The sequence below is a fragment of the Panicum hallii genome, chromosome 6 (assembly GCF_002211085.1).
Source record: "Panicum hallii strain FIL2 chromosome 6, PHallii_v3.1, whole genome shotgun sequence".
Classification (NCBI taxonomy): domain Eukaryota; kingdom Viridiplantae; phylum Streptophyta; class Magnoliopsida; order Poales; family Poaceae; genus Panicum; species Panicum hallii.
In genome coordinates this window covers 38179729-38302446 of record NC_038047.1, presented here as the reverse complement: position 1 = coordinate 38302446, position 122718 = coordinate 38179729, and the positions used below count along the sequence as shown (strand labels likewise).

The following is a 122718-nucleotide window of genomic DNA, read 5'->3' as shown; positions in this document are numbered from 1 at the left end:
TGTTCCCATTGCTGGAGACTGGAGGTCTGGAGTGGTGGGTCACTGACAGATACCTGGCTGCCCATGCTTGCTGTCTGCAGGTGAGGGAAGTACAGGGGACTGAATGCAAATGCACATGCAGGATAGGAAGAAGAGCTCCGGTATTCTCATGACCCAGCATTATCTTGCCTGCAGTAACATTCTGTTTAATTGTGACATAATCAGCTTCATCGTGTGCCTATTGACTCATTCAGGGATCTGACCAAGAACATGCCAGTCCTGACAGCGCCTTCTAACTATTTCCGTGTTCCGGTTTCAGGACACGATTGGAGTGTTCGAGCAGAGGTTCCAAGATGCCAAGTGGGTTAGGAGCGGTCGTTCTCGTGGTTTCACTCCACTCCCGGAGGCCCCCATGTCGCCGGGCTCGCGAGATGCTGCCTGTCAGCGCCTCGTCCCGGCTTCTAGACAGACAGGATCCGTCCACTGACGCTGCTCGCAACCGGGAAGCCCTCTTCAGGCATCTCATGATTGCGCATTTGCACAGGCAGTGACTTGCATGGGACGGCATGTTCATACCGTGCGTCGTCTCGGTATCTTTATCCCTCTGCTGCTCACCCCTTGTGCTTGTCTGAATTTCCAGCCGGATATTCATAAAGCTCGAACCGGAGGATCGAAGCCGATCCACGCCGAATTTTTCTCCACCGGCCTTTGTGCAGTGTTCGTCGCTGCCTGCCTCCAATTCAGCATGAAAGGAAGGGCCCTGCCTAAAGCTCGAGCAACATTCTGGGAAGGAATCAAGAAAGGTTAGCTCCGCTTTAATCAGCCTGATCCGATGGTGCGCTAGCGTAAAACCGGCCTCTTTTCCGCGCGTTTTCGTGCTCGCCTTTAACATATTCCTGGCCGGGGGAAAAGCAGATTCCTGAATGATGCCCGGCAGGCGAGGAGGGCAAGAACTGATGAGGGCACCAGCAGCACTCACCGGCCGGCTGCCACAGCAAGTCACAGGCCATTTGGCAAAGGTGAGCGCATCAATAATTCCTTTCTAAAGAGCTCATCAAAGTCCATCACCGGATTGTTTAAAGGCATCGGGGAGGGAAAGGGGGGATTGGGAGAGGGTGTGCCGTGGGCCCGAGGGAATCGGGGAAAGCGGCCCGGCAGGATGCCAAGGGTAACCCACATGAGGAAGAGGAGGAATTCCTGTGCGCCTGTCAGTGAAGCAGTGGCATGATTGCTCCCCACAGGGTAAGCAAGCGCATAATTGCCGCATAATTACCTGATTATATGGTATGGGGCTGGTTTACTGCCTTTTGTTCCTGCCAAATGATGTTGAGTTTCATGCACCTGTGATCTTAGGTTGAGAGATTGTACTGTCAGAGAAGAGTTATTTCTGACGGTGAAAAAAAAAGCTTGGACCAAATGATTGGGAAGGGAGCTCTGTGTCCCTGCACTGCACTGCACTGTTATTCCCTGATGGATGGCCTCTTTGAGCTCTGATGGTTTCACCATGAGCTGTCCTTGGCCAGGCTACCTATGGGAATCTTGCTTTGTGGACCTTTTGGGGGAAAGTTTTTGATAGCCTTCTCAGAATTTACTGGTGGGTGATCAATCTTCGCAGAATAAAATGGACAAATCTTCACTTTGAAGAAAAGGCTAGGAGATTGTAAAGGATTTCCTCGACGACTAAAATGACCGAATAATGGATTTTTCTTTTCTATCCTGAGAATAACTGAATCAGCATCGACCGGTTGCAACTGCAAGCATGTCTCACACAACTTGCAGATGAAGCTAAGTCATCGGGTAGGTTCTGAATATACTGAAAAACTTTGCTTTAGCACATTGCCACCTCTTGAGGGATAAGGTAGGCAGGATTCCAGTGATCCACTAAGGAAAGGCAGTAACCGAATATAATCAGAAAGAGATGAGAAACCACAGGATCAAAAGAGGATCAGCGAGAAAAGAAGGCGGTCGTGAGGATTTGGGCGCCGCGCATTAGCTATAGATAACTTATCTGCATCAAAGTCCACTGACATTTTTACCAGGTGTTGGGTAATCCCAGGTTCCCAGGATGAATTGCAGCAATGGTTCATTGATTAGCCAAGCCATTTTGTCGGTGCATCATCTATCTGCTTCTTTTCCTGCACAATGTCTGACACACAGCACCCAAAAGTTGCAATATGCAGAGAACAAGTGACCGGCATGTCAACATGCATTGTTGTGCATAATTCAGCTCATAGGATGCTTTTGCTCCCTATAATGGTTGTTTCACTCGTGCATCTGGGGCCAGGAGTCCTTATGTTCTTCGATCATTGGAGCAGGAACCAGCTACCTTTCAGACACAAATTCAAACCCAAGACAGTTTAGGCACTGTTTTCTGGCCAATGCTCAATTCCTGGTCCAGTATTCAGCCCTACCAACTCTGTCTTTCCAGTGCAGAATATGTGTTGCTGGTGGATCGATACGAATTTAGTTGTGAGAATCTAATCTTATTTGACTTGCTTACCCAGCAGAGGCAATTCATATGGGAACCCAGTAACAATTCCACTTTCAGAACGGGAAATATGTATGCTGTAGTTAAATAGGTAGCCATGTAAGGCTATCAAATATTGTGCGTTCTTCCGAGGACCTGAGGTTTTAGTCAGTTACACAGCCACTGGATCACTGTTTATCTCATTCAGCATTGGGTGCCACTCTGCTCAACCGAGTTGCCAATAATTTGGGAGGGCTTCAGCAGTGAATATGCATCACTGAGAATTTCCATTAAAAGAGGATCAGAGAGAATACTCAGCTCAAGACTGTTGATGCAGTGCCTGATATGTATCCCTTCATTGTTATCTGACATTGGGGAATGGATCATCAAAGTGAGTTGCTGTGAAACAAAGAAAGAGGAGCAGTGTCATCCACACAGCCTCCTTTCTTTCAGACATCCTAGACCGAGCAACAAGCACGCGCAAAGTCACCGAAAACCGATAAACCAAATCATTCAGGAGGACATGTAGGCTAGCACAATCTTGCCTCAATGCTTTTATCCACGAACTTTGCTTCAATATTAAGGCTAGGTGGAGGGCTTTAGCTCGGATCGAAATGAACCGCCTTTAGCTGCCGATGACATAGAGCTCTAGGCCATTGTGAAAGCAGCCTTTGCGCTCCCGATCCCAACTCCGTCGTGCCGGCTTGCGTATAGATAGATGGCCAAGCGATAACTCTGGAACAAAGCAAGGTCAAGAACAAAAGACCCAAAGCGACGTGCTTTGCAAAGATCGACCGATGCGCATGAAACTTCTTTTTTCTCTCTCAAATACGTAGAAGAGCTGTGTATCTTTGTACTATTAAAGCAGAAAGATGGGCGTGTCTGAGCGCATCACTTGGAGGAGGTGATCGATAAGCAGCCGCACGAGTGGTGCCGTCTGCATTTCGCTCGCTCAATATAAGAAACCGACCATGATCAAACTTTTTACGGATTAGTTTTTCCTGTGTTTGCCCTTCTCCGTTTTCCTGGAAATTACACGCGGGCAGAGCAGACCGTTTGAATTTCGGAGGACGGGAAAATTGTTGGTGCATCGTCGCCGTCGCATGTTTTTCTTCTTCTTTTTTTTACTTTTTTGGGTGTAGAAAGATGCCGGGTACGAGAAGAGCACACTGGTTTCCGGGAGCTCCTGGTTTGGGAAACTAGCGGCGTCAGTCGCGCGGTGGCGCCAGCAATACGGCGTGGTCGTCGCCGCCGCCGTCGAGATGAAAGGAAGACCAAACTTGGATCTCCGACAAGATATGGCCTTTTTTACGGGGAGATACGGCTCATCCACGGGATGGAGGGGATGCGTGAGCCAGGCAGCCCTAGTGGCTCGAGAAAGGAAGAAGATGAGTGCACGGGGGAAAGTGCGCGTAGTGCGTGTCTGGAATGCCGAAATCGACCGAAAAAAAAAGCTCTGTTGGGATTGGGGATTTTCAAAGGGAGAGGCGTTCGTATTCTGTATGGAGGAAGCTTCCGCGTTGCAGATGATGAGGGAGGGCGTCCATGGCCGGCACTGGCAGGCACGGCAGCACGGTGCTCGAGCCGCCGGCCGTCAGGCGGCCAGCCGCCGATGGAGCAATCCGCGCGGCCGCGGCCACGTGTTCCCGGTTCCGCGCCGCCGGGGGCGTGCGGCCGTGCGGGGCGCGTCGGTCGGTGGACGGGGACGTGCGCGTGCCCCGGACCCCGCCGGTGCCCGGCGCGCGGCGCGCGGTTCGGCCGACCGCGGCACGAAATCGGCCCATAGAACAGACCGGGTGGTAAAAAGGCTGGCCCGACAAGAAGCTGGTGTATAAACTTTTTGTTTTTCTTATGTTCACCGGAACAGTTACGCGAGCCTCGTCGAATTCTCCTCCTACCACACTTCAACAAGGCAGTTTTAGTGACATGTTTGATTGGCTAGACAAATTGCTCGGTAAGCTGGCTCGTGGCTCGTAATGAAAAATGCGCTGATTACACGCTTTTTTATTTTGAAATCAAAATTAGGTTATTTCGAATGAAAGTCAACTTTAACTCGGCTTGCTAGGCTCATTTGCCGTTGGGTCTCAAACGATGCATGAGTTTATAATAAATAAGAATAACACAATTTCAAGGAATGCTAATTTTGCTTCGCACGTTTGTATTATTTATTCTATTTGTATAAACTTTTTGTTTTTCTTGTACCATTTTTGTTCCACTTGTTTTTCTCGTACGAAACTTTTCCTGTACATACCTTTCAAATAAAATAAAATCTACAGAAGATCATAGACCTTGTATGTGATTTTAATTGCCCCTAGGAGAGTTTACTAGACCCAATCTCCAAAATCTTCACTTCTAAAGTGTGTGACTCCGTGTGAGGATCTTTTTTTTCTCCATTTGCTCTCTCCACTCACCATTCACATGGTTATCAAAGGGGAGATGATGAGTAGCAGGTACCACGAGCCCTTTTGCCCCCACGTACATTAAAAAAGGAGCGAATGTAGTTCACTGGTTTCATCGGATGCTTCTGTCTCTTGGAAAATAATCGTGTGACCATGTAGTTATGCTTAGGGTTCTTGGTTCATTTTCTTTCCCGGCTCACTCACCTTATATCTTCTAGACACCCAAGGACATGTTGGGAAGACAAGCGGCCCTAGCCTCGGCCGATTGACTAGCTTGGGATACAATTTACCCATAATCATCCCCGAGGGGATAGAGGTTCTATTTACCCATGATCCGTTAGAGGATGCGATGTCTAGTACATTCCTTGGCAAGAAATGCTAAAAACTTGAGCGGAGAAGGATGAGAAGGCACGGGCTGTGGATCTGGTTCCTCCTGTCGCTAGGTGGAGAAGAACATCATCATGGGAGTGCATATACAAAATGTCCCAAAGCTGTAGCCTAGGTTTGGAAAGCTCATGATCAGACAACACTACTACTCTTAACTGGAGACAGACTACATATAATCCTGTACAAGTTAAGATCATGTTCCACACTGATATACACTTTGAGTATTGCATTAAGTTTTACACCTTTTTTCTTCTTCTTCTTTCAAAACTCAGTTTTCTTTTAAAAAAAAAGAAGATTTAAAGCGATTTGAGATCCTGTTTGGATCCACGGGCTAAATTTTAGGCCTAAAATTTAGTTCATTAGGTGATCCAAACAATTGGACTAAAATGTAGACTAAAGTTTAGTTTCACCACAATTAAAGTTTAATCCATTAGACCTCAAAATCCACCTGATTTGAACTAAACCAACAAGCGAACTGCAAAAGGACCAAACTACCCTCACTATGCGTATGTAAGCGCAGCAACAGCAAAATACAAGGGTAAAAGGGATATTTTTATATCTATCCTATTTAAAGATTTATTTATGGATCCAAACGGACATAGATTAAAGTTTAGTTTCCTAAGTTTAATCCTAGTTGATCCAACCGGAGGCTCTGAATCACGGGGTCCCATCTCTGTCTTGAGCGCATTGATTCAATGCTTCCCGAGCTGATTTAATGCGTCACACCCTGCCCAAAAACCCTGATTCCTGAGATGCCAGGGAAAATCCACCTGAAATCACGCTAGCAAGATCCAAAAACGAGGCATGTCAGCATGCATAGCATGCATGCTTGCAGACCCGTCGGCCCGACCGGCCTATGTCGCTCGTCAGGGAATCCATGGCGGCCGCGTTAAACGCTCTCACCAAGCCTCTTGCTTCCCGGGCGGTCCGGCTCCGGCCGGGGTCGAGTCAATCGTCGCCGGCAGGCAGGACCCACGGTGACAGCATGCACGCGTGGCGCGTCTATCCGCGCGAGGGCGGCCGGCCGGCCGGGGCACCTGCTGATCTGCAAGCCTGCGCCTGCGGCCCTGGCGCTGTGTCGATCGATCTAGGCCGATCGTATCGGCTGCCGTGCTGTCCCTGGACCTGGCCCTCTCGCTGCCATCGATCGACGGCGAGTAAATCCGGCCCGACCCTCTCTGCGCGGCGTCAGGGATATTCCCCGACCGGCCGGACGGACGGCCCTTGAGCCCTCACAGCGCTGAATCCGAGGCGGCGGGCGGGCCAACTGTGGCCAGCGCCGCCGCCGACGACGCCCGCGGCTCGAGTCGTGGCGGGCGCCACCCTGCAAGTCTGCAACTGCAAGCGCAAGCTAGCTCCCATCATGGGATCGCACGGGACGGCACGGCAGCCGGGCGGCACCACGGCGGGGCCGCTGCGGTTGGTTGCGCGCTGCAGCTAGCCGCGCGGACGGCGACGCCATAACTCCGTTGCGCCGCGCGCGCTGCCACCGCCATGATGGCCGTCGCCCACCCCGGCCGCAGAAGCGAACAAAACTGTGATCTCACTTGCCGCCCAGATCCGCGTGCCTCTCCTCCTCGACCTCCCTCGCTTCTGGCCGTGGCTGTTGCTGATCATTGCGCCTGCGCCTGCGCCTGCGCCAGGCCTGGGAGAACGTCCCGCCGAGCCGCGCGAGCGACGCCAGCGCCGCGTGCATGCCTGCCGTGTGGTCGTCTCACGCGGGTCTCGCCGGTCGCAGGATACGGATACGGACCATGCATGAGGTACACGACGACGACGGACACCTCCCGATCCCGATCGACGACGCAGGGTATACTCACGTGACGCACGCGAACACGCGACGTGCGTATATACGGCGGCTGCCTCCACCGGCCGCCTCGGCGCGGCAGTTCCAACGCCGACGACGTACGTCCAACGGCTAGGGCACGCATCGACGGCCCGCAAGGTCTAGCGCGCCGCCGGTTTCTTCTCGTGTGGCATCATGACACGCTGAGGGATACTTCTGATGGATCGTCATCCTCGTCGGAGGCAGAGGGAGACCCCCAACCTAGGCCGGCCGTCACCACTGCCGATGCGCGATCACGGCGGCCTTCTACATACGTTCCCACTTGTCCCCAACCTAGGCGCTGAATTCTTGGAGTAGCCATGTGGGCGCTTCTACATACCACTACTCATCGTGTACCCCCTGTAGTAGTAGTAGCTAGCCAGGTGCTCCGGACCATTTCATTCAAGAGAGTACTCCTACTATTGGGCGACTACTATGTAGCAGGGACCAAGCGTCACAAGAGGATCTAGACGTCAGTAAGCTCGGCGATGGCATGATGAGACTTCGCCCAGCAGGACCATCCTACACGGCATGCCGAATTGCCGATCGATCAACCTATCGCCCTCTTCGATCCATCATGAACCCGTACGTGCCCTTGGCATACATATGTACACCAGTACACGTACGTGTAGCACGCATACAGATATGTATGTATGGTACAAGAAGAAGCCGAAAACACGAACGCTGGTTGCCGAAAGATCGTGACTTGCGAGAACGAGACGTCGTCGTCGTCCATGTCCTGCACCTATCAGCTCGTTGAGTTTGCCGAGCTACCGGCCGGCCGGCGGGGGCAGCTGCACCGGCAGGGATCACACTCGCACATGAAGCGTGCGTCAATCATGCTCTCCTCCGATCCCTGCCTGGAATGATTTGTGATTCAGAGGCTGGATCGATCTCGGTCGTCCCATCTGCGACACGAGCTTTAGCCGATGATTAGCTGCGTGCGCGCGAGGCCTAGCATTGAAGCCCCGCCTGTCCGTGCGCGCGCCGTTCCTGGATCGTCGCCAAATCCTGTCTCGCTCGCCGCCGGCCCCATCGACGGCGACGACGACGCGACCCGTGGCTCCGGTCTCCGTGGCGACGTGCGCCGACACGCGGTGGACGGTGCGGTTCAAGCAAGGTGCATGCACCCACCGGCCGCGGCGGACGTGCGGATTAATGAGCGGGAGTCTCGCCGAGCACACTGCGCGCGCGCAGCCAGCGCCGCCTGCTCTGCTCGCGCCTGACGCGCGCGGCGCGCGAGATCGATTCGCATGCCGCCCGGCTGGTGCCGCGGCGGCAGCAGAACGCGCGCTTGCTTGCTTGCCAGCGGAACACGGCGCCCGCGTCATGGCGGCAGGCACCTCGATCGCGCGCGCCCCGGTGCATATCTCGGCGTCAGTCTCAGAACACCTGACGGTTCATTGATGGGGTTTAACGGTTACCGCTTCAATTCGCGCTCTGATGGAGGAGGACAAAGGATCCGGTCTGGTCGAGGGAGCAGCAGGGGCATTTCAGAACGGATGTGCAGTGGCATTATTCAGGCGTGCGTGAGCGACACACATGGCTAATGTTACGATGCCGATCGATCAGATCAGTGGCCCAGTGCAGACTCTCGATGGCAGCCTGCCCATTCAAATTCAGATTTCAGAGCTCCAGCAGCGGAGCATGCATGTCCGCTGACGGAAAAGAGGGCCGCTCTGCCTCTGACCGTCTGACGGGCACAATTACCAGCGATCCATCTGGTCTGTCCCCAAATCGCATCGATGCATCCCAGTTAGGATGGGCACGATGGAGCTTTGTTCATTGCGATTCCTGTAGTTACTTTTGGTAGCTACTCGTTGCAGTCTGAAGTCTACACTTGCCAACTTGCAGTGTAGGGAGTTGAAATGATGGAACCGGTTCTCTTCTCCCTCACCAGGAATGTACTCAAGCTGAAGCATCAGGACCACCCAGCAGGAGCAGCTAGCTAGGGCTGCAAAACGCCTCCTCCCTCGCGGTGCACACAGGCCTCTCGGCCTCTGCGCTGCGTCGTCATCCCACTCACATGCGGCGGCTGGGGGCGTGGGGGGCGACCACCGGTGGTTTGGTTGGCGAATTTAGAGCTGCCGCGGTGGCACCCAGCGAGCGGCGGCCGGCCGGCATGGGAGCCATGCATGTATGCGTGCGTCTCGTGCCCAGGGTTGCCGGCCGGGCATCGCAGAGGCGAAGGGCAGGGACACGAAGGTCTCGATCACATGCTGTTACGCTTCGCTCCTTCTGCCAGTAGCTAGGAATTGGGACCCTTTTGCTATTCCCCTCATCGGTCACCTTGTTAGTTCTCTGTAACTATTTCTTTTACTGCCTCATTCCAGCATTCTTCCTGATTTTCAGTTTCAGGCCTCCAAGCATGGCATCCTTGCACACTTGCTCATGATGTGACTTGTGAGTGGTAACAAATTTTGCAACATTTTCACACATGAAGGTGACAGCAACAGACATGCATGCATCGATCAGGTGGCGGTGCAGATGACGAGCGCGCATGACATCTGATGGAGTTAGATGTCGCAAGGCTGCTCATACGAAGTGTGCATATCCCTGAACGGCCATTTGACGGTGCCTCTCAGTTACTGAACCGCCGCTATTCACTCGAGCTCGACCGGCCGCATTGATTCGAGGCCGTTAGAGGAGAGCTCGAACGCGCTGGCGGCTGTCGCATTAATGCGGAGGCTTTGCAGCAGGAGGCAGCCATGATTGTGGGGGCTCGCATCGGCTGCCTTCCTGAAGAATGTGCTGTTCTGCCGAGCAGGAGCAGCCGAGGCATGGCGCCTTGTCATATCTGCGGACGGATTGGAGACGGACTTTTGGGCATGATGGCCGATCGATTCATCGGCCGGTGTGGACCACGCGGCGACGCGTCCGTTCTGCCTGCTCGCGTCGCGCTGCCCACCCTCCCTCCGCCGGCCCGCCGTTCCTCGCAATTACTCATCAGCTCCTGCTCCGGCATGGATGGCCGGCTGCGTCTGCTTGCCCGAATGGATGGACCCCCCCGGGGCCTGGGAATTGTTCAGGTCTCCGTTCCAGCCCTGGCGTCCGGACAAGAGCGAGGTCGCCCACCCTGCAGGGCTGCTAATCCTGGCCACTAACCTGCAGCGCCTAGCTGCTGCTCCCACCCCAATCCCGTGCAATGCAAGTGGGGCGTCTCTCTCCTAACAATGGCCAAAGCCTGAAAGCTTTGTTCAGGGCAGGGCATCGGTTTCACCCGCACGATTCGGTGAAACGCCGAAAAGCGAAAGCGCAAGGGTTCTCTGGTTTCTGGATGATGGCTCGGCAAGGCCTCGCTCTCTTTCACGGTGTCACCGGGGAACCCAAAGCCAGGGATCAGGGTTCAGAGAGGGCGGTCCACGTGTACGTGACAGGCAAATGCGTTGTCTCCTCGATCATCATCAAGATTGTACTGGCAAAAGAAAGAAGCGTTCTGGGTTCTGACTAATGAGGTTGCTTTCCTGCATTGTGGCTGAGCATCAGATTGTAGAATGGCTGTCGACTGGGCGGAGCTCTTGCAGAGGGTTTCAGAAGAGCTGCTCTGCTCCTCTGGTTTCTTCTCTGCTCGCGCTGATTATTGTTAACGAGAGAAGAAGCATGCATGCATCTCTTTGTAACTCCAGGTTCATCAGCGGATTATTTCCTTTTTTTTGTCAGACTGGATTTGATCCGGCGGCCGCTTGCCTGAAAGGCTGCAATGCCGTTTGTGCACTGATCCGCTGGCCTTGTTGAAGGCTCTTTCTGCTCCGTGGGTTTGGGTTCTACTTCGTGTAAGGTGTCCACGCATTCTAGGATAAGTTTTGTAGATATCTGAACAATATATACTCACAAAGCGATAATGAAGTGTTTCATCTCTGAACTATTCGGGTAATTTTCATACTGCACTGCAACTGCACATCATCATCATGTATGGGGCACAAACACGGTATTTGTAGAACGTCCTTCAGTCCTACAGAATCTCTCCCGTTAGCTAGCACAGAATGCAGGGCAACAAGCACATGAACTGCCAGGACTGAATATCATGCAGGTAATTGATGATACTGTTTTTCAAACTATTCCCTACGTTCTAAATTATAGTGTCACTAATTAAACTCCTCTAATTCTGACTAAATTTGATAGCATCTACGGTACCAAATAAATTAACTACCAAGGCATATTTATAGTGGATTCAATGAAATTAAATTCATGTTTAGATGTTGAGACCTTTTTTTTCTATAAACTTGGTAAAAGTCGAAGAAATTCGACTTAGAACAAAGTTAAGTGATGGAGCATATACTATCACAACCGCAATACATGCAACTTTTCTGAATAATGGCGTGCAGGGCACAACACAGGGAAGTGAAAATAAACTTAGCAGGATGCTTGCAACACGTCCATGTGTTACCATGTAGCCTAATAAAATCGGTGTAACTCTGGAATAGTACGGACATGCAGTAGCGCAGGCGGAGTAATGCCGGACGGGGAACAAGTGTACCTCCAAACATTCTGCAAAAATACCTACCATATACTTCTTCTGTACATGAATGTGTATAGTACAATGTCCAGTATTAAGGGCGAAATAAAAGCGGATCTCTCGCAGAGAGTAATAACACTGACACAGTTGCATGCAAGCAGTGAATGTATATGCTAGTGAGGAGGAGGTAATTGTATTAAGGACGGAAAAAACTGGAAAAAGATGTGGACTATTGAAAATATGGCGTGTTCAGTTCACTGAAAAAAATCTAGAAAAAAAATTATCTTCTTCAACACCCAGTCAGCCAATCATTCACAGCGGGATAGAAAGCCGAGGGCGACGAATGTGCGAGTGAGGATACAGACAAAGCAATTTACAATGTTGATGATCTTCTTTAGGGCAATGTTTAAGGGGGTGTTTGGATCCAGATGCTAATGCCCAAAGTGCTAAAGTTTAGCACTGGGCCATCCAAACAGAGGTGCTAATGGATTGAGCAAAATTTTAGCCAAGACTTAAATTTTTTAGCAAAGGTTAAAATGCTAATATGTGCTAAAATTTAGCAACCCAACGTTAGCCCACCCAAACAGGCTCTAAGTGTAAGTGGCATATGGGATCCGTGTGTCATTAACCCGTGGCAAACAAGGGAATCAAAAAATAAAATGCAATATCAACAAAAATATTTACCCTTTCCAATAATCCTAGCATCATAGGAAGAGGACTGCTCCCATCGATCATATTGTATCTCAGAAAAAAATAGCATGAGAGATAAAGTTCCATTTAAACAAATATAATCACAACTGTTGTACTATGTCGATACCATTTTAACTATTTTATTCAAAAAAAAGCACATACCACTGGCTATATATTTCTGTTTATTAGTGGAGCATAATTTTAAATTTTTTTTGGATTGTTTTCCTAGGCTATCCCCACATTTCATCATCGAAATACTGACTTTGGCTCGACGACCCTGCCTTCTCATCAAACATTCAAACCTGTCCATCAAAGAAATAGAAGTACTGCGTGCTGGCTCCACCACTCGCTTCAGTCGAAGGCTAAAACCCATCCATAGTGCACAGCTGGTATGCCCGCATGCTTTCATCGTCGTCACTGAAATTTATATAGACAGCGGCTTTGTTTGACAAACAGCTCGCAGGGCACATGCATGCACGAAGGAGAGGAAGTGACAAATGATGAACATGAGCAGGATGCATGCAACACGTTCATGTGTTCTCATCTACCCCAATAAACTCGATCCTCCTAGCTAGCTCAGCGGTGGAGTACTAGCAGATGCTGTCATATGCTGTCCGGGAAACAAGTGTACCTCAAACATCCTGCAAAGATACCTACTTTATACTCTTCTAGTACATAAATGTGTATACAGTACAACTGTCCGATATTAAGTACAGAAAGAACAAAGATCTAGGCTTTACAGAAAGTTCTCAGCTCACAAAGAAAAAAAAATTCTTTTATCAGCACAGAGCCTCAGGCCTCAGCCAATCAAACATTGGCAGCTGCATCATATATAGGAGCATGCTATGATGCTCATGTGCTAGTGATGAGGAGAAGGCAATCTGCTGAGCATAAAAGAACATAAAAATCACTAGACTGTGCTTAAGTTCTAGTAGTGAAATAAAAGAGATATCTAGCTTCTCCATAAATACACCAACTCAACCAAAAATTGACAGTCAACATCAATTATCACGGAGTGAATTTTCTAGGGAGGAGGAGATAGAAAGAAGGCAGTTTACAATGCTGATACATACTCTCCAACGCCATCCCAGCTTGATAGCCTTCTAGCTAGAGGACTACTCTCATCATATTGCATATTTATACTCCCTCCGTTCTAGAACATAAAAGATCCTGGCATTTAAGGTATATCCATAAATATAAGGAATCGTGGGGTGCGTTGGAAAATCACATCTGAACTAATCACTGTCAAAAACACCTCATTCCTTCCCCGACACAGTACACCTTTTAAGTTTTAATGGCTTGGTGTCTAATGATCTCTTATATTCCAAATATTTGTACCTCCTAAAAAGAAAATAAAAAGAATAAGGAATGCCTACATGTAAAACAAGAGAGTACTACTCAGCACGCACAGCATAGTGCATCGGCAGTTCCGGGGCGACGCGACTTGCTTTCCAGCCCTCCTTTTTTCAGGTCGCATCGCATGGCCGCCTGCCTCGATCAGCTGCATGCCTGCGTCGGCGTCGACCGGTTCGATCGTCGATCGGTGACAGCTCCTCCCCTCTCCTGCAGGCTGCAGGGCAGGGGGCCTGTATTTATTCACCGTTCGGCGTTAGGTCCTTGACAATGCCCTCTCGTGGACCAGACGGGCGCGTCTCGACGCGGCAGCAGCGAAGCGGAGGCCTCGCCGTACCCGGCCTACCACCACCAAGCTACTCCCCAGTCACATTGCACAGCAGCACCACAGAGTAGAAGTAGAATATTGCTAGCCAGCAACCCCTGCCAATCTCGCCCTAGGGCAGGACCTTGAGCTAGATAGATACTATATGAAAATATATATTATATTTATACTGTAAGTAGGACAGGTGTGTATCGTACGTGCAGTGTGCAAAGGGCAGGGCCCGGGCAGGGGCAGCTGAGAGGCGTCGGCTCGCCCCGCTGCCCTGCCCGCACGCACGCACGCAGACGACGCGACGGGCGCTGGTGGCGCGTCGGAACAATCCCGCGTGTGATTGCGTGTCGCTTTTCCTCATTCAGGGCCGGGCCGGGGCGCTACCTCCGCCGCCGGCCGGCTTTCCTGTACTTTCAGCTCAGAGGAGGCGCACGCCGAGTGTCCGCCGTGCAAGCCGGCGCGCCCCGGGCAATGGAGTGGATCGATAACGTTGTCAAGGGCATATAAATGGATGGATGGATGGACGGGCGTCGGGCTACCGGCCGGCTACTAGTAGCTTGCAATGGTGGATAACTAGGCCTGAAGGGGGGCACAGGAGCTGCTCCCTGTACATCTGGCAGCAAAGCGCAAGCCCTAGGGGGGTAGACTGGTGGCTAGAACCAGCGAGGCAGCGAGCTTTTGCTTGCTGGGCCGTCCAATCCGAGGGACACTGTGCGTGAAGGGATAGGCAGTTTTGGATTCGTTCCGATAATAAAGCCATCCGATCCAAGGGACACCGTACTTCAAAGAAAACTTTTTCCCTGTTTTTTCAATCTTAAAAACACAAATCAGTGTAGTTTAAGGGTAGGCAATCTTTGGCTAAACACAAAAGCAAGGGTGGCCACAGGTTTCTGATAGGCCAGAGCAAATTAAACCAACACTTATCGGCTAGGCTCAACCATGCAGGAAGAAAAATGCGCTGTGCTCCTCATATGGAAACATGGAAACCATGTAGCGGGCTCTCTTTTGGCACAGTACAGGCCGGCCACCGCTGGCGCTACGGCCGCCTAGACGAGCCTGTTGGCCGCCGGCCGCCGGCGCACGCGCGTGCCCGCCGGTCCGATCCGTTGGGTACTTGTGTGCGCGCGCGTACGCGCTCTGCTGGCTGCTGCTGCGTGCCGACGACGACCCCGCGCGTACGTGACGTGCGGTGCGAGCTTCTTCAATGCTTGCGTCGTGCCGTGCCAGGTGCTATAGTACACGCGCGCGGGGTGAGAAGGAAAAGAAAAGAAGAGGTACAGTTACGTGCTGGTGGACATGCACGCACGCAGACGCAGCGCAGGCTACTATACTACTACGTACTCGTCCCAGCTACTAGTGTACTTGCTCTTGTTTTCACTTGCATTACCGCAACAGCTTATAGCTACCTAGCTAGCACAAGATTCACATGCCTGAGGCACAGGCATGGATTTCCGGTTTTTTTTAAAAAAACATAGTACACGCTTGGATCGAGAGAAGCGTACAATGTCAGTACTCAGGGTGTGTTCGTTTCACCCCTCTAAAATCCGAAACATCTAAACTTTAGAGGTCCGACACCGAACAGCCCTCTAATTCAGCCTCTAATAAGACTGCGATTCCTCTAAAGATTTTAGAGGGGGGAAGCACTCTAAAGATTTTAGAGGGGTCTAATGCCAAACGAACACACCCTCAGTTAAAGTAGTGGAGATCCATGCTAACGATCGATTGGAGAAACAACTTTGATTTTTTTTCTGCACGTGCACGTACTCATTCTTACGAGCACTTACTTGGATCTTGTTCAGAGGTGCTAATGCCAATCGCTGAAGTTTAGTGCTCATTAACTTCTTTTTCACATATAATATTTTGCTCTTATTATTAAATTTGGCTAAACTTTAGCATCCTAATTAGCACTTCTGTTTGAACATATTTATCTGTGCATACAGACAGGGGTACCTTCTACTTGTGTATCCAATCCAAGATGCGCGAGGTTATGCGTAACCTCGCACTAAGCCTTTATGTCTTTGGGTGACGGGGCATCCGGCCCGGAGCTAACAGCTGGGGTCGTGATCTCTGGACCTCCCCTATGCTCTGACTGGTCCGGCGCTACCACGTGCCCACGAGAACAAGACGCACAGGAACGGCTACCGCCGAGCCGGTCCACCGTGGGGTGGTCCGGGCCCCTATGAGTGGAAGCCGGAACCCCGGGGGGGCCTGTGCGCCTGGGCCGGCCTGGGGGCCCGAGCCTCCATTCCCACCAGGGAGGAGGTCCGGTGCCGCCACGTGTCTCTGAGGAAGCGGCTACTAGGCCATCCTTACCACCGACACGTGGCAGCCAACTTTCTGCGGGAAGCCAGCCCAACTACCGCATTAAATGCTGGGTAGGTGGGATGTGCGTTCCCGAGACAGGGCATGGGCCGCCCACAGTCACGTTGGGCAGATATGCTGACACGACGGAGCCCGCCAGTTACCGAGGCAGCGCGTCGCATCACCACACTGCGTACGCAGGCGGGAGGCGTGTGGTCACATCACAGCGCCGCACACATGAGCAAAGGATAATTATGATCTGCTGCAGGAGGCCGCGGCGTGCGCTGCTACAGGACGCGCGAGGGCTACAGCACGGCAAGTCGGCATAGCCCATTCGCCTGTCAGCGATAACTGTGACCCAACAGTATCAGCACGCCTCCCACTGCGCATATCATTGGCAGCAGACCCTGTGCAGGCGAGATGGCACAAGACCAAATCCAGATGGAGGATACACACGGAAGCTGAGGAGAAAAATCTTAGGATCTGAGGTATTTAAGCCTCCGATGTGTACGTTATTTATTATATCAACGGGTCCACCTGTCGAGATCCCGCTCAGTGTACGTGCTCCCTTTGAGCCTATAAAAGGGTGAGCGCACACGTTAGAACACAAGGTTCTCTCAAGCTCGCTCAAGTCCCTCAGAACTCACAAGCAATACAACACACAGTGGACGTAGGGTTTTACGCTCCGGTGGCCTGAACCCCTCAAAATCCCTTGTGTGCTTTCTGTGTTCATACGCCTCTTGATCTAGTAATTCTTCGCTTCCCCCAAACTCATCCTAAATTAGGATTAGGCGGGTACATTCCGCCACTCGGCTGGAAAATTCCTCCGACAATACTAATGCTAAATTTTAGCACATTAGCACCAGGATCCAAATATAACCTTATAATAGTATAACTCTACCCTACAGACATCCTCCGAAGAGATTTTATTAATCTTTTATTATAATATATTAGAGTAGATGTCTTTTATTATCAGATGCATCCACTGAAAAGAATCGTTAGTCTTTAAACTAGATCCATAAAATTACGGAACTGGAGAGTGGAGAGGTTTCACCGCAGCACAATCCGGGATTAGCAACGGTGTCCCGGCCTGGATTTACTCATAATGCTGATGGGATTTGGGGTCCGGACGAGGAGACGAATCCGAGCGTGCGTGCGCGCGCGCTGGCCCGGGGTCACAGGCCGGGGCAGGGGCACAGTGCGCGCGGCCTGGCCCCCTGGCCCTGCCCTGCCCTGCGCTGCGCTGCGCTGCCCCCCGTGTGCAGTTGACAAGAAAGGTGCCTGTAGTGGCCGTAGCGCTCATTCAGACACCGCCGGAGGGCATGCATGTTCTGTCACGGCATCAGGGGGCGGCTCAGCAGCGCAGCGCCCGGCAGGGAGGTCGATCGATCGTCGATCGCCAAGCCACACGGCCAAGCAAAGTCAAGCCGGCCGGCCTGTTCATTGTTGGTAGTGTAGTACTCGTACGAGTACCCAGCTGCAGCTAGCTCCATCTATCAACAATGCATGCGACCGGCCGGACATGGTATTTTTGTCACCAAAAAATCCTTTCTTTCCCAGGGTGATCCTGAAACCGGCGTCAGGGTTCTGGCCTCTCCCTTTACTTTGCACTTGCCGATCGAACTTGCGCGAGATTCCTGCGAGAAGATCGCGATCTCCAGCTCCTTTAAAAAAGGACATCGTCGCTTGACGAGCGCGTACTTTGCTGGCCTGGTACAGTACAGAAATATCTGTTCAGTCAGTGGGAAAAGGCGGCAGAAGTGTTGAAGGATGCCGTGTAGCTACTAGGGTCTTCCAGTGCAACACGGTGATTAGCGACACTTAACAACCAGCACAACATCATACTATCCTCCATTGCATTTTTCTTTTGAGGCAATGTCAGGGGCTCTATTAATTAAAAATATAGCTACAATCATATTGGCAAGTGCCTCCAAAAGAAAGTTTAGGGTACTGCACCGAGACCCTTATTATCTTCCATTGCATTGACGCGGTCTAGAGAGTTGGTAACAGTGCGCGCATGGCGTTTTCTGTTCTCCCGTTGCGGATTAGCCGCGCACGCGCACTTTTTTCTTTTTACCGGGGTAGTACAGTGCAAGATCGAAGCCTGGGACGTACTGTTGGGCGCATGTACGCCTACATTCGGACGTACCTATCCACTGTGGAGAGTGAAAAATCCGAGGGAGATGAGAGAGAAGCAGGCAGGCCTCTCTCTCTCTCTCTCTGGTGTCCGGCTGGCTGTGTTTGTGTCCTCGCAAAGCCACACATGTGGTGAGATGACACCTACACGTGCGGTGGGGACGCCCGGTAGTGTGTGCTTTGTTAAACTCAGTGAAAGAAAGAAAGGAAGAAAAGCCACGGGAGGTGGCAGCAGCAGCAGCGGCCGTGCCGCGGTGGCCGGTCGACAGGCTGGGACAGTGACAAGCCTTGCGTGCAGTAAGATCTTCTGCACCGCATCGCACCTCCCTCCCACTCCCCCCGCCAGTTTCACCGCGCCCGCCCCGGTAACTCCGTTTGCATGCCCCTGGTAATAAGCAAGCGCCATTTTGCGAACTGATCCTCCAAGTTTTCCGCGAAGAGATGAGAGGCGGGTACGGCGGCGTCCCCACCGCACGCCGGCACGCCCCCACCGCGGAGCCGTCGCCCTCCGCAGCTCCGTGCCCTGGTGATCCCCGACCCGGAGCAGCCACCACCGGCGCGCATAAATGGGTGTCGGCGACCCGCGAGCCAGCCCACAGCGCAGCGCAGACGATCCCCCTTCCCCCCTCTCGGCCTCTCCCAGTCCCAGCGGCGGCTAGCCTATCCAACAGTGAAAAGCACACGCGCTCCGGCCGGCCGGCCTCCTGCGCTGCGGTCTTTAGCGGCAGGAGAGTTCGTGCGGGTGCGGCCGATCTGAGGAAGTGAGGAGTGATCTGTCTGACGAGAGACTAGAGTGAGTGAGTGAGAAGCCTAGCTGAGGCTGAGCTGCCTCCTCTCTAGCTCTGGGCTCTCCTCACTTCTAGCTCCGGGCGTGCGGGTCTCTGCCGCGGAAGGAAAAGGCGACCAGTGTGTGTGTCTCCCCGCCACCAGCGTCCTCATCTCCTGCTCGACCGACCGACCGTCTTCGGCGGCGGCCGGTGCGTACGACGACGATGCCGTGCTCGTCGCCGGCCCCGACGTGGCTGCTGCGCGTGGGGTACGCGGCCGCGGCCGACCAGGCCTCGTCCTCCTCCTCGTCCAAGGGCGGCGGCCGGGTGCTCACGGCCGGAACCACCACCATGGACACGGACGCCACCGCGGGGGCGGGCGGCGGCGGCGGCAACGCGCATGCGTCCGACCACCAGGAGAGCAGCAGCAGCGGGCAGTCCCGCCTCGCGGCGCGCGGCCACTGGCGCCCCGCCGAGGACGCCAAGCTCCGGGAGCTCGTCGCGCTCTACGGGCCCCAGAACTGGAACCTCATCGCCGAGAAGCTCGACGGCAGATCCGGTACGCGCGAACACACGTGTCCACTCCGTGCATCCTGACAGTCGCCGTCGGCGATCGGTGTGCAAGCAAGCAGGTTACCCGACTGACATGTGTGCGGTTCGATGCGTGCGACGCAGGGAAGAGCTGCCGCCTCCGGTGGTTCAACCAGCTGGACCCGCGGATCAGCAAGCGCCCCTTCAGCGACGAGGAGGAGGAGCGCCTGATGGCGGCGCACCGCTTCTACGGCAACAAGTGGGCCATGATCGCGCGCCTCTTCCCGGGCCGCACCGACAACGCCGTCAAGAACCACTGGCACGTCATCATGGCGCGCAAGTACCGCGAGCAGTCCACCGCCTACCGCCGCCGCAAGCTCAACCAGGCCGTCCAGCGCAAGCTCGAGGCCGCCTCCGCCGCCGTCGCAATGCCGCCGGCCGCCGGCCCCGGGGACGCCGTCCCCGCCACCGGCCACCACCACCACCACCTCCTGGCCGCTGCCGCCGCAGCCGCCGCGGCGCACGACGCCGCCTACGGCTTCGCCGACCCCTACGGCTTCAGCTTCCGCCACTACTGCAGCTTCCCGTTCCCGCCGGGCGCCGCGTCGGCCGAGGACCCGCCGCCGCCGCCTCCCTTCTGCTTCTTCCCCGGTGAGCGCCCCTTAACTAGGCCGCCGCGCGCCATTACGTTACCATTTCCGAGCACGGCATCCCGTTCTTCGCAAACTGCAGACCCTGGCACGCGGGCTAGCTAGCTAGCGCGCGACACACACTCACACTCCGGCTGATTGCTCCTGTTCCCCCACCGCGCGCGCCCGGAAGCGCCGGCTGACAGACTCGCCCCAGCAGCGAGCTCGCTCGCCGGAGCCCTCCTGTCAGCGAGTGTCACGGAACTGTTCTCCTAGCCGGGCACAGGCCGTGAAACCTGAGGCGTGGATTTTACTGTGCCCTAGCCAGGTCTCGTTACAGTGCCCGTGTGACGAGACGAGACCTCCCATCTCTCTCTATCCACCTGAGGGAGCGGTACGGTTGGGGCAGCAGTATCTCCACTGTGGAGGACGGAGGAGGCGGACACGGCTCGGCACACAGTACATTCAGGCAGGCAGGCAGGCGCACAGCATCGATGCGCCATGATCCCATGATAGGCACACTGCACACGCACACGCACGAGAGGGGGAAATCAATGGGGTCCGGCCGGCCGGCGGTGCGTGCATGCACGGCCTCCGATCCGGCGCGCCGTGGCGCAGCTGGCGGCCGTGCGCCGGGGCACCGGCGGCGTAAATGCCATGGCTTGGCTTTGCTCGACATAGGAAGCGCTGCGGCCTGCGGCCGGGAGGGATCCCGTCGGCATCGGAGACCAGGCAGGCACTGGTCGGCCGCTGGGCCGGGAAGACTTGGACTTTGAAGCGCGGCGCAACAGTGGCGCGCACTGCATGTCGCACAGTGGCGCGCACACGGAAACAGGGAGGGAGCCAGAGAGGGACAGGGAGTCGCACAGCGGCAGCGAGCGGGGAGGCTTTGGAGGTGACGTGCCAAGGCGATGCCGCCATCAATGCTCGCTGCCCCCCTCCTCCCTCTTCCTGCTTCTCCTGTTCGCCACACACATCTCTCTCTTTCTCATGGCCCTTTCTTTGTTTCTTTGTGTTCCTTCTCTCCTGATGGAGCTGTATCTCTACTGCTTCCTTGATTGCGCCATGGTGGCGACGTCGCTTTCCGGTCCAAGTCCTAGCTTCCGTGATGCGCAGCGCAACCACTTCGCTTAAATCAGTCGATCGATCACTGTCCTCTCGCACGCGAGCTGCGAATAATCTGTGTCTTCTGATCCATGAGCAGGGCCCGGCGGCGCGGCGGCGCACGCCGACAGGCGCCTCCCCTGGCCGTCGTCGCCGGACGACGCCAGCGGCGGCGGCCACCGGTACGGGGAGTCGCCGGCGCTCCTGCTGCCCGTTCCAGGCGGCGGGTGGATCGAGGGCGTCGGCGTCGGCGGCCACCACGAGCCGCCGCACCAATTCGTCCTGGATCGCGACGGTGGCGCCGCGGCCGCGTTCGAAGGGACGGCGACAAGACCGGGCGCCGGCGCTCACTTCGACGGCGCCGCGGCGTCGGCGTCGTCACCGGCGTTCATAGACTTCCTCGGGGTCGGAGCCACATGAATGCATGCATGCACGGTCGGTCCGTTGGTCGGTTGGGCATGCAGCTTGCTCGGGAGTTGCAGCTGCAGCTGCAGGTGGATCAAGGACGAGTAGCTCGAGCTGTCTAGCCTCTAGCTGCAGTTCCATGGCTTAGCTTATGTAGTAGCACCATGTAATCTACTCCTAGCTAGGAGCTGGTGAGGGGGGGTTCTCTTGAGCTCATTTCCATGGGGGGCTTTGTAGAGAAGGATGATGCTTGGACTTTGATCAATTGGGGATTTAGGTTACTTGATTAGCCCCCGGCCAAATAAATGTATGTAGCGCAGGCAAGGAGAGAGATCGATGATGGTGAAGTGGAGAGCTTAATAATCTGCAGTGATTCTTTGATTAGCCAAGTGTAGATGAGGGAGGGACTACTGAAAGCCTAGCTAGCTAGATGGAGTAGCCAAGTATGGTATAGTTTTGTTTTTGTTCCTTTGTCCTTGTACTGCAACACTCTAGTTCTTATATGTTTAGTCCAAGTTGACATTGTTTCGTCTCATGTTGTACCGAGGCATACATATCTTTTATATCGATCTAGATAAAGCCTCTTCCTAGGTGGACAAAAATGGAAGACATGAAAGTTAGGCTCTCCATTTGCCTTTTTTTTAAAAAAAATTAGAGAATATGCCATTTGGTCGTTACTGAACTTTTTAATACTGCGAAACCAAGAACACATAGGGATCCAACCCGGGGGATTTGTATAGGTATTTTTTTAGGGAAAGAGAGAATTTTATTAGCTAGGATGCAAATGGTTACACTCGTTTTTGACCAGGTCCGTGACACACGCAGAAGCACGTCCTAGCCAGACTGCAGAATGTGTAGTGCGCCTAGCTAGATGAGCGAGTTCATGAGCAACTGAGTTACATTCTCTCTTAACCTGACATATACTCCAACTAGCAAGTAGCTGAGTATACTCTCTAGCTTCCGCAAGGATGAAGCTGAGTTCCGACCTATCCTCCTCAGCCAACAAGCCCTTCATGGTTCGGGCGTAGTCCGTCTCGAGAACCACAAGCTTCCGCAAGGATGAAGCTGAGTTCCGACCTATCCTCCTCAGCCAACGAGCCCTTCATGGTTCTGGCGTAGTCCGTCTCGAGAACCACAGGCCCTGTAGCCCATTGTGATGCAAGGCGAACACCTTGCACCTGCGCATCGAACAAAGTATTATTTTAACATTTAAATTTTATTCCACAAAGAGTGCTATTTTAGTTTGTAATAAGATCATCTAATTTAAGCAATACCAAGTATCAACAAAACATCGTATAGAAAAATGCATAGAGCCAATTAAATATTTAGTAGATGTTACTTTCTAGTACCAATGCATATGCATTAATTGAAGATCCAGAAAATAAAATAAATAACACGGTTTTCAATCACAATTGCAAGAAATAATTAGGGGTGACAAGATCATTTCTTAGGATAAGCAATATGTTTGAAATTTTTTAAAACAATATTTATTTTGGGACGGAGGAAGTATGTTCCTTTCCCAAACATGTCTTTAGCATTTTTTTCCAATTAATAAGCATTTGATATTTAAAGTAGTTTTGAATGTAATTGTTTGCAATATTTTTCATAACAGAAGGTGAAACATATCAAGTTGCCAAAGTACGTCGTAGAAATAAATTTTTAATTAAAAATTATTTAATTTGTTTCTTTTCTTCAATAAAAATAGTGATTATACTCCCACCAGTAGAGAATAGCACATATTTTCACCCCTTTAGTCCCGAATACAACGGCTAGTGGGCGGGGGACGTTTAGTTCCAGTTGAAGCAGTCTCACTTTAGTCCCGAATGGTGACACCAACCGGAACTAAAAAGTACCTTTTAGTCCTGATTGGAGGTTCCAACCGGGACTATTAGCCCAGTCTTGGTTGAGGTTACGAACCGGACTAAAGGGGTCTTCACGGGTTAGTTTAAAAAAAATATCCCATGTAGAGTCACATATGTTATGTAGGTGGGGTGGTAAAAAAACTGTACGAGAGGCACGAGGTCTTGAGTTTGATTCTACGGACTGCAGGGGTTGGTTGTACTTACCAATTATTTTTTTGACATTGCAGATTATTCCGGTTGGAAAACCGGATCTACAAGAGGTTTCCCAACCGGAACTAATGTTGTGTTCCCTCCCTCTATTTACAAAGCGTATCAGGTTTAGACGAGAATTACTCTTTTTTATATAAGAAATACTCTGAATATTTTATTTACGTGATACTCACACAATTTTTTGGGTATAAATCCATGGCATCAACTTTGTGTCACAAGGTTACATATTAATGGAGAAACTGTTGATCATAGGCTTGTTCTAACGAAAGTAATTCGAGTCACTATCCTAGGTGAGTAGGGCATTGAACTTTCATGGAGCTACGCAGATGTAGATCAATGGCAAAAGCAGAAGTCATTAAGGAGCAGTACCAGCTGCATTAGCTAGCCGGAGGACCGGTTCAATACGCCCCTTGTTCACCTCACTGTCTCATGATGAGTGGCACAATTAATCTCCTAATAAGCTAGGGCTGGCCACGTACTGCCACAACTACAACTACGCCGCGTTGTGATCATGAGCACGGCCGGGTTTGTCCGTATGCGAATCAGCGAGGGCGAAGGTGCCCGGGGCCAGCACGCAGGCACATACTAACTGGGAGGAAAGGGACTGGTCGGCGGGTCAGTTGAGACGTCCTACGTCTCAGATGACACTTCGTCCTCCACGGCGTAAATGCCCTTGTCTCTCCGGCGATGAGCACAGAGAGAGGAGTAGCACGGCGTGCTCGGCCTTCAATTTGCTCCGGCGCTGACTGTGTGGGCGCGCGCTGTTCCAACTGATTCCCTGTTAATTCCAACTGAAACACGTGCCTCTGGGTCTGTGATAACAGTCGCACTATGTAAACTTGATCAAATTGAAGATAGTTTGGCATAGAATAAAGTTATAATATTTTTTTGGTGGACGGATAATTAAAGGTAAGCATAAAGAAACATTCTTAAAAAACTAATGGGCACTTAACCATTAAAGATAAATCGTTTCCAATACAGAGCTGCAATGTACAACTTTGACTGACAAGTATTGTAAAAATACGATATTGTTAAACAGAAAAGCTAAAGTTTGCCCACGAATTTTTTTGCCCTCCCACACCTGAATTTATAGTTACAGTCAGTTTATAGAGATGCAGACAACTTGCACTAGAGTTGTGTAAAATCTAAGCAGAATTGGTGTAACTAAAGATTTGGGTGTCGAGCTCATATAAAATACCTGAATTTTACACCTTGGATCTGGGCGTGGAACTCTTCTAATAACAAAAACAAAATCATAAGGAAGTTTCATGCATGCCCACAAACTTCGAGTGTGGCTAGTACAGCCCAGTCTCGGGTGTGGGGTTATAAATGTAACCAGCTTTCATGATAAATCTATGAAAATATATCTTATATGTGCTGTCAATATGTAATTCTTGTCTATTAATGGTAGTTAAAGGTAAGAAAAGTTTGGCCACACTCAGTAGTTAAATCTTGTGTTTTCAATACCGATCTGTAGTTTATGAACGATTTGAACGTTGTATAAAACTAAATTACTCCCTCAATTTTCATGCCTACTTTGATTTCTTCTGAAGGTTGAGCTTATTCGACCAATGCAAGACCAACTTGAAAATCATGCATCTACTCTACTCACAGCACAGATAAATGATGTCTTAGGCAATTACTTTAAACTTAGATTACAAATTACCGTGTGTTCTGAGTCTTGTTATTTATTATTTTTCTATAACATGTAGGCGTCCAAAACACTGCTACTTGTAACTGGAGAAAGACAGAAAGTAGAAAAAACCCATGTTGTTGGACCTTAAGAAAAACAAATTGCCTATGTTGTAGAAAAAAACCCAGAAATTCGCAACCCATGGAAATACACGTTACGCCGATCCCCTTCCAGTTCGTTCGATATACCATCAACATGTTTTGTCGGGGCATGTAGCGTCCACTTCCCGGCTGCTAGCTCTCCGCCGGACACACGCCGACTTCGCCACCGGCATGATGAGCAGCTATCACCGTCGATTGGACCTGTCGGCCACATGCACGCGCGCACACCGTACACGTACATGGCCGGCCGACCGGCCGGCGACCGAGAACCGCGCGAGCCCGGGCCGGCCGAGCACACGAGTATACGACGTCGGAGCAAAGGCGACGACGTTGATCTCCAGCTATGTACACCGCCGTTAGTTAGGACGTAGTCGTACGTAGCACTCAGCCACTCATTCATTTACAACTGCCGCATGCATGGAGATAAATACGTCGCTGGTGCACCGGCGAGGGTGCTCGTCCGATCGCCTCGTCGGCAACCGGTGGTGGGGCGCCGACGGCGACGGCGACGGGCCACGCGCCGGCCGGCTGGCGAATGAGAATCCTCGCGAACGCCGCTGCGCCGCCGTGGCCGTAGCACATGGAGTTCTTTTTTTTTTGGCTTCGATACGGCACACCTGGCACGACGACGCACAACTAGTAGAATCATTGCTGGAACATCGATCTCAGCGTTGGGTTCCCGCAATGTTTGTGGAAGAGGTTTTGGTTGGACATGCACGGCACGGGATTTGACTGTTATAGATAAAAAAAACCTAACTGTTCGAGTATTCATGTGCTTGACCGTTTTGAGAGGGGCACGAATCTCAAAGACCGACATGGGATGGGCCGTCAAGATCTTGGGCTGGAAAGCCTGGAAGCACTTCAAGCCCGAGCATAGGCTAACGTATGTTGGATGAAGAGACAATTAGTATTCTTTGATAATGTAAGCTAGAACAGCTGTAATTCCTCAGGAGATAGAAAAATTACCTGTTGCGATTTACGGGCGGTCACTGGTTTTCTATTAATTAGTTAGTATTTTTCTCAGCTGGGCAAATATTTTCTCGAGTACAATTCTGTCGGAGGAAATCTCCAGCCGGGTGGCGGAATGCACCCGCCTAATCCTAATTTAGAAAGGGTTTGGGGGAGACCTAGGAGCGCTTGATCGATGAGCGGATGAACACGGGAAGGACACGAGGATTTAGAGTGGTTCGGGCCGCCGGAGCGTAATACCCTACGTCCACTTTTGAGTTGTATTGCTTGAGTGTGCTTGCGGACAGCTCGTGAGTCTAGATCTTGTGTAAGCATGAGGAGTAACATCTCCATTCTAACGAGTGCACTCTCCCTTTTATAGTCCAAGGGGAGTGCTTACACTGTGCGGGGCCCCAACAGGTGGGACCGGCCAACAGGAGCCTGTTATATGAGAGATATGAAGATCTTCCTCTTCAGCTCCTCTCTGTAGTCCTCTCGATCTGGAAGTTGATGTACGTATCTATGCCAGGATATGGCCGTGTGCCGCCTTGCCGGTACAGTGACTGTTGTTAGTGTTACCAACAGTAGAAGCCGTGCTGCCACTGTTGGGTCAGGTCCCTCTGACAAATGAAGAAGCAGCGCTGACCCTGCCACGCTGTCGCCTCCGTGCGCACTGTTGCAGCGCACGCCTCAGCACACCTGCAGCAGGCCATCATTACTCACGCGCGCGGCGTCGTGATGTGACTACACGCCGTCTGCCTGCGCACAGAGCACAGTGACGCGCCGTCTTGAAAATAGGCGGGCTTACCGCGGTGTCAGTTGGGCAGACCATGCTTTGACTTGGGCACGGACAGCCCACCCACCCGCATTTAATGCGGTTGTTGGGCTGGCGTCTCATGGAAGGCCTTCTACCACGGGCACGTGGCAGGGCCGGCCCTGCAATTGCTCCCGTGGCGGCACGTGGCGGCGCCGGACCCCTTCCCGGAGGAAATAGGGGATCCGGGCCCCCGAGGCCAGTTGGAGAGACAGGCCCATAGGGGTCTGGCTCCCACACGTGGCGGCGCCGGACCCCCTGAGGGGTTCGGGCCCGTGGAGGCCATCCCCGAGCACCTTGTCCTGATGGGCACGTGGGTGTGCCGGAACTATATGAGCCCGGGGGGAGGTCCGGAGACCACGATCCCAGCTGTCGGGTCCGGGCCATACGTCCCGTCTCCCAGAGGACAAGGGCGAGGTCATGGATAACCTTGCGCCCATCGGACTGGACACCGTAGTAGGAGGTACCCCTGTCTGTATGTACCGACAAATTCATATATTTTTGTAAAAAATAACAACAAAATTCCAACAAGATTACCAACAAATTATTTTGCCACAAAATTTAATAAATACTTTAGCCTATCTGGCCCACACTTTTGCGAAGGTAAAGTAATCCGATGCAAGTTCAAATCCAACAAGAACATCTAATGAAATGACAGCCATATATATAGCTGGGGCTAAGAACCATGGGCCACCCGATCAAATTCCATTCTTTGATCGATCCTCCATCCGGTGCTTGATCATCCTTCCTATATCCGGCGCCGGGTCCGGTCCATGCACGCCGGCGTACGCGGCCGTGGCCAAGCGAGATCGTCTGGCCGTCCCCATCGCGCGCGCCCTCGCGCCCTCATGCGCGCCGGGCGACCCAACTCGATCGCCTGCCCACACCTAGCCAGCTACTAGCTGCCGCATGGGACGGGGAGCCGCGCGCGGATCCAGACATTGCTGGGAAGGCACGAAGGACGCGGGATGGGCATGCAGGGATGGAACTTCACTAGTAGAAGAGAGCAGAGATCGCTGGCCATGAAGGCAAACGAAGCAGACGAACGAGGAGAAAAGCATCATCTCGTCAGGATCCGGAAGGAGGTGGAGCAGGTGGGCAATGGAGGCGGCGGCACTAGAAAATCCTGGCTGTATGTCTCCCATGGCGTCTGATGAGGGGGAGGTGAGGGGCTGAGGGCAGCGTGAGACGAGGACTCGAGGAAGCGCTCGGGGGCGGGGCCGGGTCGGGAGGAAGACAATGGAATCGATTTCTTTTTTTAGCCCACGAATTTGACCCAGGCCAATATTTCAGCCTTGGAAAGTCGCGGAATGTAGCTTCTAAGTGCAGCCAAACAGATCGGTTGAGAAAGTGATTCCAATTCAGACTGTTTCCATAGATCCAAACGAAAATAGTACAGAAATTGTTTAAAACAAGGTTTTACTATTAGCTCCGGTCGGAAATAGTACAGAAACCTTAATAACTGACATGCATTCAGATACTATTGTTTGGTTGTGTGAACGTCGAAGAAATATTTCGGAAGCAACTTTAGAAACAGGGTAACACTCGACAATACGCTAGGTTTTTTTGGTCATTTAGTCCCGTAACTGAAAGTAAGGCAGACCAAGTGCTCAACTAGGGTTGCCATTTTAGCTAAGAAAAAAGTGATGACGAGGTCCGATTTTCTTTGAGATCCGCACAGGGGCGCAGGACGAAGAAGCGATGCAGAATTCTCTATAATTGTATCGATCGGCAGTTGTAGTCAGGTACACATCAGCGACGTATATTCCTCGGCATAGACCGAGACCCTACAGCGCGGGTCTTGTCGCGACCCGTGACCAAGCTAGCTAGCTAGGCCATTGATTTCCGGCTGGCCGGCGTGGTGGGCGCGCGTCCGGCTGCGGGTGCCCATCGAGACACGGTCCACGGAACGGACGGACGGCATGCAGTTGGCACGCGTGCCTGCGCGCACGGCGTCCGCGGCGGCGGCGGCGGCGGCGGCCATGAGACGTGCTCCTCCAGCTCCCGGCCTCGCGCCACGCCCTGCACGAGGATTCGACCGTGTGCACTGTGCAGCTCGCGGCACATCACCTGCCGCGTGGAGCCATGCGGGTCGCCGTCGCGGCCGCGTGCCACGCACGGCGCTCCTGCGCGTCGCCTGCCGGCCGGGGTCCTGGTACAGTGGTTTCGTGTATCCCGTGGTCGCCCCGCCGACGCCGGCGCCGGCGCCGGCAAGGTAGCTACCCGGGCGAGCGGCCCTGCAGCTCCCGCGTGCTGGTCCGAGACCGCGACGGCTCATGATCTCCCGTTGGATCGCTCGGACCACTCGTACGCAGCCCGTTCGGAGCGCGCACTTCTGGTACCGCGACCTCCAGAGGCGGGGGACCGTCCCGAACCAGCAGGCTGCTGTTCGCGCGGTACGACTGCGGATCTGTAGTCCGGCCGTGTGCGCACGGTGCAACGGCCTCCGGCGCGGAGCTGCATGCTGCATGGCGGCGGCGGGTGACACGTCCGAGCCTTTTCTTTCCTGTGTTGGCGTCGCGCCGCCGCACGTGGCGGCGAGTTGAAGCGAACGGCGGGGGCGCGGGGCACGAGCAGTGTCGACGTATCGCCGCGGTGTCAGCGGCAGCCGGCAGGCAGGCGAGATCTGGCAGAGGATTCTCCCCTCTCATCCCTCCCTCGTGCAGCCCACCCGCACGCACGCAGGCCACAGTGCCGCCGCTGGCTGACAGGCGCCCGCCAGGCCTTGTGTCCGGCGAGGCGGACGTGACGGGCGCCGCGGGGCCCGCGCGGCCGGCCGCAGCGCCGGTCGGGCTCCCAGGATCCTCTACGGCGGCCGCCATGCCGGGCCGCCTAGGGGCATCCATCCATCCATGCAACCAAGCCATCAACCGCTTTGCTCCCCGGCTCGCCCTTCGAGACGGCCCGTGCGTCCCCGCCGGGGCCCCAGCCCGGTGAGCGCGCAGGCGGCAGGCGTGATGCCATTGCCATCGCCACCCTTCCGCGCACGGCGGTGCCTGCGTCGCCTGGCTGTACCCGTGTCGCCCACCACCGGGTGGGGCGGTGGTGGGTGCCGTCCTGGGCTGAGCTGATCTGATCCGCACGGTCGCCGACGCCGTACGCGCCCCCGCAACCGCTGTAGCCGCGTTCGTGCATGACGCGGCACCTGGCCCTGGCCGGTGCGGCGGTGCCCGTCACCCGCGGACCACGCGACGCGCCACTGTGCCGGCGTCATGGTAGTACGGGAGGACGGAGACGGTGGTGCCGTGCCGCCTCGTGGGGGAACGGGGGTCGGCCGGGCGTTTCGCGATGACGACGCGCGGTCGCCGTCTCGGCTCACAGGCCGCGCTCCAGGCCGGTTCTGCGTGGGGATCGAAATGCAGTCTTTTTTTTTTAAAGGAGAAATGCAGAGACTTTGCAAGACTGAATGCTACACTTTATTTCCAGCCGGTAGCCACCAGTTCAGTTTTCAGAATGGATTGGTCGGGCACTCCGTTATCAGTGAATACAACAATGCTTTCGAGAGTGTGTTCTCGGAGGTAGTAGCACGTATAAGAAACAGATCAGGCTACAATCGGTGGATAACAACTGGTCTACGGTTCCAATCTTGCGTCCAATCGCAGTAAATAAATGCGCGGAATTTGCTCGGACTAAGTTGTAACAGCGTCAGTGGTTCGGCGCGGAGCTTGCCGATGATTGCTTTCATATTTCACAGGAGGAAGAGTTCTCTGTAACAGTGATCATGGTCATCCTTCGACTTTCTGTACTCTAAGCGAGGATTCTTTGGAGGAAACAATTTCCTCTAGGTCTTGTTCAGACAACGGCTGTGTTGAAGTCACGAATTCTTCGTCGGTACAAAGCACTGTTTCCAAGTCTGTGGGTTGGACTGAGAAGTGTTCTCCCAGGGCCGTGAATCGTGATGACCCCATCAGTGAAGACTGACCGCGAAGGCATGTACTCCTTCATGCGGCACAAGAAATCTGTGTGGTTTCTTGCCTGAAAAGAGAAATGAGAGGTGTGCATTAATGGTGAAGATTTGAGGTTAAGACTTGCCAGTTGTAAACCTAACCTGAAAAAAAAAGGTGATATACTATATCTGAAATAGGCTCATTCAAGGGTGATATACTATACACGACCAGGAACATGAGTAATACTGTTTCTGAAATGGGTACAGTTCATCTACAAAGATTCTTAAAATCCAAATAGGGGTTGTTGGACAGCTTGGGACCAAACCTACACAGGCAGAGTTCAACATTTTTAAAAACCAAAATCAGCTCATTCCCAGCCAAAATCCACGGTCATCGCACCATTTCCATGTAAATGCTGGAGCAAGAATCAAGACAGTCAACAAATAGTGGTGAAACCAATATCAGTTTGCAGTATATTACCATCTGATTCTCAGCAGCTTGACTATTGTTCACATGTGCCCAGAAAATTCTTATAGCGAATGAGCTCTATTTCTTCAGGTAAGTTATTGGAAGTTATATGATAACAACAGTACTGCTCAACTCTGGTATAGACCCAAGTGCAATAGTTTCGTCCTTTTAAATTTCTCACTCCACCTTGATATGGAGTCATCACAAAATGGAAATAATTATTAAGAAAAGCCCGTTCTTATGTAAAGTGGGTCTGCACCAAGATTTGGCAATTCATACCATTACTAGGCAATACTTCCACCAGAAAAACTCATCAACTAGTTAAGCAAAGTCAGTATTTGGAACAGCTCGACTTTATTGGACCATTTTGGGCAATGCTAGATCCTCACACCCAGTAATTGATAAAAAGGCCAGTCTGATTTATTTCTACCCAGTGCTTCGCTTGACATCTAGATCATCGTTCAAGTACAACAATAGAGCACTTCCAGTAAAACTCATCAAATTTTCCATGTTTTGGTAATAGTACTGCTAGACCCTTGTCTAGCAGTCACTCTTGAAACTTTTGCTTACACAATACAAATGGATGATTCTTTTTAGTTGAGTAATCACTAATGTTGGTAAAATAAGCCATGATTAATCAACTACCACCAGTTCTTGGACCTTATGGATTGCAACAACTACAGGCGGTTCACACCAATTAGGGCCAAAAGGTCACTTCAGGTGATTATGGAAACATTATAACACTACCAGGCAAAAATTAACATAGACTTGTACAAGCTATTTAGTGTTTTACAGCTCAATTGCTTAGGAACCAGTGAACATGATAGCACCTGCACTACTCATTGTACGAGTTTCCTACCCGGTTACATCTGCGCAAACATAAATGAAACTAAAGATGCTCAAATTTGATAATCTGATTGGAGATGTGAATAGCTAAAAATCATTCTCAATTGCTATCTGCAAGGATGCTGCAAATCAGATCAAGACATAAGCAGTTAGAGTCGTACCAGTCGATATTCAGGTGCATGCTTCGGGATTTTGAGATAATCCATATTTTTCACATCATAATCTCACAAGAATGATGTGTGATCAACCCAATGATTTTTTTGTTATTGACTGAGCATTTCCGCCAAACTTGCGATGACTAAATGCATAGTCTGAAAAAACAAACCATAACAAGTTAATCTCTTCGACGGTATTGCAGATCTTGAACATAGCAAATCAGTTATTTGGGATACATACTAGTGCCAAGGTAATTTTGTAACAAAGTGAATTCGAATTTAGAAGCATATTATGTTAATTGAAGGATAATAAACCCTGTCACTTAATATAATGAAAAATGGCTACAATTCTGATCCATAAAAGATATACCGGAATACACTGCATTAAAACATGGCATTTTTGCTTGCTACAAGCAATTCATTGTTAAGCTCGGAAACGATGAAACTTTGTGCTGATCTTCCATACCATTCTCACGCAGATGAAATTCACCATATCTGTCAAACACTTTGCCATATAACTGTCCACTCCATGACATGATGTCCCTCGGGAAGGGCTGCAACCCTTCGACGGCGCTCCTGTTGCATATGAAGGTCACAAACACCGTCCCCTGATCAACAATGACGGTGCCACCTCCACTGAACCTCCTCACGACAGGCATCCGGTCCCGGAGGACCGGTTCTATCTCGACAAGCTCCAAGACTCTCCTGCCATCACGACAACCGAATTAGCAACTCGGCGGAGGCCAAAGGGGGGAGAATGCAAGACAGGATCCATCCTTCCTAGCAAAATCCATGAGCAAGTTAAGATTTTACCTGGAAATGCCCATGACGATGGTGGGAGGCGCCGTGCCGTCGTGTCGTTGACGACGCACCAATTGTCCTCCGTGCGGTGCAGGAGCCACTCCTTCAGGTCCAGCTGCTGCAGGATCGGCGCGCCGCTCATGGTGACCAGCCGCATGAGCGGACGAGCCGCGCCGCGCCCTGCGGCCGACCCGGTAACGGACATTGTTGGCTGACCGACAGGCTACCCGGTCTCAGTGACGCATTCCGTCGTCGAACAGGCGGCGCGCGGCTCCTCCCGACCGAGCTTTCAGGCACCCACGGTAGGGAAGGCGGAGGCGGCGCTATTTGGGTGCCACCCGGCGTCCGGAGGCGCGATCGAAACGGCCGCGCGGGGCGGGCGCTGGGCGGTGGCGGAACGATTCTGCGGCGTCAAGGGAGGGAGGACGATGACGAGAGCGTTGACTTTCCGTAGACTTCCTTCTATTCTATCACACGGAGAGTGTGAGCGAGTCCAGGGCCGCATTCCTTTAGGCCTATTAGGGAAGTGTCCGCTGGCCCACACTGTTGAAGGCGGCAAGCCGAATCACCATCTAACATGTGCGAGAAAACGCTAGGCCAGATGGTATTCTCTATGGGCTTAATGGTTATATAGGCTGGCATGCCGAGCCCAATTAGGCTGTAAAAGAGAGAGCAGAGCAGAGACCTTTCCTCTCAACACGATGAACATAAACAGAGAAGACAACACTTGGAGAATGTCTATGCCCTAAAGTACTGTTGGGTATGCAGCTAGCATAGTCACGGCTCGAACGTTTTAAGCCGTCTCAAGACTCGGTTTTTTTAACAGCTCGCTGACTGTTGCCTGGCTTCTTCCTCCCGGGAGCCCCTCCTCCCCATCGATCGCCGATCGCCGCCTAATTGCTACATTGCCGAACAATCCAATAAAATTTTACGAGAATCCAAGTTTCCGATGTACTCATCCGATTTGAGGTACAAGTCAATTAAGACATCGACATGATTTCCTTCCAATACGGCATCGCTCACGATTTCATGAATATATTATCTTTACAAGGTTCTTGTAACTATAATTGTATTTCATCAGACATCACGAATGCTGAACATTGCCTATTTCATTGTGATTGCTGGCACAGCTGCGATGTTAATGTGCTATGCTAGGCAGGTCTCCCCTGGCCAGCTATCATGTCTCGGTTTCACTTTCACCTTGCAGTACTTCTTATTTTGTTTGAACCAAGATTACTAGCTTCCAGTAAATCTGTGGCTATTGAACATTCCACACAGAATTTCGCACTTCGGACAAGCAAGTAAAAGGCACAGAACGGATAGACACTGATCAAACAATCTCTACCCTTAACCTCCCCTGTCATTAATAATGTACATACCAATCACTCCTCACACTCCCCTCATCACCATGCACACCAGCATTACAATTACAACACGCCCTGAATTCTTCTCTCCAGACTGAACACACATCAACACACTGATGATCCATCCACAGGAAGGAACTCACATCGACCGACCGCGTCTCAATGTTTGTCCTCATTCCGATCCCCATCAGCACCACCGCCAAATCGACGTACTCAACCGGAGAGGGTCTGGATGATGGTGTTGTGCCATGGGTCGGACAGGTGCTGCAGCAGGTTGTCGAAGGGCCCCTTGCCGGTGACGTTGTGCTGGATCAGGAACCCCAGGAACGCCAGCATCGCCAGCCTCCCTGCAACACGCGCACAGGCACGGCAAAGCCGGGAAGATACGGTTAGTAGCATTTCGTCAGTGCGAGAAGGTACCGGAAGTTCGCCGGCCGGCGGGTGGCGGCGGCGCTACGGTGCTCACCGTTGGCGAGTTCCTTCTCCTTGGCCTCGAGCGTGGGGGCGAAGTTGAGCGGGTTGAAGACGCTGCCGGGGTACCCGCACTCGTGGGGCGGCAGGCTGTAGCTCTTGAAGATGGGGTCCTGGTTGACACTGCCGGGGTTCTTGATGTCCTGCCACCGCCGGATCTCGACGTAGTGGAAGAGGATGAACTCGATGACGAACAGCGTGGACGACGACGCGAAGTACTCCGACTTGCCGGCGTCGTACCACTGCGGCGCGTTGATGAGCCCGGCCTTGGTCAGCACCTCCGGGATCAGCATCCCGGCCACGCCCAGCATCGCCCACCGCCCGTTCACCAGCTCCGCCTGCACGAACCACCGCAGGTTCTCGGGGTCCTCCGCCAGGCCCAGCGGGTCGAAGCCATTGTCGCCCGGCAGGCTGCGCGCCGCATCAGCACACATGTCAGTCAGCTCAGCTGCCGTCGATGGCCGGAGTTACTAGGAAGGTTTTAATTTGCCTCACGTCGTCGGAAGAACACTGACCTGCCGTCGAGGTAGGCGGGTGAGGCAAGGCCGGGGAGCCACTCGCCCTTGGCCTCCGCCTTGAGGCTGCGCCTCGTCGGCGCCGCGGCGGCGCGGCCGAGGCGGCTAGAGTGGCCGAGGAAGGCCGACGACGGGCGCAGGGCCGCGACCGGGGCGCGGGCGGTGACGGACGCCATGCTTCGCAGCTTTCCCGGGATGGAGTGGCAGAGAGGGGAGCGAGCACGTTCGTTTTAGCCGGCAGGAGCAGCCTGGTTTGTATTAAACTGCCGGGACGCGCCGGGTGTGGCCAGGAGGCTCCGGCGGGGATGGACGGCGGGGATCGGCCGCACGACTGGGACGGACGGCGGCGATGCGGTCCGGGGCAGGTGCGGCCAATGGGAGCGGGGGGCTCTTATCCAGCGTTATCCGGATGCTGGGATACGGGGGGAATCAAACGGGGTGTTGCCATTGGATGGCGCGGCTGGTGCTGGCTGCCACGTCGGACAGGAGGCGCGGGCCAAATGGCTGGTTCACATCGCCCGGGTGCCTCGATTTTATTAGGTATTGCTGTCTGTGACAATGCTGTTGTGCCATGGGGAAAAAAAAATCTTGATGGCACGGAGACACTAACTAAAGAAAGTATCCTGGTGAATGACGGATCAATGGTTGACTCCGAAGCAACCGAGTAGAAACTCTGAAATTGCAGATCACATTTAAATTCATGGTTATAAACTGTTTCCCAGTCCAAAATCATGTTCCAAAGCGCATTTCTCATGGGCATCGTGTCAAAATTGAAGTTACAATGGTTTTTCAGCGTCCAAACTACTCAGTATGGTTTATTGGAGATGGAAACAATCATGTAACAGCACTTGCCACAAAAGTTGCCAAAAGCAAGAGCGCCCTGGCAGAGAAGCAACGGCATCTGCGTCAAGAATTGAGCGAGGCATCAACACGAGATTGAGCTCAACAGTCAACAGCACAGCACCAATAATCCATGCGAGCTAATAGATTAACATTTCTATTTTTGGTGGGCAGTTTTACAGACACAACCGGCGCAGAGGTATACTTGCGATGCGAGCTCGCAAGTTACAAAGAGCTACATCGAAGAGTTACAATGCACTTCCAAAATTTCAAAGGGGCATATGCAGACCACAAATGGCTGCAAGTAGCACGCAATTGCTCTCTGACAATATCGTCGAATGGAACCGCCTTATTTCGGAAAGTACATTGGCTGGCCAGCTGGAGGTGCATGCGGCGGAGCACCAGGGGGGATGCCGTACTGGGGCATCTGCTGTGACGCCTGAAATGGTACCGGTGGGGCGCCCGAGCTGGTTCCAATAGCAGGATAGTGAGGCATGGAGTTTGCCATCATTGGTTGGCTCGGGTACGGAGTGGATGCAGATGCAAAAGCCCCTGCCTGCATGTTAGGATTCCAACCAGGCACTTGTCCAACTCCAGCAGGAGTTGATGCTGCTGTGCTTGCATAAAACGGAGCAGCTGGCGCAGCAGTGTTCTGCCATGCCACTCCTGGAGTGCTTAGAGCTGGTGGTTGTGCAGCAGCTTGCAGTTGAGCATTAGGGTCTGAAAGAGTGTAATCCCTGCTTCTCTCATCATGCGCCTGAATGCAAACAAATTGGCCCCCAGTTAGAACAAGGTGAAAGCAGGAAACAGGAACAAGGAAAACAATGTTGAGAAAGCGTACTTTGTCAAATTGAATGAACAGCAATAGGTATTCTGTTTTACTAATTGAGTCAAATTCATTATTATTAGTCCACAAGGATATTTAATAAATCAATTGTTTGCTAATTTACACAGCCTGAAACTACTATTTATACCTTTACATTGAGATCAGTATGACGAGAGTATGACAGATGAAGCTTACAGTAACCACCATCATATATGCAGTGTCCCTCCAGGGCTTGTTTAGCAACTGCTGCAGTTGTTATATCTGCAAACTTAGCTTTTGTCAGTCAAATGAATCTACATATAGATATTAAATATTAATGCTATAGTGTCAAGGCAAGGGGGAAAACAGATTTAGCAATTCAATGCAAACAAGAAAGAATTTACAGTTTGCTAAGGATCCAAGGACATGATGTCAAAAGTGTGCGCGGAAGGGTATTTAAACCTTCTTTTTGTTCCAAAGCAGTTCAATTACAACTATAGACCACTAACTAGTGGAAAAAGTATTGAGCACTCAATGTCATTTGGATTGCCACACTTCTCAAAAATGTGTCTTGATAAGCTAGAGAGAAGGACCACAAATCAGATGGGAAGACTATTTTCAACAACAGAAGCGCTGCTCAGACATGTTGATAACAGAGGTGCTGACTACTCTAATCCCCAAAAGGTAAAACAGGAAACACGCCTAAAGCAGGACTGCTCTTGAGGAAAGTGTAATGTTGACAGAACGAAAGTTTGTAGCAAGCCTCTGGTAAGAAAGAGAGTATGCTTACAGCAAAAGGTAAAAAATGATCAAGAAATTACTAAAGGCAACTTTATAGCTGTGGAAAGCTGCAGATGTCCATTCTATGCCTTCACGAACTCCGACACCTCTCTGCTGAAGTTCCCAAACTTAGAAACTTGTGATGCAAAAAGGGAGAGAATAACAGTGCGACTGGTTACTCATAAATGTTGACGAGTGGGGGAAAGAGTGATAGGATATAAATCAGGGGAAAAACTGAAAAAAAAACATCATAAAATTTGCATACACACGATACATTTTGAAACAAGTTTGAAAAAACTCCAGACCTCAATACTTTCAAACAGAGGGTTGCATGAAGCATGACTACGTATAAGCAATTTATAACTACATGCCAATGTAATAAATTACAGCCAATCATTTATCTCAGGGTTCACCAAGGCTAGAGCATATATGATATATCTTGTTGGGTGCAATTGAGTTAGCACATACCTGGATATTGAATTAAAGCCTGCATTCCACCATTCTTCTCAAACATTGCAATTTTTTGAACAGTACCGAAAGCAGAAAACACCTGAAATTGTTGGATTATTGTAATTATACAGCTTGCCTTCAAATAAGTTCTTTATGTTGAATAAACACAGGATTATTCTTACAGTGTGCAGAACATCGACTGTCACAGCATACTGCATGTTCTCAATTGATGCTAGAAGTACATTGCTCTCAGGCTCCTTTATCTTTCCATCAGGGCCTACTGTGGGCTGCAAATTTACCTTTGTGTAAGGAACAATGTAAAAAGGGCAAAAGAAGCGAAATAGCATGAGATTGGTATATGAAACGAACCTGCACAATCCCCTCAATTGCAGTTTGGTTCACAGGAAGATAAGGATTAGTGTAATCCCTGCTCAACCAACAAAATTGTGTCAAAAGGGAGCTAGAGGATTAATAAACAGCATAGCACTAAAGCAGGTAATATTGTTTTTTAAAACAGTATCAACAGGACATGGCAAGCCTTGAAGCCTGTGTGGCCATTTTTATTCAGGAATGGACTAAGACCAGCAAGTGCCCGTGACATGCAAATAGGAACATGGAGAGAGAAAAGAAAAGCATCAGACTTGCATAAAGTACACGCCATATATTTGGGAACAAGATTGCCAAAACTCTATGCCTTTAAAATTCATATGGAGGGAGTACACAATATACAAAAGAGAATGTTAGATCAGATTGACAGTTTATGCCACTTTCTTGTACCTGCTGCGGTGTGACTGAAATTTGATATTCAAATCCTTGTGCGCAGAAAAGGTTATGCGCATGTGGCAGGCACTGATATGTTCTGGAAGTAAGTATCTGAAAGAGAAAAATCACATTAGTAACTTTGTATGGAAGCTCTGTAATCAACAATAGCAACTAAGAAAATTGTAAAACACATTACTTTGGAATGCTTCTTCCATCCAATGAGTTTTTAGCTTCAAGAGCAGTTGGGGCATCAGTATACTGGATAAGTGCCTGTGAAAAGTCTAACTGTTAAGCTAAATGTCCGATGGGGTAATGTGTAGGCAACTTGAGAGAACAACTACCTTACCTGGAAACCAGCTGCTTTCTCAAAAGTAGCTATCTTGTGAACAAATCCAAATGCTGAAAATACCTAAATTATCGGCACTAACAATTGTTAGCAAGCTTGAGAATAGTAGCCTAACAAAATGGCAGAATAGCAAGCACAAAGTTAAGCAGAGAATAGATTTGAGGACATCCATGAATCATACTGGAGGCTCATTCACAAGGTAGCTACTAGACATCATTAAATATGTCATAGACAGAGGAGTTCTATATTAAAGAAGCAGAATTCGTCAGAAAATGAAAAATTAGAAACAGAAGTAATTTTCTGAATCTATTGACTTTGTGCTTACTAATATTATAATTCTTGCCAGGAACATATATGTCCTAAAGTTTATAATTTAACAGAGTTTAATCAACAGAAATGATGAACACTTGAAGGCAGAATTCACTGAGCTTGTCAACAAACAGGAAAGTATCAAGAATATAAGTCATATTAAGCACAGACAAGCTGATGCAGAAGGTTTAATGAGAAACAGCGCAAGTGATGCAGAAACTGCTCTAGCAGCTAAGTGAATACATTCAAACATAAATATACTTACCAAATGAATGACTTCTATGGTAACATCATTAGGCTGAACACCTTCAAAAGTGACAAGCAGGACATTGCCAGAAGAATCACCAGTGCCTTTATTGTTGGTAATTTCTTGCCTGTTTGAATATTGGATATATACAGTTTTACCACGAACTTGAGCAGGTTCGGAAGATGAAGCGTAATAGGAAACCATTGAAATTGCCTGGTTTTGATCCGCCTGAAAATGAGTAAGTTTAAGAGTAAAAAAAATAAGGAACCTGTTGACAAAGCTGGAAATTTGCTATTATATACAACAAAATCTACCAGTCCAAAACTTCAAATCTTCTCATAAAACAATTTTTGAAATACAAATTCTGCAACTACAGAAGTATTTCCATGGTGCTGATTTTTGCATAAAATCAAATACATCAATATGAGCTGCCTTTCCTGAGGCCCCTTGAGAAATTTAACAAATCTTACATCGAACCATCTTAAACTAAACTCTCCGAAAAGAGAGTTTCCATTGCTAGTAGTTACCCTAACAGCTGATGCTGCAAAATATATATCAACTAGACAGTCAATTCATACCTGATCCCAGACAATCATACCCATGTACAGGATGATGAACAAAAATCACTTAGCAATTAACAACCCTTTCCAGACCATATAATTGTGTTGTGAAGCAAGTAGGCACTTCAGATAAAAAGGTGTCTTAGCAGATACTGTAACCCTCCAAGTCCCATCCACTCCGCTTTCACTTCACATCACTCATGGCGCGATACGATAGCTATGCAGAACTTGACTACTCACAGGGAAAAAATGCTAAAACAGCTATCATCACCACAATGTGTATGCAATCGATTAAGTTAACGAACAAAATCAATTTTTCCTATAAAATATCAACATATCATGTGTTGCATAAGGCACGACGCAGTCAATTACAATGAGCACAAAAAACACCAAAAGAGCTTACATTCTATTGGACAGACTAGAATTACTGAAAATCCATGTGACATTATCATACTAGACCACATCAAAAGAAAACAAGGCTGCATGAACCTTTTACAACCTCTAGTGAGAGCAACATATTTCTAACAGGAATCATAAAGCTAATGCATCTCATCCAGTAGTAGCGTGTCATTCTGGACCTAAGTATTCCCTTGCAGTACAGCAGAAATCACAAGACGAGCTAGTCCCTTAAATCATAATTATCTAGTATCCTACCGGCTAGACACCATACAGCAGTCTCATCACCAGCTATCGTGTATAACCGCTAAATCGCAGTGATAATCGCTAAATCCTCCTAACCCCAATCATCCCTGAAGCAGCCATGGGGGCGCCAATTGCTACCGCCCAACCGAGATCGCAACCTGTACGAAAGAGCAGAGCAGGGGGGGGGAGGGGCTTACAAACTCGACGAAGGCCTGGTTGCGGTTGGCGCCGACGTTGCACATGGTGTTGACGACCCTGCCGAAGGGCTTGCAGAGCTCGACGAGCTCCTCCTCAGTGCACTCCCACGGCATGTTCCGCAGGTGCAGCACCTTGGACGGCGTCTGCGTGTAGCGGAACTGCGTCGCCGACCCCGACGGCATCCTCGCGGGCTGGCTCGGGCCCCTCCGGCGGGCGGTGGCGCCGCAGCTAGGGTTAGGGTTTGGTGGGTTTTCTTGTCGCGCCGCGGGGGCGGGGACGGAGCCGAGTCGGGGGGTGGGGGTGGGGGGAGGAACCGCGCGCCGCTGAGGAAAGAGAGGGGGGGGAGAAGCTTTGGTTGATGGGATTGCGATTGGGATGGCTGACTGGGCTGGGTTGGGTTGGGTGGTTCCAGAAGGAGACGATGCGCGATCCGGCGAACGGGGTGTGGCCTGTGGGGCAGGCGGGCGCGCGTGTGGACCCACGTGCACGGCCTAGGTAGCGCGGCGTAGGCTTTGCTGTATCCCCAACTCACGACGATCGATCGCTGAACGCTGATGTCTAGTCGTCTAACTACAATTAGATTACATTGATAGATATAACGGCAGTTGCATTACATGATAGATATACGAGCGGCTTCATAGATGTAGGATTCTTCGCAATGCTGAAGAGTGGAAGAGAGATCTCGTCTTTATCTTTATCTTTACCTATATTTTTATTTTTATCTTTATCTATTTTTAAAGAACGGATCCTATGGGCTCCTCGGCGCAAGCTCTAGAGGCCGCCAGCCGTACGTGGCCATCGTAAGTGCATCCTGCTTGACGTGAGGTCGGAACATAGCTGCCATGAATTTTCAAGCGTGAGCTCTGGAGAATGCCACGATGCAGATGAAATAAAAATCTATAGTAACGCACGGGCATTATACTAGTAAGCTCAATGTTCGCCTACACGGGCTACACGGCCGTGTACACAGCGTGTAAACGTTACTCGATGGGTAGACGTGCAGTTTAGACTATAAACGGTATATTACACATTACACGGTATTAGACAAGTTACACTGTGTGTGCACGGGATAAACGGGCTACATGGCACGGAAAAAAAATGTTCTAAACGGACGAGTAGCATGCCGTTTAGGGTAAGTAGCGTACTGTTTAGGATAGAGAACATATCGCTTAAAGATCTTGTTTAAAGATTCGATTTTATCACGCAAAAGTGAATGCAAAACTCTTCAATAGTCATTCTCACTTTAAATTATTTTTTAACTTATCATTATTATTGTTATTGTTAGTTTTAAGCATATATACATATTACTCTATTTATATTTATCAAAATAATACAAAACGTGTAATCCGTGTAATATCGTGTACACGGTCTATACGCTACACGGATCCACACCGATTAGCGTTTATCGTTTAGGTGAACATTGAGTAAGCTAAACTTAAAGATTATAGAATTATTTTATCATTTACAGGTTGTGGTTGCCGTAATTAAGAATATTCCGTTTTTATACAGATATTGAGCAATTACAATAAGACGATCCATTGTAGAAATCGTCGATTATCTCAAACTACGTAACAATACATGATACCGTCTATTAAAATCTTCAATGTGTATTATTCTTAGATCCTTACAATAGATTGAAATTCCAATATACATACCCTAAAGATTAGATCCCTACAATTGATTATCTCGGAGTAATTGTTCAATTCCTTAATTTGTGCATACAATACAACAAAGATATATTGTAAGTTGCATGATAACCACATCTTGCACAATGGTAAGAAAGTTATCTCATACTCCCTCCATCCCAAATTATTAGTCGTTTTGGTTTTCTATGTATCTACATATATGTTTATATCTAGGTGTATAGTAAAATCTATGAATCTAGAAAAGTCAAAATGAATAATAATTTGAGACCGAGGAAGTAGTCCTTAATTTTAACTTATGAGGTGGTTATTTCGTCAAACAACCATCTCGTTCTATCATCTTTCCCTCTCTCCTCCACATCATTAAAAATATTATGTGAAACTGTATGAGACGATTTATGATATCGCTGATATGTACCAATGTACTCGTCCTAAGCAGGCTAGCACAATAGAATGATTCCGTCTTTCGTATCAATTTCCGCTGAACATTTAACATAAATCTATCTTCATATTTCTATGTATATTATTTATTATATTAGTCGAATCTGTCTCTATGTATTCTTTAATGTATACTTTATTGGAATTCAAATTAATTTTTTTCATTTGTAACGGGTACTATTTTTGCAACGGCTGTAAGTTGAGTGATTTAAATGTTTGTGTTGCAACAGCAGTAAACAACGACCCAATCGAGCAACCAAATATTTGAATCAGCATCCTGCATCCAAAATATGGCAAATAAATCAAAGAAGCTAGCATCACATACTCACCTCCACCCATAAATACAACTCCAATCAACGCCTACCGGCAGCAGCTGCTGGCTCCAGGCGTAAGCGACAGCAGCAAGGTGAGAGTTACGCACGCTCGCGGTGCCGGGGAACAGCAATCGTCGCTACATCTCATATGTGGTGGCTAGGGGATTGGGGAACCAAACATTTTCGGTGAATACGTGGAGACTTTACAACTGATTGAAAGCACTGGACTTCTTTTCAAAAAGCAAAAAAAAAGAGAGCACTGGACTGGAGACTGGACGATGGAGTGCTGGTGAAATTATAGAGCACTGGACAGAAATTATAAAATTAGACTAGTGCAGATCTCTGAAAGCGGCCTATTAGCTCAGTTGGTTAGAGCGTCGTGCTAATAACGCGAAGGTCGCAGGTTCGAGACCTGCATGGGCCACAATTTTTTGCACGGCTTTGGATCACATCCCTGTTAGGTTGTTAGCTGAGCAATTAATCTCCGTAGATGGAATGGAGAGACCAAGATCAAATGCGGTGTGAACGGGCGGGCGGAAGCGTCCACCTTGTGCGTTCACACCCCTGAGGTGAGTCCACACTGCCAGACGGGCTTGGAGGCCGCTGCCACCAATCAGCATTCCTCGGGTGGGTTCGGGAGTCGTCAGCTGCTCATCTGAACGCGCCGTGGACGAGCAGGCCCGAGATCCGATCGGTCGGTCTCTACCCTCCACCAACGGCACACCGTTGCTGTTGACATGACCCGAGGCAGCAACAGCGCTCGCGAATGTTCACACGCGCAGCGGCACGACGCGAAATGGGCAGGATCAGTCGACGACGGCGCGTTAATGCGGCGCAACGCGTCATCTTCTGCTCTCTAGCTCTACGCCTATACGCCTACGCTCGAGGAGCGAGCGGTTTCAAGTGCGGGGGGGCCCACTGGTTCGACGGCGAGAGCACTAAATGAAGATCCCGCGAACCAGTGATCCACGTTATTTGTGCCATTCAACTTGTTTTTATTTTTTGTTTAGGGGCACGTACACCCCATTATTATAGCCGTCTTTTGAGAGGGGTTTTAAGGGGTAAATGAATAAAATTTTAAGAGACGGACTCTTCGTTAAGAGACGGTCTCTTGCACATCTTTTTAAGAGTAACGGACAACATCCAATTTCTAGTATGTACAACCCTATAAATGGTTGTCGTTTTGGGAGTCTCTACTCTTAATTATTTATTAAAAGATAGCTTGTAGAGATTTTGGATTGTACTTAAGTGTCTCTTAGTGTCTATTATGCCTTGAAAACTCTACAAAGAGTCTCAAGGCTGTACATGCCTACGATGAAGATCACACGAGATTCGTGACGCGAAGGCTGATTTTCAAGTTTCGAAAATTGATTTCCCATTTCAGAACATAGAGCAGCTCCCTTTTATTCTTTTTACAAAAGACGTCACCTACATTCGAATGTAGGGCTACATGAGTAGAGTAATTTAGATGTCACGTGAAAACAATGCCGACCCGTTCCATTATATATATAGACGGCCAGCGACTCACTCTAGGATTTGGCTCGCTCGATTAAAGAAACAATCAGGCGGGTCATCGCCGCACGCACCTCCGCCTGCTGCCCTGCCCCCCTTGATCCCAGATTCCCCGGAGCCCCGGCGCCCATGGGGGCCGCCACGGCGGCGCGCCGGCGCGGGGTGCTGGACCTGGAGGCGCAGTTCGCCTTCTTCCGGTCGCAGCACCGGCACCCCGTGAACGCGGCGGCGCACGCGCTGCTCACCTGGCCCATCCTCTTCACCAACCTCCTCATCCTCCGCTTCCTGCCGCTGCCGCCGCCGCTCGACCCCGCGCTCGCGCTCGCCCTCGCCTACGCCGCCGCCTACCTCGCCGCCGACCGCCGCGCCGGCGCGCTCGCGGGGCTGCTCTTCCTCGCCGCCTGGGCCGCCAGCCGCGCCCTCGCGGCCCGCCTCGGCTTCGCGGCCTCCTGGAGGCTCGTCCTCGCCACGCAGCTCTTCTGCTGGACCTGGCAGTTCCTCGGCCACGGCCTCTTCGAGGTACGGCCAGGAACAGACACGATCCGACCCCTTTCCCTCGCCGTCCTCCCCACCCGTGCCTCCGCTGCTGATCTGGTAGGATATCCTGCTTGTTTAATTTCTCTCGTTCAACTTTTTGCAGAAGAAGGGGCCGACTCTGGGTGAGCTCCCTGAGGTGTTCTTGATGGAGCCATTCCTCATCTTCCTGCAGGTAAGCACAACCACAGTTCGCAAACATGTGCCAACCTTTCAGTCATCTGCATACGTTGAACTGAAATTGCGTTGAGCTGTGCTAACTCTTCGGTCTCTGCTGGTTCTTTGTGTGCACAGATACTGAACAAGCTGTTTGGCTACGAGCCATACCCTGGGTTCTGCAAGAACGTGGACAAGAAGATGGAGGCTGATCTCGGGGAGAGCAGAGAGCTCGAGCAGAGGAAGATCACCTGATTGATCGGTAATTTGGTATTGATCGCCGGACTCCGCGCCCAATGCAAGTTGTATCATCTATATATATATGTACCGTTGCCTAGCATTTGTGTTGCTGTCTGTCATACCATTGTAGAGTGGTAAACAGTACATAGCAGCCATGTGTATTGTGTTCATTTTAAATCCCTACATATTGGCATGAACAAGATACATAGCGGGTTTAGATGCTCTGCGTACTCGGGCAAGAATCTTTGTCGGGCATTTCGTTGAACATATTACGAGCAATCAGACCCAATTTGGCTGCTGCGGTTGGTGGTTTTAGGTGGAGTTGATGGTCTATTGTCTTTGTTGAGTTGTACCTAGGCAACCCTGCTTCAATCTTGTGTAATTAGGGAGTGAATCCAATCCTTAACCAAGTATATAATCCCGAATTGGTTTGGTGCATCCAATCCAATCCTTTGATTAACGAACCTAACCCAGCCTTGATCCTGTTAGAACCCACAGGCCAATCCATTTACATTGAACAATCACAACCCGCAGGTTGTCACTCTACAAGCTAGCAAGCAAGCATAACCGCTGGTGTTCCAACAATGAAGCCAGGCTGCTACGCCCATCAGACAGATCACAGTCCACACCCGTCAGATAGATGACAGTTCATCGATTACACTAACTGATTAAAATGTGTAAATAAAAGATCGGAAATTACATCCACCAATTTTTCATTGCTAGGGCAGAGTTGTCATTTTTTTTTCTAGAGATACAGCGAAGATGACCATGATCTACGCTTGAGGTTGACAGTAGGTTGTCGCAAACGGTCCAGAGTTAGTTTCCCTGAGAAACATTGGAGACTTCACTCAAACTTTGCAGTGGCAATACCCTACTGAAATATTCGCCAGAGCAGCTGATCAGATTAGGAAAAACAAAAATCCTTAGGTCCGTTTGGATCTTTAAAATTGAATTCCATTCTAATAATCATAATTTAGATATAAATTAATTAAGCTAATATAGTTGTATGTGTAATATATTTGTATATTATTGTTGGTTATACGAGAGAAATACTTATGCACCGCACTTCTGTTATAAGTTGTACATTGGAAATATAACACGAGGTCTATAGAATCAATTTCCATCTCCCACCCCTATGAATTTAAGTATAGTGGAATGCCACATTCCAAGACAAATAACCTACTTAGATTCCAATTCCTCAAAATGAAGAGATCCAAACGAGATCTTACTGGAATCAGTTGAGTATTGCTCACAGGAAAAAGAAACAAACAGACAAAGAAGACAAGCATGCTGATGATATGTGCTGGGTTAGCCATGATGAGTTGGTGGGGTTCATGTTTACAAGGCCATATGATATGAGGCACCCATTGTGTGATAGACTGATAAAAATCTGTTTGGATCCACTAGCTAATCGGTTTAATCGGTAGGTAACTAATTTTAACTGAAGTGGATCCAAATGACACTAGCTAACGCTCAGCCCAACAAATTTCATTTCATCTAGCCAGCTAATAGATTAGTTAGGTGGATCCAAACATGCCCTAAATTGGTTGGTAATATGCAAGCCAATGCTTGTCCAATATTTTTAACTGACATTTTTCTTCTAAGCAATTTGAAAAATAGACAAAGTATCTTGAGTCATGTCCAAGAGTGCAGATGGTGTGCACTCAGGCTGGTTACTGGCAACATCATGAGTCAAGCAGTGATATGACAAAAGAAAGTGAAAATTGAGATGAAATTTCCTAACCTGAGCAATGCAACAAAATTGATGTTCGAGATTGACGAGTCATAAAGATGACTGCAACCATTCGCTCTCATCTCTGTACTCCTTTATCTTATCCCTGCCAAACCAGTGGTACAAAAACACATCTTTTAAGAAACAACTTACAGTAAACAATTCAAACATCAAATACTCCATAACTCCGATAAACAACAGCAGTATCTTTTAGGTGTTCAAACATCTGCTCACTCGAAATGCAAAGCGGAGGCAAAAAGGACTATATTAAGAACAAACAGAATGCATTCCTTCTAACATTTTGTTAGGCCAGCAGCTAAGTATCTTCCAGGTGTAACATCTGAAGTTAAGTGGCAAATGAACTTTGCAAGATGATATTTTGTTAATATATTAATGGAATAATTGTTGAATTGTTACGAGTTGAGGTTAAAGATATTGCCAAATAAAGAATCGGCATGTCTGAGTCCAATATCATAGAGCAATAACTTGATGGAGACTCAATATCAGTCCACAAACTATGAACATGCCAAGTAATCAGGATTCAAAGAAATCGATTTAGAAGTTAACCGTTAACGTGTTGTGTTCCCCAATCCCAAGGCAACCCAATTCAGGAAAATCATGCCCAGCTTTCCAAAATGCACCCTCTGTTCCAAATTATAGGTCGTTTTAGTTTTCTAGATACATAGTCTTTCCTATGTATCTAGAATTAGTGTGTATCTAAGTACATAGCAAATGCAATGTATCTAAAAAAGCCAAAACGACCTATTGTTTGGAATAGAGGGAGTATTTAGTGAAGCCATCAAATGAACAGAAAGCTAAAAAATAACAAGCCATAAAGGTTTTTCTTTTTTTGCTAATCAGATGAGCAAACCTAGTTGTGGGCACAAATCGACAATAAAAGTTCTCATCTAAAGAAAGGTACATCATGCCCAATAACTGCACTCCAGTACAAGAAATCATGATAGGGAAAAACACTCAAGAGTCAAAATGGAGTATAATGCAAATAAACTTAGCTGAAGGCTGAACCTAACTTGACCCTTGGCTATCTATTGGTGCTGATATATACGTAGAAAAATGGTGCAAAGTTAATGGTTTACGTTCTTTTATCTACTCATTGGTTCACTTTGCAAAACAGAGGACAATTCATACATTATCCTACTATGCTTGCAGTTTACAAGGACAAGCTACAAGCATAATCTAGCATTTAGATGATGATTTACCTTAATCTGCATCTTCATTATTGAATCCAATTAGTCAACCTTCGGCACAAATCAATGCTTTGAGGGTTTCAGAAGAGAGCAATGTCATTTTTTTTTACCAAAAATTCATCCAATTGCACTTAATGTTAATTAAGAGAACACAATACTCACATGAATATCTAGAAAATCCCAAGCAACCTAAGACAAGATTGGACAGGCATCTGAATTCTTCTTTCATAATGCTAGAACATCAGGTTCTTATTATCACTAATTCTAGGGTCCTTCAAGTAAATATCTAGATCTGATCATTTTGTATGAGCATCCAAAATTTATGATGAAATTTAAGCAAATGCAAATTTTGTGATGCAACACGTAGTGAATGGTCAAACAACATCTTAAAAAGAGATGAGATGTTGTGGACTATCCCAAGAGAATGTTTGAGTTGCCTCATTAATTTTTTGCAAAAAAAACTATAAAGAGATTCAACTTTCGTCCATTCTTCTTTAGTAGGAAATTCATGATGTTGCTCTACTGCATATTGAGTAGCACCTTGTACCTTAAAGCTTTATATATCATGTCATATATTCTACTTTGATGATGTGTGATGCCAAGAACTTGTCCAAATTTAATACTGAGGTTCAAAGTTTAAACAGTAGAATTGAAGATATGCTTACGAGATGGTGTAGATTTGACATCTTTGATAATCAACATGTTCGGTAAAGATTAATAGAGCTGGCTGTTGCTGCGGCTGCAACAGCTGCTATAACAGCCGCAGCGCGCCAGCAGCACCTGCAGCCCGCCAGCAGTTGGTGGAGGATGGCTCACGCTCTTGCAGCTGCTTGGCTGTGTAGCTGGTTGTTGTGTAGCTACAACCCAAACGGCTGCAAAGTAGCCGAAGCAAACAAGCCTATTTAGAATCACCTTAAGCCTGGTTGAAACATGATGTTGAGTATATGAACAGCACACCTCACATGAAGGTTTTCACCTCTAGAAATCATATCACCAACTAAAACATCGCGTATATTTTTTGTTGATTTATTGTTCACACTTCCATTATCCAATAGTAGAGTAAACAATTGACCAGTCAATCATCGCTCAAACAAATAGAAGGTAACAACATCAACAAAGAGTCAAACGATCAACTCTAAGTAGTACTACTATTTATAAGGCAGTGTACCTAGTGTTGGTAAAGTAATACAATATTAAAATTTTCTCGATTTGCTACCCTATAAAATTACCATGGTGAGTCAAGGCAACATTTTTTATTGTTTAAGCTAAAATATTAGTATTTATAAACTATATCCCTTCTCTTAGCCAATACTTTCCAAAAAGCTTACATGTATTGGTACAATTAAAGGACATCTTGGTTATTAATTCATATTTATACTCTAAACTTTTTATGGAAAACTGATTTTCTGCTAGTTTTTTCAAGCTATTTACTTTTATTCCAGACACCAACAATAACAAATTTAGCACTCAGTTTAGGTCTCGTAAGTGTTCTCTCAGTACTGGTACCGAAAGAAACATGGTCCATCTAATACAGAATTATGCTAGCTACGAACCAATACTTTAAAAGAATTAATCTCCATACATGCTAGATGAGGTGGTCCTTCATGAGTTCATCCCATAAATTTTAGTAGGATGTCCCCATTCTCATGCTTATACTAATTAAGTTCTTCTCAAGAATAAGATGGTGATATTTCTCAAACCGAACAAAATATCAAGAGTGAGAAAATAATGGATTACTTGAGCCATCAAACAAACACCAAATTATGATTTTTTGGGAAAATAATAGATTACTTGAGCACATGCAAATTCATAATTTTCCCAACTGCTTGCGAATATTCTCTGCTCCAACAAGAACTGAACAAACGATGGCTACGACCAGTAATTCTATTCATCGCGCGTGCTAATAGGATGCAGCGCGTCGCAGAAACATCGAACACAGGCCTAATGCACACGACCCAGGAGGATGTACACCATTAGCCACTTTTTTCTTCTTTTTTTATATTTCATTTCATTGGCTACTGCCTGCTTTGTCAAAGACGAACGCAGAGACGACTGTGTAAAATAAAAATTTGAACAAAACAAATCCGTATTTAACAAAATTTTTTTAATTGAGTCGCTGTGTTTTTTATGGCGAAGTTTTCAAAATTAGACCACATTTATTCTTTTTAGATGATATTTTTTCTAGAATATTTGTATTTTTTTGCTAGAACATTTGTTTCAGAACAATTTTTCCCTGAAATATTTTATTTTTATAAAATATTTTTGTTTGTTTAAGAACATTTTGTATTCATGTGGGTGGAGCTTTTTTGAAACTGTTTCTACTTTATCATCAAATTGTTTCAACTAAAGAACATCTAAACATATTTACATGTGGCCCGGCCTTAATGTGCTTATTAGGCTATTCCTAGTGGAGGATTTTATTTAATGGTTTCTAAGAGTGATACATTATCCACAAAAATTTAGGTTGATGAAAGAAACCAAATCCTTCAATGCTCAATTTCATTTCACGGTTTCATAGGCAAGTGATCACATTTAAATATGCTGGATTCTATGAAGTTTGAAGAAATGAAATTCTCTAACCCCGATGCAAGTTTCAACAGGTTTTATAGTCTTGAAAACGGTGTATATCGAGTTTAATTTTGATGAAATCTGTTCTTCTCTCTCTTCGTAAATTCGTTGTCATGTCACCATTTTTGCTTAGATGGTACCTCATTTAATAAGATTGAAACTCATATGAAACCTTTAATGAGAATGGCAATAAAATTGTTTACTGAGACAATATAATAATCTAATCAGAATTTAAATTTAAAGAAGATCTTTACGAGTTATCATTTTTTTAATGTAGATTGTGCTAACAATGATCTGTTTACCTTTTGATTCCTCCATATATGGGCCATGCAGTACCTTTTCTTCCCTGGATACGAACCCACGGTGCTAACCGCGCGTGTTACCGGGGGCTGATAGCAGCCACGCGCGCGACTGCATGCAAAGGCATAGCAGAAAAAGCTGCTGGGCGCGCCAGATGGTCTGATGGGCCTAGCCCACGTCCTGAAGTACATGCACGTATATATTGAAAATAAAAAGATCACACTCATAAATCAAGCAACTAAAACTATATTTTAATTATATGAATTTGTTATGATGAAATCTTTAAGAAAAAGACTATATTTAAGGGCCTGTTTGGAACGGAGGAATGCATAACAGAGGAATGGGAAAAACACAGGAATATGGTTAGGATGTTTTGACAAAATAGAGGAAAGGAAACCTAGAAAAAACGTAGGAACCGCTTTTTGGAACACGGGAAGTTGGATTTGGGTGGGTCCCACAAGCGGAAGAAAAAAAAAAGACGGACTTGCGCTGCCACTAGGTGCATCTGTAACCTCCTTAGCTACTGACATGTGGACCCATGAAGGTAGGACCCGTCGTCAGTATAACCCAAAAGCTCAGAGCCTTCCGGTCCACTCGTTCTCATCCCCTTCCTCCGTTCGTTCGCATCTGTTTCTCTCTCTGCTCCTCATCTATTCTCTCTCGTTCTCTGCAATCCCAGTGGAGAAGCCAAGCAACTTGCCTTGTGTCACGACCCAAAACTTAATAACATGATTAAAATTATTAAGCAACATCATCTTGAGCATAACCCAAGCATCATCAAGCATCATGTGCATATTTTCGAATTGAGCTAGTTAATTTTTCTTGCATTGCTTGAGTGTATGTTGGGAAGAAAGTTTAAATTTTGTTATGTGAATGTGCCTCCAAATAATTTATTAAAATACTGGATTTCAAATTGTGAATTACAAATATTTTTGTGCAATTTTTGGATGCCTAACCCGAGCCATAAAATTCTTGGAAAATCTGAAAACTGCAATTTTGTTTGATTTTTTGTGGGCAATCCATATTAGATTTTTATGATCTTGTTGTTGCATTGTGTTCTTTATGATTTAATCTAGCTTCAGTAAAAATTTGGTGATTTTTGGAGCCCGGGAAATGCGTTTTTTTGATTTTGTAAGTTGAACCATTGCCTTTTTCTTTTTCTCTCCTCCCGGCCCCACCTGTCTGCCTCCTCCCTCTCTCCTCCGCGCGCCCGGGCCCGCGCGTCAGCCTCCCCCTCCGCGCCTCCCGCGCCTCTGCGCCCGCCCGTTGGGCGCCCGCGCGACGCGGCACGCCGGCGGCCGCTGGCCCGTCCAGCGTGGCGCCGCCCCCCCTCGCCTCCCGTGCCGCCCACTCGCCTTCTTCCCCTCCCCACTTCAAATCGCGTCGCCTCTTCTTCTCCCCCGGCCAAACCGCACGCCTTCTCCTCCTCCTCCCGCTGCCGCTTCCCCTTCCGCCGCTCGCCGCCGCCCGCCGCCGTCGGTGAGCCCCGCCCCGATTGCCCGCGCCCGCACCTCCTTCTCCTCCTCCGTGTTCGATTCCGGCCGCCCGCCGCCTCTTTCTCCGCCCGCAACCCCCTTCCCGACGTGCCCCTTCCTCCGCCGCCGCGGTGCTCCGTCGCGCCGCCGCTCCCCGCCTTGCCCCGCTCGCCCGTGCCGCGGGCGAGCACCGCCGTCGCGCCGTGCTGCTCGCGCGCGCGTCGCCCCGCCCCCGTTCGCCCTCCTGGCCACGCTCCGTCGGTCGCCGCCGCGACGTCGTGCGCGCGCGCGGACCGCGCGCGCGGGCCGCGTCGTGGGCGCGTGCTGGCGCCCCTCGTGGCGAGTCAAGGCCGCGGCCGGCCTTGACTTCGCCCGGCCCGGGGCTGGCAGCCTGGGCCCACCTGTCGGCGCCCGGGAGTGCCAGATCCGGGTGGCTCTAGCCTTTTCCCCATGTTTCACCCCGTCATTTCATGCTGATTCTTATAAATTGCGTAGAAATTGTTGTAGATCTCTAAAAATTATGAAATTTGTTTTGTTTGAATCCTCTGTAGTAGATCTGCTTAGATAAATTAATTTTATGCATGTTAGAGTCCTGTATTTTAAGTTGTAGTTTATTCTTGTTAAACCAAGTTAATTGTTAATCTTATTTTGTGGAGCTCTAAAAATGTCAAACTAAATGCTGTTGTGTTCCTTGTGGAATGCTATATCTCATGGTCCAGCTTATGTTTTTGTTCCTGTGCTGTTTGATAGGTTTTTAATGCGTTTTTAGTTTTGCTGCCTGCAAACTTATAAAATGAATAACTTTCGATAGAAAATTGATAAAATGATAAAACCACTTCTGTTATCCTTGCTATCATGTCTTGTACCTCTGGTAATTTTATTAGGATTTTTGAAAATGTTTTGCATGGCTTTTAAGATTTAACTTGAGTTTAGCGGCTGAAATTTATGAATATCATAAGTAATTCTACAAATATGTTTTTGATGCAAACTCAACTCTCATGAGCTTATTTTGAGATCCCCTGTGTGCTTAAATTAAATCATGATTTATGCTTGTAGATGGCTTGCTAACCAAAGTTCGCCTCGGTCCTAGTGTTAAAATTTGTAATCGAGCTTGTGGTGCCATGGTGGTTTTGCTTTCGCGTTGATGTGATATTCTTCTTCTATTACCTTGTCATTGCATATCATCTCATACTCATGTCATTGGCATCATCCTAATGCATACATCTCATTCATGCATTGTAGTGACCGAAACGCCGGAGGACGCACCCGTTGAGCCCACCGAGTTCGTTGAGACCGAGCCGGGAGCCGAGTGTGTGGTTGAGCAAGAAGAGAACCGAGGCAAGCAGCTAAGCATGATTCCTTGACCTATTTAACTTGCTTAAATTTAGTTATTTCACTTGGGATATCTATGCTTATGTTAAATATTTATCTATTGCATCGTTGGTCCTATTTTCATGCAATGCCCTCTCTTGATTTGTATATCCATGCCCTTGGCACACGTAGTCGCTTGCAACTCACTTAACTAAATGCTTAGTTGTGCCTAGAGTTGGTAGATATTTTTTTTAGGGAAAAATTGGAGTAGGATCACTCGTTACACCCACTTTGTGTTATCTTGAACATGTTGTCCGGTGTCGGAATGTTGGTTTGGATCGGTCTAGTTGGAAGTGTGGTTTTGGTTCGAGCGGAAGGTAGGGCCTAGAGAAAGGAGTCTCGGAGGCTTAGTCCGCTTGAACCGATTAAGGACCGTCCGTGGATGACCTTGGAAATTGAGCACTTATCGTACTACCACATATCCATTCATGGGGTGGATAAGCCGAATACCCTCTAGTTCTAATCGTTGATGCACGGTCCTAGATGCGTGGCCGTGGGGCTTTGTAGAGAGGCTTAGGGGTGTCCCCGGTGGACCTAGGTTTCTCTTCGCGCAAGTTAGGCGTGATGTTCAACGGTTATAACTCGTCGGGAATGGTTGATGCGAGTACCCCCTCACCCAACGTGATCGGTTGGGCGAGTCGCATGGTCCTTGTGTCGTGTGGGTAAAGTTGTACACCCTTGCAAGGTTAATGAATCAATTCGAATTGCCGCGCTCTCGGTTATGAGCAAGCTCAAGTTTCGACGAATTCTTCGTAGTTGTATCGATCTTGGTCGCAGGTGGTGTATGATGCTTATGTCACCTCTTATGGTTGGTCAATGTTTAACTAAAATTTTATGGTGGGTTGGGCAAGATAATAAAAATGCTAGGATGCTAGAATAGGTTTTGATTAGAAAGTTCATACTTATGCTAACAACTTAACCCTAAAGCTTTCTTGTGAGCCCTCATTTGCATACTCCTTGTTTATTTATTCGCGTAAGTCTTGCGAGTACCTTTGTACTCATGTTGCTATATTTCTTTAACTAAGTTGCAGGTGAGCCGGAAATTATTTTTGGCCACTTCTACCCCGCCGATCCCGGTGCGGGCGAGGAGTAGGTCATTGTAGTGTCGACGGCGTCCTTGAGCAAGACTCCGTCTCGTTGCGCGCTTTATTTTTCCGCTGCGTACTCGCCTTTTGGGGAATTATCATGTCACACTAAACTTCATGAATTATGTCCCTTTTAATTTGGATTGTGAGCCCAAGGCTTGTAACTTGTGTTGAACCTTAACTTCAATTTGAACTTGCTATTTAAAATTGCTCTTTGTGGTACAATGGCGAAATACTAGATTGTGAACGGTATGTGTATATGCATGATCTTGGGCATATGGTGGAGCACATACCGGGACTACCGGATTTAGCCTCATTTTGGGTGAATGTCGTGTTGGTCGTCGGGATTTAGATGTGGGTTAACACGTGGCACGCCGAAGCGCGAGCGCGTGTTAGCTCTCCTCTTAATGATAACGACCGGCGATTCGTCTAAAATAGTGTTAAATTGGGCGGTTCTCGCACCTTGAGCGGAGCAAGAGCAGAAAGAGCATGAGTGCACCGCAGCGCTGAGGTGCAGCGAGAGCAAGAGAGCGCGGGTTGGTGGTCCATGCGCTTGGGAGAAGCTTGGAAAATCAACAATGGCAGAACATGTTCTTCTTCAGCCGCTCAAAGTTATGATTTTTCTTCTATTCTTCGTGCGCGTGATGCCTCGGGCGTACGCGAAGGAGAAGAAAACAAGGGATTCGAGTGGATGTTTTATTTCCTGTGAAATGGCTAGCCTGCTACAAGACTCAACAGGAAAGGAACGAATGGTTCCTCCATTCCAAACGCTCGCAACTACTCCCTTTCCTCCGTTTTAGAATCCTATGTTTTTCCTTTGAAATTTCTCCAATCCAAATAGGGTCTAAATATGGTCGGATGATTTTATATCTAAAATATTTTTTGTTATGTTAGAACAATTTTATTGTGAACGTGTTGTATAATAAAAATTGCTCTATATCTAAGAAATGTTCTAAAAAGTTTCATTTAAATATTATAAAGTGCGGTCTTGTTCGAAAGCTCTCGTTATATGAAATCTAATGGTAAAATCGGAATTTGATTTAGGTACCAATTTCGAAGATACGGATGGTTTAACTTTAAATTGTTGTTTGCACGTAGTCCGATGCACATATCAGATCTGCAGCACGCTGGTGGTCTGGTAGTCTGTGATGTTGTACAGTGGATGTACCCTGGACAGTAGAATAATTTTGGACCCAATAAAATACTAAAATCCTCGGGAATACTTCTGCGATAGGACACCTCCCACCAGCGCGCGCGATCCTGAATAGTGGCGCGTGTTACCTATAGATGTGCCCACGGCGATGAATCCCTCGAGGCCTCGAGCATTAGCGCCGCCTCCGCTTCTCCCTTGTGCGCCACCTGCCCTACGAGTGGTACGTGCGACTACGATTCATAATATTGCAGTGTGCTACTCTCGTACAGTCACACTTTTCATTATGTTTTCAACAGCCTATCAACGTATTGATGGCACACCTGCCCCTTTTCAACCTTGTTTCTGTGGTTCTCCTAGGAGCTTACTCGAGGTTGCAATGCATGTGCTGCGAGCGCGCGTTAAACCCTCGCTTGCGGCCCACGACCCACGAGCAGCTCGCCCCTGCCGCCGGATCCACCGCTGCCGATCACGCTCAGGCTGATCTATTGGTTTCTTATACCCCAACCCCGGTTCCGGCCCACTGGCTATCTTCCGAATCGCTGGCGGCTGGTGGTGTCTCACTCCCGTCATCGTACCCTCGCACCGCACCGCTCACTCAACCCACCGCTATCGCCGAGCCTCTCTACCGGCTCCACCTCCTCTTCTACGGCTGTTGGCCACCGGAACCCTAACACCCCTCTCCGAGCTCCGTCCGCCGCGCACGAGGAAGAAGAATAGGAGGGCGGACCTACCTACATCGATTCGGACGGCTCTTCTGCAACGCGTCGCCTCCCACTCGTGCATGCTACTCTTAATATTCCCGGTTATCCTGATCTTGCTGATCTTGCTGAAAGTACAATATAAATGTTAATTTTCATGCAACATAAATTTTAAGGTGGCGTTTGGATACCGGGAAACGAGAGGTGGGATAGGGAAATAAGGGTACGGAGATATCTTATCCCATGTTTGGATTAGGAAAATGTGTAATGGACGGGGAAAAAGAATGGGAAATGAGAGCCTCTTTTCCCGGTGTTCGTAACCCAACGGCAAGGGTGGGATGTGCTGGGAAATGAGCCGCGCCGTGCACCGGGCACAACGCCGCGCCGGCGAGTAAGGCTCCTTGAGATGTGCTTGAGGATGTCCTCTGCTTCAAGACGTTGGCGCTGCAACTTCGTCGATTTGGACGGCCACGACTAGCTCCAGATCGAGCTGCTGCTCCCCGCACTCAGGCCCTCAGCGCCGCCGTTCGGCCCGCCAGAGCCGCAGCTGGATCTGCAGGCATCCTCCTCGCTCGGACACCAGGATGCGCAGCTCACTCGCCTCCCGCTGCGTGCGGGAGACCGGTACGGGCTGACGGAGCCGCAGGCTGCCTCGCTCACGGGTCACCGAAGCCGCAGGCTGCCTCGCTGCGCGGGCATCCGGAGTCGCAGGCTACGCACCCACCGGGAGATGCAGCTTTGCTCGCCACGTACCTGCGTGCTGACGATGCTTCTAGCTAGCTAGAGTGGCTTCGATGAGCAGAGAGGACAGGAGAAGCACGGAGAAGAAGTGTGTCTTTTCATTACTAGTGGAGATGACACAGGCATGTGTTTAAATTTTTTTTCAGTATTTGTTGGGAACCTCACAGGATACAGCTGAGTAAAAGGATACAGCTGAGTAAAAGAAATTACAAACGCACATTATATATATAATCTTATTCATACATAATAAAATTTTAGAAAATAATATATAGGACTAATCCAATAATTGACATGTCGCGTATCAAAATCAAGGCACACAAAGTATACACCGTATATTTATTCAATCATCGCGAATTCTAGTATCTAAAAACATTCTGATAAGCTATTAACACTCACAATCTTCAAGCCCGTGACCTGTAGGAACAATATATGCGATTAGAAGGAGCACGAAAACACATGACTATGTGAGTACGTAAATACATATTATTACACATCACGATTATATAAAGCTGAAGCACAGACACACCTCAGGATTTCAAGACAGTATCACACTTGCCTCAAGCTTGCTCGTCCTCAAATTATACAAGGATTTGCTACTCAACTGAGAAGAAACTACTGCAAGCAAGCTATGGCTCTCTCAAATGCTCGCAAGGAGAAGGTGTACAATTATGAAAAATATGAAGGATTGGAGAGGCGTTTTTGTGTCAACTCCATCAAGACTTCTATTCCCCGGTCGTCTTGCGCAAGGGAAAGACCCCCATTGTTCCTTGCAAGTATGTGGATTGGGCATATTTTGAGAGACCGAATGATCCCTTCTTCAATCAAGCAATTGCAAAGTGCAAGGAATTTGGTCTCTATAATATCATGGGCTTTCGTTAAGATTGGAATGAGGGGATCCTTGCTCAATTTCACTCCTCTCTCTACTGTGATGCAAGGAAAGTTGCTTTCTTTTCGATAACATAGGGAGTGAAGTATGGAGTGGACTACATGACTTTCTTATGGTTTCTTGGACTTGGCTCTAATGATGAGAAGCGTGACCTCATTCATGTTGAGAATCAGTTGAAGCCTAGTCAGTTGCCCGCTCTATTCTACAATCCTGTCTTAGCTGAAGCCGGTAATGCAATCACTCTCCAACCTTACTACTACACCATGAATTCCTTTTTCCGTGCCACTACTGATGCTAAGGATGGAGATACCACGGTACTCCGCTACTTTGCTTGCAATCTCCTTTCTCATACCATGCCCGGTGGAAGACCCTTTTGCATCATGAATTTTATTTGGAATGAGCTGAGACGGACAATGAATGATCCAAAGAAGTTTTTGCCGCCTGCTCCATACATCATGTATATGATTGAAAGGGTTACAAAGATCACTTTTCCCAAGGATCGTAAGCATGAGCCCCTTCACATTCGTCCTCGGTCTGGTGATGCACCACGTGCGCCTCCTTTCCATGCCGGTGCTACAAGAAATCCTAGATTTCATCCAACTCCATCTTTCTCGGGAGCCTCCTCCTCTCGCCATGGACATCATGATTCCTTCATCAAAAGGGTGCTCAAAAGCATTTTCTGCATGTGCAAGACTGTGACTCAGGAGGTCAATGAAAACTGTCGTGAAATCATTGAGATCAGAAGTCATTTGGAACTCCCTGCGGATACATATCATGATCTACCTCAGCTTGATGATCCTTTTCCCGAGTGGGATGCCGCGGATGAGGCTGCTATAACTGCTATTCATGCTCTACTTTCTCGCCCACGTCGTCGTACTTGTCCTCCTACTTGCTCACGTCGCTCTCCTCCAGGTGGTCAAGAAATCTTTGATGAAGATAAGGAGACCGAAGAAGAAGAGCCACGTGACTACCGTGAGCACCCCGACTCCGATGAGGACGAGGATACCTCCGATGATGACGTCCAAGATGATGATGATGAGCAGAAGACTTTATCGCTATTTTTCATTCCCTTTTTGGCGCTTGATGACAAAGGGGGAGTGAAAAGGTTATTTATCATAACAAGCTTATGCAACTTAGGATACTTCTTTTGTCTCGAAGTTCTGCTGAAATATATTTATCATAATCGTCAGGAGTCTTTAACTTACTCCCAGATTCCATAACCAGCAAAAAGTGCTCGTGTGGCAAGCCTATTTCTGAAACTCTGTCACATGCGCCTGTGCAGCAACCTTGCCAAGATAACCCTTTTTAATCAAAAAATCATGCAGATCTAGTAACTTTGCATGATACACCCTTCCAACAACATCAGGACGATCTTGGGAAGTCTGTTTTAGCAGCAGTTCTACAACTATCTCATCCCAGAATGGATTGCATATTACTGTTACCAAGAAATCTAGCTTCCCATACCGTGTAACCGGTGTCATGGCATCCATGAACCTAGCCTACACATCACGATCACTGCCGGGAAAATCCTTACTCAAAACAACCCTAAGGCCAGCCTTGGAAGCATCAACCTCTCCCACGGTGAGCGTGTCCAGAAGACCCTGAACACAGCAAAATTGAACATTCTTAGATGCTAATTGCTGGGATTACAATGAAACACAAACTTAATGATTCTTAGTTAAATCAAGCTCACTTGATATAGATCTGCACGAATTATAGCCTTATGTGCAGGCTTTGCGTACCAATCTAGACGCATTGACTCAACCTTGACATACATATCAACTGCAAATTGTTGAAAGAGCCGACTGGCATGAAAGAAGATATTGAATTGACCTTCCCGAATCTGTAGCTTGAAGCAGTAGTACTCTCTAGTGCTAACGTAACGCTGGGATCAGCTGTAATTAAGAGATAAAGTTGTATCTTTAAACCGTATAATACTATTTAATACTACCATATAATAATATATAGAATATATAATTAAAATAAATGGATATCGTCAAGCTCATCATCAGGATCATCCTCGTTCTCACTTTGCTCATCCATTTCATGGTCTTCCCCATTAAAATCATAATAAATCGGATGCCGCACTTTTGCCTTCTTAAGAGGATGCACCTGAACTGCATCTAATTCATCATCATCATCATCAAGATCACCTGTAAATGCGATATTATACGAATCAGTATAGTGTCCAAACATCAGCATATAATTATTGTAAAATAATATACAACTCGTTACAAACCTTCTTCTTACGCTTCGTATACTTTCTTTTTGGCTTAGAAGGAGGTGGAAACTGATACTCAATCTTTTTATCCTCCCATCCAGTCTCACCACCGAGGAAAAACAAAGGGTAGACTAATAGGTCGTAACAACCATGGTAAGTCCTACACAGTGAGGTCTATCCTCACTGTCTTAAATTATTATGCTATGAGAAAACCTCCGAGGGTCAATACCGTCCACCCATATAGCAGCTATCTGATCCATGCCAGGTGCGTTATATCTTCTCTGATCAACAAATATGCTGATATTAAGTTTAATGTTGTACCCTGCAATATTAGAAACAGATCCGAGATTCCTGAATAAAAGCACATATGGATTGTCCTGTACAATTCCCAAAATCAACCGGATCAGTGTAGTATCAAGTTTAGGAGACCTTTTTACCCTATGTGCAATTATCTCATCGGTGTCATAAAAGTATAGCAGCATATGGCGAGGCCCTATCCCAACACGCACAAGCTGATCCAACCTATGATATATCTAACCATGTGCTTTAAAACAATACACACCAGTACCTCATGCAAACGCAAGATGATGATCAATAGAAACTCCAAAGCTTGTGAAGGAGAAGTGTGAGTTAAAGTACCGAATGTGCTTTCGAAAATACTTTGCATCCCTGTCAGTCTGACTTGCGAACAATCGGCATAATCCAGCCGGTAACTCTGGAATATATATGTTAATCTTTTCTTTTCTGCAACAGAAGGCGGGCTCTTCACATGGGAACTTCTTTGCATTGCAAAATTCATAATTTTTAGCTTTCTTCATGGTATGGTGTTTCTTTGGAAGATCCTTGTACACTGCATCATATTGATCTGAATATTTTTAGGTAATATCGGGATCCACAACATACTCGTAATGGAAATCTGCGTGTATATATACAATTAAAAAATTATAAATCATAGAGAAGGTATTAGTGGTAGTCATGTCATTACTCAAACAAAAAAATTCAAAACTAACCTCTAACATGGAAGACACGTGCTTCATCATCTTGTATATTCTCCGGGTCATAATCCTCCGGGTTCGTTTGGTCTAAAACATTCTCTATTAAATAAAAAAACAAATCTATTAATTAATTATCAAATAAGAATACATAGGCCATATAAAAATAATAAATATACCTTCAACTCCATGCATATGATCACTTGGTTCCCATAAACCAAAGTCAAACTTATCTTCACGATCCACATTTATAGTGCACGACCTAGTTAGTGGACCAGACTGTTGTTGCGTTAATGCAGACTGCAAGATTTCAGTATCAGATGTATTTAACTCTCTACCTGAAAATCGTACGCCAAGTGTGATATTCTATTCTATACATAAAAAATATGAAAGTTTTATTGCACATAGACGTTGGCTATGTTTTTCTGCATGCGACATTCAATAGCTTTCAATATCTTCATGTCTCGCCGTATCCGCCATTTCAATATATCTTCTTTTCCCCCTTTCTTTTTTTAACTCTTCCCGAGTAATCTCATCATCAATTCCAGATGCAGTGGTGCCAAATGGCATGACACACATAACATCCGTTGTATCTACGCACACAAACAAATATGCAAATATAAAGCATCTAAGACATATAACATATTTTCATGGTAATAATGATGGTACAAAGAAAAAGTGAAAACCTTCGCTGGAAGCAATGCTTGCACCAGTACCATATTTTTGTCTACTTCTACTTGCTCATTTTTTGGCATTCCTCTTAGCCTTTTGCTCTTCCGACATCATATGGTACCATTTGCTCAACCTTTCCCATGCTTTTTCCATCTCACACTCTATGTGAGACAATCCTGAAAGAAAGACAGTAAAAATATTAGTAAATAAACAACACACACTACAAATACCGTTTACGTTCAAAATGTACCAGATAATGGGAATGGAGTATTGATATTCTCCATTTCTGTCCTTTCAAAAGAATTGTTGCGACGCAGCCAACTATCACCAAAATCGTATGTTTTGCTCCGTTACTCACAATCTCATGCTGTCCCATGATGTCATTTCTGTATTTGTTTGGATGAGCAAGGACATCATACCTGCATTAAAGGCATTTGATTAAGCAGCTTCGTAACCTGATATATTTATGTTTTTAATGAAGGGATAATATACCTAGAGGTACAATACTGGTGTTAGAAACTGCTTTCTTAGCATTTTCCGATGGTAGGCTTCCCTCCTCTTATCATTAAGCTCTGCTTCTTTTTTAGCTGGTAAACTTGCATACTTGTCCTTTGCCTTCTATTGTTTTAGTTCCCTCCGATCAAGATCTCGTTCATCAGTACCATCTATAACCACGGATGATGGTTATGTATACAACAAAACCAATCAAACCAGTTTATAAAAATAATTGTAGTCAAAATAGTACCATGATTGTTCTTCTGATTATTTGATCCTTCACGGTTTGCTCGCTTATGACGGTTGCAAGTGTTTGTAATGTCTCCAAGTGAAGGACAACCATCTATTGCACGGGACCCTAAAATGTAACATCGTACATCGTATCAATACATATAATACTAATTTAATAATAATTCTCTATCATACAGTTTTACCGAGAAATTTAAGTGACGATGAAGCGAGTACACACAATCGATGGAATCAAACAAAGCCATATAACCTAGTGCCATGGCTAAATTTATATGATATGGATGTATACAGCAACTACCAATTCCTCTCGGGGATATTAACCAAAGGGAAAGAACTAAAAATAGATGTGCAGTGGAGGAATAATCTAATTTAAAGGGGATTGGTTGCTAATCCAGAGGTGAAACCTATGAATTGATGCGCTGTGAACCAATAAATCTAATGACAAGGGAATTGATGGGGATGGGATTGATGCACGGTGAACCAATGAATCAGCCGACGCAGGGGAACGGATTCGAGGCCGCCGTTGAGACTGGAACATGATTTGAGCATCAAAAAGAGGGAAGGCAGAAAGAACATCACCTTGAGTACGTCGACGCCTTCAGTCCTACCGTTGCTGCACTCGCCACGTCCGGCGACGTGTCTGCCCTGACCGCCGAGGGGGAGGACTCAAACAGAACTGCCGAGGGGATGGGCAACCTGGCCGATCGCGTCCGGCCGGCCGCGCCAAACTGGAACAACGTCGTCGAGAGGGAAGGGAGCCGGGCAGACCTAGCACCGTTCCCAACCAGGCTTCACAAGGGAGCAGGGCGGCCGATGGCGTCACGAAGGAAGCCGGCGGCGCAAAAATGACGGTGAGGAGGCCAGGGCAAATCGCACAGAAGGAAAGAACATGGACAAAATATTGGAAGGTTAATCAATGCATATGCATATTAACCAACGCATGCCACAAGGAAAGTAATGTTGACCAATATCTTGGAAAGTTAATCATCGCATGGCAGAAGGAAAGTAATGTTGACCAAAAATCACGGAAGCAAATTGTTTGTCTACAAACAATGTAAAGTAATATGCGGTACCAAAAATCATGGAAGCACATTGTATACAAACAATGCAAACTAATAAGCGGGTACCAGGGGTGGTTAGATGAAAGTGCTTGGTGTAAAAAGTATTAGGATTTTGATAGAAACATTTTCCTTCTATCAAAAACGTGGGTCTACACCTCTTTTGTCAAACCTTCTGGCATGTCAAGTGGGACATCCGTGAGGAGTACCGATGGCCTAATCTTGGTGAGAAGGGTTTCAATTGTTTCAACTTTTATAGTATAGATTTTGTGAGTCCCACAAAACTCAAAACCTCTCTAAGCTTTGCGGCTCGAACCTCTCTAAGCTTTGTGTTCCTTGCACCTTCGAGTTCCTGATCTCGGCGTCCCCTCACCCAAAACTTACCACCTTGGGCATATCCCTCGGTGGGCAGCCGGTTAAACACCGACAGCTGGCGTGCCAGGTAGGGGAGCGCGCCGAAGATCCACCGGCGAACTCGATGGCATCTTTCTAGTTCACCAGGTGGTAGATTGCTACCTTCACGCATGTGCATCGACGGATCGATTCATCGAGTTCGAGATCGGATCCTTCAGCGAACGGCTACATCGATCTCGATTACTCGGCTCGACTTCACCTTGCACTGCAACGTCGATGCACCGCGGCTGTCGACCTCGACGACCCGGCTCAACTTCGGCTTGTGCCGCAATATCCGCGCGCGGCAGCAACGTGTTCGACTACTTCGACTTCGCGAGGACGATCGGCAGCTCGCCGACGACTACATCAACTACTCGTCTCGACTTGAAAACTAGTCGGAATCGGTTCCGACTAGTCGAGCTTCATCAACAAATCGTCGCAGCTTCATCAACGAGCTCCACGGCTTCGTCGACATTCGTCCACGAATCAAGCTAAGTGATTTATACCTTTTCCGACTTGTTCTTCACAAGATCGGTTACCTTTTTAGGTACGCCTCTCGACGGGCATGAAACCCTCGGGGGCTACACCATGATCGATTACTTGTCCGTGTACGACTCTCGATGGGCATGAAACCCTCCAGAGCTACACTTCGCCGACTATCTTTGCGCACTGCGCATCCTCTTTGTCGCATGGCGACTTCTTTGTCTTCTCTTAACGGTTGCTAAAGTACTCGGGTAGCACACGCCTTAATCCGTGAAACCTCGACTCATCTGTAAGCCTATGCTCCTACGCGTGCATGCGGCTAAGCTCCCTACGCTATGGTCTACGGCCATCAGGGATCAGGTGCTTAAACATAACAGGCTAACTGCCCGGGGAAATTACATGGCCTAGCAAGAGCAAGACGTGAAATTTTTACACCGAATAAATTTTGGTGTATTTATATTATTACTGAGTACTACTCGGTATCCTCGCATTATGCTACATAATGTGTGCATTGTCTTTTTTCAGGTCAAGCTTCAGCAACAACCCTCCAAGCAGCGCGGCGTGCCATCGCAGTTTCGCTAGTTCCCAGGCTCGGGGGCTGGGCGATGCGCACTACTCGACATGACTCATTCGACTCTCCTGGCTTGTAAGCTCGGGGGCTGGACGCCGCAAAACTACTCGAAGACGACTCATATGAAGACTGAGAGTGTAGAAGAAACTCTAAGCCACCGCGCGGTTAAATAAACCAGCGGGAGGCTTAATTTCACTATGCAGAGGCGAAGAGTTTTTCTTAGAATTCCAGAGTAACACCAATGCCACGGTTTTTGGACCCTTATCTCCAATTTTGTGGGATTTGGATTCAAGACTCGGGGGCTGCGGGATACGTGGCATCGACTACTTATTTTTTAAATTTCTTTGAAGGATAAGGAGGATTACAGACTAATGGGACCCTCAGCCTGATTCTCCGATTCAACCTAAGGCTCGGAGGCTACTCCATATGGAGTGCGTTTTTTAAATTGCACACCACAACAAAAATTCGGGGTACGAGCACCTCATAGCTTCGATGCGGCTAAGCAAGTACTCGAAGAAGGACTTCGAGACGAAGCTTCAAAAGAAGTCGAAGACTGCTTCGAAAGTACTCGATAAGTCTGCAGTACTCAGCTACGAAGAGCTCGGGGGCTTGTCAGACCCGGGGCCACCGGACTGGGCACATAACGTAGTTTAAAGAGGTCTAAGAGATTAAGTCGGTCTTATCTCTTATTCATCTTGTTTATCTCTTATTTATTCCGTTTAAATAGGAGATAAGGCTAACCGATACGGGAGGAATCTACTTGGGATATGTTCTGGTACGATTCCTTAGCTGGTATTGGTTGGTATCTTTGTAACCCTGGCCTCTCGGATATATAAGGGAGGTCAGGGACCCCTCTCAAAGGGGACGATCTCTAGGTCATTCTACACAAAGGCAATACAAATCATACAGGACGTAGGGTATTACGCATCTTGCGGCACGAACCTGTCTAAAGCTTTATGTTCCTTGCACCTTCGAGTTCCTGATCTCGGCGTCTCCTCACCCAAAACTTATTACCTTAGGTATATCCCTCGGTGGGCAGCCGGTAAAACACCGACAAAACCCAAACCAAAAAACCAAACATAGGATAGGGATAAAACTCTTGTAACCCCGTCCCTTTCCTGCCTGGACATAACCCAAGTCATTTCCTTTTTCCAATCCAAGCTGCTATCCAAACACCACCTAAGATGAAAGAGCTATAGTTCTCGTGCATCCAAATTCAATTCCGATTACAAATGAGATGTTCAAAACTAGAGCACATTTGGTAATATTTTGATAAATTACTTTAGAATATTTTTTCATGGTTGAACATTTCACAAATAATTTTACCTTCACAGTCAAATTGCTCCATGAAAACAAATCACTAAAATATATTTAAGCTTATATTATTTTAGAGATATTATGTATAAAGTGCAATCGTACAATCGGATTTGATGTGAATACGTGGTTTGAAAAATATGTATTTTTCTTATTTGCATGTGGTGCGCTTACTTTTCTTGGACCACATACTTGGCCCACCCTTATCTCCTCTTCTGCTATGCTTTGGCTCACAATCACAGTTGCGACCGGTACCATGACATCCGTCCGTCCCCCACCACCGGTACAATCACAGTTGCTTCTTGCCTTGCTCGGCATCCATCACTTGCCTCACTTGCCTCACCTTCGCTACCACTGTAGGGCTGGACCAGACCTAGCTCGGTCTGGCTCGTTAGCCTAAGGAGCCAGCTTGACTCGTTAACAAAACGAGCAAAAATAGCAGCTTGCGACTCGGCTCGGCTTGTTAATAGCTTGAATTAACTCATTAGGCTTGCGAGCCAGATGTAAATTTAGGATTACCACATAAGTGTATATGAAATACTAAGGATATGGCAATTATAAAATATCAAACTCTCAAAATCCACCATGCATTGAGCATGCACAAACCGCAACCAATCGACAATTTTGTAGTTATATTAGTTTCAATTATCAGACTTGAATAACACAATAATAAAAATAGTATCCGATGGTAATAACTTAAGCTTTAGCTTAGAACTTTACAGACGGTACTTTAATAGTCAAGTAGATTGGTCTGTTTCGGCTCAGCTCCCTTGGTCCCTCTATGAGCAGCTCGTGAGCTGTCTCGAGCTCGCTCGTTAATCAAACGAGCAAAAATAGCTGCTTGGCTCGTTAAAATTTCCAGCGAGCCGAGTTGGGTACCCCTCCATCTCCACACCGACGTCCATGTTCCCCATCACGAACGCCTTCTGCATCAGCTACCCGGCGTACAATGGCCAGTGTAGCATGGGGACCCCGACGCCCTCCAGCGTCCGATTTCCACCCGCAGTGGCTTCACAACCGCGCGGCCGTCGCTGGGTGACGGAGCACTCCCGCCTGCGACGTCCATGATCTGACGACCAAGTCCTGATCCTTGGTGCTGCCCAGGACGGAACCCCCTCCGTCGAGCCACGTCGCAGGTGATTCCATTTCCATGACCCGGTTAGAAGGAGATGCTCCGATGGCGTATTTTGCGGAGTACGCTAGCAGAGGTCGAAGGCGACTAGACCCAACCGAAACGATGCGCAAGGTTCCAACTTCCCAAGCGGCGGAGCGTCCCGCCCAAAATCCTAATCCGGCACCGCGGCACGGCACACGCTCGCCGCGGCTCCACCCTGCCCGCCAATCGCCATGCTCCCCGCCGCTCTCCTCCCCTCGCCGCCGGGCCGCCTGCTCGTCCCCGCCCCTCTCCGCTGCCACGCCCCGACCCAGCACTCCTCCTCCCCCGCCGCGGCCCGCGGCCTCCTCCTCCGCGGCGCGGGCTCCCCCGTCGTCAAGCGCGCCTCCGACGGCGGCGGGTGGCTCCTCTGGCACCAGTCCGGCGCGCGCGTGGCGCTCGCCACCTCCCCGGACGGGCTCCGCTGGAGCGCCCCCGTCTCCCCCGACCCGCTGCTGCCCTCCGAGGACTGGTGGGCGTTCGACACCGCCGCCGTCCGCCCCTCCGACGTCCTCCTCATCTCCGGCCCCGCCGCGTCCTCGCGCCGCTTCCCGTCCTCCGCGGTGTACTGGCTTTACTACGCGGGCTCCACCGACGGGCGGTTCGGCTCCGCGTTCCCCGCCGCGGACGTCCCCGCGCTGCCGGGGCTCGCCATCAGCCAGGACGGCCGCAACTGGGCGCGCATCGAGGGGGCCCACCACACCGGCGCGCTGCTCGGCGTCGGGGAGGACGGGGAGGAGCCCCGCGGGTGGGAGGCGCGCTGCATTGCCGCGCCCAAGGTGGTGATGCACGCGGACGGGGACCTGCGGATGTACTACCACTCGTTCGACGAAATGTCGCAGCGGCACGCGATCGGTCTGGCGAGGTCCAGGGACGGCATCCGGTGGACCAAGATGGGGAAGGTGCTCGAGGGGGGCCGTGCTGGATCGTTTGATGAATGCGGGGTGCGGCACGGGCATGTTGTCCGTGACCGTGCCGCTGGGCGGTATGTCATGGTGTATGAGGGTGTTGATGCGGATGGGAGGGTGAGCATTGGAATGGCCGTGTCGGAGGATGGCTTGAAAGGCTGGAGGCGCTCCAGCGAGATGCCAGTGCTGTGCCCGTCTGAGGAGGACGAAGGGTGGGATGGCGCTGGGGTTGGTTCACCGTACTTGGTGCAAATGGAGGGGGCCTATGACTGGAGGCTGTATTACATGGGTGTTGGAAGGGATGGCAAGGCTTCGATCGGGATGGCGTATTCAGAGGGTCAGGCTCTTCAGAAATTCGAGAAGTGTGATGCTGTTCTCATGTAAGGTGAGGTCGAGGGATGTACATGTGGAGCTGTTCTGGCCCTTCTGGAGGGTGTTCAATTCACTTGAGACAAAATTTTGTTAGATTAGAAACTCCCACCTCGGGTTGTGCACGAATGGTTTCCATAAAAGCATTGACTTGTATGAACAGGTTGTACCCTTAGTTTTTGCTGGCTCTTTTGCACCAAATGCAATAGCTCGTAGCTGATGTTTTTTCACATTAATGGTGACTTTGCACCTTGAAAGCCTGAAAAATAAAAGGAATTTTACATCATGTGAACTTGTAGCATATGCAAGCAGTGTGGTTGAAGCACTCACGGATTTCTGGCGACTACTACTATGGGTAGAAGTTAGTTCCACTGAAAGTGTCTTAGTCTGTACCCACAGTTTTTCGTATATAAGGTACGGTTTTTGTGGCAACTAACATTAGTGCACCAACTTCTAGTTTCTAATGTAATTTTTTCCCTCCTTGTGCACTAATCATACTCCTATGTTGGTAGAAACACTAACATCTAATTTGGTTGTGTGCATAGTGGTATTCACCATGAGCTAGGTGTCTGTTGTCACTTTTCACCTTATTTACCTTTCTCTTAAGAGTCTCTTTTGGCTATTTAGTTTATTTGACTATGTCTTCTATTTCCCGTGGATGATTAGCAGAGAATTTAGATGTAAGCCGGGTGTATTTGCTTTTAAAAAAGTGAATTACATTCTATGCACTGTTCGATTGTAGGTACCTACTTTTGTGCTTTGAATTTTCTTAACATACTTATAAGTTGGTATAGTGCTGCCCTGCTGTTTTCAACACTGTAGGACATGTACTTCCAAATTCATGCAAAATTACCACTTAATACTTTTTATACCATTGCTAGTTAATCTGCATGCCTCCATAAAATTGCTCACATGCACAAAGCAATAGACATGCAGAGTGTCTGATTGATCATAGAAGACCTGCACTGTACTGAATTTCCCGTCTCGTGTAATTTCATTGTGTTCACATTAATATTTCTCACTTGCTTCAAACTACAGATGGTCAGTTCGTAAAAATAGAAGTACAGATGGTAACTTATTTGAAACAAAAGACTATCACAATCAAAAGTATTGATTGAAATCTGCAATATAGACAATGATTCTAAATGCAGAGGTTCTTGAGACAAAAGGGCAATTTTGCGGAATTACGATGACTACCAAAGTTTTGTTTTCAGGGATCCAACGAAGCTGTTGAACAAAGTGGTACAGTCTTCCTCTGGCTCAAGAGGTTGATCTGTTTTGAGAGGCCAGGTGCAGAGGGAAGGACCTGTACTGTGGTCTCAATAATGCAATGTTGCATAGTTATTTCAACGGGGTCATGGTTGTCCTTTCTTCCTTCGTTGCGAGGTCAGTGTTTTGTCTTTTGCCTTCGTGTTCAGTCGGTGTGTCTACATGTTTCCAGTTTTACATAACCCCATAACAAATCAACAGTGGCAATATATCACAATGTTTATTTTCAATCTCCCATGAAACAGTTTAAATATCTCTCTTTTCTTGCCCCTGTACTTTAGCTGAGGGACTTATTGTTCTTGTTATTCTGGGCGCTAGTTTTCTGGTTAAAAATACCAGTTCTCTTGAATGATTCCTGACATTCTTTTGGTAATTGTTCATCTTTCTGGCAATGGTTTGCAGTAACTAAAGATATATTCTTTTAAAATTTGCTTGACAGTCTAATGGACACTATCTACATCCTGTTGGCATTCTAAGAAAAGGATAACTTTCATATCTGCTATTGAGGTCACTTTGATTTCTTTATTGGAATGAAGGAACATACATACCAAACTGGACTTATTTACTGAAATAGCTTGTAACTCCACTTTTGAACTAATGTGATATTGTAACTTTATGGTAACAATAGTGCTGGCTTAATCATTCTAGTTTGGATTCCACAGAGGGGGGGGGGGGGGGGGGGACAACTTGGGCGTTGAACTAACAACTGTAAAGTCCGTGGGTCATTAATGTAGTGTCCCTGCTGGGGTCCTGGTGACTATCATACAGTTATTTCTAGCACTAGGCCAACAAAAGATGAACTGACATAAAGTGATATAATTTATTTACTGCATCCACACAATAGCTAATTATTTCACTTTCACATGCATGGAGAAAAAAAATTCATACTGTTGCAGCAGTTGTAGCATTTATTTGTAGCGCTCTTTCTGCTTCGCTTTTGACTTGTCATGATCCACTAGATTTTCTTCAGAAGCCCTTGAAAAAAAAACTGGAGGTGACTATATTCTAGACCAATGGGGGTGACTGGGGTGGCAGCTCTGAGTTCACCATCCTGAGGACGCCATTCCAATAATTCTTGTCCTCCTCATCTGATGCTTGGTTGCTGTGCTCAGTTTGGCCATTGCTGGACTCACCCCAGCATTCTGATGCGTCATGCTCATTGGATCCATCAAGCAGCATGCCTGTGAAGCCAGCTCCAACCCCAGCCATTCCTGTGAACCACTCCTCCTCACAGCCAATGAAGTCCTCTTCCTTCTCCTTGCCTTCCAGTCCCAGCACTTGCTGGTGCTTGCTGAAGAACTGCCAATCGCTTTCTTCACCCTCGAGCTCATCACTCCTCTGCCACATTGCAGAGTTGCTTTCTGATACCTCTAGTCTGTTGATCCTGGGGGTTGGCAGCATGCCACTATTGCTCCCTGTAAACGTCAGTGTGGAGGTAGGTGAATCCAGGTCTATCTTTGCAACCTGCCATGCATGCAACACGTCAAGGCATGGAGAAGCAGTGGAGGCAGGGACATTCGTTTGCTGCGCATGGAGTGAGGTTGGTGTCGGTGCTGCTGTTCGCATCTTCGATTCTCGAGCCAGCCGTGCCTCAGCCTCGAGGCGGGCGCTCTCCCACTGAGCCATGTGGCTGAGGCTTGCCGCTGCCTTAGCTGATTTGTCGTCCGCGGTGCTGGTGAGAGTGCCACTGATGGATTTGTGGGTGACAGGGTCGATCCCCATCTTAGCCAGCCTCTTCTTGAGGTGTGTGTTCCAGTAGTTCTTGATCTCATTGTCTGTGCGCTTTGGTAGATGTGTTGCAATGGCCGACCATCTGAACAGTTCCAGAAAACAAAACAAACTTGTGATTTAAAATTGATATTTTGTTTTCATCTATCGCATATGCCTACAGTATTTACTATACTAGAGTACATAAACTAAGAGGTTTATGAATACGTAGAAACTGATGGAAGGAGAGATGAGGTGACATAAAAAGTACAGATGCCATGACATAACTTGGTACATGCAGCAGAATAAGTTGGTGCACTCAGATGCTGCACACAGAAAATGCACTAGAAAGGAAGATTTTGATTAAGCTAAAATGATAGCACTCAGAATTCCAAATTTTCTCGTTTTAAATGCCAAAATCTAGATTGTGCCTTTAATTCATTGATCATCACTTTCTAATTCAATATAAATACATCGACAATCGGGGTTGATGTATATGCTTCGTTAATTGTCTCTAAATGGCAGACAGCAGTCTGACAAGAACAGACAGTGCACTTCCTCTTGGCAGAAAGAAGTCAGAGAAGATACTTATGGTGTTGCAGCAAAAAGGTCACTAATACTCTGAACACTGTAGAGGATATCACCTACTGTAACAATCTGGAGCTGACTAATTTCATTGGTACTCACCTGTTACCAAGAAGAGCATGAAGCTGGATGATGGTCTGCTCTTCCTGCAAACTGAACTTGCCCCTCTTGATGTCTGGCCTCAGGTAGTTTGTCCACCTCAATCTGCAGCTCTTCCCGCACCTCTGCAAGCCTGGAGGATGTTGGTGGAATTCTCACTAACTTTGTTCATTTGGAAGATGGTGGAATTCGGGTTTGTCCACACTCACCTGCCTTCGCAGGCAGTGCTCGCCAGCTCCCATGCCCGTGCTCCTCAATGTAGGCAAGCAGCTTCTGATCCTCCTCTGGCGTCCATGGACCTTTCTTCAGGCCAATCTTCTCACAGCATGGTGATCGCCCCATTAAAGCAGTGTGGTGTGTTATCTTTCTGAAGTCGAGCTGACAGCTGAGTGCAGAGGGGCTGGAGGATAAATAGAGCAGGATGAGAAGAAGACAAGACGCACTGCTACTGCTATAAATCATTAGCATGATAGGAGGTATGACACTGAATTTTCCATGTCTTATCATGACATAAATGTCCTTATATTGGTTTGCTTCAGTTTGGCTACGAGGTACAGGTAGACGTACTGGTCCTTGTTGATCTACTTGAACGTAAAAATACAGTAACAAACAAATTCCTTCATTTGAGGGTCAGTTTAACACTGAGGTCCAGTTCACTATGGCCCATGAATTAATAATCGCAATAACTCCATGGTTGATTGGCCCCACATGTGACACCAAGTCCAGGGTGTAGGGGTAAGGCAAAGAAATGATTCATTTCTTCGGGTGAGATGGGTCAAGGTTATGGTCCGTTGTTTGATTGAGAGGAGCCTTAAAGTCATTTGGACTTAGGCTTGGATGTTTCCAGTAAATATAATGGTAAAGACCTGTCATTTGATCTTGTGGAGAGGTAGTTATGCTTTGGTTTATAGTCTGATGTGAGCCAATACGATGATTATCTTGTAGTGCCTAAAAATGATTCGGAATGAGGATTTCATCATGGCAAGTCTCTGTCACTATGCAGTTCTGGTGAGCAGCTATAATTGGAATCGAAGTATTTTTAGCTATGCAATCAGTTCTGGTGCAGCTTTAGTTACAGTGGAAGTCGTTTTCAGTAATCCCATTTTGCCTATATCATATATGATTGTCATCTTGGTAAGGCTGAGATTAAAGGACGAAATAACTGAACCTATAGAGTAGGGAACAACTTCAGAACTGTTGATGCCTAGCAGGGTACCAAAGTCATTGCTTCTGTGACATGTAGGAGGCCTGTCATTGCAGTGTCACTTTTCAGAAGAAAGGAAAGGAAAAGGGATGAATATGGTTGCAGCCTTTCCCAGTGAACTTTGCTACTGATACTGTTTGCAGGTAGCGTTCAACTGAGCAGTAAAAAAGGAGGAGCTTTTTCCAAAGTCCTGAACACGAGCACAAACAAAATTCAGAAATTGATACAGTAATTAAAATACCAGAGAACTTAGAATTACTTGTTCCTATCCAATATCAGAAGACCAGTATTTGGTGGTGTTGAGTTCTTAGGGCTGTCAGTGAGATGGGTTAATGCCTTGGGACTAATGGGGGTGTTTTGGTTTGTCATGACTTTCTGATATCCTTTTGTGCTCCCTATCTAATATATCAATTTTCTAGTTCTCCCGTATGTCTTATCAAAAGTTTCAGAAGCGTCAGATTTGATTCGTAGATGTAAGGAACGAAATAAAGATCCAATCAAGGAGAAGTGAATGCCCAAACTGTACCTGCTACCTTCCATTGAAAGGTTCCGAGATTGTTTGTTTACCAAGGTATGAAGTGGAGTGGAGAGTCAAAGGTCGTAATAACATATTTACCCCTCCCTCCGGATCTTACTTCAGAAAGCACAAGATTTTCTGAGATCACTCATCACTGCAGTGGGAGGCTATGGAAGAAGCAGGAATAACTAACCGGCAGATATCTCAAAAGTCAAACTCAGAGTAGTGGCTGATAATATGTCCCGACTCCTGAGTGCTTACTGTGAACATGCACGGCCTATTAATGGCACCAAATGGTTTGTCTCCTCCAATTACCTTTTCTTGAGGTACGTCTTGTGCATCTCAGACAGCACTTTTAAGGCACTCATATGACTCTAGGTCTGTATTGAAGCGGTCCAAACTACACAAGCTGTCAGCACCCCCACTGATGAACTAGAAGTTAATCTACAGCTTCAGGGTCACTCCATTAGCAGTGCAGCAAATATGTTTGATTTGTCCATGGTTTGGAGCATGATGGTAGGTGAGAATATATGTTACTCCCATAGTTGGATGAACAACCATAGGCAACCATAATGTGTGATTCTATCCATAGTCAAAGTACTTTCTTGATGATCAATTGGTTCACTTAAATTGTATATTTTTTCCTTGACTCTTGTGTGATCGTGTGCAAAAATGCCTCCACCTGCAAGTTGCATTTCCTGATTGCTCTCTAGCTAGCTAGTCACACCATTCAATATCTTTGATTTGGTCTTTTTGTGAGCAGAGCTAATTCTTTCTTGTGCTACGCTTGCACCTTTCAGTGATCTAAGCCCTCTTGTAGGTATCCAGTCATTTACTTATTCTCCCTATATTAGGTATACAATAACCTTTCTTGGGTCTTCTGTACTAGGAATTCAAGGCAACAGAGGTTGGAGTCAAATGCTCATATAGAGAGAATTAATAAAACTTGCACATGCAGTGATGTCAATTTAACCAGTACTGTGGTCAGGTATGACCAATCTGACGTAACTGGAATTTCGGATCTTGACATTAGGTCTAATAATCTTAAGGCGTGATTCATTAAGCAACGTCTACAGGAAGTTTAGTCCCCATCATTTTCCTAAATTATTCTTAAATACTGTTAGCAACAGGAGGTTTAAGAACATTTAAGTACTCGATCACTGTTGACTGTTAAGGCTTGTTTCACACCTTTTCCCCTGACTTGTTTCACACATGATAAACTAATGTTAGTGAAAGGTATTTCTTTCGTGGAAGCTTTAGGCGTTGGCTTAGTTTCTTTATGTCAATTGTCATGTACTGTTCTGAAACACGATATCAAGCAGACGTCAATGTTTTGCTGCCATTTTGGCAATGGAAGATGAAAGGCGTGAAACAGGAAAGGTGTAACTGTATGTCAGATTACTTCATGTGTCTTGTACAATTAGATTATTTTTCTGTGTGAAAATCATGATAGTACCATTTTTGCAAATTCATAGAGCATGTAAGAAGCAGTGATTTACCGAGACTAGAGGTATGCAATATTGGTTCTACTATGCTTTTGACTAGGGTTTGCCAATGCATGACAACCCATCAAACATAGATGGCAATTTTTAATATTAAAACTGAACGCTGCCAAGTAGGCCAATTTTTTTGCCTCGTTGATATTCAAATTGAATGACCAACTAAACCAAATCCTAAGTCATCTTGGCACCTTGACTTGCACTCTGGTTTATAATAAAGTATATCCTTTTGTTTCTTTGTTGCAACTAGCCACTTCCATACTGATAGCACATCAAAAGTTGGCCAATAACCGGGCATGTCCACCTGACAACAGTTTCCTTCGGTCATAAGTGTCCAATCATTATTTTGTTTTAACAACATAAGAGCTGTCCTTTTAGCTTCAGTTTATCAGGAACAGCTAGCCATCAATCATATGAGATGCTAAAATACTCGTGGTCGGCTGGTCGCTGAGATCCACACGCTGGTCGCAGGGCAACGAGATTGGACAGTGTCATGGAATGTGATATCAGCATGTGTGACGTGAATCAGATCTCTTCTCCAGTGAACCCGCGGTTCATGAATCCTGATTGGTGGAGAGATTATCAGTAACTAATCCAATTTTTCTAACTTGATCCTTCTCCTCTTGAAGTGATGGAAGCTCCCAAGTAAGTGAAAGAGCCAATCATTGATGAACAATCTGCCTATCAGTGATTGTATCGCCGTTAACAAGTCGTGGTCCACTTATGCATGCACATAGACAATTATCTTAATAGATCGATGAACATTCCTGAGAAGTATTTACATAGCATGAAAAGAGGTAGAAGCTCATGGTATTTACAAGCACTACTTTATTCCTGGTTTAATCAATACTACTGTTTGTTTGTGCCAATCCTAGTGTTCTTTACACCCATCAACCTGCTATAGTCTAAACGTCAAACTCACATACATGGGAAGTAATTTGGAGTATTGTTCAGAAGACCTCAGAATTTATGTCTAATGCACGCACATATACCCTATTGATCTACAGATATAGTGATGAGATCACAAGCATTGAATATATTTCCTTTCAGAAACCAAAGTTCCAGTAGAAACCATCGAAGTGAAGAGGGCCAATGGTGGCAGAGGTGATTATCTCAGCACGTCGGTTCACCTCACCGCCGGTGTCAAGCAACCCCGACCCAGCGTCGTTCGGTAAGTCGTCACAGCCGTCGTACTCCAGCAACCCCGGCAGGTAATAATCTGCGTCGTCCGACTGCATCTGCATGACTGGCAACGCGGAGCAATGCGATCCCAGCTGGTCATCATGGTTGAACCAGGATGGCGAGGCGCCGCACCGACCATGGTGGTCTATCATCAGCAGCAGCTCCTCATGGACCATTTGGTGGTGGTGGTGTTGTTGTTGATGATGATCCTTCTCATTACCCTCCATGACATGGGCACCGGAGTGGCTGATCGTGTGCTGTGAGTCGGTGACTACAGCCGGTGGCGCCGCCTCCTGCTCATGACCGTCGCAACCGTCCGGTAGCACTGGAAGGAGATGGCCTTGAGTGGAGTCCTGATCACGCACCGCCTCCTCAGGTGCCACCTTCCTTTCGTCACCCCTCGGATGCTTCCTCACGAACACCTTGCATATGACCCACTCACTCTGCATATGGCCAGGAACACATCGATCACAATCGGACATTACAGAAACATAGCTTCAATTCATTGTGTCAGAGAGCTCAAGATCGAAGCAAGTAAAAGGTATCCTCCATGGAAGCACACATGTAAGTACCAAAGGAAAAAAAAAGAATAGGTCATCTTCATTTGAGGTTGAGGTTGGTGCGTGCGCACCTGTGCTCCTCTGAGGGGGGCGCTGCTGCTCCTCTCGCCCATGGTGTACTCGTGCATGGCCCAGCCTGTCTTCTCCCCTCTCGGGGCCCTCCCGCGGTAGAACACCAGCGTCTTCCTCCTCCCGACGAGGCGGCCGTCCCTGCCGTGCACGGCCTTGTCCTTCCCCGTCTGACTTCCAGTACCAGCACCGCGTCGCGCGGCGGGCGCGCACGCCGGGCAGGTACTTGCTGCCCCTAGTGCAGAAGAAGTAGCCCTCCTGCATGCAGCTCGCCTGGGAAAATCGATCAACAATTCAACAACAGTGAGCAGCGCAGCTAACTTGCTTTTGGATGCCTGGATATATAGCATACTGAAGCGACTACGTACATGGCAGGTCCCACGGCTCGGACTTGTAGAGGTCGATCGACGTCGCGGATGGCTGGCGAGGTGAAGCTGGCGTCCATGGCCTTCCTAGCGAGGTAGCAGGTGATGAGCTCCTCGTCCGCCGGGAAGGACCGGAAGCCCGCCGGCAGGAGCTGGTCCATCCGCCGCCGCTATGCTCCACTGGCAAACAGATCGTGAGGAACAAGGTAGGAAATACGTACGTGCACCATGCAAACCAAGAGGCAACAAATCTGAAATCTTAGTGTCACCCATTTTGTTCCGCTCGTATGAGCCTCCTCTTCCTTTTTAATATACTCCTATGATAGGATTCGCCAGTGAGCAATTTAGCTGCGCTGCTCACGGATGTTGAGTTTACCATCTTATGATAGGATTCATAGTCAAGATTGAATTTCTTTAGTTCTCTTGATTTGAAGAGATCCTCCTATTCATATTTTTACTTAAAGGAGAGCAGAGTTTTCAACACTCGATTACCTCAATCACCAATTGACCATAAGACATTCTCCAACGTATTTTTTTCCTTAAAGGAAGTAGAGGTTTGGACACCTGGCATCAATCAACAATTCACGGTAAGTTATGCACGCTTGCTTACAGCTAGGCTAATGGGAGACTCTGTCCGCCTCGTTTGTAATGAAGAAAAATAAAAACCATTTTTTTTTTGAAACAAGGTCTCGCCTGAAGAAAAAAAATCCCTATGATGCCATTTGGAACAAATAAGGTCAGTGTAAAAGTCCACTTAAAGTTACCATGGAGCAGAGTCATTTGATAGCAACTCTGAAGGAAAAAAAGGAACTATGATATCACATTATTATCATCTCATATTTTCTTCAGTCACTTGAAACAAACAAGGTCAGCGTAAAAAATAAATGATGCATGTCTCACCAGAAATAAATTCCTATGATGTCATTAGGAACAAATGAGGTCATCAGTGTATAAGTTCCCCAAAAGTTACTACGTAGCGAGTCATTTGATAGCAACTTCGAAGGGAGAAAAAAAAGGGATTGTGATATCACCTCGATCATGTTTTCTTGTTCCGGATTCCTATGTTTTTTTTCTATGCTCTCTATTTTCTTGTAGAAGTTAGCTATCTTTCATGAACAATCAAACTTATACGACTTTGAAATATTTCGCGTGCAAAGTAGACATGAAGTTTCAGCTTGTCTGCCCTCTTGCTCTCATTGATGCAAAGGGCGTCACTACTCAATTGCGTCAGGTGTGTAGGCAGCACAGTTTGCTCTTAGCTCATGACGCAACGCCAAGCTAGCCGCCTACAATTCCGGCATATTAAGCACGTCGCATATCGTATCATTGCACGCAAAACATGCTAAGCATTGTTTATGCATGCAAGCAGAGCTTTCAAGCAATTGGGCATACTTTTACTCAACAGAACACCATGCATGATCGGAGTTGTTTCTGTTTTTAAATGAGAGATTCAAGTGTGCAATCTCATCTGTAGCTCCGGAATAGACAGAGTCAGGCCATGACCATCACCACTGTACATGCCTCCAGGACAGCTTGTTAAGAACCGGCCATACTTCATTTTTCCGTACGAGGTATGTGGAGGACACGAGTGTTGTCAAAACAGCAATCGTAGAGCACCAGCTTCGATCATCTGGGTCTTGAAAGGGGTCCAAAGACCTGTCCACCCACGCGGCGCTCCCCGCAACACAATCGCAACAGTTGTGTCACTACGCGAAACCACCCTGTCATTCCAAGTTTGCGACGCCACTCAGACTCTCATATTTCAGCTCTGCGTATGAACTCTCTTAAGGAAGGTTAGTATACACAGTTGGATCTTCATAAATCCAATAACATATTATATATTTCTCCTTTTTTTTCTGATTAATGTGGTAATCTCTTATCTCTCTCGACAAACGTGATGACTTTTTTAACTATTGTATTAATACTGTATCAAGACAATTGAAGTACGGATGTGATGCTACATTTCAATTGGTTTATGTAGAATCGAAACGTTTGATCTCTATGTACACATCCAACTTTCATAATATATCTGTTGCTGGCACAGGAAAATGCTATATTATACAACAAATACAAGCATAAACTGATGCCCGGATCACCTAATTCCAAATGTGCTATTCTCTCTAGAGGTGCTTCCATTTTGGGTTCAATGTAGAACAATGCATATGTACCGTATGACATGCTTAATGTCGACGTCTTGATAAAATCACTATCAACTGCTTGTTGATGACAGCAGCGCCAGCTAGGTCGAAGGATCGTCTTGTACTCTGTCTCGCCTGCATTGTCACTCAAGAAGCTTGTTGCAGGTGCTGACCCCCAGCGCTGCAGCTAGATGCCAAGCAGCATGGAGGTAAGAAGTTTGTGGGAAGACGTCATCAGCAATGAATAGGGCGCCTCCCAGTAAAGACGACATCTTGTGTAGGTTATGCGCCATCTTGAGCTCTGGTTCTATCGATGCTCTTTTAGCAAATGACACCTAAGGTGAGGGAGGGAAGGATGTTAGAATTGGTCGCCTGAACAGATAGAAAGATGGATATGGCAAGACTGACAAAATAATGATATAAATCAAACAAAATAGTATATGCATATATACAAGCATACTTAGAATCAGAATTGTTTATTGTATTTGGAATAAGATGTCATGAGCTTTGAACTACTTGCCTCCATTATCCCAGTGTGGATGGCTGAAACCATCAAGGGTTGAAATGGTAGGAGTAATGTTGATGCTGCCATAAGATACTTTGGATTCTCGTCCCGAAGAGCTCTTGATAAGCACTGCATGAAAGATGTTTTGTCAAAATGCTCAACACATCAAATACTTCATATAAAACATCCGAGTTTCTGTCTTAGCACAGCCCTAAAAAGGGTTTTAGTCAATGCAGCTATTGATAGTATACACAAGAACTTGCATGTGCATGCTGATTTCAAACATGAAAGTAGTAATTGATATTGGTACATTCTGAAAGACAGCTATCTAGCAGACAAACCAAACCAAGTTGGGTCACATGCTTTTCATGGTTCTTCCAGAATGGATATGCATGAAGGGTAGTACAAATTCTGCTTCAGCAATCATCTTATGAGAATACTTCACTTACTAGTGTTGAAGTGGCAATCATTGTATAGTCTGCCCATCGCAAATATTTTCTGATTTCTCCTCGTGAAGTATGGTACAAGCTAGAAGCTATTCCAACTCCAATTAACGAGTTTGCATAAAGTGCAGTATTCAAGTTCTTTCTGCACAACTGGCACATAACCGTTAGTTGATACTTGGTAGCAACTGAGAAACAAATCAGAAGGCAATCTTTACGAAAAATTATTTTTATTGGTTCAGACATGGGCTTGCCTTGGAGTTTGCAGTCCAAGAACGATGAAAGGAAGTGAGGTGACAACATTAGCAATAGTTTCGCCAACATGTTTATCACCTGGACCAGAATAAGATTTACACAATGGAGTCACCAAATGATCAGCTAGGAAACTTATATTCTACCAATGTGATAGGTTACACATACATGAGTGGCTACAGTGGATAGGCTTCAAGCATGGGGGTCTCTGCTGCCATAGCCGCCTGTAAGTACAAAATAAATCATTAAGAAACACAATTTAATGAATTTCTGAACGGCGTTCATGTGTAGGTGCAAGAAACTTACCGGATTTGCAAACGCCGGCTTGAGCCAACACCCTCCTGCGATTCACAAGTTGAAGAATCCATAATGCTAGTTTTGACTGCTTCGTCATCACTGTATAGCGACTGACCCGCAAATTGTACCCCGTAGAGTCCATTCAGGCCCCCAGAAGGCCTTGCATCTTCTTGGACTCGCATTTATTTAACCTATTTCTATCTTGACCACTAAGCAGGACAAGTGGTATCCTGTTGCAAAAAAGAAATGTTAGTTCGGAGCATGGTAGAAGGTCAGAAGCTCAGTCTACAACTCTACATGATCGCACAAATGACATAATGATAATGTAAGCACTAGACCATATGATTGTATGAAGCACTACACGAAGTGAGCATTTTTTTTTCTTTTTGAGGAAATGAAGTGAGCATATCTTATAGCTCCTAGTCCCTAGGTATGCAGAAATGAAGTCCATGTTGGTTCAATTCGATTATGAGGATGTGTGGTCGGCTGTTTGCTATCCTGACATGACATGGCACACAAGGAGTTATCCACAATTCCACAATGCTTGCGGCAGTGGATTTTGCCAACTAGGACTAGGCTACGAATTTCCCCACGCCCACCTAACAAACTAACTAAGGAGGGAGCACAACAAAGTGGCTCGCACTCAACAGAGCGCATCACAAGAAACCAACGAAGTGAAGAAGTGACTCCTTTCCGTCCCCGTTTCTCCGCAACCGCGAAACGAGATACGCCACGCCCGGCCATGCAACCAGGCTCAGCTCCCCGGCTCAATTCCCACCACAATCACGCCTGCTGCTCTGCTCGCGGGGCCTAAGCCTAACCACACGACAAATTCCGATGAAAATTCTCAACTGCTCTTAACTTCCTATCGCTTGCCACTACGCTAAGGAGCTCATTTGGCAGAAGAAACGCACCGGGGGGAGAGCCGATTCAAACCGCGGGAGGCGCTGGCTCCCCCTCTCCTCCAGCTGCGGCCCCGCTCCCTCTCACCGCCCCCCGCAGCAATAGCTCCCCGCCTCCCTCGTCTCACCGGGAGCGGAGCTGAGGGTAGATGGAGGAGGATTGGAGGCGGAGAAGGGAGGGGAGGATGCCTGATCCCGACAGGATCGTCCCCTCCCGCGCGGAAGATAGCGGCGGAGGGAGGAGGCGGCCAGGCTCTCCTCGAATCCTCCCCGACTCCATGGAATATTCGCACCTCCTCCACACGTTCCTTTCTCCACCGGGCTTTTTCCGCTTGCTTTTCGTGGAGGCCCATGGGGGCCCGTGATGGCGTCGGTTTTTGTTGGGCTTGAGAACTCACGCAGCTCATGGTCTGTGGGCTGCAGGAAACCTATGTAGCTTCCGGAAGCCCACGAATTATACGGATTCCGTGTTTGAGATTCGTGCAAGGTTCTGAGTTTGATCTTACCTCCTCTGCTTCAGCCCTACCGCCCACCCCACCCCCGACCCTCTTGCTGCCCGCGGCCTCCGCCTCCGCATTTCTCGCTCCCGCTGTTGCATGCCATCTCCGCTTCCGCTGCTGCACAAGCCCCGCACCTCCGCCGCACGTTGCTTTGGTTGCCGCGCGCCGCTCCGGCCACCGTGGTTGGTGCGGGCCCAGCGTGTCTCTCCGGCCCTGCCCCCACCGCTCTCACCACCACGCCCTGCTCTGTCGCTTCCACTGCGTGCCGCCACCGCTGTGCTCGCTCCGCATGTGCTCACCGTCGCCGGGGAAGAAAATTAGTGAACAAATTATTTTTTAAAATATTGATCTAGGTTTTTAAAAATGTTGATCTAGATTTTCAAAAATGTTGAATCCATTCTCTTGAAATGTTGAAATAGGTTATAAAAAATTGTTGATCTTAGTATTTTTTTAAAAAAAATATATGTTGCAATATGTTTGTGAGAAATGTTGAATCCGCTATTTTCTAATGTTGATTCATCTTTTAAAAATTGTTGAATCCAATATTTCGAAATGCTGAATTTCAGAACAGGGTAATCTTCCGCCACTAATCTTATGAGACTACTTCTGTCGTTCTTTTCCAAACTTTTTCCCTTTTGACGGGGAAGTTTGCAAAGTCAATATCTTACAGTGCTTTTATATCGACAAAACACCCGCACCTGCCGTGCCCAGGAAAGTCAACCCGTGATGTTTGAATACCTTTTCATTGTCAATAATTATGGCACCTAAATAAAACAGGATTGGTTTAGCAGTCGACGCACTCATTATCAGGAACAGGGCCACATTCCGGGTACACACAACTAACAATAATGTACCCTTGGAACAAGAATTAGAATCTTTTTTTAAAGAATCTTTATGGAGGACAAGGCAATGCAATCATACATCTCCTCTACGAGTTCTAACAGAAATCTAAAATATCATCAAGTCAACACACATCATTTTCTTCTCAAAAAAGTCAACACACATCTCCATTATATATTTTGATGCGCTTATTGTACGTCTACACGTACGTTAACTTCACGTAGAAAGAAAAGTATTACTATTTTGGCCCTATTTGGTTCGTTTAGTCAGTTTAGAGACTAAAGTTCCAAACAAAATAATTAAAAATAACTAAAAATATTTTAATCCCATTAGCTACCAAAGAGGAGCTAAAAGGAGGAGTTGAGAGGGTTTGCCCTTCATTTTAGTCACTTTTACTGCTGCTTTTAGTTATTTTGTTTTTAGTCACTTGATCCAAACATGCCCTTTATTTTTTCCTTTTAGCTGTAAGCTAGGAATAATGCTGTCCACTTCAATAGTTGAAGGAGGAGGAGTGCATTTTGCTTTCGTTAGCCTTACGATGTGTCACGTATGCATTGACACAGTGGCGGAGCTACTAATGTGGCAAGGTATGGCGGTTGCCATACCTACGCACCAATCGGTACCAAAATTTTTAGGCTGCCCGCCCGCCCCTGCGCCTGCTCCCCCTCGCGCCGCCGCCCTGCTCCCCCCGAGAGCCGCCGCCTGCCCGCCCTACGCCTGCTCCCGCCGTCCGCTGCTCCTGCTCTGCTCCCCCCCCCCCCCCCGCGCCGCCGCCCGCCCGCCCTGCCCTGCTCCCCCCCGCACCGCCGCCCTGCTCCCCCGAGCGCCGCCGCCCGCCCGCCCCTGCCCTGCTCCCCCCCGCACCGCCGCCCTGCTCCCCCAGAGCGCCGCCGCCCGCCCGCCCCTGCGTCTGCTCCCGCCGCCCGCTGCTCCTGCTCTGCTCCCCCCTCCCCCGCGCCGCCGCCCGCCCGCCCCTGCCCTGCTGGCCTGCTCCCCCCGCGCCGCCGCCCTGCTCCCCCGAGCGCCGCCTCCCGCCCGCCCCTGCCCTGCTCCCCCCCGCGCCGCCGCCGCCGCCCCCTCCCCCCCACACCCTCCGGCCTCCGCGCCACCGCCGCTGCCCCCTGCGCGCTACTGCGTGCTGTCCCTGCTCCCCACCGCGGCCTGCGCGCCGCCCCAGCCCCCAGCCCCCAGCCCCTCTCCCCCCGCGCCCCGCCCCCCCCCCCCCCCCCCCCCCCCCCCCCGCGCCCCTGCTCGTTTGGGAATTGGGATTTGGGAATAACAGGGCTGTTGGCATGTTGCAGTGTTGCTTGTGTTGCAATTTTGCAAAGCTTCAAGAACTTAATTTTGCAAAGCTTCAAGAACTTAAGGTATTTATTGTCATTCTATTGAACACTTGTTTTGTCGTCAATTTTTTTTCTTTTCTTCTTCGCCATACCATGATTTTGTTGCTTCCTCCGCCACTGCATTGACATCGAGACAACAACAGCTAATTGAGAAACCACACGTTTCTTTCGAAAACTGCGTTGCATCATGCCATCATCCGTGCCCTAATCTAAATTAGCTTCTTCTCCCGTTTTTAATGGCAAGTTATAATATGGCACTAGGATTCCTGCCACTAACTAAACTACCATGGATAATATTTTATTTACCACGGGGCATTGATGGACACACCGTCCTCTTGTTACCTTCCTCAATCTATATTTAGGGAATATGTTATCCGAGAACCTGGCAACTGGGATCCTTTTGCAAGGAACCCAATTCATCCGTGCGCCTTTAAATTACAGCCGCTCATCTATATAGCTAGAAGCCTATAAGGGCCAAAAGGATGATTATATATGCTTGCTCAAAGTGAGACTTGATCTTGGATGCTTTAGCGGCATCACATTCTCCTGCATCTTTTTCACATGCAACGAATATGGGTTGCCAAGGAGAGGAGCGAAAAGAAAAGGATCAGGAATTCAGAATAGCTCGAGCTGACCAAAAGAAAAAAAAAAGCACAAACACATCAGCAGAGTGAAATGCGAATTTGCAGTAATAAATTACATTTAGCACCGGCTGGTATCATATTCCTTTCCCTTTTTATTTTCTTTTTTAATAAGGACGGTAGATGTACTCTACGATCCGCATCTAGCATGCTAAGAGGAAAGGAAGAAAACGGAAAAAAAAAGAAACAAAGCAAGTCGACATCAGCAGCCGCAATCTGCCAATCTCGTGCGTTGGCAATTGGCGTGCGCGGGCTCCTTCCCGTATCCCACTCCCCGGCCCCCACGCCGTTCTCCCGGCCGCACGATCCGGCATCGACGGCGCCGGGACCCCGGACCCCGCCGCGCGGCTCGCTCGGGATGCCGCCGGCCTGGCTGGCACCACACGCGCGCACGAGCGCCGGTGGCGGCTCGCGTCCGGACCCACCAGCAGCAGGCCAGGCCAGGCCGGGCCGAGCCCCGATTCCCACCGCACCCAACCGGCCGGCGCCTCCCCGCCTTTTAAAAATAGCCGCGGGCACGCGACGCCGCCGCCCGTCCCGGATCCGACGGCCCCGCGCTCGTCCGCACCCACCCCACGCCGCGCCGTCTGCCCGTCTCGTCTATTTACTGCTGACCCCCGCCGCTGCTGCTGCGGCCGGTACTCCCCTCCCTCGCATCTGCCCCCGCGGCCCACGCCCAGAGCGCTTCCGCTCTGCTTTCTCTACACCCGCCGCGGCCGCGCCCCCCGAGATCGGGATCGCCCGCCGCCCTCCGCCTTCGACATGGCGCCGTCTCTGCTCGGGGTCACCTACTCCTCTCCTTCTCTCGCTCGCTCGACGTCTTCGCCATGTTAAGCAGAGGCGGCGGCGACTTGACTTGTTGCTCATGGTTCTCGGTGCGTGCAGGGGTTCACCAAGTCGCTGGCCATGACGGTCCTCTCCGAGATCGGGGACAAGACCTTCTTCGCCGCCGCGGTACGCCCTCTCCCCCTGACGCCTCCTCCCCCCGTCTCGCCCTGCTGTTCCTCCTGTGTCCCTGTCCTTTCGCTTGCCGTGCCCGCCTCTGCTCGCGTGCGCCGCGCGTCTGCGCACCCGTGTCAGGTGCCGCTCCCGCCAGGTGTTCGACGGTATGCCCGCCCCCCTCGCCGCGGCGGCGCCCGGCGCTGACTCGGCTCCGTGACGAGATCGCGGCAGATTCGCCGATGGAGCGGGCGGGCGGGACGCCTTTGGCGTCGAATTGTTGGCCGGAGTCGCTTGTCAGTTAGTACAGCGCAGCTGAGATTAGGAATTTTTTTTGTTATCACTAATAACTGACAAGCTACTTGGTAGATGTAGATTGGGAGCTCGGATTTGTTTATGCTCCTCCACCGAGGAAACCAGCTGGGGAACTGAACTGTGCGCTTGGTTTGCTGCGGCCGCAAAAAACTTTACTCCATTTAGCTCAGCGCGCGTGGGTTCCACGCATGTGGGTGCGGACTGTGGGGCGCCAGGCCTCGCGATTTGCTCGAGCTGTGCACTTTGCCGAATTCGCTAACCTGCCATATCGGTGGGGTCCTTCGTTTCTGTTCTGGAGGACAATAGTTCTGATGGGATGCTTGTCCTCTTCCACAAGAATTGTTTCACCAGGGTAGCCTCGGAGTAACGTAAGCAGGAGGATTGGGTGTTGGCTTGAGAGGATGAGGGATTTGACGGGGTCTGTGCCTAGCAAGACAAACATGCCCCTTTCTTGATATGCTCATCAACATTTTCCAATGCCTGCTTTCATACGCATCTTTTTTTATGGCCCTTGTTCCGAGTACTGGATTTACTCATGCTTTATTTATCTTTATTAGATTCTGGCCATGCGCCATCCAAGGAAGCTCGTCCTGGCAGGCTGTTTGACCGCATTGATAGTGAGTATATTCGAAATTTTACATGCTGCCCTATGGTATCCTTTTCTAAATCTGTATAATTTATTTTTTGAACAAAAGTTAATTGATTTAGTCACTAATTTTAGGTGATGACAGCTCTATCAGCCTGTCTGGGTTGGGCTGCACCAAATCTGGTAAGTCATTGTAATTGTTGGTGGAATTGTAGCTGCCTTGCACAACATTTTATTATGTCAAGAACACAAACAAATTTGTTTTATTGTCTGTTTGCTTTTGTATGCTACAAAGTTGGGTATATTTTGTGAGTGCTGCTCAGAAAGACTCAAACATATGGCACCAACATGGACATGATTGCTGGTATCTAAAAGGCAAAAATAAATATTTGGGGGAGATTTCGGGAAAAGATGTCCTCAAATATGAGGCATTATTAGTACATGTGGCTTTTTGTTTGGTGATGGGAGACATGCCATAGTTGCAGTCCTGATTGTACTTTACTTTGTATGTAATTTGCAGCTGTAATCCTGGATCCTTACAGATATTTAGCATAGTAGCTAAAATGCATACTCTCGTCAAGTATAATGGTTGAAATTAAAACAAGATCGGTGCTCTTCTTTACACAAAGGGGTTTGCCTTAGTCTTAGCTCTTAGCACCTTTCAATCATTTTCTTGTGATGTTATTAGGAATTTGTTGTTATTGCTTTGCAGATGCTACTTAACTGACAGTATTATGTTGAACAGATATCCCGTAAATGGACTCATCATGTGACCACTCTTCTGTTCTTTGGATTTGGCATTTGGTCATTGTGGGAAGGCTTCAAAGAAGATGGGTACTGATCTGCTTGCTGCCTTTCAGTTAACTCATGATCTGCTATTTGTATTTGGTGTTTTAGTGATTGATTTGGCTAAATGATGCAACTTCCATTTCAGAGACTCGGAAGAATTGGCTGAAGTGGAAGCAGAGCTGGTTGGCATATTTGATCATTTTATTATGTTGTTTTATGGACTGCAGTTCAAATAACTTATTGCTGAGTTGTGCCCGCTTTCAGGATGCTGCCTTTAAGAGTAACAAAGGTGAATCAAAAAATAAGTCTAAGGTCAGTACAAAAGTGATATGTTCGTTGTCATTTGTTGACCAGATTCTCTCACAGAATGTTTCTTCTTGCATACTTATATGATTACGCCCCTGAATGCTTTGAAAAATAGATGTCATAAATGAGAAATAAAATGAATTTACATTTCTACTTCTTCATCAGAATGTGTATTGTCTCTCAGTAATCTCATCTGCCTTGCAAATACGAGTTTCTTATGTGTCTTCACATAAATGCACCAACACATACGAATTTCTTATGCATCTTCACATAAATGCACCAACACATACGACTTTGATGTCTCTTTTTTATTGTTTGTTTGGAGAATAATTGTATTTTTTGAGGATGGGGCAGTTATGAAAAGCTTGTTAATTGGTGTTTACTTTCTGTTAGCCATTATTTGTGTCACAACCATATATTGATACTGATTTAATGCTATTTTGGATTTTCATCTAAAATCTTTGTTGATGTTAGGCAAATGAGGATACGAAAAAACAGCAAAGACCGTTTCTGATGCAGTTCTTTTCACCAATTTTTATAAAGGTACCAACTGCTGATAATATGCAAGAAATCGTGATGAATGTACCATTCTTGTGTTTTATCAGGAAGATTAACATATCCTTTTGATTTCTGTGCTGTAGGCATTTTCTATTACATTCTTCGGTGAGTGGGGTGACAAGAGCCAGGTAAGTTGTATGAAAGTATTATTCAAGTATTAAGGTTTGCAAAGGACATGTTAATGTCAGAAATAGATAATGTTTTTGCTGTACTGATGAACCTCTTGTCAGATTGCTACTATTGGCTTGGCTGCTGATGAAAACCCATTTGGCGTTGTGCTTGGTGGAATCATGTACGAAATGCTTCTTTTATTGACTAGTATCCTCTGTTTAAATTGTTTATTTTTGTCCCTAATAAGCCCTCTCACTGTTCTTAGAGCGCAAGCACTCTGCACTACTGCTGCTGTTCTTGGCGGAAAGAGCCTAGCCTCACAGATATCTGAGAAGATGGTAGGAACAGAACTAGTGTCGAACTCATTTTCCATAGTGGCATTAGTGCCTGTGTCCTGCGAAGTATGAAATACCCTGCAGCTAACTTGTCGCCTGTCTTGTTGTGTAGGTGGAACTGTCAAGTGGAGTACTCTTCCTGCTATTCGGCATCATGTCATTGCTCTCAGGGCCAGAGGGAGAATTGTAATACCTCCTGGAAACCTTATTCAGCATGGCTGATTAACAAGCTTTCTCTTGTTAGACCTATCATATTTCAGTAGATGAATGATGGCGACGAAAGCCAGCCATCCATGGTGAACTGGATGGCGATTCATTAGTTTAGACAACAACTTGTAAACATTCACTCGCCGTTCATAAATAACTACGACATGTTACTGAAATCTGTAGCAAATTGCAGTATGTTGTGCCCAGTGCTTGAAAATCTTGAGGAGGTGCTGCTGACAATATGAAGTACGATGCCTTTGGTACTGAAATTTTATTGTCGCAGTCCAGTTACATGTGTTAACAAGAATTATGTATGCCGGTGCGTACCGTTGGAGTTTTAGCGTGTCACTTTGCAGTATGCTACCTACTTAATATTATTAACTGTCGGTAAGTTTTCTCTGAAACTGTGTGGTGAAGTAAAGGGCATGGGAGTTGTGCAGTGTACTGAATGAGGCGCTGTAAACCTGCTTTCTTTGCCTTTCTGTAATCAAAGTAACCTTTTTTTTCTTTCAAAAAAGAGACAATTGCTCACTCGGAAACTCATAAATGCACCGTGCATGTTTCTTCACCCTGTGAGCAGAGACTAACCTGTTAAGATTGACGGTGAGTCACCGTAGGCATCTCGTGTCTGGAGTGACTAGTGTGTACTGCGAGTTTCTGAATGATACAGCAAACTGCTCTAGGAAGGCACCAATAGAACCGTTAAGGTTGACAAAGTCACTGTATCCAGTCGTGACTGTACTGCGAGTTTAAGAAACTAGAGTGTGCAATGTGAGTTTCAGAATGATCCAGTAAAACTGGTTTGAAGACTCCGAGAAGCGCAACAGAATAGATCAAACGGGCCTTGAAATGTACTATACGAGCAAGGAATGCGACCATGGGCTTGCGCTTCTGTGGGGTCAGCGACCAGCAGGCCTTTCCTCTGTTTCTCCTGTTGGGTTCTTTTACCCATGAACTTCAAATGATGGATTATGGCCCATTTCGGGAGCTGGAATTATTTCCCCATCAGATCGGTAAAAAAGAAAGTATGTCCAGGTCTCCAATCGGATTTGAGATGTTTTTGAATTGTGTGAAAATCTTGTAAAATCCGTGCATTCAAAACTTTGCGAGCTTGCAGCAAATCCCGTCTTACTTTGGAGATATCCTTTGAATTACCAGAAGGAAACTTGAGTTTGAGAGAGAGAGATAAAGAGCTAAGAAAATTCACATGCTTTCCAAGCATTGTTCAGTTAATCCCAGATTGAGAAAGACGAAGAGAATTGAGGGCGATTAATTTGGACAAACCTATTCATCGCGCGTGCGAATATCTTAGATCTCAGTCATTCCATCTTTTTAGCATCAGTCATTCAGAAGAAATAACTGAGTTCAGATCGGACCAATGCGAGTTCAGATCGGACCAGTGCGGAAGTTCAGATCGGAAGTACATCCAGTCATTTGTTTAAATTTGAACAAACTCAGTCATTCTATCCAATGAATTGCATAAAAAGACATAAAACAAGAATGACTGACTAAATAACTATGAATGACTGAACATGATAACACAGAATGACTGACCCTGATGAACACAATGACTGACACAGAATGACTGATTAATTTTCAAAATGATTGAATCAGAATGTCAGTTAGCAACACTTACAAGGGCAGCAGAGATCAATTCATCTGCTGTGAACCGCATACGCAGATATTTAAGTGCAAGGCCAATATCGTACGCTGCGCCAAAATCAATAATCTCGGACATAATTGTAGTCTGCACATAAATATAGAAAAACTGAGAATGAGTGAATGAATGGGAATGAAGTTGAATGACTGAGAATGTAAAAACTAAAACCTATGACTGAGAAAATACTGATAATGACTGAGACAAATGACTGAGTAACATGAGAAATGACTGAGAATAAATGAAAATGACAGAACTCACAGATACAACTGTTGGCAGTACAATTCGATGACCATAGGAAGCTCCCCTGTGATGCTTATCATCATTCAATTAATTCCGTTCGGAGCAGTACTCCCACTAATGAGAAAAGTCCAACAACGCTTAATATAAACAAAACAAGATTAAAGATCCCCAAATGTACACGCACAAGTATATATAGATTTATTGTACTAACCCTAGCTGCTAGTACGAGCTAGTTCGATCTAGCTGGTATCAATCCATTGAATTTATTGATTTTAGTCTCAGTCATTCAGTAGAATTACTTAGATAGCAGTAATTTATTGATTTTCAGTCATTCTTCACAAAAAACATGCAATACATGGAAGGGAGTGAACAAAACTCAGTCAATCCATCCTTTTAGCCTCAGTCACTACATATTTTAGCTTCAGTCATTTAGGCGATTTACTGAGTACATCCAGTCATTCAGCTCATAATGAACATTAGAAATAAAAATAAGAAAATAATAACAAGAGAAACCTTTAAGAATTGATCTCTTGAAGCATAGGAGGCAGAAAGTGAAGTGTGAAACTCTCGTATATCTTTCAAGCAATCAAGATCAGGAAGTGGTTCTAACTCCTGCAAGGACATTGAGAACAAAATAAATCGATAAGGAAAATGATCATCAGCTAATGAAAAGAATAACACACAGCTAACAGTAAGAATGCAATTAGATACAAAGAGGAGATGAAGCATACTCTTATGTAATCATAAAGCAGAGGATCAGCATCCACTGTCAAGTGCCGAAGTAAAGAAAGAAGCCCTGATGAATCTGCAGTACCACTTCTTTCTTCTTTTTCATTAGTTAGGCAAGCAGTGATCAACTTCGGAACTACGACCTGTAACAGTTCAGTTGGAAGCACCAGTAATCAGAAGTTCATCAAATAGAATTGATATCGGAGAACTGTTTGTGAAATCCACCTGAAGCTGCCTGCCAAGCACTTCCACAGTTCCAGCAGAGGAATTTCCATCAAAAGAAGCCAACAATTTAGACAAAATATTACAGCATTGGCCTTGCAATGGTTTTTGCTGGACGTAGTTTCCCACTATACAGATAATATAGCTGCAGTTGAAACATATAATATCTCAAACGTTCAGATGAAAATAAGATCAGATAAACCCACAATTATCTCTAACACATAGTTACAATGCGTGGTATAATACAGCAATTAATAACTGCACATATTTTTATATTAATCTGCTTGTAATAAAGAAAAGGAAAACAGAAGAGCGGGACCTGCTAAGATGATATTTTTTTACAGAGGAAAGTGTTTTTGCTTATCTTTCAAAAATGATAATCATTACTCTTCTTGGTGTTTTATGAAACTTAATAACACTAGTAAGTCATTTAAACTAAAGCTCATAGGATGGCACTAGCTCACTGAAAATAAAGTTGAACTAAGGTAGAAATTAGAACATAGAAAAAATAAATGCTATTATATGGCAAGTTACTTGTCCTCAGAAAGCACTGAACAGCGTATTTCCGATGGCTGTTAACATGACCAGAATTATAGAGGAACAACATAAAATGTGCAGGGGAGGGGGGCTTGCATTTGTTGATTTTTTTACCAGGGTAGCTGCTACGTGCTTGTTTAGGCAGGTAATTGCATAGTTGTTGTACTAACTGCCAAATCAGCAAATATCTTGCAATCAACTGGCACAAATATTTAAACAGGAAACAGATAAAGAAACACTCACAAGCAAGTGCTCTCAAGAACCACTCTGTGTCCAAGTACATCTATCAAAACTTCAATTGCGCAAAGCCGATGACACATGTGCCTGGGATGGCAAGCATCTGCAACATGCCGATGTATTGCCAGTAGAAACTGCATGAAATTAAGTGGACAGATGGAACTTAGTCACAATCACAGAACAACGCCACAGAAATTGCATGCATTTATCTTTGTAGTATTCATGAGCACCAGCAGGGTACGCACAAGAACATAATATTTATTGCCACACTGTTTGTGAGAATAAATAAGAGACAGTAAGTAAAACACCCTGTACCCACAAATATACCAATAAATGCTGAAAAATTATGAAAGATTCATTTTCTAAGAGAGAACAAAATGTGTTTAGTATTCTAATCGCGATGAAAGCAAATCATACAAATACAGCAATGAATCCGGCAAACATATAAGTATAGAAACAAATTGGATAACAATGGATATGCAACTAGCAATTACTATTGAATTTTATACGAAGAAATTTCATTTCATTGTTCTGAGTTTATCATTAAAGTATGATCTATCCTTTATGACAATTACATATCAGAAATAGCTATACACACAATAGAGTTGTACTACCAGTATTACTGCTTGGGGCAACATGCGACCAGACTACAATCAAACTGTATGATAGGTTCGAAGTAGGGATGAGGTTCACACCAAACCCACACAACACTGCTGTCATACAGTCTGCTGTATAGCTATTTCCATCTAATCTTTGCTTTGAACTAGGCCTGTCTGGTCATATGTATAGATGGATTCTTCCATATCCCCTTTTTGTACCAGATAAAAAAATAATTTTAAGGCACAGCAAGGACACTGCAAAAGAATCACCTACATACATCCATGTAACTTACAAGATATGAACAATTATATTTAAGAAACACAAAGTAACTTGCGAACTGCTCAATGGGAAGTTGTCTATGTAACCAAGGCCAAAATCAACTAAACTATGAAGTCTAAATCTTGTCACACATTCCCACCAGTAAGGGACCGTTTGGCAGCGCTCCTTCCGCTTCGCTCCGCGCCAGATTCCGCGGAGCGCTGCCAAACGGGAAAAATGGCACCGGCTCCTCCCTTGAATCGGGCGGAATCGATCCACCTGATTTCACGTCGAGTGGGGAGCGGAAAAAACTTGCTCCCCACCGATTCTCTTCCGCTCCCCGCATCCGTCCACTCGCGCACCAGCCCGCCTCCATGTTAAGAACAGGAGAGAGACAGAAATGAGAGGATCTAACACTCCGCCTGCAGGGCCGCCGCTCGCTCCCCCATGCCAGGGCGCCGCTCATCCCCTGCTCACAGGTCCGGCAGCCGCTCGTGGCCCACTACAGGCCCGCCGCTCGCTTCCCCACACAATTGAAATTATTAGTAGTAACCAGATGTAGGTTAGCCAACCAGTTCAAATCATATGATCAATTGAAATTATTGCAGTAAGTTTAAGTCAACGTCCAAGCTTGATGAGCATATTTATTTTCTGTGGCTGTCATAATATTTGCTCGTTAAAACCCAACTTAGATCCATTCTTAACTCATACAAAGCCAAGCTTCTCGCCTGGACCGCTTAGAGCATTGAACTCCAGGAATAGTTGAAACTCCTGTCCCAACCCGGGTTCGAAGCAAGGCACCTTCCTAGAATAATGCCCAGGAGGAGTCTTAACTCACACAAATGCACACACCAACAGCAGACTCGGGTTCCGCTGACCCATACACATCTATCAAGTTTAATCAAGAAAAATAGGACTCAAAGTTCTTGGAGGTCATTTCCAAATAAAAGCATAAGCTGTATTGCAAAGAGCAAAGGAGTTGTGAAGATGTCATACTTGCAAAGATCCAGACGGGGCCAGGTGACCTCAGAGCAATAGATTCTATCTGGCCAAGATAAGGTGTACAAGATTGGTAATCGCATATCTGGCCATCCCAGTTGAGCTAGGACGGACGAGTCCTGCAAAAATAGAACTTCATGAATGCTAAAAAAGCAATTTTAAGCCATGTGTAAAGCCATTACTGAAACAATTTTGTATGTACCATAAAGACCTGAAACAATCATAAACTTGAGATTATGCTCAGATGCTGGCATGCGAGAATGGCAGGTGGAAATAAAAATCCAAAGAAGGAATAAGCAGGGATATGTTACAGGTGTAAGTACTACATCTGAGCAAAATACCTAAACATTTGCTTTTTTAAGTAAAGGTTATAACGATGCTCACCTGGGTTTCAACCATAGAGTGTATGATAGACTCTGGGTGAATCGCAATCTCAATGTCATCGTATTCAGCGCCAAATAAATAATGTGCTTCGATTACTTCTAAGCCCTATAAGAATCAAGTTGTCACTTTAATAGGAGAAAATACAGGTTCAGTAAAATTTCAAAAAAAATATGATGGAGCTCTAAGACACCTTGTTGAATAAAGTAGCAGAATCTACTGTGATCTTCTTCCCCATATTCCAGTTTGGATGCTTTAATGCGTCAGCAACTTTTACATCTTTCAATTTGTCAACCGGCCAGTCTCTGTCATGATCAATTGATATGAGATGGATTCGTATGTTTCCAGAAGTACATATACACATATGGGAATGGACTTGCCTGAAAGCACCACCTGATGCAGTTAGAATAATGCGACGAAGTGCTCCTTCAGGCAAACCTTGTATACACGGGCACAAGAGAAGCAGCCTCCAATAAGCAAAGGACGTCATAGAAACATAAAATGTAACAACACATTGAGAGAGATAACACCACCATTGCATAACAATTTGTTTAAACATCCAAAACCAGTACATATCTTTCCCAATCTCACACCAAGCATGCATATAGTAATGAAAAATCTAGCTGCAGCAACAAGTAATCATTTTGTGATATACCTGAAATATTGCAGAGTGCTCAGAATCAGCAGGAAGAATCTTCACTTTGTGTTTGTGTGCAAGGGGAAGCACGAAAGGGCCACCTGCAATAAGCGTCTCTTTGTTCGCTAACGCTATGTCTTTACCAGCTTCAATTGCAGCAACCATTGGCTAAGAGAAGAAAAGTTACGGAGTCAGACAGATTTACTGATAATTTAACTTGCTATCTTTTATTTGGGTACACTTCACTTATTTACATCTACCCAAAACAGAAGAAAGAAAGTGTAAGAATTAAAAAATCAAAACAATATGGAAATACAAAGATAATATTTAGATATTTGACAGTCTGAAAGTAAAAGTAAAACCATCTAGTTATGATTCCTCCACTTCTCCTGATACTGCAGCAAATAATAAAAATAGGGGGCCATGGAACTTGGTTCTCGAACAAAACAAATATGACAGGTAATATGATAATGACATATAGACCACTACCAATTGAGTTGTTGCATCAAATTTGGGATGCCAAAGATACCTATCTATGTCTGGCAACAAAGTAATGCTCTATCTTCATATTTTATATGATATTGTGGTAATTTACCTGTACTCCTTTTTAATACCTTCTAACTGTATAACTATATCAACCCAAAATAGTTCAAATATCTAGACAATTTTTTACTAGACACTTCTTAACTTCAAAAGAAGTTAACTTGCCATGAGGTCAACTAATTTGAGCTTATACCCAATGAAACAGTCATGCAACCAAATGACATCAGAGTAGCTTTCTCTTTTCTAAAAAAAAAAGTTTCCTATGGCAAAGCTTAGTGCAGATAAAAATTTATTGACCTAAAATATGGATATATTATATGCAAGCACATAAATATCATTTATATGCTAAAAAATTCATGAAATACTTGTGAAGTACTCCCTCCATTCCAAATTATAGGTCGTTTTAGCTTTTTTAGATACATAATATTTCCTATGTATCTAGACATAGTGTATATTTAGGTGCATAGCAAATGTTTATTTATCTAGAAAAGCCAAAACAACCTATAATTTGGAACGAAGGGAGTATCAAGCAACAGTAGATCGAGAATACCCAACATAAAGGAAAGCACAAAGATAAATATGCTAAATAGAAGGGACATTACCTTCAGCCCTGCACACCCTACTATCCCTGTGACAACTGTAACTGCATCTGGGTGTCGAGCGACCTATTATTCAAGGGTTAAATATTTAAGAATTTCCAGACCAAACCTTTAGTTATTCGCAGATATAGGATAACTAGAAATGTCTTACCTCTATGACACCTTGCTCCCCAGGAATAATTTCTGGCTTCTCTTCACAATCAGCTAAGGCTTCTTTTAGCTCATCAACTAATGATTCGTTTCTTACAGCAACCAGTTTTGGTTTGAATGTTTTGACCTATCAAACAGTAAATTACATCCAGAAAACTCAAACAAGTGCATAATTTTGTCTTATAAGTTGAATGCTCAAATGAGCGCAAAATTTTCTCTTTCAAGTTTGATAAAAAGAAAAGGTGAAAAGGGAAGGATCTGCTCCAAAGATGACTGTACCTGATCAGCTAGAAGAGTCACATTGGAGCCGGCAGCAAGAGCAACAACTCGGAACTTATCAGGATTCTCCACAACAATGTCCAATGTCTTTCCATTATGCAAAAGATGGAATATTAGTGCTGCAGAATATCACTGTCCCTAGTTATAGCTATCATTAGGTACATGTAAGACATGTTCACTAATTCCAAAATAAAATGTTATTAGCAACACAGGTTCATAAGACTTGAAACCTAAATAAAGCCCACAAGTTACAGAAGGATGAGAAATTTGTTACATTGAACTACTACAAATGGTCTGAAGGGAAAATATTCTAAAGTAACATGCAAAAATTCTTCTTTGTATGCTCTACTTGCTCCAGCATGTGGTCGTCATTGTCAACTCTCCCCCTCTTCTTTTTCCCTTTCTTCTCACTGTCCAGATCACCATCACTGGCCATTTTCTCCTCCTGCTTCACATCCTTGGAGCTAATTTCCTCTACACGCTTCACATCCTTGGAGCTAATTTCATAATATAAAATGGACAATCGAAAAGAGAGCATATTTAGTTCGAACAAAGAAACATAATTCTTCCAGCTTCAAATCTGAAATTAGCAGTCAATAAAAACCTATAGAACTGTTTCGGTATGCACATTATCATAAAATGTTAGATTTCATCCAGAATTCCCGTATCCTGTTTTCTTAAGATACCATCAACAATTCTCATAACACACTGTAACACTAAATTGAGATTGTTTAAAGTAACATTAACAATGGTAATATCATTTCTAGAATTGCATGGCCATGGCATATGAATCAGATGTTACATAACAAAACTGTGGAGTCTAGCATAGTTGCCAAAAGAGCCCAACCTCACTAATCAAATGGAGGCCTAAAATACAACAGCAAGAACAACCTCACCAGGTACCAAATTCCCGCACATCTCCAATCAGTAAGGATTCTCATAACTAATATCAAGATTACTTCCGTTGCTTCTTCTTTGTATGCTCTACTTGCTCCAGCATGTGGTCGTCATTGTCAACTCTCCCCCTCTTCTTTTTCCTTTTCTTCTCACTGTCCAGATCACCATCACTGGCCATTTTCTCCTCCTGCTTCACATCCTTGGAGCTAATTTCCTCTACATGCTTCTTTTTCTTCCTTTTCTTCTCCCCACTGGCAACATTTTGTTCTAACCCACCGTCGTTGACAATTTTTCCGCCCACTTCATTCACATCCCTCGCTTCCTCTTCTAGTTTTACACGACCCTTCTCCTTTTTCTTCTTGCTCTTCTTCTCACTCAACAATTCTTCGTCCACTGGCTCCTGCTTCACATGGGCGATGATTTCCTTAATTAAAATTTTCTCCTTCCTCTTCTCCTTGCCAATTTCCGGTGAAGAGGGGATGTGCGATTCAACGCCAGCAACAGCTCTGACCTGCTGGCGATCCTCTTTATTCTTCTTCTTCTTGCTCTTCTTCTCGCCGGCGGCAGCGTCTAGCTCCACCTCCGCAGCGGAATCGCGGTGGGAACCACCAGCTGGAACAGCCGTGTCCCCTTTCCTCTCCCGGTCTTGGTGCTTTCTCTCCCCCTCATAGTCGTAGGCCTCGAGATTGGCGGCACCCTGCTGCTGATTAGCGCGGAGCCCGCGGCGGAAGAGCCCGTGCTCCCTGGTGGCTTCGGCGGCGGTGCGGAGGTAAGTGGCGCAGTCGGCGGAGGGGAGGTTGGAGGCGGCGGAGTCGTAGAAGTGGTGGAGGATGCGGACGGCCTTGGGGAGGGAGCAGGGCTTGGAGGAGACGACGGCGCCTGTGATCGCCCTCATCGCCCCCCGCCGCCGGCCAGAGAGCTGAGCTGCGATTTGGGGGTGGAGTTGGGGTTAGGGTTTTTGGAGGGAGAGGACGAGACGAGAGAGGGACTTTTCTCTTCCAGACTGGCAACTGGGCTAAAAAGTGTGCCGGGCCAGCCCAGTAGTTAGCCATACAGCGGGCCCAACTGTTAACACTTCATCAGGCGCCTCCCCGAGTTCAAGTTCTGGTCAGATCCCGTCTCCCCTCCCCCAGATCTGTCTCCGCACCACGCCAGATCCGCGTTCTTAGTTCTTATTACTGCATCTGATTCGGCAATTCGCTACGCGACCTGTATGTATTTGCCTTCTAGAGTGGAGCTTACCATTATCTAGACTAGATGGAACCGTGTGAATCGGCATTTCTAAAACTGATTAGTTTCCTTTACCGCTCGAAATTACTATTCCTCAGCTACTACTGAGTACTGGTCCGCCCCCTCAGTAAATAGGCATTTTTGTCAACCGACTGTGGCACGCCAAAGCCCTCCAGGTTCTCCCACTGAATCAATCAATGGAAGACAGCCGTGCAGTTCATTTTGTTGTGACCGATGAGAAACTGGCAGGTGAAAACTTTTAGCTTGCAGAGCACAAATCCAGGAGTGCATGATCTATGAATGATTGTTTTAGTCAGAGGAAAAGGGCTGCAGAATTTCTCTGTTAGGAAGTTCGTGTGCCACCTGATTAAGGTTGTCTAATTCCAAGTCAGGTTGCCATGCATTTAGTTACAAAGTCATTGTCAATCAGAGCTTATTTGACTATTTGTGCTGCATACTGATTTGCACACCCTCCAGTAACCCAACAACCAAGCATCGCTGCCTGTCAGTTACCTCCTAAACTACTCAATGCATGCTGTATCCCTTCAATTCCACGTATCTCCTTTGGAATTCCAGTGGATGACAATGATAAAAACAAACTCCTCTGATGTTGTCACACCACCGAACTGCAGAGAGATGTTACTTATTGCTACTGGTCCTCCCTGTTGAAGCGGACCTTCAGGTAGGTGACAATATCGTTGTATGCAATGCCCATGTGCTTGGTAAAAGGGGGGCTTTTTCGTTGGAACTAGAATTATTCTGAAGCTCCTTCCATTTTAGTTACAATATATCTGTTCTAAATGGTGTCTATCTGGATTAATCTTAATTTCTGAAATTTTCGGTGACTCTTGCTGAGCAGTTCTCTTTATTTTCACTTTATTAATTGTTTGGGCCATAATCACTAGTGATCTCTGATCTTTCTAGTGCATAATCCTTCTCTTTTTCTCCAAATGGTAGCCAGACAATAGTTTTTTGGAGTCCTTCATTGCACATTCAAGAACCTGAAATCTCTCTCGTTGCCTAGTTGCTATTGCTAAAGTACCCCTGAGCCTTTGTAGATTGGTGACTGTGTTTGTCTAGGCATTGCCATGTGCTTGGTGTGGGATTTTAAGTTATACCTTGTTGCCTTTCTCCTCAATATTATTGTGTGTGATGGATCATTTATAGTTTCTGTGAGCTCTTGTGGTAATGTTCTCTTTAGCACAAGTTTGCAGTGTTCTCACTTCTGTAAGACGTCAAATAGACGGAGTCTTATGGTTTCCTTTTGAATTGATCACAGTTTTTGAAATTTATAGTAATGCTTTTCAGGAGTTCTCTGTGAGTGGTTCAATTTTTCGTCAATATTTGACCATAACTAGGGTCAAGTACAGAGTTGGAGTATATTTTTAGTGTGTTGGGTAAACTGTTTTATTGTGAGTGGTAGCATGCATATAGCATATGAAGTGCTTTGACTGCTTTTTATGTATTCCGTGCTTATAGTTTACTCCTCCTGGGGTGTGGTGTCTGAGTGTCTCCTATGTAACATGATTTGAGATGCAGGGCAGCATGCACGTATTGAATGCATGTGTAGTTGTTCATCAACTTTCTAGTATTTTGTAAAGTAGTTCTTTTGTTTCGAATCTTAATACTGAAGACCTTTCTTACAATTCCAATCCAATATACCCCCCCATAACAACTATTTCCTTGTCTTTCAGGTATGCAATCACAAAAGCTTTTGTTGTAGCTTCTGTGATGACTTTCTTCTCTGTGTTTGATGTTCCTGTCTTCTGGCCCATACTCCTTTGCTACTGGGTTGTTCTCTTCGTCCTTACGATGAAGCGCCGCATTGTGCATATGATCAAGTACAAATATGTGCCCTTCAGTTTTGGGAAGCAGGTCAGTACCTACTTTTAAAACTTGTTGACTTTTATTCATTTGCTGAATGGTTATGTGCTGAAAGTCTAGTGCTGCGGGTACCATGGGAGTTGCGTATAATTGAATAACGCATAGACAGTGGGGGTTTTCTAGCTTGTGTTCATTAAACACCATCAGTTATGGTCCCTGGATCAATTTACCTTTATTGTGTGGTGTTCAAGAAATGCTCGTGTAGTAGCTGCACAACATTTTTGGGTTAACTGTCAATTTTTCATTCCTCATGATTTGCCCTGACTGATGCCAGAAATATGGTGGGAAGAAGAGCGGCTCAAGCAGTGGATCCCCAAGAGACTGATCCCAGACCTACCCAGTAGGAAGCATGGCCGGGGAACAAGATACGGTGGATGATGATGTTCGCTCCTGTTTCTGACTTGGGTTCACGGCTTAATTCGATATCGCGCTCAGAATGCTTCCTTGTGTGCGTGTATAGCGTGTTTCACTCTGATAAATTATTTCGTTTAGTTACCCCATATCTCAGGATCTCAGCAATAAGTGGTACGCGAAACTCTGCCCCACTGGGAGGCGTGCCAGTAGCTTGTCTTTGTACCAAACCGGAGCAGAATGCCAAACTTTGAACGCCAAACAAAAATTCAATTGACTTTACTATGTCTTGTATGAACTTTGCATATTTTTCAGAAAATTTACAGTCCTTCGTGGTATTTAAATATTCAAGATGAAAAAGGTACCTCACGATTTCCTGCCTGGGTTTGACACCCGTCGTTGCTAACGTGGGTAGTTATGTTCGTTTGAAAAGGATGATTTTAGATTTCAAAATCATCATATGTTTTCTTTCCTTCTCTGTTTGAAACCAAGGTCGATCCATCCACTATTACTTATTTGAGATCAAACACAAACTGAAGCTCAAAAGGAATACTCGTGATACAACACTGCAACAGCAAGCTCGCCAGCACGAGTAGCCGAGCGAGGCGGTAACATCATCTGGACCGACCAGATAGCATCCACGCATAGATGCATAAAAAATTAAAAATGTGCCGCAAAGCGCCGCCAGCGATGTCAGCGCACACTTGTGCCCCTGCGGATTACGTTCAGAGGAACCTGTCGGCAGCAGCCTGTTCAGCACACGACGTCCGGGTACATCTCGCCGGCGGCCGCCCCCATCGACGGCTCGATCTTGAAGTCGGTCTCCCCCAAGATGTTCGCCGCGTGCGCGACCGACAGCGCGATGCCCAGCGCCAGAGGAGCCCCTGCAGAGTCGTCGACCCCGTTCACATTTCACAGTAAATGCAACGCAGATGCCGTCTTCTCAGGAAGAAGAACCAGGCGTGTGGTGCCGTCATCTTGAGGACGGCGTCCTCAGCGACGTAGACCCGCCGGAACGTCCTGCCGGTCTTCTTCTCCCACATCGACAGAGCTCGACATCGTGTTGGCCGGCGGCTTGACGTACAGCGCGGGGGTCGGCGGCGGCCCGGACCGTGTAGGCGCCGGCGTCCTCCTCGGGCGGCGTACGACACCCTGGTTCACGGCTGCACGGGCGAGGGGCCTGCTGCGGCCTGGCTCGCGACGTTACAGGGCGGGGACGTTGATTAGTCACGCTCGCGACTGGGATCCGCCTGCTGCAGGCCGAAGGCGCCGGCCTGACGCCACACATGCCACGGCGAGGCAGACCGGCCCTCACCGATCAACCGGCCCGGGGATTGCTTAAGAAATGGGCCGTTCATTACAAGAGTAGCAAGCAGCACATACAGTACATACCGACGCAACAAAAACTGGATCAGGATCCACGAAAGGGAACGGATCTTATTACCGCGGAAATCGACATCAGGACCTGGCCGGTGCGGGTAGGCACGCTCGATCGATCTTATCACGCGCGCCGTCTTCCTCAGAGGAACCTGTCGAGGTACTCGTCGACGGTGGTGTACTTGACGTCCGGGTACAGCTCGGCGGCCTCCGCCCCCTTCGCCGGGTCGACCTCGAAGCCGGTCTGCTCCCCCCTCACGTGCGCCGCGTGCCCGATCGCCAGGATGATGTTCAGCGGCACCGGCGACTCTGCACCCAGAAATCAGAATCGTTCACCACGCGTGTTACCCACCGCCACGACGGCGACCGATCGAGCCGAGGCACCAGCGCCACTGACCTTGGATCTGCTTGAGGACGGCCTCCTCCGGGATGTACTCCCGCTCGAACGCCCTGCCGGACTTCTTCTCCCACAGCGCCAGCAGCTCGTTGTGCGACAGCGTGTTGGCCGGCGGCCGCACGTACAGCGTCTTGTTCTCGGCGCGCGGGTCGTCGGCGGCGAGCACCGTGTACGTCCCGATGTCGCCCTCCTCCACGTACACGGCCTTGGCGTTGCCGTCGCCGAGGACGACGGCCTTGTCGGCGGGAGGCCCCTGGGCGAGGGCCTGCCCGATGCTGGGCAGCGCATAGCCCGCGAAGAAGCCGGCCACCACGTACGTGTAGGGGATGCCGGCGGCCTCGACGGCGCGCCGGACGGCCACCTTGCCGGACAAGAGTGTCTTGCCCGGCTCAACGATGCCCGTGCGGTCCACGTCCAGCCCGAACTCAGACGGGAAGAACCTCTGCACATCCATTATTTATCTCGGTTAGCTGTCTTGGGGGAAGGGGCATGCCGCCGGAGCAAGAACAAATAAGAAAAGGACCTTGACGTTGCCGGCCTCCTTGATGGCGTCGATGAGCCTGGTCTGGTCGGCGATCTGCAACGACCCGAGCGTGGAGATGACCACGTCCGCGGCCCTGACGGCACTCACCAGGCTGGCCTGGTCGTAGAGGTCGCCCTTGAGGAGCGTCACGCCGGCGTCCTGGAAGCTCTTGAGCAGCGCCGCCTTGGCCGGGTCGGACGGCGCCGCGTCCCTGACGAGCGCGAAGGTCGGGTGGCCCAGCCGCGCGCTCGCCGCCACGACGTGCCGGCCGAGGTACCCCGTGCCGCCGACCACCAGGATCTTGCTCTTCTCCGACGCCATGTGCTGACTGCTGATCGCCGACAAGATCGAGCGTGCTTAGCCTGCTGATCGGCGTGTCAGCAAAGTGTTCTCTTACTCACTCGGTGTGTGAAGCTGGGAATGAATCGTGTGCCGTCTGATTGCCATCGAACACCACTCTATGTCTATATATAATCGTCTGATGGAGGAGCAACTGGTTCTCCGTCGATGTCAGGAGGAACTGTTTGGCCGTGGTCGACAGTGAAGTCACGCTCCATTCCTTTTCTGATGGAGGAAAAGTTTTGCGTTTAATTTGGCCTGTATCTTTCTTCTCCCCCTCATGCTTTCCCTTTAATTCTTTTTTTTTTCAGGTTAGAGAAATGGTGATTGGTGGATAGCAGAGTTAGGTAAGTAAAGCAACCTGTCTCCCAACTTTTTGTAACATTAGAGCCTCCGCATGCACCAATGCACTGCACCTACATCCCATTTTATGTTTGTTTCATGCACCCATATCAGTTATGTGTACGGCACTTTAATTTCTGCGCGCAGCTGTGAAAGGTATTCAGGATATAATTTAAAAATATTTTACTTCCCTATTATTTACTCGAAAAGAAAAAAAGGAAGATAAAAAAGAGATTACTACCGTACACTAGGGTGGTAGGCTGGTACTGCCTCGTTTCGAGAACGTTCTCGTGGTAGTTCTTGGACTTCTAGAAGACAAAAACCGGCGAGCTAAATTAAATTTCGCGACCATTATTTTTTTAAAAAAAAATCTCGACCAATCCCTTTCTGGTGGGTGAGTATAATAATAGTGCTCCTCCTGAAATCTGATCACCACCTCACCTCACGTCACTCGCTTGTGTTCCCAGTGCTGGTACGGATAGTGCACCCGGACGCGGTTGGTGCTCGGCCGCTATGAACCTGTCCGTGATCACGGCCCGAATCGGTCGAGGCGTCCATGCTAACCCCGGCACCTTGTGATTGGGATTGACGGACTAATCGGCCGCTCGGCTCGAGGGTCATTTTCGGCTTTGGAGTCCACTAATCATCACCGGGCCGCCCGGTAACTAGACAGCTGCGGCCACGCTCTCCTGCCAAGAGCGTTAGATCTTCGTCTTTCTTACTGTGTCTCACCTAATGACCTAACGGCGTTGACAATGATTACTGTCGCCATTTTTCTCGAAATACTGATATAATATTCTCCTTTGGGGTTTCTTCTTGTTTTTTTCCACCTGAGTTTTCTTCTAATTTCCTCTCCTGATCCCTTCACTTTCTGTGACGGGGGCTAGGTTCATTGACGAACTCTGTTAACGCTCCAGCGAGGTTATCAACGGATCTCCGAGTAGTAGGATTCACAGCTTAATTCGTTAGCGGTGGACATGTCACATGTGGACTGGGCCGCAATGATGGTGCCACTGTTCATGGGCAGGAGAGCTGCTTCTTCAATTATCCAATAATGGTTGATCTGATTTTGAGGAGAGGAATTGAACTAAAGTGGCCATTATAGTACCTGGTGAGCAACGACCCCGTCCAACGCATCGCCCTTCATAGGCGACACGGAACCCGCGCCGCCGTCACCTCGCCTCCTTTCTCCTCTACTCGCCCTCGCAGCCGCCGAAGCGCCCGGCGCGGAAGCCCATGCAGGGGTAAGGATGGCGGCGGTGGGACACTCCTCTCCTCCGCCCGCATCCCGCCCTCCCTCTTCCCAATCGGCAGCTTGCTGGAGGCTTCCCGATCTGGAACCGGTGGATCCGGAGCTCCGGTGGCTTGGATTCGTAGCTCCCCGCCTGGATCTGCGCCATGGTCATCGTGGCTGTACGGGGAAAGGTGGTGGTTGCAGCTTGGGCGGAGGACGGCCGCTCGGCTCGGCGGCAGCGGCCTCGTGTTTTGCGGGCGGGCGACGGCCATGCTCGTGCAGGCAGACGACGGCCTCGCGCGTGAGGGCGTTGGCTCCGCTGGTCTGGCGGGGGCACGATGGTGAGCTCGGTGTGGCGTGATTGGGGTTCTTTCCCCTTGTGCCTTTGCCGGGTGCCTGTCTCCGGGCGTTGCATCCATGCTTGGGGTTCACGTAGTGGCGGGCGACGGTGGGCGGTAAGCATCTTCGGTGTGCTGCATGAGGTGCTTTGTAGGAGTGGCAGCGGTGACCGCTCATGGCGGTGCTCGCAGTGCTGGCTGCTGCATTGGGGTGATGTGTTCTGTAGGGGTGAGTGAGGCGGCGCTGGGCGAAAGCCTAGGCTGACACCACGGCGACACCCTTGGGTGCCACAACCTTTGTTGGAAGCGTCGTCAAAGGTGCCTCCTCCTCACCCTGTAGATTTTCTCCGGAGGGAACTCTGCCTGGGTAATCCAGGCGGGCAACGGCGGCATGTGGTGTCGTATCCTCCCTGGTGGCGTCGCCTTGGAGTTTGCACATAATCTTGGTGGTGGTCGGCTCAAGTAGGATGTTTCAGCACTTATCTATAAGCATGGGTTTCTTGACGAGGCCATGCCCCCTCGGTGTTGCTATCTGTATTGCAACATGCTGATGTCACTCCTGGTCGGAGCTTGCAGCACGAAGCCGGAGCTGCTCATTCTAGGCTGCAGCGTTGCTGGGCAACGATAACGTATTGTCTTTACTTCTGTTTGTGGTGGTGTTTGTTGCGTGTAAGCGGAGGCATCTTGGTGGCTCCGGCTATTATCCGCTGTGGGAAGTCGGAGCTGTCTGTCGCTTTTGTGACAAACTCGGCAACGATGACGCATGACAGGTCCGTCATTTGTGGGTTGCCGTAGTGTGTTAGTGGATGCTCAGGGTTATTTGCCTGAGTTGTCGTGCTCAGGTTTTACGCTGGTTTTCCTCCAATAAACCATGCGGATGTATGGTTTTCGGGCCCAATTTTCCTCATAAATCGGGTTAATTCTTTCTTCTTAAGTGAATTGCAAGAGCTCCCTGCCCTCTTCGAAGAGGTTCTTCAAAAAAAAAATGGCCATTATGGTTGCTTGCACTGAAATAAAAGCAACGCATCATGGGCGGGTAGGCGCGTCAGGCGTCAGCTCCTGCTAGTGCAGTCCGGTGACGATGAGACGGCCCGAAATTCCAGCACCCCATCTTAACCGGATTGTGATCGCCCTCTCAAAAGTAAGAGATCATCGGAAACAAGATTAATATCTGTTAGGAGTAATAGATTACAGGGCTTCAGGGTCGCTGACTGCACGTGTCGGCGCAACGTCGAGGAGCAGCACTGCGCGGTGGCCGCCGCGTCACCGGTGACTACCTGACGCATGATCATCGGACCACCACGGACTCGACATCGTAAAATTCAGAGCAAGCTGTTCAGGTAGTCGTCGACGGTGGTGTACCTCACGTCCGGGTAGAGCTCGGTGGCGTCCACCCCTGACGACGGGTCGATCTCGAACTCGTGCTCCCCCTTGACGTGCACCGCGTGCCCGATCGACAGTAGGATGCTGTCCAGCGGGGTCGGAGCTTCTGCAGAATTGGTAAGCCCCACCCGTATATCAGATATCAGTTCGTATTTAACACTCAGAATGGCCTTTTCTAGTTAGAAATTTGGAACTCAGGTGAAAATATTTTTCGAGACAAGAAGAATCTACAAGTCTTTTGTTATTTTAAACTAAATATTTTCAAAACTACACAAACGGTCAAAAGTTTCAAAAGATGAACCAGGTGAGAGGGTTGCAATAAATATCCCTTAAATATTTGTCACCAAGCATCATCTAACGTTATGTATATGCAGTCGTGCCAGCCAGCAAGGTGTCTGACCATGGATCTGCTTGAGCACGGCGTCCTCCGGGATGTACACCCGCTCGAACGCCCCGCCGGTCTTCCCCTCCCACAGCGCCAGGAGCTCGTTGTGCGACAGCGTGTTGGCCGGCGGCCTCACGTACAGCGTCGTGTTCGCCGCGCGCGGGTCGCCGGCGGCCAGCACCGTGTACGTCCCGATGTCGCCCTCGTCCGCGAAGGACGCCCTGGTTGCGCCGCCGCCGAGGACGACGGCCTTGTCGGCGGGGGGCGACCGGGCCAGGACCTGCCCGATGCCGGGCAGCCCGTAGCCGAAGAAGTAGCCCGTCCACACGAGCGTGTAGGGGACGCCGGCGCGCTCGGCCGCGCGGCGGATCGCCGCCTTGGTGATGATAAACGTGGACCTGGCCGGCTCCACGGCGTCGGAGCGGTCGGCGTCCAGGCCGAATTCCGACGGGATGAACCTCTGCATGTATGCGTAGCAGTGTATGAAGCACCCATCGATCAGACGAACAACAAACTTTGTTCTTGATGCCTAGATAGTGGTTGATTTTTCTTCATCGCCAACGAAAATACTGAATTTGGAGACATTTCAGCTGAAATTTGGCAGCTGAAATATGAGGAAAAAACTTTGTATCTTCCATTCAGTACCGAAATTAATGTCTGAAATTTGTGAAATTTCGATCCCTGAATATGCACGCAAGAACAGCTAGCGAATTTTCCGATCGAGACGCCGCGCCGAACGGCAGATCGATGTACCTTGACGTTGCCGGCCTCCTTGATGGCGTCGATGAGCCTGGTCTGGTCGGCGATCTGCTGCGCCCCGACCGTGGAGATGACCACGTCCGCGAGCCTGGCCGCGCCCACCAGGCTGGCCTGGTCGTAGAGGTCGCCCTTGACGAGCGTCACGCCGGCGTCCTGGAAGCTCTTGAGCAGCGCCGCCTTGGCCGCGTCGGACGGCGCCATGTCCCTGACGAGCGCGAAGGTCGGGTGGCCCAGCCGCGCGCTCGCCACCACGACGTGCCGCCCAGGTACCCCGTGGCGCAGACCACCAGGATCTTGCTCTTCTCCGACGCCATCCTGGCTCCCGATCTGGACTCACTGACGACAGCCGTGGCCAGACGAGGCAGAGGGAGAAGGTGAGCAGGAGTGAGCCTGGTCACTTGTGGCAGTGCTTGCTCTGAGTCACGAGTGATGCCGAGTTCACTGGTGCCTGCAGATTTTTTTTTAATTGAAGCCTGAATTTATCTGTATTCTGTACTCGTCGTTTTCCAGGGCACCTGGACTGGATGCCATTGCCTTCCATGGTGATGTTGGCATCTTTCCGGCCAAGTGGAACAGGGAACATGTTCAAAGTTCACGCCGGCACTTAGTGTGCACTACCTCCAGTCAGGATTAGTTGATGCTTACGACAGAAAGACATTACTAAACGCACGTCAACTTGACACTCTTTCATTAACAAATAGCAGTCCAGCGGCCTGCAAGACGGTGCTTATCAATTGGAACCACAGTTCAGACGGCAGGAACGACAGTGACATGTCATGGTTGACTATGCCATCACCCTCCTCGATCACACACACCGACAGCACCTTTGATTGAACGCATGATCATCTGACCATCTCCAGAACAAAGACACTATGGATACATTCAGAGCAGCCTGTCGAGGTAGTCATCGACGGTGGTGTATTTCACGTCCGGGAAGAGCTCGCCGGCGTCCACCCCTGACGCTGGGTCGACCCCCAGCTTGCTCTGCTCCCCCTTGATGTGCGTCGCGTGCCCGATCGACAGCATGAGGTTCATCGGAATCGAAGCCTCTGCGGATCGATTTGTGAATCACTCATAGTTTATGTTAGCTCAGATTTCACAGCGAGATCGAAGCGATGTTCTAGGTAGGAGGAAGGCGTACCTTGGATCTGCTTGAGGACGGCGCCCTCGGGGACGTGCACCCGCTCGAGCGTCCTGCCGGTCTTCCCCTCCCACAGCGCCAGCAGCTCGTTGTGCGACAACGTGTTGGCCGGCGGCCTGATGTGCAGCGTCTTGTTCTCGGCGCGCGGGTCGCCGGCGGCCAGCACCGTGTAGGCCGCGATGTCCGCCTCGTCCACGAACACCACCCTGGCGTCGCCGTCGCCGAGGACGACGGCCTTGTCGACGGGGGGCGCCTGGGCGAGCACCTGCCCGACGCCGGGCAGCCCGTAGCAGAAGAAGTAGCCCGCCAGCACGTACGTGTAGGGGACGCCCGCGGTCTCGACGGCGCGGCGGATGGCCGCCTTGGTCGCCGTGAGCATGGACCTGGTCGGCTCCACGGCCTCCGAGCGGTCGGCGTCCAGGCCGAACTCCGACGGGAGGAACCTCTGCGCGTGTACGTATACGGCAAATAAATGATCCGACAGACGAACAGGAAAGACGATGCATCTACCTTTTCCGACGCGACGGACCGGCAGGCCGGTCGATGTAGGCGTTGCCGGCCTCCTCGATGGCGGCGACGAGCTTGGTCTGGTCGGGGATCTGCCGCACCCCGATGGTGGAGATGACCACGTCGGCGAGCCTGACCGCGCTCACCAGGCTGCCGTGGTCGTCCAGGTCGCCCTTGAGGAGCGTGCCGCCGGCGTCCTGGAAGCTCTTGAGCAGCGCCGCCTTGGCCGGGTCGGACGGCGCCGTGTCCCTGACGAGCGCGAGGGTGGGGTGGCCCAGCCGCGCGCTCGCAGCGACGACGTGCCGGCCCAGGCACCCCGTGCCGCCGACCACCAGGATCCTGCTCTTCTCAGCAGCCATGTAGGTCGATGCTTTGGACTGATCGCCCGGCTGCGAGGTAGTGTAGCTGCCCTTGCCTTATATATAGATCTTTCTCAGTTCTCACTGTCTCGGATAGAACCTAAAACACTTGCCGTCGTCTTCGCGGCGTCACTCGTGAGATCAAATGCCAACGGAGCAAGTCAATGCTGCAAGCGCCTTCAATTTTATTTTATCTTTTTTAATTTTATTTCCTGTAAAAATTATTTGTTATAGTCATTCCGATCACAAATATAAACAGCATAGGATGTCGTATGGTCTACAAGGCGCAACTTTGATCGTTAATTTCTTTTTAAAAAATATTAGTGTAAATAGAAAATTCTGTGTATTGCAAAATTATTTTTTAAGGATGAATTTCGTAGCCATCCATTCCAAATTGTAGGTTATTTGGATAAATTTATATTGGATAAATTTATATATATAGTTTTTATTATGCACCTAGATACGCCAAAATGACCAATAATTTGAAATTTAATGTAGAATCATTCTAAGTTTAGGTGCGGTATGCACTTGTGAATTCTAGCGCTAGATAGCTCCTAAAGTGCAAGGACTTAAAAGAATCATAGTCAAAACTCAAATCGACCAATTTGGAGTATTTTTGGAATGAATACGCTCAATGGATGCTTGAGGGGGACTTGGAGTTCTGTAGCTGATTCAGAGTCGTGAACATGGCTAGCTCTGGTCGGCACTGGACACTTAGCAGAGTTTTAGTGCTAAGCATAAGGATTTGATTTGAGTTGGTTCTGGTTGTGCAGTGATCCGGATGCTCTCCTGGGCGATCCGGACACTAGCACTAGAGCTTGAAACTCGAGATGTTGGATTTCAAGTAGTTTCTAGTAATCGCGTGCATGGTAAGCTCCTGTGGGCACCAATGCTTCAACCGGAGTTATGAAGTTATTAGTCTATGGTTAAGTTCAGAGTTGAGCTATTTAGTGCAGAGGATGGAGTTATGAACTCAGTCTATGGTTATGTTCAGAGTTGAGCTATTTAGTCCCGAGGAAGCTCTGGTCCGTGCACGGGATACTATCACCGAACAAAACTCATAGAGCTAGTTAAAAATTTCAGTAACTACACAGATACGAAGCTTCGATGGTGGAAATTCCAGGGCACCAAAGCACCCCGTGCATGTAAAATTTGTGGGATCTTTGCCAACTACTATTTTTTGAGGGTTGAGGCTATAAACATCGTTCCACTCATTCATCTGGGTTCTCTTGCCGCCTGGTTACATTCATAGCCATATTGGTGAGATCAAGAGCAAACTTTGCACTACGATACAATATAACTATGTGACATGTACTCTTCGCATCTCAGTTCACCTCTTTAGTACTCCCATAAGAAATCCATATCCATGGATGGTATCTCGGCGTCATTGGTTTGGTCAAGGCTCATCCCAGCGTCATTCTGTGACACCATCAACGAAGGCACGCCCTGCGGTGCAGCCATGAAGCCGCTAGCATCTACGGTTCCTATGTTCGTCTGGTGATAGAAGGGCATCTGCGGCGCAACGGCCATTGAGTTCCCAAGCGAAGCATTGTTCATATGAAACATGGCGACGCCCATGCCTGCAATACCAATACCAGGAGGAATCACATGCGGTAGCGACGAAGAGCTTACATCGGCGGTGGAGTAGTTAATCCCCGCTGGGTCCATGGTGAAGTCTGGTAGCACGGGAAATTCCAGTGGCAGGGGCATGTGGACGCTACTCTGATCAATCCCAATATCGTCCATGGCATTGTTGTATGGTGGCAACGCTGGTTCCTTCTTTATCCCTTTGATCTTGTGGAACACACGACAAACCACCCACTTATCCTACACAAATTCCGTATGTAAACCAATGATGAAATTGGGTTAGGGTAAGCCAAATAAGTAGTATTGATGCATGTATGCTAGTGCTACTACCACCTTAGAAGCAGAAGAAGATTTCATGGTGACGATGGAGATTGAGTTGGCTGCAGGGTAGGGGAGCCTATCGTCGCCTTCGAGCCTATACTCGTGCATGATCCAGCTAGTCTTTTTGCCCCCAGGAGCCCTACCTGTGTAGAAGACAAGCGTCTTCTTCATACCAATGAGCACTGGTAGCACTACCCCTATTGTGGCTCCGTAGATTTCCTTATCCTTGCCTGTGGCCTTCCAGTAACCGCCCTTCGTGGCCCGATTCATCCTTATCCCCTTTTGGTACTTACGATCCTTCTGGTAGAAGAAGTACCACTCCTTCTCTCCCATATTCGCCTTACCTATGCCATGCAATTTGAGTACTCAATATGCAACTCACAAGCTTGTGTCCATAGGCCAAATAAGAAGTGCAGGTGTGAGTAAACATACCAGGGAGTTCCCATGGCTCTGCGCCGTTAAGGTCGACCTCTCCGATGGCAGCGCAGGTGAAACTCCTTTGCTGCACTTTAGGTGTGAGGTAGAAGGTGATGATCTCCTCATCACTAGGGTTGAAACGGAACCCTGGAGGCATATCGAGACCGCCGCCGCCATGCATCCTTTGCGGCTGCTGGTGCTGACTCCCATGGTCCTCTTTCTTCATAAATGATCATAATCACCAACAAGTTAGGCTAAGGACTATACTAAGCAAAAATAAATATATAGAGTATTAAAAAAGAGTAGTGAGCCATACATGTCTAGACACTTCTTGATCTGCCAGTCTTCTCAATCTCTCTGAGTGAGCCCCAAGATGGATGCAGGCCAAGTTATTGCGGTACAATTAGTCGGATACCGCAACGGCTTAAATAGGCAGGATACTTGTGTGAGCAAGCCACATCTAGCAGAAACCTCGCGCCCGCTCCCTGCTTTTCTGGTGATGTCCGTTTCTACTGGCCATTGGAGTTTTATTTTTTCCATCTGTGCATTGCTTGTCCTCGCGTACCACACAGTCACTTTTGCACCGCGCTGTGGCTGCTGGTGACAAGTACCCTGGCATGCATCTCGAAGCTCTCTGGCAGCATGACTACCATTGATTTGCATGAAGGTAGAGCTGTACTGCATGGCCAGCGGTCGGCCACTTGTCAATATGCACGTGTTTCGACATGTGTTCTGGGGCTGCAAGGCTTTTGTGATGCAAAAGTTGATAGGCTGGCGTAAGTTTCATGTTGACCTTACAGGGGTTGGTGATATCCATCTGGAATAAGGCAGTTACGACTTATAATGATGCTATAAGCAATCATTCTAGAGTGTCGTGTTCTTCGCTATCAATATTAGATATAAATAAAATGTGCGAAGTGTTCTAGTCCGATGTGGTTTACTGTATGTATGTGTTGTTGGTTGTTGTGAATATAAATAATTGTTGTATCTATCTGTTAGATGAATTTTAACATGTATTAAATCCATCGATTCACGTTCTGCGTGCATACACATCACTAGTTTCCACATCGATGTGCTTTCTAGGCCGATAGTTTGTATATTTTCTTTTTTTGGAGAGAATAGGCCGATAGTTTTGTGCGCAGATCATTAGGCTATCTCCAGCGATATACTCCAAATCCCATCCTCTATTTCCATCCTCCATATCATCTTCATTCTCTATACCAAATTTTACTCCAACAACATCCTCTATTTCTATCCTCTATACCCCACAATCATATTTTTTATTCATTTCCTCCCATCCCCCGCCGCCGCGCGCCTCCCCTGCCCGCCCTGCGCCTCCCCCGCCCGCCGCCCCGCGCCTCCCCGGCTCGCCGCCGCCCGCCTCCCCGGCCCGCCGCCCCGCGCCTCCCCCGCCCGCCGCCCCGCGCCTCCCCTGCCCCGCCGCCGCGCGCCTCCCCGGCCCGCCTCCGCCCGCCGCCCGCCCGCGCCTCCGCCTCCGCCGCCGCCTCCGCCCGCCCTCCGCCCGCCCGCCGCCCGCGCCTCCGCCTCCGCTCGCCTCCCCCGCCCGCCTCCGCCCGCCCTCCGCCCCGCGCCTCCCCGGCCCGCCGCCGCCCGCCTCCCCCGCCCGCCGCCCCGCGCCGCCGCCTCCGCCCGCGCCTCCGCCCGCCCGCCGCCCGCGCCTCCGCCTCCGCCCGCGCGCCCCGCCGCCCCTGCCCCGCGCGCCGCGCCTCGCGCCCCGCAGCGCCGCCCCTCCTCCGCCCCGCCGCCGCTCCTCCGCGCCCCGCAGCGCCGCCCCTCCGCCGCCCCTGCCCCGCGCGCCCCTGCCCCGCGGCCGCTCCTCCGCACACCGCCGGCGCCCCTCCGCGCACCGCCTCGCGCCCTCCGCGCACGGCCTCGCGCCCCGCCTCCGCCCGTGCACCCCGCCTCCGCCCGCCGCCCCTGCCGCGACCCGCAGCGCCGCCCGCCAGCCGCGCCCCGCCGCCCCGCGCGCGGGAGCCGCCTCGCTCGTCGTGCACTGCTCGGGATGGAGGACGGCGCTCGTGCCCGCCTCTGTGCGAGACGCAGAGCTCGTCCCCCATTTTACCGGACGCTATGGAGGCTACCGCTGGAGAGTGACAGGAGCTACAGTATCCTGTAACTTGGAGAACAGATCCTTTTGGAGCACACCGTTGTAGATAGCCTTAACCGGAATAGGTCTGCACCATTCAGCCCGAAAACCATAAGAGGCACCCAGCCCAATTTTATGTAGAAACCGTGATTTTGCCCACGCCCCCTGGCCGAAATTTTTGAACGAAGCAAATCCCGTTCCCCAAATTCGAAGCCGTCTCCGGCGAGCCCATCCCTTCGCCGCTGCCGCAGGCGCGATGGGAGCGGGGATGGAGTGGTCCATCTCGTCCCTGTGCGCCTCCCTCTCGTCGGTGCTCGACCACGCTGACTCCTCCCGCGAGCTTGCCGATGCCACCGTCTCCCGCAGCGGCGCAGCCCCATCCACCTCGGTAACCACCACGCGCACCTCCTCCTTCCCATACCCGTATCCGGGGATCCAACGCTCCTACTCGCGGCGCCGGGGTTTCGGATGCTTGTCTAGCCACTCTTTCCACTGAAGGTGTACAGGGAAATATTTTGGTTGTCTCAGCTGGTTAATCATATTATGCTATTTACTAGCAAAATGCCGGTACGTTGCTACGGTAAAATACTTACTATGTTATTTTACTTTGAATCTCACAAAGTTTATTTTATCTTTTCCATTATATATTTCATGTATCTCTATATGTTCTTCATATTTTCTTCCTATCCATGTACTCCTTACATCCTTAATATTTTTTATTTTGACAAGAGACTTCCTATATAGAGATATAAGTAATTATAACCATCCGCCACAGAACGCATCCTGAAATGATAAGAAATAGGGTTGAATATGGCGCGCGCACGCAAGTAGACATAATTGCAGAACTTGAATCATAAATAAAATTAAATAAAAGATAGATGGAAAGGTATATTGGGCTGCCATATGCTGGCCCATCGAGCTCATTGTCCATTTAATCCTGGCTAGCCTATCTTGTGAGCCAGACTAATTCACCCCATTGTGTTTCTTTCCTCCTTGCCTCTCTATTCTCAGGTAACTCAGCACTGTCGCTCACAAATCTCCTATAGTCTTCAACCAACATCTCGCACCAGGGTCTAGAAAAACCGAATGCCTACTGCGGTGTCTTCGCTCTAGTGCTCTCAATTTCATTGGAGATGGCATAAGGCCATGTTTGGTTTGATGTGGCTTATGGATTGGGACTTAAATTAAGTCCCAATAAATACCTAAAATGCCAAATATGATGGCTTATTGGGACTTATGGTCTACAAGCCTACTATAGGAGCTTATATGAGCTTTTATCATGAGGTACCCCTCATTTAATGAGGCCCAATGCCTACCCTCAGGGAAATAGGGGTAAAACTGACTTTACACCATCATATTTAATAATTTAAGTCCTACAACCAAACATGGTGAGAGTTATTTTTAATCCCTAGGTTGGGATTTATTTTTAATCCCTAGAAAACCAAATAGGGTCTAAGCTAGTTGTTGCGCCTCCCTAAGCAGCTTGGTCCTCTTCTTCCAGGTACATCTCATTCGTGATTGAATTGAGTAGTCCTGATTGCTGATTTTGGAAGCAATAAAAGAGAAGGGCACAATTGGATTCTATTCGTGGGTGCTGCTCTGCTCGCTCATTCGATTACGTCTATAGACGAAGACAAACGGATGAAAAAGGAAAGTAGAGCGGCCCTCCTGCTGAGACCAAGCGCCACACGCCCACACCTAGTGTAATATTCCATATTTTACCTAGGGTGTTTAGATAGCAAAATTTGTGAATTTCAAAAACTTTTTGCGGATTAACTTGATTTGGAGTTATTATTGGATTTTACTTGATTGGAATTTCCCATTTGCTATTTGAAATGTGTGGGATTTGAATTTGACTAGGCCAATCAAATTCAAATCCAAACTATAACCTCTAACACTCCTAGTGGGCCACCAGCCAACCGGCCCACGCAACCCGAGCCCAACTGCTCCTTCCCGTTTTCCTTTCTTCCCCGCACGCGGACCGGCCCAACGCCACCGGCCCAGCCCAGCTTCGCGAACCCGCGTGCCCCTTCCTTTCCCAACCGCCCGGGGCAGCTGACGGGCGGGCCCCACCTGTCAGCTTTCCCTTCTTCCTCCGCCCGCTCCCTCTCCCGGCTCGCTCCGCCCCGCGTCGCCGCTCGCCCCCGCCTCGCGACAGGATAGCGAAACCGCCGCTCCCCTTTTCACCGCGCCCGCGCTCGCCTGCGTCACCCCGCGCGCGCCTGTCTCCGCTCCGCGACAGCACGGCGTAACCACCCGCGCGCGCGCGCTCCCTTTTCCCCCGTACCCCGACCGCCCGTGCCGCGAGCCCTAACCCTAGCCGCGCTCTCTCCGGCGCCGCGATGCCGCCACGCGTCCTGGCCCGGACGCTAAAAAGCCCCGGCCACAGCCACTCCCGAGCCCTAGGGCCGCCCCATAAAAACCCCACGGCCGCCACTGAAGCCCTAGCCACCCGCACCCACTTCTCCAATCCGCCGTCGCCGCACGAGAGGAAGAGAGAAGAGAAGAGGAGGAGGAGGAGACGAGCTCGAGGAGGAGGACGCCGCCGCCGCCACCGGAGCACCACCGCGCCTGCGCCCGTACGACGACACTGACGTAGCCGCGCTCCCTGCACAGCCCCGACCCGCCGGCCTCGCCTCTCCGCAGCCCCGAGCGCCATCTTCTTCAGCCCCGTCGGTGAGCACCGCCGCCGCCGTCCCTTTTTCCTTCCCCTGTGCTGCCGGCGATGCCGAGGAACCTTCTGTAGAAAACCCTAGGGCCTCCCTTCCCCTCCGGCCGCCATGCCATCCTTTTTGTGCAGGAGCCCGATGCGCTGCCTCTGCACCCCTCGCCGCCGCGTCGTGCCGCGGACCCGGGCTGCCAGTGCTCCTCGCACGGCACGGCCACGCCGCGGCTCTGGAAGACTAGAACCCGCGCGCGTGCGCGCGCACCCACAACACGAACCCGAGCCGTGCCGCTGCCCGTTGCCTTGGCCCCAGCCTCGCCATGCCCACGCCACGGCCTCGCCGTGCGCGTCCACCCCCGCGACGTCGCGTTCGCGTCGCGGCCCAGCCGTTGAGGCTTTTCCCCGAGCACCCTTCGGGCGTCCTCACTCACACACGCGCCGCGGCGCCCACACGCACACACGCACACCCATCTGCCACACCGGACCCGAACCCCGCCGCACCTGATCCCGCGGAGGCCGACACGTGGGGCCGCCCTGTCAGCGATGGAGAAGACCAGAAGCCGCCGGGCCGCAAGGAGGAGAAGGCGAAGCGACGAGCCCAGTCCAAGGGGAAGAGAAGCTGGCCTGCGAGGGGTTAAGCGGAGCCGGCCCAAGACGCGCCCAGCCAGCCCACTGCCTGAGCCGGCCTGCTGAGCCACAGGCCGAGCTGCCCCTGCGAGCCTAAGCCGAGCCGATGGGCTTTGAGCCGGCCCATCACCACTTTCAGCCCAGAACCAAACCGAGACCCTCTTTCTTTTCCCTTTTCCAGACCTGACCCGAGGGGCCCACCTGTCAGCCTCTGGGCGAGGCTGACCTGTGGGGCCCGATTGACCGTGGACCCCCTGACCCTTGACCGTTGACCATTGACCGGTCAACGCTGACGTCAACAGGGCCCACTGCTGACGTCAGCATACCCGGACGTCATGCTGACGTCATGATGACGTCAGCATGCCACGTGGCACACCCTGGTGCTGCCACGTGTCTCTGTTTAATGGCTTTCTTTTCTGAAACTCTTTTATTAATTTCAGAAATAGGTTTTTCCTTAGAAAATTCATAATAAATTATCCGTACCTCCGAAAATTATGAAACCAGTTTCATAATTCTTCTAAAATCATGAACCACCTGATAGAATAGGCATTGTGGTGATTTGGATCTTATTTGCAGCGTTTTGTGCATATTTGCACTTTGGTCCCTACTCTTACTCGTATTTACGAATAGGACCCGACCGTGAGGAGTTGACCGACGACCAGGACTATCCGGAGGCCCAGAAGGACTTCGAAGAGACGCCAGGTTCACGCCCATCTACGAATTGAATTCCTACCTAGGCATTTGCTTGTAGATATGCTATCGCTATATGTGTGTATGTATATCGAGATGAACCTGCATGGCCCTTTTATGTACCTTACTTCTTGCCAACCTATCTTACTCGTTTACTATATGAAATGCCTTGTAAATCCTTGAATGTGTATGTGTGGGATATGGATGAATAGTCTTGGCGTGTGTGAAGTGGATCTCTTCATGAGTTGGTGGTTAGGGCTTTAGCCGGGAGTGGGCAACCTAACTCGATCATGGATCGAGGGCTTGGGGTGTGTATCTTGGCACACCCTACGGAGTACCTGTGGCGGGTACAGTTTTGGTTACGAGGATGAGGTGTTAGGGGCACCCGCTAAGGGTGCAGTTGCGGACCACCGTGGTGGATACGCTTTTGACGAAGATGCCCGCTTCGGCAGTTAAGGACCGGGTGAGAGTAACCATGACTTATGGGAATTTGATAAGCGTGCACACCACTTACCCATTATGAGGGTGGGCCCGGTCCGGAATTAGCAAGCGCGGTACCAAGCCGGTAGGAGGATCGAGTATCGGTGCAGGGGAAGGAGGTGCTGACCTCACGTTCCCCGAGACGCATGGGAGGCTTCACAGTCCCGGGGCGACCTCCTGTGGGAGGATGCGCCCAAGACCCGGAAAGCCGGATGGTGCCGTGGCTCCTATTTCCGTTTCAGTAGACCGGTGTTTCGTATATTAGTCGGCTGATCTCCGGCTAGTGTCGATTCGAGTGGGTCCAGGTGTACAACCCCTGCAGGGTGAAAACTATACGTATAGCCGCGTCCTCGGTTATGGACATCCCTACTCCTCTGTTGCTCTTATTAGTTAGTGTTACTCATGATTTCTACCTCCCTCTAGAATATTTTCCTGCCAGGGGGCAGTTGAGATGCGAGAAGAGGGAGTCCTCGCATCGACTTGGTGGTTTTGG

At 48.2% G+C, this 122718-nt stretch overlaps 15 protein-coding genes, 1 non-coding gene and 2 pseudogenes across 21 annotated transcripts; 6 read left to right on the top strand and 12 right to left on the bottom strand.

The window, feature by feature from the left end:
* The first annotated feature begins 18684 nt into the window (after positions 1-18684).
* Positions 18685-22370, top strand: LOC112897392 (transcription factor CSA-like). Its single transcript, XM_025965681.1, has 3 exons — positions 18685-19635; positions 19752-20258; positions 21441-22370. Exons 1-3 carry the CDS (start codon positions 19302-19304, stop codon positions 21758-21760), a joined length of 1161 nt encoding a protein of 386 aa, XP_025821466.1. The 5' UTR covers positions 18685-19301; the 3' UTR covers positions 21761-22370.
* Positions 22371-30842: 8472 nt separating this feature from the next.
* On the bottom strand, positions 30843-34393 carry LOC112897783 (annotated as a pseudogene).
* Positions 34394-34818: 425 nt separating this feature from the next.
* Positions 34819-36116, bottom strand: LOC112897663 (chlorophyll a-b binding protein P4, chloroplastic). The gene is made up of 3 exons (XM_025966015.1): positions 35881-36116; positions 35361-35776; positions 34819-35241 (listed from the first exon to the last, which is right to left on the bottom strand). Exons 1-3 carry the CDS (start codon positions 36054-36056, stop codon positions 35108-35110), a joined length of 726 nt encoding a protein of 241 aa, XP_025821800.1. The 5' UTR covers positions 36057-36116; the 3' UTR covers positions 34819-35107.
* Positions 36117-36816: 700 nt separating this feature from the next.
* On the bottom strand, positions 36817-42153 carry LOC112896740 (polypyrimidine tract-binding protein homolog 1-like). 4 transcript variants are annotated; one of them, XR_003229540.1, is made up of 11 exons: positions 41819-42153; positions 40438-40647; positions 39864-39926; positions 39714-39787; positions 39533-39628; positions 39125-39182; positions 38938-39042; positions 38774-38855; positions 38347-38416; positions 37742-37807; positions 37463-37477 (listed from the first exon to the last, which is right to left on the bottom strand). XR_003229540.1 is itself a non-coding variant. In XM_025964860.1 (10 exons), the coding sequence occupies exons 1-10, from the start codon at positions 41999-42001 to the stop codon at positions 37070-37072; spliced, it is 1392 nt and encodes a 463-aa protein (XP_025820645.1). In that variant the 3' UTR covers positions 36817-37069. The 4 variants fall into 4 exon arrangements, 2 of the variants coding, with proteins under 2 accessions (XP_025820645.1, XP_025820646.1); XM_025964860.1 differs by lacking the exon at positions 38347-38416 and having other exon boundaries at positions 36817-37477; positions 37695-37807; positions 41819-42001; XM_025964861.1 differs by lacking the exon at positions 38347-38416 and having other exon boundaries at positions 37241-37477.
* A 2411-nt stretch (positions 42154-44564) lies between these two features.
* Positions 44565-44638, top strand: TRNAI-AAU. Its single transcript has one exon. It is a non-coding gene; the product is annotated as a tRNA-Ile (tRNA).
* A 1105-nt stretch (positions 44639-45743) lies between these two features.
* Positions 45744-47017, top strand: LOC112896742 (uncharacterized endoplasmic reticulum membrane protein YGL010W-like). The gene is made up of 3 exons (XM_025964862.1): positions 45744-46245; positions 46367-46435; positions 46555-47017. Exons 1-3 carry the CDS (start codon positions 45856-45858, stop codon positions 46669-46671), a joined length of 576 nt encoding a protein of 191 aa, XP_025820647.1. The 5' UTR covers positions 45744-45855; the 3' UTR covers positions 46672-47017.
* Positions 47018-69589: 22572 nt separating this feature from the next.
* On the top strand, positions 69590-70931 carry LOC112897339. The gene has a single exon (XM_025965616.1). The coding sequence runs from the start codon at positions 69669-69671 to the stop codon at positions 70764-70766; it is 1098 nt and encodes a 365-aa protein (XP_025821401.1). The 5' UTR covers positions 69590-69668; the 3' UTR covers positions 70767-70931.
* Positions 70932-72799: 1868 nt separating this feature from the next.
* On the bottom strand, positions 72800-74881 carry LOC112896341 (transcription factor MYB106-like). The gene is made up of 3 exons (XM_025964284.1): positions 74621-74881; positions 74415-74544; positions 72800-73833 (listed from the first exon to the last, which is right to left on the bottom strand). The coding sequence occupies exons 1-3, from the start codon at positions 74877-74879 to the stop codon at positions 73026-73028; spliced, it is 1197 nt and encodes a 398-aa protein (XP_025820069.1). The 5' UTR covers positions 74880-74881; the 3' UTR covers positions 72800-73025.
* Positions 74882-78677: 3796 nt separating this feature from the next.
* LOC112898288 (NAC domain-containing protein 79-like) lies at positions 78678-80071 on the bottom strand. Its single transcript, XM_025966642.1, has 3 exons — positions 79811-80071; positions 79445-79715; positions 78678-79256 (listed from the first exon to the last, which is right to left on the bottom strand). Exons 1-3 carry the CDS (start codon positions 79966-79968, stop codon positions 78678-78680), a joined length of 1008 nt encoding a protein of 335 aa, XP_025822427.1. The 5' UTR covers positions 79969-80071.
* A 1708-nt stretch (positions 80072-81779) lies between these two features.
* Positions 81780-84631, bottom strand: LOC112898166. Its single transcript, XM_025966548.1, has 7 exons — positions 84357-84631; positions 83452-83672; positions 83314-83369; positions 83148-83226; positions 82900-83038; positions 82466-82579; positions 81780-82280 (listed from the first exon to the last, which is right to left on the bottom strand). The coding sequence occupies exons 2-7, from the start codon at positions 83622-83624 to the stop codon at positions 82089-82091; spliced, it is 753 nt and encodes a 250-aa protein (XP_025822333.1). The 5' UTR covers positions 83625-83672; positions 84357-84631; the 3' UTR covers positions 81780-82088.
* Positions 84632-88230: 3599 nt separating this feature from the next.
* On the top strand, positions 88231-92083 carry LOC112897814 (GDT1-like protein 5). The gene is made up of 12 exons (XM_025966207.1): positions 88231-88451; positions 88554-88622; positions 89480-89539; positions 89644-89691; positions 90254-90342; positions 90443-90479; positions 90562-90609; positions 91078-91146; positions 91245-91289; positions 91392-91453; positions 91538-91610; positions 91720-92083. Exons 1-12 carry the CDS (start codon positions 88431-88433, stop codon positions 91795-91797), a joined length of 699 nt encoding a protein of 232 aa, XP_025821992.1. The 5' UTR covers positions 88231-88430; the 3' UTR covers positions 91798-92083.
* Positions 92084-96849: 4766 nt separating this feature from the next.
* On the bottom strand, positions 96850-100321 carry LOC112898287 (1-deoxy-D-xylulose 5-phosphate reductoisomerase, chloroplastic-like). Its single transcript, XM_025966641.1, has 9 exons — positions 100235-100321; positions 99886-100014; positions 99608-99733; positions 99460-99522; positions 98334-98482; positions 98058-98126; positions 97871-97982; positions 97681-97785; positions 96850-97415 (listed from the first exon to the last, which is right to left on the bottom strand). The coding sequence occupies exons 1-9, from the start codon at positions 100319-100321 to the stop codon at positions 97215-97217; spliced, it is 1041 nt and encodes a 346-aa protein (XP_025822426.1). The 3' UTR covers positions 96850-97214.
* On the bottom strand, positions 100045-101761 carry LOC112897876 (histone-lysine N-methyltransferase, H3 lysine-79 specific-like). 3 transcript variants are annotated; one of them, XM_025966263.1, is made up of 2 exons: positions 100733-101761; positions 100045-100382 (listed from the first exon to the last, which is right to left on the bottom strand). In XM_025966263.1, the coding sequence occupies exon 1, from the start codon at positions 101675-101677 to the stop codon at positions 100841-100843; it is 837 nt and encodes a 278-aa protein (XP_025822048.1). In that variant the 5' UTR covers positions 101678-101761; the 3' UTR covers positions 100045-100382; positions 100733-100840. The 3 variants fall into 3 exon arrangements, with proteins under 3 accessions (XP_025822048.1, XP_025822049.1, XP_025822051.1); XM_025966264.1 differs by having other exon boundaries at positions 100777-101761; XM_025966266.1 differs by having other exon boundaries at positions 100782-101761.
* A 93-nt stretch (positions 101762-101854) lies between these two features.
* LOC112898286 (protein RER1A-like) lies at positions 101855-104541 on the top strand (the record flags this gene model as incomplete). Its single annotated transcript, XM_025966640.1, has 3 exons — positions 101855-101889; positions 103707-103887; positions 104171-104541. Coding segments are annotated over 3 exons (267 nt in total), but the record flags the coding sequence as incomplete, so codon positions are not given.
* A 186-nt stretch (positions 104542-104727) lies between these two features.
* LOC112897875 (isoflavone reductase homolog IRL) lies at positions 104728-107007 on the bottom strand. The gene is made up of 3 exons (XM_025966262.1): positions 106545-107007; positions 106022-106463; positions 104728-105933 (listed from the first exon to the last, which is right to left on the bottom strand). The coding sequence occupies exons 1-3, from the start codon at positions 106863-106865 to the stop codon at positions 105767-105769; spliced, it is 930 nt and encodes a 309-aa protein (XP_025822047.1). The 5' UTR covers positions 106866-107007; the 3' UTR covers positions 104728-105766.
* Positions 107008-109938: 2931 nt separating this feature from the next.
* Positions 109939-111747, bottom strand: LOC112897874 (annotated as a pseudogene).
* Positions 111748-111981: 234 nt separating this feature from the next.
* On the bottom strand, positions 111982-113349 carry LOC112897877 (isoflavone reductase homolog IRL-like). Its single transcript, XM_025966267.1, has 3 exons — positions 113003-113349; positions 112466-112908; positions 111982-112373 (listed from the first exon to the last, which is right to left on the bottom strand). Exons 1-3 carry the CDS (start codon positions 113329-113331, stop codon positions 112207-112209), a joined length of 939 nt encoding a protein of 312 aa, XP_025822052.1. The 5' UTR covers positions 113332-113349; the 3' UTR covers positions 111982-112206.
* Positions 113350-114669: 1320 nt separating this feature from the next.
* Positions 114670-115837, bottom strand: LOC112898285 (NAC domain-containing protein 92-like). The gene is made up of 3 exons (XM_025966639.1): positions 115672-115837; positions 115252-115583; positions 114670-115158 (listed from the first exon to the last, which is right to left on the bottom strand). Exons 1-3 carry the CDS (start codon positions 115835-115837, stop codon positions 114670-114672), a joined length of 987 nt encoding a protein of 328 aa, XP_025822424.1.
* Positions 115838-122718: the final 6881 nt, after the last annotated feature.

What these genes read in the sequence shown, in the direction of transcription:
- LOC112897392 (XM_025965681.1), top strand. Translation starts at nt 19,302, where the DNA reads ATGCCGTGCTCGTCGCCGGCCCCGACGTGGCTGCTGCGCGTGGGGTAC. An exon ending in GAAGCTCGACGGCAGATCCG is followed by an intron (nt 19,636 to 19,751) that starts GTACGCGCGAAC and finishes CGTGCGACGCAG; the next exon opens with GGAAGAGCTGCCGCCTCCGG. An exon ending in TCCCTTCTGCTTCTTCCCCG is followed by an intron (nt 20,259 to 21,440) that starts GTGAGCGCCCCT and finishes ATCCATGAGCAG; the next exon opens with GGCCCGGCGGCGCGGCGGCG.
- LOC112897663 (XM_025966015.1), bottom strand. Translation starts at nt 36,056, where the DNA reads ATGGCGTCCGTCACCGCCCGCGCCCCGGTCGCGGCCCTGCGCCCGTCG. An exon ending in CCCGCCTACCTCGACGGCAG is followed by an intron (nt 35,777 to 35,880) that starts GTCAGTGTTCTT and finishes TGCGGCGCGCAG; the next exon opens with CCTGCCGGGCGACAATGGCT. An exon ending in GGAGAAGGAACTCGCCAACG is followed by an intron (nt 35,242 to 35,360) that starts GTGAGCACCGTA and finishes CGCGTGTTGCAG; the next exon opens with GGAGGCTGGCGATGCTGGCG.
- LOC112896740 (XM_025964860.1), bottom strand. Translation starts at nt 42,001, where the DNA reads ATGCCGTCGGGGTCGGCGACGCAGTTCCGCTACACGCAGACGCCGTCC. An exon ending in TTTCAGTCACACCGCAGCAG is followed by an intron (nt 39,183 to 39,532) that starts GTACAAGAAAGT and finishes TTGGTTGAGCAG; the next exon opens with GGATTACACTAATCCTTATC. An exon ending in CAGTCGATGTTCTGCACACT is followed by an intron (nt 38,856 to 38,937) that starts GTAAGAATAATC and finishes CAACAATTTCAG; the next exon opens with GTGTTTTCTGCTTTCGGTAC.
- LOC112896742 (XM_025964862.1), top strand. Translation starts at nt 45,856, where the DNA reads ATGGGGGCCGCCACGGCGGCGCGCCGGCGCGGGGTGCTGGACCTGGAG. An exon ending in TCGGCCACGGCCTCTTCGAG is followed by an intron (nt 46,246 to 46,366) that starts GTACGGCCAGGA and finishes AACTTTTTGCAG; the next exon opens with AAGAAGGGGCCGACTCTGGG. An exon ending in CATTCCTCATCTTCCTGCAG is followed by an intron (nt 46,436 to 46,554) that starts GTAAGCACAACC and finishes TTGTGTGCACAG; the next exon opens with ATACTGAACAAGCTGTTTGG.
- LOC112897339 (XM_025965616.1), top strand. Translation starts at nt 69,669, where the DNA reads ATGCTCCCCGCCGCTCTCCTCCCCTCGCCGCCGGGCCGCCTGCTCGTC.
- LOC112896341 (XM_025964284.1), bottom strand. Translation starts at nt 74,879, where the DNA reads ATGCTAATGATTTATAGCAGTAGCAGTGCGTCTTGTCTTCTTCTCATC. An exon ending in AGCACTGCCTGCGAAGGCAG is followed by an intron (nt 74,545 to 74,620) that starts GTGAGTGTGGAC and finishes AACATCCTCCAG; the next exon opens with GCTTGCAGAGGTGCGGGAAG. An exon ending in CATGCTCTTCTTGGTAACAG is followed by an intron (nt 73,834 to 74,414) that starts GTGAGTACCAAT and finishes GGAACTGTTCAG; the next exon opens with ATGGTCGGCCATTGCAACAC.
- LOC112898288 (XM_025966642.1), bottom strand. Translation starts at nt 79,968, where the DNA reads ATGGACCAGCTCCTGCCGGCGGGCTTCCGGTCCTTCCCGGCGGACGAG. An exon ending in CGAGCCGTGGGACCTGCCAT is followed by an intron (nt 79,716 to 79,810) that starts GTACGTAGTCGC and finishes CGATTTTCCCAG; the next exon opens with GCGAGCTGCATGCAGGAGGG. An exon ending in CCCCCCTCAGAGGAGCACAG is followed by an intron (nt 79,257 to 79,444) that starts GTGCGCACGCAC and finishes GGCCATATGCAG; the next exon opens with AGTGAGTGGGTCATATGCAA.
- LOC112898166 (XM_025966548.1), bottom strand. Translation starts at nt 83,624, where the DNA reads ATGCGAGTCCAAGAAGATGCAAGGCCTTCTGGGGGCCTGAATGGACTC. An exon ending in CTTGGACTGCAAACTCCAAG is followed by an intron (nt 83,039 to 83,147) that starts GCAAGCCCATGT and finishes CCAGTTGTGCAG; the next exon opens with AAAGAACTTGAATACTGCAC. An exon ending in TGATTGCCACTTCAACACTA is followed by an intron (nt 82,580 to 82,899) that starts GTAAGTGAAGTA and finishes TCTTTCATGCAG; the next exon opens with TGCTTATCAAGAGCTCTTCG.
- LOC112897814 (XM_025966207.1), top strand. Translation starts at nt 88,431, where the DNA reads ATGGCGCCGTCTCTGCTCGGG. An exon ending in CTGAAGTGGAAGCAGAGCTG is followed by an intron (nt 90,480 to 90,561) that starts GTTGGCATATTT and finishes GCCCGCTTTCAG; the next exon opens with GATGCTGCCTTTAAGAGTAA. An exon ending in CACAGATATCTGAGAAGATG is followed by an intron (nt 91,611 to 91,719) that starts GTAGGAACAGAA and finishes CTTGTTGTGTAG; the next exon opens with GTGGAACTGTCAAGTGGAGT.
- LOC112898287 (XM_025966641.1), bottom strand. Translation starts at nt 100,321, where the DNA reads ATGGCCAGTGATGGTGATCTGGACAGTGAGAAGAAAGGGAAAAAGAAG. An exon ending in ACGACCACATGCTGGAGCAA is followed by an intron (nt 100,015 to 100,234) that starts GTAGAGCATACA and finishes TAGGGACAGTGA; the next exon opens with TATTCTGCAGCACTAATATT. An exon ending in GGGAGCAAGGTGTCATAGAG is followed by an intron (nt 99,523 to 99,607) that starts GTAAGACATTTC and finishes CTTGAATAATAG; the next exon opens with GTCGCTCGACACCCAGATGC.
- LOC112897876 (XM_025966263.1), bottom strand. Translation starts at nt 101,677, where the DNA reads ATGAGGGCGATCACAGGCGCCGTCGTCTCCTCCAAGCCCTGCTCCCTC.
- LOC112897875 (XM_025966262.1), bottom strand. Translation starts at nt 106,865, where the DNA reads ATGGCGTCGGAGAAGAGCAAGATCCTGGTGGTCGGCGGCACGGGGTAC. An exon ending in AGGAGGCCGGCAACGTCAAG is followed by an intron (nt 106,464 to 106,544) that starts GTCCTTTTCTTA and finishes ATGGATGTGCAG; the next exon opens with AGGTTCTTCCCGTCTGAGTT. An exon ending in CGTCCTCAAGCAGATCCAAG is followed by an intron (nt 105,934 to 106,021) that starts GTCAGTGGCGCT and finishes TTCTGGGTGCAG; the next exon opens with AGTCGCCGGTGCCGCTGAAC.
- LOC112897877 (XM_025966267.1), bottom strand. Translation starts at nt 113,331, where the DNA reads ATGGCTGCTGAGAAGAGCAGGATCCTGGTGGTCGGCGGCACGGGGTGC. An exon ending in GGCAACGCCTACATCGACCG is followed by an intron (nt 112,909 to 113,002) that starts GCCTGCCGGTCC and finishes ACACGCGCAGAG; the next exon opens with GTTCCTCCCGTCGGAGTTCG. An exon ending in CGTCCTCAAGCAGATCCAAG is followed by an intron (nt 112,374 to 112,465) that starts GTACGCCTTCCT and finishes ATCGATCCGCAG; the next exon opens with AGGCTTCGATTCCGATGAAC.
- LOC112898285 (XM_025966639.1), bottom strand. Translation starts at nt 115,837, where the DNA reads ATGCATGGCGGCGGCGGTCTCGATATGCCTCCAGGGTTCCGTTTCAAC. An exon ending in AGAGCCATGGGAACTCCCTG is followed by an intron (nt 115,584 to 115,671) that starts GTATGTTTACTC and finishes TGCATGGCATAG; the next exon opens with GTAAGGCGAATATGGGAGAG. An exon ending in AATCTTCTTCTGCTTCTAAG is followed by an intron (nt 115,159 to 115,251) that starts GTGGTAGTAGCA and finishes GAATTTGTGTAG; the next exon opens with GATAAGTGGGTGGTTTGTCG.